This window comes from Sceloporus occidentalis, unplaced genomic scaffold (genome assembly GCF_023333645.1).
Source record: "Sceloporus occidentalis isolate IW3139 unplaced genomic scaffold, rSceOcc1.0.p SCAF_4, whole genome shotgun sequence".
In the NCBI taxonomy this organism is placed as follows: domain Eukaryota; kingdom Metazoa; phylum Chordata; class Lepidosauria; order Squamata; family Phrynosomatidae; genus Sceloporus; species Sceloporus occidentalis.
In genome coordinates this window covers 96,694,419-96,816,314 of record NW_028316984.1, presented here as the reverse complement: position 1 = coordinate 96,816,314, position 121,896 = coordinate 96,694,419, and the positions used below count along the sequence as shown (strand labels likewise).

At 41.5% G+C, this 121,896-nt stretch overlaps 2 protein-coding genes across 2 annotated transcripts; one reads left to right on the top strand and one right to left on the bottom strand.

The window, feature by feature from the left end:
- Window positions 1–1,697: 1,697 nt before the first annotated feature.
- TSPAN32 (tetraspanin 32) lies at window positions 1,698–64,281 on the bottom strand. Its single transcript, XM_089523446.1, has 8 exons — window positions 64,213–64,281; window positions 61,267–61,384; window positions 59,833–59,930; window positions 42,208–42,282; window positions 17,302–17,403; window positions 13,554–13,646; window positions 4,336–4,419; window positions 1,698–2,468 (listed from the first exon to the last, which is right to left on the bottom strand). Exons 1-8 carry the CDS (start codon window positions 64,276–64,278, stop codon window positions 2,373–2,375), a joined length of 732 nt encoding a protein of 243 aa, XP_089379572.1. The 5' UTR covers window positions 64,279–64,281; the 3' UTR covers window positions 1,698–2,372.
- A 27,207-nt stretch (window positions 64,282–91,488) lies between these two features.
- On the top strand, window positions 91,489–96,866 carry ASCL2 (achaete-scute family bHLH transcription factor 2). Its single transcript, XM_089523444.1, has 2 exons — window positions 91,489–92,369; window positions 96,057–96,866. Exon 1 carries the CDS (start codon window positions 91,597–91,599, stop codon window positions 92,326–92,328), a length of 732 nt encoding a protein of 243 aa, XP_089379570.1. The 5' UTR covers window positions 91,489–91,596; the 3' UTR covers window positions 92,329–92,369; window positions 96,057–96,866.
- The last annotated feature ends 25,030 nt before the right edge of the window (window positions 96,867–121,896 follow it).

Below are 121,896 nucleotides of genomic sequence, written 5' to 3'. Positions count from 1 at the left end.
TGGTCTGAGGTTCCATGAGGAGGGACTTCTGGCAAGGGATGGGTTGCATCTCATGCCAGTTGGCAAAAACGTTTTTGCCAATAGTCTCAAAGCTTTGATCAGGAGGACTTTAAACTGGTTCTGATCCTAACCAACAAGGATGACCTAGTTAATGGGGTGCAAGTGGTGGGTTCCCTAGGTGGAAGTTACCATTTTCTCCTGGAGTTTGTAGTACAATGGAAAGGAGAAGCCAGGCATAGTTAGACATGCATTCTAGACTTTAGGAAAGCTGGTTTTAGTAAACTTAGAGAAATACTGGGGGTGATCCCATGGTCAGGAATACTAAAAGAGAAGGGAGTTCAAGATGGATGGGAGTTTCCCAAAAAGGAGATACTGAAGGCACAATTTCAAACAGTTCCAATGTGGAAGAAAAATGGGAGATGTCTCAAGAAACCAGGGTGGATGACTAAGGTTCTTTCAACTGAGCTAAGTTTTAAATGGAACATGTATAAGAAATGGAAAAATGGGGAAATCCCCAAAGAGAAATTCAAAGAAATAGTGAGCATGTGTAGGTATAATGTCAGAAAAGCTAAAGCCCAGAATGAATTCAGGCTTGCTTGAGAGGTTAAGAACAACAAAAAGGGCTTTTTGGGTATGTCCACAGCAAAAGGAAGAAGGAAATGGTAGGGCCACTGTGTGGAGAAGATGGCAAAATGCTAACAGGGGACAGAGAAAAGGCAGAATTACTCAACACCTTTGCCTCTGTGTTCTCAGAAAAGGAAAAGAGTGCTCAACCTCAGGAAATTGGAGCAGAGGGCAGAATAGGGGAATTTCAGCACAGAATAAGTAAAGAGATAGTACAGGAATACCTGTTTAGTCTAAATGAATATAAGTCTCCAGGACCAGATGAATTACATCCAAGGGTAATAAAAGAACTGGCAAATGTAATATCGGAGCCATTGGCTATAATCTTTAAGAACTTGTGGAGAACAGGAGAAGTCACAGCAGACTGGAGGAGGGTAAACATTGTCCTCCATCTTCAAAAATGGGAAAAAAGAGGATCCCAACAATTATCGTCCAGTTAGTCTGACATCAATACCAGGAAAGATTCTACAACAGAATCTAGAAGGCTGGAATTGCCATCTAGAAGGCAATTCCATAATCATAAAAAGTCAACACGGGTTTCAGAGAAAGAAGTCATGCCAGACAAATCTAATTTCTTTCTTTCTTTCTTTCTTTCTTTCTTTTTTTTTTTTTTTTTTTTTTTTGGATAAAGTTACCAGCTTGGTAGATGAAGGAAATGCTGTGGATCTAGTATATCTTGATTTCAGTAAGGCCTTTGACAGGGTTCCCCATGACATTCTTGCAAACGAGCTTGTAAAATGTGGGCTAGACAAGGTTACATGGATTTGTAATTGGTTGACTGGCCGAACCCAACTTCCAACTCTATGATTCTATGTGTAAAAGCTAAAGCAATTCAATGCTGCATCAACAGAAATACAGTATCCAGAACAGGAGTAGGAATCATGCAGCCCTCCAGATGATGCTGAACTGCAACGTACAGCAGCTCTAACCAGCATAGGCAATGGTGCGAATGCTAGGATTTGAAGCCCAACATCTGGAAGACTGTATGATCCCTATCCGTGGTCCAGATTATGAGAAATAATGGTATCACTCTATTCTGCTATGTCAAAAGTGGTCAGCATAAGTTCACTTTAAGTAATGCCAGCTCATCTTCCCCTTAGCACCTGCATGTCATAAGTATTTGAATTAAAATTATATTGAAATCAAACCTGATGTTTTTTTAATTTTTATTTGGTGTGCTTTGGAAGAGGGGTAGTTTTATATGGTGAGTATATCCCAAACTCTATATTTTAACTGGAAAAGTTGGGGGTCATCTTATACGCCCAGTCATCTTATACACCAGAAAAATAATACATACATAAATACACATAGTTGTTACTTTGAAAAGATTCTTACTGATTCATGAGCTAAATAATTTTCACATCCTTGAGTTTCCTTTTTGTGGGCACATGTGGTTTGTTTTCGCTTGCTATTTTGAAGGCTCTAAATTATGGCTTTTCGTTGGCAAACATATTTGTGGCTGGCATCTTCTTGGTTCCTGGTTTATATCCTACCTTCATGTTTCCACTCAGTGTTGCATGAACACTTTGGTCAGTCAGCTCTTTGTCTATAGACATTGCAGCCTTACAGGCTGTGTCATATTAGTTCAACCATATTTGGAACTGGAAATTTTGAAAATAAAATAAAGAAACTGAAGAATAAAATTCAGGGATATCCACTGTCCACTCATAGTTGCAGGAAAACAATCCAATTTGTTTTGGTGTCCAATAACCTCTTCCTTTCTTCTGCAGGAGACAAAAGCCAATCTTCTATTGCTTTGCTAGGATATATTTGCCCTTTCGGTCCAAACTGTTATTGAAGTGGATAGAGTACCAAAGGAATGAAGTTAAGATCATCCCATACACCTGAGTCAGATAAATGAAAGGGAATTAAAAACATCACTGGAATACACACACACACACACACGCACACAACACACACACACACACACACACACTGGTTTTTCACATATTCAAAAGAGTTTAAATCTAAAAATACGCATTCACAATGGCTGAGCGTTGGGTTCACCTGGACTGCTTTAAAGCCAAAAGGGTGTTTTTTTCCCAACCAGTTAAATAAATGGAAAATTGACCTCAACTTTACCTGTATATACTCAACTATAAGTCAACCTCATGTATAAGTTGGGGGGCAGGTTTTGAGGCCAAAATTATGGCTTTTGATGTGATCCATAGATAGGTTGAGGGTAAAACTTAGGGGCATGTAACAAAAGATCAAAAAGATGAAGTAAAGGGAAACAATGCCAAACAACTTACAAACCTCCAACAGGTGTATCTGTTTGTGCTCATGCTAAAAGAGGGTCAGTGTTTTCAGAACAGATTACACTCTTGCCTTTCACTAAGGGATGGTTCTTTTTGGTTTTTTTAATGTAAGCATTAAAGTACAGTTCTTACATTGACCTATGGATATGTCAACTCAGGTTTTTGGGGTCAATTTTTTTATTAAAATTTCTAGACTTATAAATAAATATATATAGCTTGCCTTTTCCCCAGAACTGGGATACAGTAAATTAAAATAAATGAATTAAAATTAAATTAAACCGGGGGGGGGGGGGGAGCATGAAAGGCCAACATTAAAAATAATTACTCTCTCAACAACATTAAAGACAATTTAAAACATCTGTATAAAAATAATAAAAGCTGTTTAAAAACAGTACAACTAAAAACAGGTTGTTGTTTTTTAAAAAAAGAAAATTTCCAAACTCTCCTGGGGTTAAAACATTCTAAGCAGGCCCCAAATCATGGTAAAATTGCCCCATGAAAACCTTTCTGTGGAAATTCCTCAAATATGCTTTAAAAAATTGATGGTGCTGCTGCTCAAGTTTTCGTTGGATACCAAAGTGGCCCCTCAACTCCTGTCAGGAGTGTACCCTAGATATAGACCTTTTCTTAAAGCACAAAAGAACAATGTGCTATAAAATTTAAAGTATAAATACCTTATATCTGTCCTGATTTGGCAGTTAGATTCCTGATTATTTATCTGTCATCCTACTTCAGATTCATTTAAAATGTCCCAGTTTCTCTCCCTTCCTCCCATTTCCCCCCTTAGTCCTCAGCTTACTTCCATTGGTGCAAACTGAATTAAAAGTTTGCAGTTATTTAACTCAGGAGGAGAGGGAGGAGAGGAGCAGTTGGAATCTTGTCCTTGTTGGCTTAGGCAAGAGCAAACTGCTGCAGTCATTCCTAGCTTCCTAGAATTTTTGCCATCTTGACCACACTCAGACACACATGTCCCCATTTTCATCACTAAAATGTTGGAGAGTGTGTAAATAAAAGGGTTATTTAACATGAATTTGTTTTGGTGTGCCTTCTAGTAATTTCTGACTTATGGTGACCCTGGCCTAAGGCAAACAGACCATGGGGTTTTCTTGGCAATATTTGTTTGGAAGGGGTTTGTTTTTACCTTCCTCTGAGGTTGAGAGAGTGTGATTTGCCCAAAGTCACCCAGTGGGTTTCCAAGGCTGAATGAGAATTCAAACTCTGGTCTCAAGAGTTCTAATACAACACTCAAACCACTACATCACACTGGCTCTCATCATGAGTTTATTTCTACCAAATAGCTAAATTCTCCCTGTCTTTGTGATTCCTCAAAAATGGTTAAGTTCCCTGAACAAAATGTAACTTTATCAGAACTATGGTAGCGCCCCCAACACTAGTCTGCATTTCTGTTTCATCCAGTTCAGAACAAGCAGAACAGACTGGCAGATATAGTTACCATGAAGAAAACTGTGATGGTCATCAGTATGGAGACAAATTCCATATGTTTTTTCAGGAAGTGCTGGATCTCCTGAAGGCAATTCTGTAATATGAAATAAATAGATTTAAAATCAAGAGCTGCAATCCTATGTATGCTTACTTGGAAGTAAACCCTATTGAAACATAGTGGGGATTATTACTGCGGAAACATTATTAGAGAGTACTGGGTTCCTTGTTTCTTCTTCTATTCCAAGGTGATACAAACTTCTTACATTTTTGGAATAAGTATTCCACTGAATGCCAGCTGCTGGGGCACAACTTGGGGTAGACTTGGCTGGTGGGGAAGTCAATTCATTCTAAGTTTTAGCCCAACTTTTACAGAAGCAATGCAAGATGCTGAACTTTATCTCTAAAACAGACTCCACACCCTGGATAGCTCTTTCCACAGTCATGGGAAAGGACCTTGGTGACCTGTATGTGGCCTTCCCATAAGCATCTGGCTGGTTGCTGTGCAAGAACTGTTGTTGTTATTGTTTATTTATATAGCTCCATTACTTTGCATGGCACCTTACAGGCACAACAACTGAAAACAGTGGGTCTTGCCAGGGCCATACAATCTAAAGTATGTGCATACACATACACACAGAGGGAGCCTTAAAAGTTGGAAGGGGAATCATAGGCTATTGAATCAAATCCACTACTTAATGCAGGTATTTCAGTTAGAGCATCCCCAGCAGGGAGCTGTGAATACAGTACCCCAGATGAGGCCTGACTACCACATACACTATTGGGACTATTACTTCCCTTGATTTGGAAACTATGATTTTATTAATGCAGGCTAAAATATGATTTGCTTTCTTTGCTGAAGTATCATGCAGCTGGCTCATGTTTTAATTATGATCAACAATAATCCCAAAGTCCTTATCACATGCTAAGCCAAGTATCCCCCATTTTATACCAGTGCATTTGGTTAGTGGCCTAAATGCAGACTTTTGCATTTCTCTCTGTTCAATTTCATTTTCTTACTTTTCAGCCCAATTTTATAGTTTATCAAGGTCCTTTTGAATTCTGTTCCTGTCTTCCAATGTGTTGACTACCTCAGGTGGACATCTGGCATGATCCAGGAAGACTCTCCTCTTCTCACAACTGCAATGTTCTCCCTCTCACAGTTATTTATCTTTAAAGTTTTATAACTTCTGTGCTTGCTGATTTTCTTGAATAGTCACAAATGTTACCTACAAAGTAAAAGTTTTCTATTCTTTTCTGAAAAAAGATGTGTGCAGAAACAAAACAACCAAAGTTCATCCTCATTCTCATGGGCCTCTTACTGGTTTTGATGGAAGTAGAGCCATTGGATCAAATGGATTTACTTTTGTGTTGACTCAGCATTCAACAATTGATGGAATGGGTCTACTCCAGTTAAGACTAACAAAAGGTTTTCAGTTGTGGAGTCCAATCCTGTCTCTATTTATTCGAAATTTAGTCTGGTTTTCCCCAATAGAACCTACTCCCTCTGAACTGTGCTTATGACTGCAAGCCTGATCAATCAAATGGCAAGTAAAACAAAGCATGTCCCTCTTTTGTTCTCAAGTAGTTATATCCATAGCCTGATGGTAAACAGGTAGAAGTCAACATCATCTGATGGGAATATTTCTGATTCATGGTAAAGTGGCTATTTATCAGTACTTATTACTCTGTTACAGCAAAACCAACAAATCATCTTATTAAAGAACAACCTAGATGACTAGAGCAGTGTTCTTTGGGACCAAAATCCTTCTTTCCCTGATTGATGTCAGATATTGTTGTCTATTTATTCTTTTGTATAGAGGAGTGGGCAACTTGTGGCTGTCCCCAGATGTTGTTGAGCTATAACTCCTGTTAGTCCTAGGAGGTTATTGCACCACTAAAAATCCTGGCTTACCTCTCCCAAATTGAAGTCTAATTCAGGATGCAGCCGGGTTTATCTCCCAGATTTTGCCACTGAATCCGCTGGCCAAATACAGCCCGGTTGCAGCCCATGTCCTAGGCACACTCAGAAAACTGCTTTTCAAAGTCAGAAAGCTCCTGACTTTGAAACATGGCTGGATAAGTGTGCCTGGGACCTGGGCTGCAGCTGGGCTGTATTTGGCTGGTGGATTCAGCAGCAAAATCCAGGCGATACAACCCGGCTGCATTCCAAATTAGACTTCAATTCAGGAGAGGTAAGCCACATTTTTAAATGGCGCAATAAACTCCCTAATCAACATAGTCAGTGGTAAGAGATGATGAGAACTGCAGTACAACAACATCTGGAAGGCCATAGGTTGCCCATTCCTCATGTAAAGGCCAATCTGTTTGCCTTTTTATAGAGTAGAATGGACTTTTCTTAGCTAAAGATAAGCTATATCAGCCTTCTTCAATCTGATACAGCATTCATTGCTTTATTTAATAATTATTACTGTACCTTATTGGTCTTTTATAAATGTTTAAATTAATGTTTTAATACAATTTTTGTTGATTTTTAATCTATTATTTATGGTTTTAACATTATTTTTATTTTGTATCATTGTATTTTGCATTTCCATTTTGTATTATTGTATCATCTATCTGTTAACTCTATTATCTTTTATTTTAACTTTAACTTTCATATCAGAAGAAAGATTGGATATTTAAAAAGTAAAGAAATATTTATTGCTATGTTTATGGATTGCTTGGTACAATAAAATCTCTTAGCAGTTTACGTTAAGAGAGAGATTAGGCGAGAGAAAGAGAGGATGCAGTATACAAGACAATATAAAACTAGTAAAGTGTTTGAAAATAACATGTAATTAAAACACTTCAGCATCCAACACAAAGAAGAGGAAGGTAAATAATAATTTTCAGCCAGGTATTTATTTACAGCTTTGTTTACTATACGAATATGTCTGGCTGACATTCAGTATTGCAGTTATACATTTGTAACCACAACTGTTCTATATTAAATAAGTCTGTAAAACTACATTAATTGCTAACCCAGCCCATTTTAAAAGCCCCCCCCCCCCCAAGCTGGATCCCATGAAGGAAGTCTTTTTAATTTCTGATCAGGGCACAAGGAAGAGAATGTTTCTACCTGTTTCTCACTGGTAAGTGAGGCTGTGACAATCAGAACCAGGACTCCTTTTGCAAGTCCTTGGTCCAAAACACACTGCAGATATAAATCAGTTTGAGACCATTTTAACTATCCTGGTTCAATGCTAGGGAATCCTGGGAATTGTAATTTATTATGGCACCAGAGCTCTCTAACAGAGAAGACTAAATGCCTCACAAAACTACAGTTCCCTTGCATTGAGTGGTCTCAGATTGGATTATTTCTGCAGTGTTTTTTGGACCCTTGTTTCAGCCTCACTTACTGGTGGTAGTAAGGGTGGAAATGGTATCCTCCTTGCTCCCTCATCAGAAGTTGAATGGACTTTCTTTGCCTGATCTGCCAGCTGGTTCTTAAGGTATGCTGTGGGAAAGGGGAACACCAGGACCAGGAAAAGTTAGTTATACCTATCTAGCTAAATAGCCAATATAGAGCACTGGTATCTGTACACACTGATTCTTGTTGTTCACACAGTGTTACCAATATCTTTTTATATTTTATTATATATAGCATTTTATATAACAGCAAGAAAAAAGACAATATTTATTCTAAAACTACACTGGGGTGATAAGTGGGGAGAAGGAAGAAAAGTGAAAGATAAATGGGAAGAATATGCATTCAGGTCAATTATGTTTGTTTAATTTCTGTCCAGGATATGGTCTGTTAAGCCAAATACATATTGTACAAAAAGGCAGAGTGGTTTACATCAGTCTGTGAGTGGTCTCTCTATCCAGGCACTAATTTGGTCAATGCTTGCTTAGACCATGTTCCCTGGAGGTGGAAGGTTCGGGTTTCTTGGTCTGGATGGCTAAAGTACTATCAGGAATCCTTCATGCTCCCATGCTTGATTCCACCATCAGTGAGTATCAGCTTGATGTTTCCACACTGCAAGCATTTGTGTTATGCTTGCAAGACTATAGTAGTAGCAAGAGTCAGAAAGGACAGGGACTTAACAGGGATAGTAGAAAACAAATGGCAAATTCCCACATCACACTAGGGGGCAAACAGGATTTAAACAAGAGTTAAACTACAGAAAACCAGGAAATGTGGTGTGAAAAACATCAGGCATTTCCTGGTTTTCTCTACTTTAACTCTCGTTTCAATCCTGTTTGCCCCCTAGTGTGATAAAGCAAATAAGTCTCTTTCTTGCCTGAAGCTCCATGCAGTCAGAACTCTGTAGTCCAGTAATTCACTGCTGTTAAACTATGGGCCTTATCACATGGGGGAAATCAGGCAAAATCGGGGGTTTAAACAGTGATTATCCCGTGCAAAACACCATGTTACAATTACGATTTTCCTGGGGAAATCTGGAAAATGATTTGTTGCTGTTTATTGCCTATTTAATAGTAATGTGTGTGAAAATCTTAATTGCAATATCGTGTTTTGCACGGAATAATCGCTGTTTATGTTATTGTATATTTGTATTGAAAATGTCCAGATGTGACAATGGTTTACTAACGTTTAAATTGGTTGCGGCTGAAGGCAAAAAGTCTAGGTAGCAGACTGCTCAAGGACAATGGACGAGACAAAATGTAAACAAGACACATTTTCTGTTTGTACTGTGATTGGTTCCTATGTTGCATGGCAACTTGTGGGAAAGGGGCTGTCTTATGTGATCACATCGTGGGAATGTTGTTCTTATGAGAGAACAAACACTGATCTTATGTTGTAGTGTTTTTCTGTGAGTATGGACTTTGAAAGAAAGATGTGTTGTACAGTTAGTAGCTATTAGCTCATGTATATAGCAGCTAAGACAATAAAAGCCCTCATAGAGTGAAGCCTGCTATAGTGTTTGTTTCTTTAATTAAGCAGCTGTTTCACTAGGCATTGTTCCAGCAAGCTGAAGCTTGTGTTGGAGTTTCTTTGATTCTGAGTTCCAGAAGAGACTGCATCTACATCCAGTTGGCACCAGTTCGGAACCAAGGGCAAGAGACATCACCCAAGCAAATTTTTCTAATAGTTTAAACCCTCAGTTTTCCCCATGTGATAAGTTCCTATGTCTATGTTTAATGGCCTGACAAACTGTGCTCAAGCCTCTGTGGTGCTGTGCGCAGCATATTCATAAACAGCACAAGAAAGGATACTGTGTATTCCCATAAATTCCTCACAGGGAATGGCTGCAATCTTCATTGCCAACCCAAGGAACACAGAAGTACAAGTAGCTGTGCACAGCCTCCCACATGCTCCCTGGTGTAAATGGACAAGAGCCAAGCAACTTCCTGTAATCTCCGGCCTTGTAGTTTGTGTTCAGTAAAGAGACACTGGAATGTGATTTGCAGTAAAATGTCCATGCACACCTTCCAACAGATCCTCAAGCTTCAGTTTGCATGCCAACTGCTAAGATAAGGCATATGTGTACATGGTGGGAACTCTTGGTAACAGTATTTTGTGAAAGGGATGCTGAAGCAGTTGTACCACATTACTTTAACTGCCATGGCTCAATGCTATGGCATTCTGCAATTTGTGGTTTTGGGAAATATTAAGCCTTCTCTCTCATAGAACTCTGGTGCCACAACAAACTACAAAGCCCAGGATTCCATAGGATGGAGCCATGACAGTTAAAGCAATATCAAATTGCATTAATTATGCACTGTGGCTTCAGACTCTTTACTGTGGTCCACATCAGAAACCATCCTCCACCAGAGGCAGTTAATGCTATGCCTTTGGCATATCAAATTTTTTGGCCTCAACAAACAGGAAAAAATATAACCTTAAATATAACCCTTTCCCTACAAAAATAGCTGTGACAGCTAGGTAAATGTGGCATTTTTCACATTTTGTATTTTCCTGCTCCTGTTCCACTTTATTGACCATCTCTTATGAGGCTGGGAAACTCATGACACAATGATGCCACCTCAAACATTTTGCATTACCCAACATCTCAGAGAGAATATTCTTTCAAACAATGTATTAATATTTAACCATAGGCCATTTCAAGTCCAACAAAATACAATGGAATAAATGTCTGTTGGCATCAGCACAGACATTTAAAGGGTAAGCACGTATTTACAGAAACTTTTTAAAGTCATTTGGGTGTAATTTTAAAACATACTAAAAATTACCACAGGATCAGCCTTTTCCAATAATCAAAAGTCCCCTGCAGTCTCATGTCATTGATTTAAGATTCTCAGGCCTGGACCAGATGGACCAAATGAAGTGGCTTCTGGAAACTTTGGAGACATGGTGTTCAAATGATGCATGCCTCCAAAGTGGCCCAAAGTTGTGCTGAAGCTGTGCTCCAGTCTTTTGGACAAAAGCAAAAAGGAACTGGCATAATCTGGCTCCTGGTGGCTTGGGTTGGGTCCTGTGGCCACAGCCTGCTTTGGGAGTGGGTTGTGCTGTCAGTACAGTCCTGACCCACTTGCAACCAGAGTGGAATCAGGCTGCTCTTTTATGCCTGTCTGCTCTGGCCCTGAGTCTCACATTCTTTGCTGCTAATGCAGATGATGCAACTTGATGTGATATATGAATAGCAGGGAGGTTACTATGGGCCGGAGCAGACAGCCAGGAAGGGGCAGCTTGAAGCTACCCCTGTCAAAGATGGATTGGGGCCATGGTAAACACATGCTGCAGCCCCCATTCACCTTGAACCCAATCCAAATAAAAGCATAAAAATTCCACTCCTATTTGGGCCATAAAAGAGCTGACTTTCCTGGCCACCCGGCAGCCAAAGGTGGCTTCAAGACACTCCGGTGGCATGTGGTGGGTAGATGCCCAGAAGTGCGATTTTTTTTAGCTGTCTATTTTGGCCCTATGTTCTGTATTAATAATAATAATAATAATAATAATAATAATAATTTGTATCCTGCCTCTCCTTGTATTGGATCGAGGCGGGTAATAACAAACAAAAACAATAAAAAAATGACTATAAATAGATGAAAGCATAACAGGACATATTAGATCCTAGTTTCCCAATCTCCCTCCCACCTTAAAATACCATTAAAAACAATTCCCAATAAAATGGTTAATAAAATAAATTTTTATCAAAGTCCGGTAATGGAGAGTGAAAATTCTGAGGAGATCAGTTTGGGAAGGCCTACCAGAAGAGATCCGTTTTTATTGTCTTCTTAAAGACCTCCAAAGATGTTATAAGGCAGATCTCATCCGGCAGGTCATTCCAGATTTTTGGAGCAGCAACAGAGAACGTCCTCTGGGAAGTCGTCTTCAGTCTAGTTCTCTCTAACTGCAGTAGGTTCTTCCCAGAGGGCCTGAGAGTGCAGGAAGGATTGTATGGGAGGAGGTGTTCCCTCAGGTAAGCTGGGCACAAGCCATGCAGGGCTTTATAGGTAATAACCCACACCTTATACTGTGCCCAGAAGCTAATGGGCAGCCAGTGTAGGGATTTTAAGATAGGTGTAATAGAATCAAATTTGGAACTCCCTGTCACCAATCTGGCTGCCATATTTTGGACCAATTGCAGCTTCTGAACGTGGCATGAGGGTTGCCCCATGTAGAGCGCATTGCAGAATTTGAGACAAGAGGTTACCCGTGAATGTACAGCCATTTCTAGGTTTTCCCATTCCAGGAAGGGTCATAGCTGGTGAATCAGCCGAAGCTGATAATGGGTGCAACTAGATTGTATCTGAACATGAGACAACAGACATTCTGTTGGAGAGGTGCACAATGGGCATTATGGTGAAGTAATGAACAAAATCCTGTACATAGCCATATCACATAAAGAAACACAAGGATATCTACCCTGCAAATAAATGACTGGTATCTGTTGAAATCTTAATTTGGTAAAGGCTTTCTTCAAACATGGTTGAAAAATAATCAGGAACCTGTTTGTTTGTTTTTAATAACAGCAAACTGCCAGGAAGAGCAGTTACTACTAATCCCCCCCCCCCAGTCAATGGATACATGGAAATTGGTGAAAGCTAGGTGAAAGTCAAGCATGACCACCAGCTCTACAGAATATATATTCATTCTGCACTGGCACATCAGCACCCATTCCCCATACTGAGCATGCATTTCAAAGATAAACCTAACTGGAAAAGGCATTATGAAACAGTCAAATTTTCAATATCAAGAAATATACAACACATCTTAAAGGAGTGTGTTTTTTTCTCCAGGGATGGTCAGTTGGAGAAGACTGGTTTAAAAATGTTTGTTGGGACAGAGAGAACAAGAGAAGCTGTTGATTTTGGCAGGGGTTATATTATATATAACATCTCATTTTGGTCTTTGGCTATTGTTCTTGTGTGCCACATTGCTCATGTTAAAGGAGGAGGAAGAGGGAGAGAGGAATGATCAATTCACAGCACCCAAAGCATCATTTTCTTTCACTTTCAACTAAGGAAATGCAGCTGTCTGCCTTGATCACAAATGTTTCCTGAGAAGGAAGCAGGCAGAATACAAAACTGAGCAAAGGCTTTTTCAGCCCAATCAGGTAAAGGAAGCACGCAAAGCCAAAGGCAAGGATGCTTCTAGCACTATTCTTCCCAAGAGTGGGAGCAAATTATAAGTACTCTTCATATGTCACATATTGCATTGGTCTGGGTACCATATCCCCCAAGGTTTTATTATCCCATAGGCCTGCTGTAATATTAAAACTGTGGCTTACTGCTCTCTCTCTCAAGAAAGGTCTTGATGCCACAACAGAGCCAGTCATTTAAATTCTCCTTGCCACTTGTTCCTAGCAAAGTGAGAGGTGCTTGGCAAAAACCCACATAATAGGCACTCTTGCTCTGATGTTGCCAGGCCTTTAAAGGTTATAGCAACATCACTAAGGGAAGCCATTGAAAAATAGTTCCCAGACAGCTCCAGTAATGCTATTGCAATCATCACTTCTCATCTAAGGATTGAAATAATATTCAGAGAGAATGGAGCAGGAGGTTTTCAGTGCAGTTTCTCAAGAAGTGTGTAGAAACATATGTGATTTTTCTATGTAGGAAGCAGTGCAATTTTCACTGAGTTTGGGGTGTGTGTGTGGGATTTTTGTGTGCAAAGGAATCACACTTCTGCACAACATAATTCTGCAGAATGCTTTGCAAGATGTGAACACTGAGAGAATACTGCATGGAAATATTTTCTCTCTCACACACAGAAAAGACAAAGCTATAGGGATGTCCTTGGATGTGAGGGTAATAAAGGTAAAGATTTACATCCCTGCTCCCAGCACAGCATATTATTACCTCTTTTGCTGAATCCACCATTTTTGACTGACACATCTCATTTTCAATATTGCTTTCTTCACCAAAGGGTGACCTCTTCCCACAGCAGAGAAACTAAAAGGGGAAAAAATGAACAAAATGTCATGCATATCATTGTTTATCTCTTTTTTAGACAAGAGACGCCATAGGAATTATTTTTATGTTGGATGAGTTACCACCTTATAAAATCGCCCTCTTAACCTTTGTATATATTTGCAAACCTTTGGATTATTTCTGAGTTTTCAGATAACTCTCTCTTGTGCATGGCTGACACAATTTCATCTCCAAAAGCATAAGCATAAGATGACTCACATATCTATCAATATATGTGACAAGTGGAGCTCTACAACAAAATGTTTAGTATGGAGTGCTTCTGTGCTGCTTCTTTTGGAATCGATTTACCAATACAGAGCAAAGCTGAATCAAAAACTGGTTTAAATGTAAGTGGGAATGAGCCCTAGATTGCCAAAATTTGGTTCTAGCTTTGGGATATTTCCTCCACTATATCAGTCCTGGTAACTCAGGGAATTTTGGAAAACCTGCTTAGCATATCACAATGCTGTCTGGGTGCTGAAATTCACTCTTTGCATGATCCACTTGTCTTACAGGACATTTGTTTACACTAAGAGCCAAACAGAACAAAGTGGGGGGCGGAGGCTTGGCTAGATGCCCAATTCTGTCTTGTGGGCAATAAACAGCTGCTTTGTATTGTAGTCACACAGACTGGTTAATGAAGCCTGTCTCATTCAGTCCTTGGCAAAAGAAGAAAGCAAAGTCCATTTTTTGTTTTCCTACGGAATGGAAGTTCACTCCTATGGGCAACTTCCAAGAGATGGAAGGCTACAATGGACTGTTCTCAACAAGAGCCATGCTGCCATTACTGCCTCCAACTCTTGGTGGCCTCTGCTTAATTTTGGTGGCAGATGCTGATATTTCTCCCATCATTGCTGCTGGTGCCAAATTTGGTGGCAACTCCAGTGGCTCTCTCTTGTACAAGAAGAATGTGTTAGAGACTCTGTCTCACTATGGAATTCTCCAAGAGTGGGCCCATACCCTCCAACATTTCACAGATGAAAACCAGAACACATATGACCAAGTAGCATCAGGGTGTAGTCAAGATGGCAAAAGTTGTCAGTGAGGAAGACCACACAAGCTAGGAGAGACTGCAGCAGTTTGCTTTCTTCTGCGTCTCTTGAGGAGGCCAAGATTCCCCACCTCTCCTCCAAGCCCCTCGCCTCCCCTCCCCTCCCCTTAAGCTAATGAGTGAGAATTTTGTTTGCACTTTAAACTAAGTTTGAAACAACTGAAACAAGTTGAGGGCAAAAAGGGAAAATGGGAGGAGGAGAGAGAAACTGAAACATTTTAAAAACAGCTGAAATAATTGGATGTCAGAGGATTAACAGGGAACATCATTGCCAAAATGGGACAGTTGAAGGCTATATGGGTCTAGACCCATTCTTTCTTTCCAAGAATGAAAAGTCAAGGGAACATGTTTTGTAGTACTGACAGATTTCAGCAGCATTTTATTACCGATAGTGATGGTGACAGTGCTGCTAGTATCAGAAGGCAATGGCAACTGGTGGCTCGCATGTCATTGAAGCAGTGAATCCACTCTAGGATTCAACTCCAAAGGAGCTATCCAAAATGCTGAGCCTATTTTGGGTATAGGGTTTAGTATATTGACTAGCTCCTTTTAAGTTCAGACTTACAGCCTGGGGTGCTTCACTGCACACTGACATGGAAGCTCCCAGATGCCACTATCAACAGCTATGATGGTGGCAAAGGGAAGACAGGGGACAGATAAGAGGGGTTGGTAGCCCTGCTTTATAAATGTACCTGGAAGTAATCACTATTCAGTTCAGGGGGACTGTAAGAAAGACAGTATTTTGTAGAATTTTTTTTTAGTTTGTTTTTATTTTTATTTAAAAAAATATATTGAGCATTCTACAACCATATCTGATTTCCAGTATGCTTGGGTGGAAATAAAATTTATAGTTTATTATTTTTCTGTATCCATAAAAATAATGTTATTCTCCTTCCTGCCTTGAATTCCCATAATCAGAACACAAGACTTGTAGTTATAGCTGAGGAAATATTTCAAAACAACAGCAAAAAGTGCCTGACATTAAACTCAAAATATGGCTTTGACCTCTCTATGGTGAGAAGTGTAAGGCTGGTGAAGAAAAAAAGGGAGGAGTTCTTAAATGAAATGAACTCAAGTTGATTTTCTCCTGTGGCTCTAATATTATCAAAACACACACCTACAGGGCAAGGACTTGGTATTTCCTTTAGTCAGCTATTTGTAGATGGTTCTGCATATTTCTCTCTCTTTCCTATAGACATTCCAACTATGCTGTTTTGTCTCACACATGCCTATGATGCTGCTATTTCTTTCAAGCTTCACATTCTAGCTGAAGGAAGTTGCTGCTGTTAGCTAGTTTGCTGCTTGGAATGTAACACTTCTCCTTCTACTCCACTCCCTTTTGGGCAGCCTCCCCACACCTTCCCTGTAAGAACATCTTACACGTCTCTTCTCCATGCCAGAAATCCTTCAGCTGGGCAGCATAAACAGCAGTTCATAGGCATCAACGAGTTAATAATTTTCAGTGAGCAAACTAATTCCATTCATTCAACTATGCTGTGTGACGTTCTGTTTCATGGTGGCCAGAATTTCATAGGTACTCTGACATCTAGTTCCAACAAAAGATTCAGGAATATAGGGCATGACAGAATTAACTGCACCCAGACTTAAAAATTTGGTGCCACTTCTTGCTATCGTAGGTAACATTCTATAGGTAACAGCAGAGCAGATAACCAAAGTAAAAAATATTAGCAGTCGAATGGGACATTTGATGCTTGCTGTAATAGGTACGTTGCCCCATATTGGTCTAGCTGGGGGTGGGCAACCAACAGAGGCTGGATTTATATCACAGGACCCCTGAGAGCCACATCCCTCATTTTTATAGCCACAAATGGTCAATAGCACCCAGTAAAACCTTCAGGAGATGTGAGTAGCCATTTTAGCCTGATTTGGGGCCTTTCCTAACTATATGTAGAGCCACATGGAGTTCTTTTTTCAAAACTGGTACTGGTTGAGCTTTGAAAAACTGCATACACCTACTGACAGCATTTTACCCACCTTCTTCTGGATATTTGCTAATTTCCCACATAAGCCATTGTAAAGAACTAAAATGTCTGAGTTCCACATTACAAGAAGTGGCACTTTTTGTTTAAAGGCATGAAGGGCAACATACAATTAAAGTCAGGGCATTTAAAAGTGAGCCCTGCAGGCACCAACATTGTTATTGTTTTGGGCTAGGTGAAGATATTTTTCATTTTCTCAAACTTTAAATTTATTTACATTTATTGTAATGTATTTTTTAAAATGTGATATTGTTTTGTTCCACATTTATTTGTATATTTTACCTTGTTTTTATATGCCCTGCCCCAGAAATTCCACTGAAGGGTTCTACAGAAATGTTTGATGAATAAAAATGGCCAGTTGGTATTAACAGGAACTAAAACTATCTCAGCTCTGTCCTATGGGAACAACATAGCCTTAAAAGCACATAAATTTGGCTGGCTCGTGCTCAAGCCATTATTTCTAGACTTTAGAAGTGAGAAAAGAATCCTGGTAAAGCAAAACATCAGGTTGTTTCTTAATTAGATATGAAATTCTAAAAACTAGTTTAGTTGGAACTGCCTTTATTGAATCATATGAATGTGTCACCGTTTGGTGGATGGTTTGTAGCTCCTCTCTTTTACTGTTGGAAGTGTTGCTTCTCACATCCTCATAAACAAAGTCATATACATCCATCATGGCATCTTCAACCTGTAGGAATAGCATGCCCATTAATAGAGATATGTAGATGTAGAGGATCTCACAAGAAGACCATCATGTTAGTTACACCTAATTGTTCTCCGTTTACAGAAGAAAGTGCACAAGATAATGCCAGGTGCAGAATCCATTTTCCTTTCCTTTCTTTTCTTAAGCATCATCATCATCATCATCAAACTCTAACAATGCCTGGGCAGATCTACAAACTTCAGTATTACTGAATTTTTCATTCCCTTGACTACATATTTCAGTCCATGTTTCTATCTATTTGAGAACACAATCAAATTTATAAAAGAAAGTCAGATGAAAATTCAGACAAATTCAAACAAATGTTGTGTTCATTTTTCCTTATACTATACTATATATACATGACTTTTTTGCTTTTACTAGTGTGCTTTTTGCAAAGATACTTTTCTATTTGATGCATTTTTGTATGTATTTCCCTGGATATATTTTGTATGCACGTAACCTTAATATAAAAATATCTGTATGTATTTTGGGTTATCCACCGGACTGAAAAATTCTAAAAAGTGTAAGCTTTGGTGTGAAATAGCATTCCAGCTTGTAAACTGAATCTGATGAAGTTGTACAAACATTCAGTCTATTGAATTATGTCTACACTCCTGTTATGGGCTACAAAGTTATTTTATAAAGGTTGCAGTAAAGGTTGCTGTGAAAAACTTTAAAATAGGATAGGTGGATGAATAAAAATTTCTGTGTCTGTGTCTGTGTCTGGTATCTCCTCTCATCATACCCCTCCCTGCACTAGTAAATTATAAAAAAAAGTGATGTAAATTCAGCAAAATCATGGAAGTCTTGCTCAATCTGCATTTTAATTAAAATGTTAAATAGAATCCTTTTGTATAGAGACAGCATGGTATAGCGATTTGAATGCTGGGTTCTATTCCTTGCTCGACCATAAAACCCCACTGGGTTGTAATGGCAAACCCCCTCTAAAGAAACTTGCTAAATTTTGCATCATGGTCGCCGTAAGTCAGAAAAACTTGAAGTCACACAATAACAGCAACAGGGAGTGCAGAGCCCCATTGTTACAACACCTTCACTGCCTGCTAGTCTGTTTCTGGGCACCTGGCTTAATAAGATTACATGTTAAAGGGACCTAGGAGTCCTAGTGGACCAAAAGTTGAACATGAGCTTGATGTGGCAGCTAAAAAGGCCAATGTGATTCTAGGGTGATATGATAGCCTCGTTTAAATATTTGAATGGGTGTCATACTGAGGATGGAACAAGCTTGTTTTCTGCTGCTCCAGAGAATAGGACCTGAAACAATGGATGCAAGCTCCAGGAAAAGAGATTCCACCTCAACATTAGAATGGACTTCCTGACAGTGAGAGCTGTTCAATAGTGGAACACACTTCCTTAGAGAGTGGTGGAGTCTCCTTCTTTGTAGGTTTTTAAACAGAGGCTGGATGGCCATATGATGAGGATGCTTTGATTGTGAGTTCCTGCAAGGCAGTGGGTGGACTGGATGGCCCTTGTGGTCTCTTCCAACTCTACAATTCTACGATTCTGTGATTCTATGATTCTACAATTCAAAGTGTGGGTTATGACCTATAAAGCTCTCAGGTCCTGGTTATCTGAAGCACTGTATCCTCCCACATGAACCTACCTCTGTTTTGAGGTTTTCTTGGGAGGCCCTTCTCTCTATTCCATCATCCTCATAGTTATATCTGGTGGGAAGCCTTTTCGGTGGCTGCTCCCAGGCTCTGGAATTAATCTCTGGAGAGATTAGAATGTCAATTTCCTTGCTTCCTTTTTGTAGGCAGGTAAAAACTTTTTTTTTCTCGTGGCAGGCCTTTGAGGACTATTTGCGCATGGGAAACAGGTCTTCTATAATTTGCTGGACTTCCTATTTGTTGTTTTCTTTTGACTGATTTCTTTTTTTTAACTGGTTTTAACTTTTTGGTAGTTTAATTACATTTTTGACTTTTTTAATGCTATGAATTTTTAGCTAGATTTGTTTGCCATGTTGTAAGCAGCCTTGATTCCCAAACTTGGGGGAAAGGCAGTATATCAATATAATATTAATGATAATCCCAATTGTTAGTCCCAGTTGAAATAGATCTACTGACTCAATGGCACTTACAAATATGGTTGCATGTCTGGCATATTCCCAGGCCCAAACTAGTTTCCAGACCTAAGTCTAAGTAAGGGTAAGGATATCATTAAGTACTATGAATTAAGTATCAACTTCTGTTGCTCACAGCTTATTGTTCAAACATACGTGCGCGCACACAGAGTATATTTTCCTGTATGGAAATTAGGACAGAAATCTTAGCTAATGGGGCTGTTTCAAGAACAAGGTGAAATGAAGGAATTATTCCTTCTTACTTACTGAGTGAGTGAGGAAAAGGTGCTTCCAGCCAGAATTCCATAGCACTGAGCTATGGCAGTTAAAGTGGTGTCAGACTTGATTATTTCTGCAGTGTGGATGTAGCCGAAGTAAACATATAGTCGCCTTAAAGACTCTTTGCAAATTACAGCAAGAAATCAATTAAGCCTTGCTAATTGTAGCAAGCTGCTGTTCTGCTAGATGATCTGAAAATTTGCACACAGCTCTTCTTCTTTTGAACTCAGAACTCCTGAAAACTGAAAAATTTGCATCTACATCTCCCACTGGAGATGACACATGAAAATCATACTTACAAATGTTTTGGGTCACCAAATCCCAATTCAGGCCCATAGCTAGGCCTTTAGGGGCCCTGGGGCAGAAAGCACATTTGGGGCCCCTATATTTTACACAGGGTGTGCATTGATGATGTGGCTTATGTGCCATGTCCAAATGGCATAGCACATGAGGAATGTCACAGCACCGCTTCAGGGTGCTTCTGGCGCCTCTGTTGCGATGGACAAAGAAGCCACATTTCATGGCTCTTTTTTCTGAGCACATCATTGCCGCAGCGACTGAGGGAGAAAGGAGCGAACTCTGGCCACCTCTTTATCCTCATCTGTACAGCTCCTTAATTGAAAAGGTTTATTATACGTCACAAAAATGTCAGTTCCTTTTTAATTTTCTTGTATTCTCTTTGGGGGCTCCTTTGGCTGGGGCCCCCGGGGCCATGCCTCAGTTGCCCCAGCCTAGCTACGGGCCTGTCCCCATTGTTTCTTTGAGTCTATTCTGGCTGCCACTAGAAGGTGGAAGGAGGCTTTATGGTGCATGACAACAACAACAGTAACAATCTGATACAAAACAATAATAATCTGGTACAAAATCTACAGCATTGGTTAAAAAATGAAACTATCAGAAGTGACATCAGCTGTGCTATGCAAAAGAACCCAGAGAAACATTCAAATGCATTTATGCATCTGTTAAAATATGAAATGCTACCACAATCCCTCTGAGAAGCATAAGAAGTTTCTCATCAGAACAGTGATTCCAAGAAGCAAGCATCTGGGGATGCTTAATTAACCAATTCCTGTTACAGTTACTCAGTTATGGGTATGGGATTATCATGCTGAAGAGCCCTCCCTCCACACACATTTCTTTAAATTATACCATTCAACATTTCTATGAATATAAAAGTGCCCCATTTATACTCCAAGAGCAAACAATCGCCTTTCTTTTTAAAGCATTTGGTAGCCAGTAAATTAATTTGAGTGGCTATTCCCATGCTTCCTCAAAGCTTCCCACAGTCCAAGCTCTGCCTTAATTCTAACTCTCAGCATCACTGGAAGGCTGTACCTCTGCCCTCCCCAGCATCATTGTCCCCTCTTTTATTCACAGGTACTTTGGTTACCTTTGTATGTTCTGAAAGCCCCCGATACAGTTATCAATCCATAAACAGTTTGATGCAATGTTAAGGTGTCAGCATGAGCAGATGTAGTCTGTGATGACATACATACCACCACCAGATTTAGGGATTGTAAATAACACATAAATTCATCCATGCAGAAAAGTGTGGGGTGGGGGGAAGAAACTTGTAAGAAAGAACACTGCCGAACACCCCCCTTCTGCATTTCTGATAGAACCTGACAGCCAAAAGGTGAGATTTGCCAGATCAAACAAAACCAAAACCTTCTTTTATCTTTTATGTGTTCCTAAACACCCCCCTTCCTGTCCTCACATTTTTGGGGAAATCCAGATCTTGTCTAGGTGTCGTAAAGTTCATGAAGCATCATCAATCACAATCAAACTACTTCATTTCCCAAACATTATGGGGGCTATACAGACGGCCCCTAAGGAGTGGTGGAACACCACCCCTTTCCTTACTCGAATGGAGCCATGGCAACCGCACAACGCGGCCCCAATCTGGCCTTTCCACAACACAAAAAAAGAGCTTGTACGCTAGCCACTGCTGTGGTGCCTTTTTGCTGTTTCTTCATCACATGTAAGTGCTGAAGACATGGTGTGACGCCACCCACCATCGGGTCAGGCAGGCAGCAAGGGGACAGCATCTAGGTGGCCACCGTGCAGACGCCATGCCCCCACTCTGCCCCAAGGCTGGCTCTTTATGCCGGTCTGTGAAGGCCCAAACTCTCCACTTTGAAAACCTTCTCGGGTTCCATTAGAGGTATTCAAACTTGGGAACTCTCATGGATTAGGGTTGGTTTTAAGGTTGTAAATATTACTCCTAAAGTGAAACCTTTTTGCTGCAGTCAGCCTCTCCCCTGCAGATGTACTGTGACTATTACCCTTGGGCCTTGGTCTGAGTTCCTTTGTCTGCAATGTCTGTTTTCCAGAGCTGCTTCTCCATGCTTCATGGTTCACACTGATACTACTTCCCTGTTCTCTGTGGATTCTTCATTCAGGATGGGTAACTGCACCCCCTTTCCCAATTCTTTAAGTCTGCTCTACTATTTTGTTAGCTCTGTAAGTTGGTTGTCTGGATGAGTTATTTACTGTATGTATATATGCTCTTTATATTTCTTCCAATAAAAGTGGAGATATTTTCACATGCCTGGCATCTTTATCAGTTATTACTGGTATAGCTGGTGCTGGAACCTGCAAATTATGTTACGTCCTCTTGCATAGCCAAGTCGAGTGTTCCTCAAACTAATTAAAGATAGATTGCTGCTGTCAGTGGAGGCTCTCCTAGCCCCACAAATTTAGGGTAATACTTTCTTGTGGTATTCTGCTACCTGTTGGTGTTATCTAACTGGGTCACTTCCCCAACACTCTTAGCCCAGTTGCTGCACCCAAAAACACAACCTACTTGACAAGCAACCCCTCAGAACATATCAAGGCATGTTCTGTCTCTGTCACTAAATCTTACAACCAGCCATAGCGGCTTGCTGAATTGGCATGATATTTTCATCAAATGGGGTTGAGGAATTAGATCTGCCACCTTGTTGCTCTGGGAATAAATTTATGTGTGGCATTTTACTGACTATGCATTTTTTTTTACTGCAGTGTATAATTTTGTGGAAGATAGAAAATAATAATTACATAGACTGATGGAATGCTGCTAAAATGAAGGAAGAGTAGAGGTAAACAGCATTTGACTACATGCTAAGTTACCTTGAGGTACATGCATTCAATCACAGGAGCAGAACCATAGCTCAATAGATGAAAACATAGTTCCATAAAGAAGGTCTGACACTTTACATTAGTTTAAAGTACCAGACAGTAGATGAAATGGAGACTTGATCCCAATGAGCTGCAGCCCATTGTAGGAAACAATATTGGGCTAGATAGATATATACTAAATTTCCCTGGTGTAAAGCAGATTGTTGCTATTTGGTAAACCAGTCATCTTCATTGTTAAGCCAAGTGGCAAACAGAGATTTACCACATATCTGATATCAAAAATTCACAGGAGTGGCAAAATGTTCACCGTTTGTAAGGATGTGATAGATAGCCAGTTTACAGTTAGTTACACATCCACATTATATTAAGCATACCCTCCAACTGTCCCAAATAGACAGAGAAATTTTCTATTAATCCTCTGTTGTCTCACTTTTTAAGCGTTTAAGATGTCCTGGTTTCCTTCTTCTTTTTCCACTTTCCTTCTTTTTCCTGTTTACTGCAATTGCTGCAAACTGAGCGACTTACTTCAAGTAACCTACTTGCTGCAAACTCAATTAGTTTAGCAGCAGTAAACAGAGAGGAAGGGGTGGAATCTTGCCCTTCTGAGACAAAAGCAAACTTCTGCAGCCTCTCCTACTTCATGTATTTTCCTCATTAATAACTTTTGCCATCTTGATCACACTCTGATGTTGCTTGCCCACAGGTCTCAGTTTTCAACTGTGAAATGTTGAAGGGTATACACTAAGGCATTGTGGCAAACAGATTCTGTATCTACCCCCTTAAAGTGATGAATCAGCCCCTTAATGTTTACTGAAAAAATGTACAGCACTGGGACTTTGGGGAAATTTCAGCCCTTGACTATTAACTAGGAATACACAATTGATCTTGGCTTTATCAGGGAGTTGGTGGATTTCCATTTTTTTAAAAATTCCTTCTCTCTTCCCTTTTCTTTCACATCGATCAGTGTGGACCTGAAGGCAATCTTCACAACACAAGAATCAATAACAGACAGAACAGAGAGAACTGAGGGAAACAATAAGGGTGTATTGTCTGAGGCCCACTTAAGTCACATGAAAAATTATTACTATTTCAAATAGGCTCCTTGCACCACTCTAAGCTGTTCAAATGGCTAAGACGCCTGTCCCTAAGATTTCCTATCCAGACATCAAAAATTCAATTTAGAACTACAGTATAACTATAGAAAATTAGTAAAAAAAAAACATCAACTCTTTTTGCTTGAAGAAAAAAAAAGTTTGGAGCAAGGGGAATTTAGCACAGAGAAAAGTGGGATGTGTGGGCAACCCTTTTCTTGTCCATCATTTATATGTGTTCCAAACTGACCCTTCTGGAAGCTTGCCCTTACAGACACACATTTTATTATTATTATTATTATTATTATTGTTATTATTATTAACCTTTATTTATAAAGCACTGTAAATTTACACAGCGCTGTACATACAATCTTTTTAATTGGACGGTTCCCTGCCCTCAGGCTTACAATCTAAAAAGACACGACACAAAGGGAGTGGTGGCGGGGAAGGGGCCTTTCTAGTAGGATAATACATATAAAATACATAGCAATATAGGAAATGATTCAATAAAACAGGCACCAAAAGAACATCAAATAGTAAGCGACAATTATGCAATGCCTGGGAAGGCTTCTCTGAACAGGATGGTCTTCAACTCCGTTTTGAAGCTGGTTAAAGAAGTGATGGCTCTTATTCGCGGGGGAAGAAGGTTCCAGGAGTGAGGGGCAGTGAGTGAAAAGGGGCGAATCCAAGATGGGGCAGAGGACAACAAGAACCTCAGGGAAAAGTGGAAAAGTAGAAGTAGTAACAGAAAAAAGGTTAAATTAGAGGCTCCCATTATTAGAGAAGTTAGTATGGAGTAGTGGTCTGAGAAGGCCAGGATATGAATCCCTTATTGGCCAAAGAAACCCACCAGATAATCTTGGGCACACTCTTTCAGGTTAAGAGGAAGACAATGACAAACCTTCTAAACCATGATAGGTTTACCTTAGGATCACGATAACTCAGAAACAACATCAAGGCACAAAAGAGTTGTAGCACGACAATTCAGGAAGGATATCTAAAAGCTGATACATGTCCAGAGAAGGGTGACCAAGATGATCAAAAGTCTGGAAACCAGCCTCATGAGGAATGACTTAGAGAACTGGGTATGTTTAACATGGAGAACTGAAGACAGAGAGGTGTCATGATAGCTGTCTTTAAATATCTGAAAGGATGTCATGTAAAAGATGAAGCAAGATTTTTTTTTCTGCTGCTCCAGAAACTAGAACACAAACCAATGACTTCAAGAGGCTCCAGAGACTAGGACCTGGAGCAATGGATGCAAGCTGCAGGAAAAGAGATTCCACCTCAACATTAGGAGGAATTTCCTGACAGTAAGGACTGTTCGACAGTGGAACACACTTCCTAGGAGTGTGGTGGAGTCTCCCTTTCAAACGGAGGCTGGATGGCCATCTGTCGGGGATATTTTGATCTGGATTTCCTGCATGGCAGGGGGTTGGACTGGATGGCCCTTGCGGTCTCTTCCAACTCTATGATTCTATGATTCTAAGAAAAAGGATTCTACATAAACATCAGGAAGAAGTTATTTACTGTAAGAGTTTTTCAGCAGTGGAATAGATTGCCTCAGAGAGTAGTGGATTCTCTTTCTTTGGAAATCTTTAAACAGAAGTTAGATGGTCATCTTTTAGGGATGCTTCAGTTGTATACTTCTCCATGGCAAGGTATTGGATTAGATCAGGGGTTCCCAACTTGGAGGGTCTGCACCCCTAGCTGTTGCCAGATGGAATTTCAGGGAGTGCAACAAAGATTGGCTTGTATCCTTATGAATCATGAGCCATCACTCATTTTTTTTCTGAATAAATTAGAATCTAATTGCTCAATTTAGATTTGTGTTTTATGCATTGTTAGAAGCTTTTTTTTTTTTTTAAAGTTCAATTTGTTCACCCACAGTCTTGTATGTTGTTCAGTTTGTGGTTCGAAAATCAGAAATTGGACTCCTTCATCTTCAAATATGATATTACTTTGATAGGGAGTGCAAACATTAATCAAACATTTCCTAGGTATGAAAGGGCATAGAAAAGACTGAGAACCACTGGACCAGATGATCCTTGTTTTCCCTTTCAGCTCTAAAATTCTATTATTGTAGCAGCAGCAGCAGCAGCAGCAGCAGCAGCAAAAAACCCCATCCCTCTGCAGGACCCAAGTATGCATCAGGCACAGAAGGGAGGTAACTTTATGTTGACCTTAATCACTTTTTTCAGAAGTAATTTTCATGTATCACATTAAGGGATTTCCAAATGAGTCTAGTGGGAAGAACAAATGAGAGCAGGGAGAGATTTTCATTGCCAAAGGCCATTTTAGCTTTTGTATCAGTAACACCACAATAATGATGGTAGTGCCAACTAGAATTGCCTCAGCATGTCTACTCCTTCCCACATGTCTCCATGCATCAACAGCTGACACATACATGCCCACTGACTGATCTGTTGGTCCTAACATGTGGCACACCTATAATCATCCCAGAGTAGATTTCATTGTAACTGGCAATATAATAAGTAACACAGTAGGTGTTATTAGGAGGACAGGGAAATTGGCCATCTGTTAATGAAAGATCAGCTGGAGAATGAGGCAAGGAACAAAAGCAAGATGCAATAAAACTGGTGCCACTAGGAATCAGATTATAGTAAATTGTAGTACTATGTCTACTGCTCGGGTACTGTCAGGAAATTGTTATTTATGATGAGAGCAGAGAGCTATGCTGTCTTTAGAAGAACATTCATAATACATGTTACTGTATATTAAATTGCCACTGCAAATTGCATATCACAGTTGCTCCAGCTGTTGTTATCAACCACACTTGGTGTTATCAGTTACTACATTTAGCAACATACTACCTCTGATGCAAAGTGTTCTATATGGCTAATAGTCATATTCAGGCTATTCTCCATGAATCTGTCTAATTATCTTTTATTTGGATTTGAGCAAAGCACATGATAAAGTCCCCAATTATATTTTGATAAAGAACAGATTAAATGTGGAATAGATGGAAATACTAAAAGAGGATCTATAATTGGTCAGGAAGGCATGTTCAAAGAGTCATCATCAGTAGCTGTCCTTCAAGCTGGAAGAAGGTTACAGCTGAGTGCTGCAGAGTTCTGTCCTGGAACTATCACTTGTCGATATTTTATTAGTGACTTTGGAGCTTATTGCTCACCAAAAAAACCTCTTCCGATTTACAGCCGATTACGGGATGCAGTCGGGTATTATCATAGGGAAAATGCTGCCGATTCCATTGCCCAACTGCATCCCACCTAAAACTTGGCTATAAGTGGCGTTCAGCTGGCTGATTTGTAAAGTTGGGAAGCGTCTGACTTTGCAAATCAGTCAGCTGAGTGTGGCTTCTAGCTGGGTTTTAGGTGGGATGCAGTTGGGTGGCAGAATTGATGGCATTTTCCCTGCAATAATACCTGACTGCATCCCATAATTAGCTGTAAATCGAAACCACTTTTTTCTCTCCTCCACTAGGAAAGAGGTGTAAAGCAGAAAACATATACAGGGGTAGCATTGTTGGTTGTATAACAAAGTACAAAAACATCCACAACCCCAAAGTCAGAATCATAGTGAAATTTCAGCCATTTCCCATTGTAGGGTGCTTTGAACAGAAGTCGTATGATTCCTGACCAAGATGGACAAGCATATCTGTTGCAGTTATGAAACTCCAAGTGTGAGAAAACCTGTAAATCATCCTGTTGCTCAGTTTTAAGAGACTTCTAAAAAAACCTGTTTACTTTCTTAGCTTTTCTAAAATGGTGTTGCGTGGAAAGTTACACAGTCAGTAATTTGCACTGCTTGACACTGTTTTTATCCATCTTGTCTCTAATATTATGTTTCTGTAGTTTTATGTTTTTCAATTGATTTTGATTACCTTTAATATTTCAACAGAAAGTCAGTTAATGCATATTAAATTACAAAACCAATTACAGGGAATGAATGTTTTTGTCAAAATAAGGCCAACAAACATACCGTAATATGGGAAAGTTTGGAATGCATTGTTACTTCAATCTTTGGTCATTTTGGCCACTTGCTGAGAAACTATCCAATATCAATCCAGCACTGAGGACAAGCTCAGTGAGAATGCTGGCTGGGAGATTTTTGAAGTTGTAGTCCAAAAAAGTACTTAATATCCAAGCTCATTTGGCTAGAATTATGTGAAGCAGAAAGATAGAAAATTCTCCTTTAACCTTAGTTGCTCTCAATTACATGTGCCTTTTCTACATGCATTATTTATTATTTTTGTGCATTATTCATCTTTCTTTGATTTCTCTCAAAGCAAGATTTCCAAGGCAGAAGGTTCAGAATGATGAAAGGGATGAAGTGGGCGCTGGTCCATGAAGCTTTCTGCCATAATACATTTCTCTGTCATTGAGCTGTCTCAAGAGATTCTGTAATTTTTGCTGCAACAGAGTGAAAGCACAATCCTAATTGGCAAAAGTGTCCAGGGGCCAGTTTAGCTGACACTAGACCAGTTGAAGCTGTGCTGACTCTCAACCCTTCCCAGCGTACAGATGTTAGAAATTACTTCCACACTCTGAACTAACTTTGCACCAGCATTATGACTCTTTACGCAAGCTGGAGAAAATCTGGATCTGGTGTAACTCATCTCCTCCCTCACCCAACCAACTTGGGGCTTCTTTGCCCTCTTCTTTTGGCAAATCTTAGCCACTAGAGCTGTTCTTCTGGCAGATTACACTGTTGGCAGAGCTCTGAGATCAGTGGGCAGAAAAGGGTACTGGCAGCAGGGGGACCTGCTGCTGGTTTATCTCTAATCTTAACCCTAGGAGCAGCTAGTAGGTTCCGTGTCATTGGAGTGGTGAATCTTTGCCAGGTTTTAGCTCAGCCTTGAAAGGAGCTATCCAAAGTACCAATTCTATTTTGGATAGATTCTTTAAATCCTGGAGCTGAAAACAACCTGCTATTGTTTAATTCACTGTAAACCAGCACATCTTTGATTTTGGATTACAGGGCAGATACTCTTCTGGCAATTGATCTAGGAAGATTTTTCTTAGTCTGCTGGGCAGTGGTTTTTCCAGTTCTTACGCTGTTGTTGTCATGTGCCTTCCACTCATTTCTGACTTATGGCAACAAAGGTGAACCTATCACAGGGTTTTCTTGGCAAGATTTGTACAGAGGGAATTTGTCATTGCCTTCCTCTGAGGCTAAGAGTGTGACTTGCCCAAGGTCAGCCAGTGGGTTTCCATGGTTGAGCAGAGATTCAAACTCTGGTCTCCAGAGTCATAGACCAACACTGACACCACTACATCACACTTCTTATATGTTTCAAGTATTCAAAAATTAACTAAAATGATTTAGGGCTACAATATTATGCAAAATTTCCTGAGCGTCATTCAACAGACTGTTATATATTTCTGTGTAAACATATATGTGACTGCCCCTCACATCATGTATTAGCCCACCGCTCTGTCCTCGTTATACTGTATGTGTGTGCGTATATATTTCTGTTTTAATGGATATTTTAATTGTAATATGTTTAATCCTGTTTTAAGGGGTGGGGGGAATTTGGGATACAATGCTGTAAATGTGGATTTTAATGTGTTGTGAGCCGCTTTGATTGTCTTGTCACAGAAAAGCAGGATACAAATAAAAGTTTTATCTATCTATATATTTATTATTATTATTCTGTAAATCTCTCTTGAAAGAAAAAGACAATTTGTTTTTCAGGTTTCATAATAAAAAAAGTATAGGACTGTTTTTATTTTCAGAGGGTTGGATTTGAAATAAGTCATGTTTAAAATAGAGCATTTAAAAGCAATGGGTCTCAAGTTGTTTTCAGTGGGTCTGCTGTAGTCATGACTCGGTCTGGATTTAACTGAAAGCTGACAAAGCATTGGTTCATGATATATGATATACTGTATAGCATAAGACAGACAGACAGACCAACATCACATATTGTGCATAACACATACTCCCTTTATTTATTATTAGGTTGGGAAGGGACTAAATTTGGATTTTATTGTATTCCCTGTATTTTTATTGTAACCTGCTTGGATTCCTTGTGACATGCATAATGGCTTATTTATTTATGTATTTATAATATTTTTAATCTGTCTCTTAGAGTGAACTCATAAGGCCCTCTCACAAGGCAGCTTACTAGATAGGCAAAAAGATGAAAATACATTTTAAATACATTTTAAATTATCATTCATTCAAACTAAAGATTAAAATATTCATTGTTGGTGGAAATAAATCTGTCTTCCTGCATTCTTTAAAAAACTAGCAGTGATGAGTCCACTTGTATATCTCTGGAGAGAGCACTCCTACAGTGTGGTGCTGCTACTGAGAAAGCCCTGTCCTTCAAATCCATTAGCCTAAAGGCTTTCACTTATAACGACAGAGTGGGGTCTTTGACACTGTGCTGGCAGGCACATACAAGCATAGGCACAGCTTCAGACCTCATTGCTCCAAACAACTGAGGGAGCTGAAAGGATTGAACTGGGGCAGTGTTAATGGCACAGAATAGGTGTAATATGATCTACAAGTTCGGTTTCTCTGTTTTAAGATGCTGCATTCTGTGCCACTTGCAGTTTCTAAAGCATCTTCAAGAGCAGACCTACACAGTGCACTATTCCATTCTATTCTATTCTGTTACGTTATTTATATCTTGCCTCTTCCACAAAGCATGGTGGTTTAAAGCAAGCAAGCAAGCAAGCAAGCAAATAAATATATATATAAATAAAATTATATAATAATAGTACAACATGTCAAAAAAACCCAAGCCTATTTTCTTGTAAAACAATCAGTTTCAAAAAGGCTGCTGGAATAAAAATCAGCATCATTTGCTGCCCAGCACATCACCAATGCATGGTTCATTAAACAGGTTGTGTTTCTTTTATCTGGAATTCCAAAATCCCAAATACTCCAAAATTGTCCACATGCATGGCTGAGACACAGACTGAGGCGATGACACTTTTGCTTTCTGTTGGTTCAATGTACAAAAACTTTGTTTCGTGCACAAAATTATTAAAAATATTATATATAAAATTACCTTCAGGTTATGTTTACAAGGTGTATATGAAATGTAAATGAAGCTTATGTTCAGAGTTGGGTCTTTTCTCCAAGAACTGTATATGCAAATATTCCAAAATCTGAAAAAATTCAAAATCCAAAACACTTCTGGTCCCAAGCATTTCAAGTAAGGAAAACTCAACCCGTAGTTAGCTCAGCTTTCTTTAGACAAGCATGAAACTGCCAAACCAGCAAGTGTTTGAAAATGATTTTTTTGCAAGCAGCAACTTCCATCTAAATTAGCACATTTCCTAAACCAAAGTAATTTTGTTTTACCACTCACATCACCTCTTCACCATTTTAAAGGGACACAGGCAAACATCACAGCCTGTTCCTGCCAAAAGGCAGATGTTTGGGTGGCAATCGTGTCACCCCTTGCATAGAGTGTAACCTGGTGCATCCCACACACCCCTGCAACCCTCCCCATGATGCCCCCATAATAACCTGCTTTGCTATACAGTGGGACCTTTCTCATGGCACAGCTGTGCACTTGTGCCATGTCAGCACACACCATTCTCCCTGTTGCTGCGCGGCTTCAGTATAAGCTGAATGCCACATATAGTGTGCCCGCATATGGCGAGGCACACTGTTAGCTCACATTAATCTATCTGTCAATACTGATTGTATTTTTAGTTTTCTTCAGTACAGTGGACCCTTGGTATCCACTTTGGTTTGGTTCTAGGGCCCCATTTGGATACTAAAATCCATGGATGCTCAAGTCCTATTGTATACAATACAGTAGATAATAAAACAGTGTCCCTTATATAAAATGGCAAAAATCAAGCTTTGACTTTTGGAATTTATATATTTTTTTGAATATTTTCAAACTGTGGATGCTTGAATCCATGGATAAAGAATCTGTGCATAAGGAAGGCTGACTGTTCTGGCTTGAGATAGTTGAATATCAATTAAAATCAAAATATGCCTTTCAGCTCCCAAAGGGAAAAACAGTAAAAGCTAGCAATATGGTTCTTGTCTAGGCTACTCAGCAGTTATTGAAACAACATTAGGAAATAAAAGGGGTCTGTTGGCTTCCTTCTCAGTAATGAATGTGGAGAGTATCAAATAATCTTAAGAGACACATTCAGTGACACTTCCCTTCTAATAGACTTGCTAAAGTAGAAGGATGTTTGCAACAGGGTAGAGTAGATGACACTACAAAAAGGCACTAGCAGTATTTTCAGGATATAAATAATGCCGGATAGGAATACAGAAACTGAAAACCAAAACCTCCAATGAATTTCTTCATTGCCAATTATTAGCAGCATAATATGGCTACCAATAAATGGGCTTCTCATCTAAGTTGAGAGTAAGAAGATTTAGATGTGACCCTAAGGAACAGTATGGTGTTGAGGTTTCAGTGTTGATCTAGGACTCTGGAGACCAGGCTTTAAATCTCAATCTTAGGTGAAGGCAAAGGCAACCCCCCCCCCCCCGATGGATACCAAGAGCCCACTGTACTTAACAAGAAAACCCTGTGCTAGCTTATCCTTAGGGTCACCAAAAGTTTTCAGCACAGCCACATATCAACAAGGAACAGCAAAGAAGGAAGGGCTTTTAAAGGTTCCCTATTGTAACAACTGATAGCTCTCCTAGAAGAGCCAACTAGAAGAATTTTTGAGAGAAGATGGTGAAGGTGGAGAAGACAGGAAGCAGCAGCAAGCAAAAGAGGTTCACCTCTTTTCAGTCACATTTCCACTCTTATTTTCTGTCTTTAGCTCCTGTTATTTTTAAGCTCTTTTACTACATTCCCCCCCCCCCCCCCCCATTTGACCTTTAGTCTCTGGTCTGGATTAGAACTCTTTTGAGATCAAGAAATTATTTTTAAAAATGAAGGAACTAAATTAATATATTCCTTCTAATCCTCAGTGGCAGTTGGCAGCTTCCGTGCTTGTAGGGCAATGAAGTAGTTTTGAGTTTTAGTCCAGATTTCAAATGAGCTTTTCAAGGTGCTGAACCCTATCTCCAAATGAGCAACTTTATATCTTAGGCTAAAACCTGGTGAGACCAGTACCAAACTGATATGGAAGCCACCAGGTGAGACTGTTAATATTTATGCAAATGTTCTTATACATTTTTCCCTCCTCTTCACAGCTGTGTTAAGGAAAAGAGGAGTGGAAGAACACAAGTCCAACGCTCACATACATAACCCTAACCCCTGGCTCAGTATTACATTTTTACTAGCCCTATATGAAGTCATGCAGTTTATTTATCACTCAGGATAAACATGACAGAAAACACCATTTTAAACTTTCTTGGCATTGTATTTCAAAACTGGCTTAAAACAGAGTTTCCAATGCTTTCCAACTTCCTTCTGAACTTCCTCTTTTTTCCTACCTTTCCAACTCACTGACAGACCTCTCTTTGACAAGCAAGGTCACAGAACTCCTGTACACCTCCTCTGTATGTATGCACCCCATTTTCGTGTGTTAACTGCCAGTAGAGGTTACAGCCCACTCCTAGAATTAGAAGAGAATAACAGCTGGGCATTTGAGACCCTCATAAAATCACCTAGACAGGGAAGAATGCAAAAGCTGGAAGAGTTGCTGTAATCTAAAGCTCTCATTTTATCCCTACCTCTCTACACTATCAATGCAAAACATATCAGGGTAGCAATCATGCTAAATCCCTGTTGGGAATATAATAAATGTAGCATTGCCTGTTCCCCAGTCCAGTCCCTTCTGATGCCATAATATGCACTTCACCTTGCAGTGTGTCCTGCACCTTTCCATAAAGGTCCACCCTGAAAACCATGGACTTAAAAGACAGACACTCTATAGGAAATACTGAAAAATAAAGCTAAGTGCAACTACTGTCTATTTTTATTTTTATTATTATTAATTTTATTTTTATACTGCTATTCCTTGGAGATCATAGCGGTGTACAGAAAAATATAAAAACAGTGTAAAACATATTTTCATTGTATTATCTACTTTTAACTGACTCTCCATGTGCAATTCATCAGGTGGACTCAGTAGTTGCTTGTACAGTATGTACTGTATATACTTGACTAAAAGTCAAGAAATTTATGCCCCAAAATTGAGCCTAAAATTATGGGTTCACTTATATATGGGAAAGGTCCTAAATTAGCCAGCCTGATGCTCCACTCTTGGTGCCTGAAGACATCTCTTTCTCTCTCTCTCTCTCTCTCTCTCTCTGTGTGTGTGTGTGTGTGTGTGTAAGAAGTTCCCAGTCAGATTTGCTAGCCTTTTCTTCCCATGGAAAAAACACCTCATTTAACTCCACTTGCTTCCCTCCCTAATTCGATTTGCAAGCCTCCTCTTCTCATAGAAAAAACACTTCATTTAACACCACTTGCTTCCCTCCCCAGCCTGATTTTCAAGCCTCCTGTTTCCATGGGGGGGGGGGGGACACCTCCTTTAACATCACTTGCTTCCTTCTCCAGTCCAATTTGCAAGCCTCCTTCCCATGGAAAAAAACACCTCATTTAACAGCACTTGCTTTCCTTCTCAATCCATTGTTAAAACCTCTCCCTCAGCACCTGGGAATCGGTGTTAGGTGGTTGGGAGCAGTCCAGAGAAAGAGAAGGAGGGATGGAAGTGGTATTTTACCCGTTCCATTCTTCCTTATAGCCACCTAAGTTTTACCCTTGACTTATCCATGGTTCATTTCAAAATCCATTATTTTGACCCTGAAACCTTCCCTTAACTTATACTTGTGGTCGACCTAAGTACAAGTATAGGTAGGTAAATATATGCTCCAAAATACTCAAGGTGACTCCACTGACCATGATTACAGTTGAGTAACAGAATTATTGGATGCAGTTGATTTAAGGTGCAACTTCCTTAGAGATATGGAACAGAATGTTTCATAATCTATTAAGTTAAAGTGCTTTCAAATAACGAATTCTCATGTGGCAGAACTCTGCTTGTGGAGGCCAAAAGAGTCACTATTAGATACTTAAGCAATAACTCTGCATAGTAGCATCTGCCAGTGAAAGATGGATTATAAACTACAATGCCAGATGATCTGCTTGCTTGCTTGTTTTCAGCATTCAACAATGTCATGTGCTTTCCATCTGGTCTGTCACTGAGCACAATAGATGGGAAGGTAGTGTCTTACAGCAGATCCATCAAAGAACAACACTGAACAATCCATCAGAAACCCTAGTGTATAAAGATGCAGTGGAAAAGCAACCCTGATATAGGGCAGTGTATAAATATATTAATAAATTAATTTAATAAATAATAAATAAAGGCAGTATCCTTATGTAACAGTAAAGGCTACCCTTGTGCAGTGTGCATCACCTTTTTGCTCCAGCATTTTCAAAGGGATGATGCCTTCCTTGTTAGATAACAGAAAATGCATAAATGAACTATGTAGGTGATTTATTTACATTATTAATCTTTTCCTCCTCTGGAAGGCAGCAAGTAATAATATATAATCAAGAGGCCTGATATAAATCTCAGTATAGGGCAGGGTGAGTGGACCTTCTTGTACTAGTACAAAACACAAGCATTTTGAGCTATTCTCTGTTACAGTGGGGGCTTCATTTAAACTTTAATGGCATTTTTCTTGTTTTCATGGCTTTTTGTCTCTTGCATTGTTGGTTGCCAGAGGCAATTTTAGTCACTGGCACTGTGGCTTTGATGCATTCATTAATTATTGTTTAAGTGCAATCTAAAAGCATGCTAGCTTTGGAGCAGGACTTGGGGTAAACACCAAAAAGATGGAGTTTTAAGGAGGTCCAAACTGGCTTTCTATCACAGAATGGATTAAAAGTGAATAAAAAGGCCAGAGGTGACCACTGTGGCCTGTGTATGTAGGAAAATATATGCGCACAATTCTCTTGAAGCAAGCATTTAACCAGAAATAGCATTCATTGCTAAAGATAGGATATTCCCCCTCAGTATTTACTAGCAAAAAGAACAAATGCAATTATTAAGGGAGGGAAAGAGTGTGAGCAGAGCTTCTGAAGGATTGGCCTTTGGTATGAATACTGTTTGTGCGTGCACGTGTTTGTGCCTTCAAGTCATCTGTTGACTTATGGCAACCTCATGAATTTTGTAGGGTTTTTGTTGGCAAAGAACACTCAGAGGTGGTTTGCCAGCTCCTTCTTCTGAAACACAGCCTACTGCACATGGTATTCCTAACCAGGACCAACCTTGCTTAGCTTTCAAGATCAAATGGGATCTGGTTCTTTGGGAAATGCTTTAATCCATACATTATTTTTGACACTGTGATGGGGAGGTTAATTTCAAGAAGGCTGAGGTCTGTGCACATTTCTCTCCATTGTTAAACTTCTGGATTCCAGGTGCCAGACTAAATGAAGAAGTAAACATGTTTCAATATGATGTAAGAGTTCTGATTCCTTACATGCAATGGAAAGTTTAAGATAAAAAATGTGCCTAGACTAGATGGCTATGATCTTCCTCATGGAAAGTGGAAATGCATGTTACTCATTAGACAATGTAAATATACTCTAAAATATTATAAAGCCATATCTTTTTTGAAATATTTTGAAATTCCAATACTTAAGATTATTTATGGGGAATGTTTATGTTATCCCTTGCTGTTAGGCTACATCATTGCCCATGAATTTGGATACTAAGGTGAGCAACCCTGTAGACTCCTGTTGTTGTTGTTAACTTTCTTTGAGTTTAATTCGACTCATGGCAACCCTGTGAAAGAGACACCTCCAAGATTTCCTGTCCTCAGCTGTTCTGCTCAGGTCTTGTAACCCCAGAGCCTTGGCCTCCTTGATTGAGTCTATTCATCTGGTATGCGGTTTTCTTTTCTTTCTACTGCCCTCCACTGTCCCTAGCATTATTGTCTTTTCTAATGAGCTGTGGCTTCTCATGATGTGGCCAAAATATAACAGCATCAGTTTCATTATCTCGGGTTTGTTAAATTTTAAATTTTATCTTTTCTTTTAATATAATTTTGTAATTGAATTTTTAATTAATATCATTTACTTTTATAATTTGATAATTTACTATGATCTTTATTTGTGATTTATTATGATGTTTGTTGACTGATGTTTATTTGATGTTTGATTGGTTGATCATAATACATTTATCTATCTATCTTGGGTTTCAGGAATTATTTGTTTGAATTTTTGGCCATCCACAGTATCCTCAGCACTCTTCTCCAATACTACATCTCAAATGAGGGGCTGTGCAGTCAGCCCCGAAGGGGTGGCCTCCAGCCCCCCTTTTACAACCAGATTGGGGCTGTGGAGACTGCATGCTGCAGCCCCAATCTAGCCTTTGCAGATCACAAAAAGAAGCTGCAAAAAGTGCCTCCTTTTTGTGCCCTGCAAAGGGTGTGATAGCTGCACTGCTGTGGCTTTACAGTGCTCCTTCAGTGCTGTGATGTGCGAACTCAGTGCCAGAGGAGCACCATCATGTTGTGCACCATGTAGAGTGGCATGTGATATCACAGTGCCCTGGAGGTAGAGTTGGGGCATGCGTCATGTGGATGCCAGCCATGCCCCGCCTCTGCCCCCAGACCAGCCTTAATGGATGGTCTGCACAGGGCCTGAGTTGATTTTCTTTTTACTGTATTTGCTTTCTTCACTGTTCAGCTCTCACATCCATACATGGCAAGGGAAAATATAATGGCTTGGATGATAATAATCTTAGTGCTCAGTTTTATATCTTACCACTTTAGTATCTTGTCTAAAGCTGTCCTTCCTGCTCCTAGTCTTCTTCTGGTTTCTTTACTATAATCTCTATCCTGATTAGAATCATAGAGTTGGAAGAGACCACAAGGGCCATCCAGTCCAACCCCCTGCCATGCAGGAAATCCAAATCAAAGCATCCCCGACAGATGACCATCCAGCCTCCGTTTGAAGACCTCCAAGGAGGGAGACTCCACTACACTCTGAGGAAGTGTGTTCCACTGTCGAACAGCCCTTACTGTCAGGAAGTTCCTCCTAATGTTGAGGTGGAATCTCTTTTCCTGCAGCTTGCATCCATTGCTCCGGGTCCGAGTCTCTGGAGCAGCAGAAAACAAGCTTGCTCCCTCCTCAATATGACATCCCTTCAAATATTTAAACAGAGCTATCATATCACCCCTTAACCTTCTTTTCTCCAGGCTAAACATCCCCCGCTCCCTAAGGCGTTCCTCATAGGGCTTGGTTTCCAGACCCTTCACCATTTTAGTCACCCTCCTTTGGACACGCTCCAGTTTCTCAATGTCCTTTTTGAATTGTGGCGCCCAGAACTGGACACAATATTCCAGGTGGGGCCTGACCAGAGCAGAATATAGTGGCACTATTACTTCCCTTGATCTAGACACTATACTTCTATTGATGCAGCCTAAAATTGCATTGGCGTTGTTAGCTGCCGCATCGCACTGTTGACTCATGTTCAACTTGTGGTCTACTTGGACTCCTAGATCCCTTTCACATGTTGTCTCCTTAAGCCAGGTGTCCCCCATCCTATATCTGTGCATTTCATTTTTTCGCCCTAAGTGCAGTACCTTACATTTCTCCCTGTTGAAGTTCATTTTGTTAGCTGTGGCCCAGCTTTCTAGTCTATTCAGGTCATTTTGAATTTTGATCCTGTCCTCTGGAGTATTAGCTATTCCTCCTAATTTGGTGTCATCTGCAAATTTGATAAGTTATCCCCCAATTTTTTCCTCCAAGTCATTGATAAAGATGTTGAACAGTACTGGGCCAAGGACAGACCCCTGTGGGACCCCACTGGTCACTTCTCTCCAGGATGAAAAGGTGCCATTGTTAACTAGAGAATTCCTAACAGATTGATACTGACAAATGGCAATGGACCTACAAATTCCTCAGATCAAGAGATAGGGATGGAGGAATCACACCTGTTTCAGCTGGCTTTGAATCCTTCTGGGCATGAAGGAGTGTAAAGGGTTCCCTGTGCCAGTTGAGCACTGCATGCATGGCAAGGTACTGCTGAGTTCTAGTGTATTCTTAGTTATTTGATCTTGTGTCCCAGATTGTCTTCTGATTCTGACTGATGGTTCATTCCATGGTCCACAGGAGACTGCTAACCACAGTCCAGCTCTGGCAGCTATTCTGCAGTGATATTATTTGTTTAAAAGGCCATGCTGGCTGGGAAATTCTGGGAACTAAAGTTTTGAAAAGTAACTTTCCCAAGTTCTGTAATTTTTATATGTTTGAGCCAGCAAAAAGTCATAGGGGATGGTTTTCTTTCTCCTACTAAGAACAAGGCAAATCCAGGGCAGCTTTTGCCTCTAGACAAGTCATTCTGCTGTGTATCTCTATCAGGAATCAGGTCACAATCTCACACTCACTCACTTGTCTGGGAGCAACTCCAGTTCAACTCAATATGTCTTATTTATATGGACTGCACTACAAACACTCCTGTTTGCCAGCACTGATTAAAACATATTCCAATCACAAGTGCTTTCACAGTTTAAACTAAAAGCACTACATCATTAAGAGCTAAAGCTGTGGTGGCTGGTGACTCCCCTGTAACTGGTGAACCCCCAGTTCTGGGTTTTATCCAAACTTTATAAAAGATATACAAGTTGTTGAATGTACTTTGTGGATAGAATTCATAACTGAATAACTCTTTAAACTTCATTCTCAAGACCAGGGGGGATTCACTGCCCAGCTGATATGGGAGTTGCCAGCTGTTGCTGGACTATAGGGATCAATGGAGTTTGCTTCTCTTGCTGGAATGCTAAACACTTAGGAATAAGCACAATTTTGGGGTAGAAAAAGATCACATGTTCTCAAAGGAAAATAAGATTAAATAAAATGAGCATCAGTAGCTTTCTATGTTCCTGACCAGGAGTGCCATGTAAATAAGATGCTAGAAGGAGGAGGAGGAGGAGATTGCAGTGAACAGTGTCAACCCAGGTCAGTTTTTTCCCACCAACTGCTGCTATTGTGAGATGGAAAAGTCTGAGACGCAGACCCTGGACTTCATCTCTGAGATACAGCCCACAACTGGTGGTTTTTCAAGTGACACTGGAAAATCCACTTCCCAAAGTTGGAGGAGCCTATCTAGGCTTTTAAAATGTTATCCCCGATTCAAATTCCACTGCAACATTTAGGCACGTGGAGCTTGGCTTGTCATGAGCATTTTGATAGGACCATGCTCCTAAGTTCTGTACAGCCTGTAGCTCATATTAATCTGCCTACAATGATTAAGACATAACAGTAGAACAGGCTTCCTGAAAGGTGAGGGGCTCTCCCTTATGAGAGGTTTTTATGTACAGGCAAGATGGCCATCTATCAAAGGGAAATGTAGGAAATGTAGTGAAATCCACTGCTGTAGTAGTGGATTTGCTGAATCTAAAGGGTTGTATGACCTTGGGGTCACTTTCAACTCTGGTTATGCAATAATTGCTCATTTTTTGCATGTATAGCCAATATTTATGTAGTTTATAGCAACATTTTTATAGTCCAGGCCAATTCTCACTTACCATATATATATATGCATTGATAATTGCTAAGTAGAGCTTTGTGGGGTCTTGTCTTGTGTTATGTACACACAATCATGTTCTCCTTGTATCTTAAACTTATCTGGCCAGCTCTTGCTGACCATATAGCTGATTATTGCATTATCTTTCCTGGCCAGCTTGCTCCTTGGCAGCTTGTAAGATGTGTGATTAATGATACTGGTTCTGTTTTTGTTTTAGGCTACTCATTGTTACATAGAAAAACTGATTTAGTGATGGGGGAATATATATTGCCAAACCTGTTTTCATACCAAACTAGAGAGATTATTGGGAAGCCCTGTTTATCTTTTGAACAATGTAACCGATTTCAGTGGCACTCTTTTAAACAAAACATGTGTTTTGGGTTTTCAAAGATGAGCCAAGACCTATTAGTTTGGCATTTTATATGCCTATTAACTGCTCAACATTTGAACATTTATACTGCTGTTATTGTTTCATTTGATTATTTATAAACTTTTATATGACAAAATAAACTTTCTTCATATTACTATTAAATAAAATATTTTATCATTTAATAAATATAAATGCATATCATTCTTAGATGTGTGAAATAAAAATGTTTTCGTTACTAAAAGCTGAACCTCAGTTTCAAATTCATCCACTGAACTCCTGACTCTATGTTTTGAAGCAACTTTGTAGAGGTTTTAATCAGATTCTCTGTTATGTAAGTCAATTCTTGGGTTGCTGGGTACTAAAAGGAAAGAACTTTCTATTGGGCAGTATTTGCCTGACAATGCAATCAAAATATCATGTTCTCCAGCACTTCTGACCACAGATGCAATTTTTGTGCAATGTAAATGCAAGCCTGCAATGTATAACCTATAGCAGATGAAGTAAGCACATTTAATCTTTTATAATTTAGTGCCTTAAAGTTAATAGGAAAAGTATCCATATGTAAATAAAAATGTTAGTGTAATCCATAGATGCACATATAAAATCCTGCTATTCAGACTTCTCATAAATAGCATTCATCTACCATTTAGCTCCATCACTACCTTCCATACCAGCCATGATTCTTATATTTAGGAATAGGTGTATGCATAATTAAGACTGATAGCTATGTCCTAATGTTTTACTTTGGCTTCAGGTGATTTAAGTTACTGTGTCCAGTTCTGGGCACCACAATTTAAGATGTACATTGACAAGCTGGAATGTATCCAGAGAAGAGTGACCAAAAAGCCTGAAAACCAAGCCTTATGAAAAACTCCTCCTGCTATAGATACATGCAAAACATGTAACAATGCTTGAAAAAACTTGAAATTTGTTTAAAGTGCTTGGTTTACATTAACAATAATTTTGTACTCAGTATGTGTGAAATCCTCTGGGATGAGGTGGCTTAGTGGTTAGGATGCCAATTCTGATGATTGGAAGATCAGAAGGTTGGCAGTTCAAACCTAGTAGTTTGAAAGTTGCATGATGGGGTGAGCTCTTGTCACTAGTCCCAGATTCTGCCAACCTAGCAGTTTGAAAGCATGCAAATGCAAGTAGATAGGTGCCACTTAAGTGGGAAGGTAACAGCATTCGGTGCAGTCACGCTTGCCACATGCCCACCAGAGCAGTCCTCGGGCAACACTGGCTCTTTGGTTTAGAAACGGAGATGAGTACCACCCCCTACAGTCGGTTATGGCTAGACATTCATATCAAGGGACTACCTTTACCTTTATATGTGAAATCACATAATAATAATGTTGACAATCAGTGCATGTTGCTGTATTCATGTAATGTTCTTTTAGTAGCTTCCTTAAAGTTTTGTTGTGAAACTGTACTTACCAAAGCACTGTTGGTAACTGTCCAATATGTTGCTTGTACTGATACACAAAACACTATAGCAAAACAGAAGAACCCCTATGGATAAGCAAAAAGAAATATTAGAATGAATACTTCTGGAAAAGATTGCTATTTCTAGTATTTTTGTTTATATGCAATTTTATCTCTATATTTATGCAATAGGAAGTTCATCACCCACAGCACCTCTGTTGATTTGACAGAATGCAAACAAAGAAAACTGTAAAAACAGCTGGTAAACCTACTCTCAATTGTACAAATGAAATAATATTTAAATATACTTGAGGCCTGCTGCCAACATGTTCATATATTCATGAAACAACGGGGTCACCCACTTGCCCTGCCAATCAATGGAAAGTCTGTCCCCATCCGTAATACATGTATGCTTTTTCTCTGCAACCCCTTTGTTTCTCTCCCCTTTATTTCTCTGTAATCCTTTTGTTTCGTCCATCTCCCCCTCCTATCTTTTTGTTTTCCTATCTTCTATGCTTCTGTCTCCCACACCACTGCTCCCATACACATTCAGCTCTTCCTTCTCTTTCTTTGGCTCTATCCCTCACTTGCTTTCAGAGACACTTACAAGCAGCTCATTCATTCAGTTCATTTAGATTCTCTTTCTCCTCCCCCCCCCCCCTTTTAAAACATTTTAGTTGATTTATTGTTTGGCTCACAACCAATTAAGTAATCCAATTTTCCATGTTATCAGAGTCTAAAGCAATATTTTGGAAATATTGTATGAAGAATACAATTTACGATTTAAAATGCGGTAGTTACCAACACACAAGGAAATACTTTATTATTTTCTCTTTCTTTTTGGTTTAATTTACTAATATATTTAGACATTTGATCAAAAATACCCTCAGACAAAAATATGTGCTGCCTTTGCCTTTATTGTCAGATTGTTGAAAGCAAACATCAGTCAACACATCCTTTATGTATTTAATCTAGTGCTGGCAGGATTCAGCCTTTCAAATAACTATCATATTCCAAGTATACTGTTCTCAGTTGCTTCCCTGTCTGTTTCCCACCTTCCCATCCCTAGAAGACACTGCACTAATTTGCTTTCATTTCAATGGGCCTCATGCCTGAGACCATCCCACTGTGTTGCATCCATGGATATGCAAGCAGATAGGCAATAGTAATTTAGTTTCTTGTGACACTCCACCCTCCCCAGTAATTGGCAAATTACTTCTGCTTCTAAACTGGAGTTGGCAACTGTGGGAGATCTGTGGGCCAGTTTTTGCCCCTAGGACTCTCCTGGAAATCGGTCAGATTGCCAAATAGGCCACACACAAAAACAAAACCCAAAGCAAAAAGTGGTCAGAACTCCATTCTGTTCTTAAAAACTGATGTGACATTAGCAGTGCAGGGAGGCAACAATATATTTAAAAGGGAAATTGCTTTGGAGAAGCAATTTATCCACTTCTTTTTGACCAGAAAAAGGGTGGTTCAAGGCCACCAAAACTGCTTTGGGGAGCCCAGGCAGCCTCAGGATTTTCTTGCTGCCTGTTGTAAATCCAATGGGGGAAAGCAGGGCAACATTTCCAAGTGTGAAATCATTTGCTCTACATAGAAAACTAAAAGCCTACCTTCCTTTCAGAGGCATATATAGCTATCTCAATTTCCAAGAATACCCCTGTGATATGGCAGTTTGGCCACTGTGTTCAAGTCAACCAAGTCCAAAACAAGCTTGTGTGAAACTTACCATTTTACTTTACTCTGATTTATGCATCTGTGGTCTAAACTGCACTGCAGAAATAACGCAGTTGGGCACTGATTTAACTACCATGGCTCAGTGCTATAGAATTCTGGGATATAAACTATAAATCCCAGGTTTCCATAGGATGGAGCCATGGCAGTTAAGGTGGTATTAAACTGCATTATTTCTGCATTGTAGATTGGACCTCTTGCTAACTAAAGGTCATCCAGGATATAATAATAATAATAATAATAATAATAATAATAATAATAATAATCCCACCTCTCCCAATGGATCGAGGCGGGTTACAACAATAAAATATATAAATAAAATACATAGTTATATACAAAATAAATCACATAAGCCCCTTATCCCCCAGCAACAACATTATAACATACAGATTAAAATCACTAAAATAGTCAAATTTAAAATTAAAGTGAGACATCTTGGGCGGTTATAAAGCAATATATGTCAGTGGGATAGAGACGAGAGTGCAAATTGTCTAGTTTTGGAGGGTTTAGCCCCAGGAAAGAACAAAGTGTTCTTTAAAACACCAGCTCAGCTAGTAAAGTAGCAGCTTGCTACAAGTTGCAAGCCTTGAATTGTTGCTGCAATGTGCACAGACTCTATGGGCATCTATGTATTTATTTTCTCTTCCCCCTTCAGTTGTTGTGGCACCAGGGCTCTCCCTCTGCTCTGCATCCAACTTCTGGCTTAATGCAAATATGCTACATTAATGCTTAGCCCATTTCTCAAAAGAAGTGAATAAAAATAATCCCCTCATTTCACCTTCATCTGGGAACACCCATTTCAGCTAAAATGTCAATAATAATAATAATAATAATAATAATAATTTGTATTCTGCTTTTTCACAAAGGAAATAAAAGCGGATTCCAACAATATAATTAAAATATCAAACAATTAAAAATTACAATTAAAAAAAAAACCAAACCCCAACCCTCCCCCCAATCATAAAAACATTGATCAACCCATAAAAAGAGATTAAACATCCAAATTTAAAACTGTCCAATAGGAATACACTAAAATTTCGGGCAGATTAGCACAAGAAATGACGGGGGATGGTATCAATCAATTTTGATATTGGAACAATAGAGGTATCATTAGAGGGAGAAGGCAAGTCTAATGGATCTAACTTAGTCTGGAAAGGCCTGCTGGAAGAGATCAATCTTAATAGCCTTTTTAAAGGCTTCCAAGGTGGTAATATGGCGGATCTCATCCGGCAGGTTGTTCCAGAGCCTGGGAGTGACTGATGAAAAGGTCTTCTGGGTCACCGCTGAAAGTCTGGTCTTCTTAGGTTGTAGCAGATTCTTCCCAGAGGACCGAAGTGTGCAGGGAGGATTGTATGGAAGTAGGTGCTCCCGCAAGTAGTCAGGACCCAAGCCATGTAGGGCTTTAAAGGTTAGAACCAACACCTTGTACCTTGCCCAGAAACTGATAGGCAGCCAGTGCATTCTCTCTCTATGTGTATATTTGAATGGACTACATTTAGATATACATTTTTCAGGTTACATAGTCTATTTTATTGTGATTTGTTAGAAATTTGTTATTGTTTTTGGCTATTCTATATTGGTTTAACTGTTGGACTATGACTGTGGAGACTAAGGTTCAATTCCCATTCCCAATGACAAACTCCTGTGAACAAATTATGCCAGGAAAACTACATGATAAGCTTGCTGGGTCATCATAAGTCGGAAACAACTTGAAGGCACACTGCTACAACAACATTTCAATTATACCTCAAGATCTGACTGCCAGCATAATACAGTGGTTTGGGTGTTGGATAAGGGCTTTGGCAGACTAGGGATTGAACCCCTACTTGTCCATGGAAAACCATTGGATAACTTTGGGCAAGCCATAGTCTCCCTGCCTCATAGGCAGGCAGTTTCAACCCCCCTTTGAACAAATCTTTTGAAAAATCAAACAAACAACCCCCATGACAGGTTCACCTTAGGGTTGCCATAATCTGAAATGACTAAAAGGCACACACCAAAGCTCAAGATCTGCAGAATTGAAATTTTTTGGATGTATAATTTTATTTTTCTATCACTTTTATCAGAAGCATTGAAAAGCTACTTCTGATGTATTGGGAGTATTAATTGTATCCTCAGAGAAATTGAAACCAACAGATATAGTTTATAAATGTTTATTGGAACGCACTAAATTTGAAGTCAGTCAAGTCACAGCTGAGTGAAATGAAGAATTATACTTTCCCATGTGAATATATAAATGGAAAATTGACATTAGTCTCAATATTTAAAGTTTTTCTAGACTTTCAAGTATGTTTGCTTCAACAGAAAATGATGTTTGGGAAACACTGGCCACCACTATGTCTTTTTAGCAAGAACTGGTAAGAAGTTCCCTGTCTCTTCTAACACAAAATTCTGCCTAAAATATTGCAACTAAGGTCTAACTTTCACTTTAGTTGATTCACAAATGTACACAAGCCAGTCTCAAGTATGAACATTTGATTATACAATACTCAGTTTAGGCTAGAATGTAAAACTTGCCTCAGCTAACAATAAAATTGTTTTGATCAGGAGTGGGCAGAAGGTAGAACAACATCACCTGACAGATCCTGAGGTGAACTGAAATTTTTAACAGCAATAATAGACACCCTATTGTTTAATAAACTTATCAAAACGAGACCCTCTCAACATCAAATTATATTGCACAAACAAAGTTGGAGCAAGGTGGGGATTAATCAGGAATGGATTTGTGCGTGGGAGGGCTATGGTCATTCAGTGCTGAAACGCAAAATTCCTGGCTTCAGATTTCTTCAATTCTAAGTGTATATCTTTTGTACCAGGTTCCAGTTGCTAGATCTGAAAAGTAGTTCTTTTAAGACTAAAGTCTGCTCATTTCTGTTTTATGTAACGAGTATTATTTGTGATGTTTGACCTGTGGCAATTCCTTCAGATTCACATAATAAAAGGTATTTTATACGTAATAAAAGGTATTACAGCTTGAGCATTCCTTACTAAAATGCTTGGAACTAGAAGTGTTTTGGATTTTGGATTTTTTGGATTTTGGAATATCTGCACATACATAATAAGATATCTTGGAGATGGGGTCCAGAACTAAACATGAAATTGATTTATGTTTCATATAGACCCTATAAACATAGCCTGAAAGTAATTTTATACACAATATTTTAAATAATCTTATGCATGAAACAAAGTTTGTGTACACTGAACCATCAGAAAACAATGGTGTCACTATCTCAGTCGCACATGTGAACAATTTTGGAGTATTTCAGATTCTGGAATTCCAGAAAAGGGAGACTCAGCCTGTATCACAATATGGACTTTGGAATTTGTCACATGGTCAACACAACTACTGCAGTATTCATACATGTATTCATTGGAGGCCAGGCCAATCACTGTGACATCTCTGGGATGGTATATCTGAAAAGTGCTCAACATATTTACAGTAGGTGGCAGGGTTCAGCTACTTGGATACCTCCTTTGATGATCAAGCTAAAATGCAGAGTGGATATACTTCCTTATTGACAGCTTATTCGAGCCAGCTATCACTGCTGCGTGTAATTCATCACTGGATGTTGGCAGTCATTGAGTGGAGATTGTGTATGAGTGAAATGATTCTCAAGAAATCATCTATCCAATCCACTCACTTCTTAATTAGGCTGGAGTACACATCACAGAAGCTCCCTGGAGATGCCTCCTTGTGAGGGTTTACAGAATGCAGAAGCAAATTCAACTTGGAACTCAGAACTTCCTATCACCTTCTGATCAAAACTGGGGAGCACTCACCATAGAGAAGCCATTTCCAAAAATGCTCCCATGGCAAAACTAATATATACTCCATGATGCCTTCTGAAATGTGGACAGTGGTGCAAGCTGGAACAAACTTACTATGCAGCAAGAACATGTTGCTGATGAGAACTAAGATTCTGAATGTATAGCAGAGGTGAAACTATTAGCAGTGATGAAACTGTGGCGGGCTACAGACGGGCAGGGGAAGACGTCTTGAAGGTGTCTTCACCTGAATATGGAGCCTTCAGACCGCCCGCCCCGGGGGCGTGGCTAAGGTGGATGGGGCTTCCACACTGGGGGTAGTGAAGACGCCTCACCTGGGGCCGTTTCTTACCCGCAGCTTCCATACCGCCGCCTTGCAGGACGCTGCAAAGAGAGAGGCAGCTTCCACACGGGTGGCCAAAAACGCGGCTTTTTTTTCTTTTGCCAGCTGGCGGATGCGCAGCTGCGCAGCTGCGGCGGTCAGCACCGGCGGCAGAAAGCATATGTGCACATTTAAAGCACCCAGGCCCCTTTAAACTTTTTCCCCCGCCCTACCCAAGAACAAAGGTGGCCTCCTGCCAGCTGGTGATGGCATCCTTGTCCGCTTGCACGTTGCCAGTCTCACTGGCATCATGGATGCCTCCTCTCCTTTGGTCCCCATGCTCTTGCTGAATCTGCAATGCACAGCCACAGCTGTCACCGCTGCCACCGCTGCCACTGCTGTCCCCCTGCCATCCCCCATCACCTCCCTTGTACATATGTAAATATTTAAAGTTTTAGTGTTTTTTTATTGTTAGGTGAAAATGGCGCAGGAATGTGTGTAGGGGTTCACTTTAAATTCCAAACTTTCCACAATTCTAGCAGCACATGCGCCATGTCCCGGGACCCCGACTCATTATGCAACGCAGCAGACACGGAGCTTTTAAATGGGCAACTTAAATTAGCGGCATAACAATTCTGGCGTATCGGTGCAGCAGCTTACATACGGAGATGCGCACGTATGCCGCTTATCAAAAAGAAGCGGGGAAAAGCGGCACCTTTTTAATGCCGCTTCTTCCCGCTTGGGGCGTGCGGGCGGCGCGTTCATGGCGGCATTCAGGTAAGGCCCATCTAAAGGCTACACCTTCATGACATCATGAACACACCCCTTTTTGCCCGTCTGTAACCCGCCTCAGTATTTACATAGTGAGGGGGAAATGGTGGGGTGGTGAAAACATGGTTTTCTTGACTCCACCTATGTATTACTTTAAATATGCAATTTGACATTGCAAGCAAATAACTTAGTTCTATGGTGAAAAAACTTTTTTCAATATTGTAGATGTTTTAAATTTATTTTTCGGTGTTGAATTCCAAAAATACAATAAACATGTTGTACCACACATAGTTCTTTCACCAATTCTCTATTGTTATCAACTCAGCTGTTAGTTAGCTTTGTTTAAGTGCAGGTGCTGATGTTCCAGTGGAATTACTTTTACTGCTTTTGAACGGATGTTTCTGTTTCATAACAGTGAATTAAAGTGTTTTGAAAATCTAGTAGAAGACTTTATCCCCTTTCTTACTCTTTGCAGGATAATTCATTGCAGGATCATTTCATGCAGTCACATATTTCAACACAGAAACATTAAAACAAGTTGTGAAAGAACTGCATGTGATGGAGCAAATTTGAGGTCGTTTTTGCATTAAGAATGCCAAATTCCTATAAAACCAGCATACATGTTTTAAAAAAGTTTTTATGATCTCAAGTTTTGCAGACCTGTGTCATCAGTAGGTAAGAACTGCTGGGACCCCAATCAGAACTGGGATGGCTCTGAAGTGTGCAAAAATGAAGTTATTGTCCTCTGAAAGTATTAAATAGCACTTAACACTAATGGAAAAGAGGAAAACCTCAATGGAGTATCTGAGAAACGACAAGATCCGGAAACAACACTGAATTTTATGCTAGCTATTTGAGAGTGACAAACTTTAGCTCGGACTAACAGCTTGATCCTGTGCTTCCACAAAGATAGCTACTGTGCTACTTCTTTGTTGGCAGCATCTCATCAATATCATTCTCTTTTTGCAGCAGTTCAGCCAGAGAAACACAGTAATAGTAATTACCTCCTTCAGAACAAGAGCAACCATTCTGACACTTGTATAGAGTTTAATTGGTGAGCTTCTTTTAATAAACACACAAGTAGATATTCTGGGTCCAACTTAAATTCAGTGTTGTAGATGTGGAAGTAATTCTTATGCTCCTATGTATATATGATGCACTGAAACTGTTAGAAAATTCTGCTCAGTGAAGCGGTCTCTCTCTACCCCTTTTTCCATTTACCATTAGGGTACTAGGAGCTTTAGGGTGTATAGGGTTTTCCTGCATGCCTCTACACTATGCATCCAATCTGTAGAACTTTCCGTATTTGCTTAATAGCCATTTGTAATGCATGGTCATCTGTGTGTGCATGTATCTAAGCACTGAGACCTTGTGATCTTAGAAACTTACAGGTATCTGTGGCCATCTAAGTTTCCTCCCTGTCTTCACCTCTCTCTTCTGAATCTACAAAGCCAAATGCAGCTGCACTGTAAAAATAATGCAGTTTGATGCCACTTTAAGGGCTGTAGCTTCATCTCATGCAATTCTGGGATTTGTAGTTTTATAAGGTCTTTAGCCTTCTTTGCCAAAGAGTGCTGGGGCCCCACCAAAGTATAAATCCCAGGATTCTGTAGGATGGAGCCATGGTAGTTAAAGTGGTGTCAAACTACATTATTTCTATAGTGTAGATGCACCCTTGCTTTGTCAAGATGGTGAATGTCAGATCTACTGAGCTGCTCCTTTACCTGAAATTTTCCTTTAGATAGCCAAGACTTAGGCAATGCATGTATATACAGTATGTTATTAATGTACATTTCAATGTAACTAGTAAAGTCTTTTAATTAATTAGCATACTGCCCATTTGCATTATTTTGCTGAAGGTAGGGCCCAAACAGACAGGCCAAAATAAAGCTGCTTTGGGCCACTTTGGAGGTATGCTGTTTAAATGATGCATGCATCCTAAGAAGCTGGAAGCCACACCAAAGCCATGCTCCAGTGCTAAGGATTGAAGTGCAGCTTCTGGCCTCTTAAGATACATGTGTCATTTAAAGAGCATACCTACAAAGTGACCCAAAGCAGCTTTATTTTAGCCTGTCTGTTTGGGCCCGTAGTCTCAGAGAGACCCAAGAGATTCAGTGCTTCACTTGCATACTTTGCTGAAAGAGACTGACTCCCAATTGATCCAGACTTCATCTACCCCAGAAAAAGGTCTAACACCCCAGGAATCTTTCTCTATTCCAACAACAACCTATATAGCAAGTGCCATTACAAGATTGTTTTCGATGGCAAATTTCTTCTTTAATTCATATGTTACAAAAGCACACCTATATTTGTTACCTATTCATAATAAAAAGGCATTTATATCAGCAAAGAATAAAATGTAATTAACCATTGAACTCTTGAAGTACTGGCAGCAGAGAACAAGTTATAAACACCACACAACAGTGAAAATGCAGTCATCCATAGCTTGGGTTTGTTTTCTTGTTAGGAACTAGGCACCCTCTAGTGGTGTATCCTTAAACATCAGAGTTTTGAGAGCACATTTTCCTACTTGGATATAGATACAGGATTATTCCACGCGCATTTATTTGTACAGCACCCTCAGCATGTGCATGGTTCTGCAAAATGCATCTGTGGGCGGGGCTGGCATAGCAGACTCCATCTTGCAAGGAAACAGACTCCTCCCCTTATGTTCTCTCCCACATGCACAACAAACTTACTCAGGCAAGTGTGGTACAACTGTACCTTTAATAAGAAAATAGCTTCATATCAAGTAGATGATAACTCAAAACATAAAATCCAGTCTTCAAGTCAGACATTCCCACTTCCCATTATGACATGGCTTGTTTCTCATAGCTTCTCATGTGGACTCCACCACTCATCCTCCAAATCCTCAAGGTCTCTGGTTGTCCATTCCCCAGAGCCCACAAAAGCCCAGGCTCCCTCCTCTTGAGGGTTCTGTAGCCTCTCCTCCTCTTGGGGTCTCTGCTTTGGCCATAGGGCCCTTCTTGGAAGAGGCACAGGGACTCTGTCCCTCTCTGGCCTCCTTAAACCCTGTTCTTTCCCTTCCCCGGCCGCTGCTGCCCGAACAGCTCTTCCACATCCATCCTCCCCCCTCACACACCTCAGCCCTTCTGCTTTTATAGTCCTTCCAGCTCCTCCTCCTTCCTCCACTGGCTCCACCTCTGGGTTAACTTCCTCCTTCCCCTCAACCTCCACCACCTGGCTGCCCTTAGCCCCTTCAGCTCTCTCCACCTGGGTGAGTACCTTACTACAGCATCTTAATCAAAATGAAATTCCAGGATAAGCTAACATCAAAATTTCAAGAGAATGGGCTAGTCCTGTTCTCTGGAGCAGCAGAAAACACGTTTGCTCCCTCCTCAATATGACACACCTCCAAATACTTAAACAGAGCTACCATATCACATCTTAACTATAGTTTTTGTGCGTTTTTTGGGCTATGTGGCCACATTCTAGAAGTGTTTATTCATATCTTCCCATCCTCTCACCTTGAGGCCCTGCCAGCAACAACAGAACAATACACAGATTAACATGGGAATCACTCCTCCTTACACAGGGTCACACAGTATATATATACCTACTCTTTTCCAGGTCAGCATTCTCTGAAGATGCCAGCCACAGATGTGGGTGAAACGTCAGGAATAAACTCTTCTAGAACATGGCCACATAGCCCAAAAAATCCACAAAAAACTATGGATGCTGGCCATGAAAGCCTTCGACTTCACACATCTTAACTATCTCTTCTCCATGCTAAACATACCCAGCTTCCTAAGTCTCTCCTCATGGGGCATGATTTCCAGACCCTTCATCATTTTAGTTGCCCTCTTCTGGCCATTGAAATCCACAAACACCAATACAACTTCAACAGGAAAGAAAAAACCCTTAAAGTGGGCACACTATATAGTTGTTACCATTTATTCTAATCACCATCTCCCACTCATATCCAACACCCATAATAATCTCTCTACTTTCAGTAAGTCTGCACAGAGTAATAAAATAGGTCTGCAGGGTTATAAAAAATAGCCTTTTAGCCTTGTATATCAAAGTTAGGTGCCAGTGACACCAAAGTCTCATATTGCCACAATTTCATTACATTCTCATAGTAATTTAGGTTAATTTCATTTCACCCTCTGGAAATCTCTGAATAAAATTGGTTTTAGAAACATTTCCCCCTTCTTATCTGCTTCTTTTCTATTTACCTTGTCTCTTTCATCTTCCTCTGTATTTTTCTGGTCTCTCTCACCTTGCCATAATTTCTTTTTAACCTTGCATTTCCTTATCAATTGTCTCAATCTCTTTACAAAGTGATACTCCTCATTTTAATCTCACTGATCTAGCAAGGCCTGAGTTTAGGTCATTATGAACTTTGAAGCCTTAATAGACAAATGTCAGAGGTGATTATTTGTAGTGAATTCTGATTTTGGCATTACTACAAAACAGAAGAAAGGCATCTTCTCTGAACAGTTATACCAGACATTTTCATAAGATAAAAAAATTGTTTGCTTAATTCCCACAATTAAAAGATGCCAACTCTTTCCTTTTAACATGTGTTTTACAGTGAATAATTGTTTTTTAGTTGTGCATTTTGTGTTTAATGAAATTGAGAAGCTCAATTACTCTTGTTTTACATCTTTGTTGCAGACATTTGTACCGCCACTCATTTGTTTGCAATGTCCTATAGAAGTAGGAAACATTTTTTTTTGCGTGTGTTATTGAACACACAAAAGGACACTCACATGATCAGATCCTTACATTTGCCTGAGATTCCTGTTGTTGTTGTTGTCACTGTTTTAAGTCAATGCATTGATTTCTAGTTGGGGTTTAAAGTAAGATTTAAAGTCAAGCTACAAAGAGCACATACTGCATTTAAACTTTGTTGCTTGTTGTTATGTATCTTCACCTTGTTTCTAACATAGAGTGACCCTCTCATAGGGCTTTCTTGGCAAGATTTGTTCAGAGGTTTGCCATTATCCTCCCCTGAGGCTGAGAGCATGTGACTTGCCCAAGGTCAGTCAGTGGGTTTTGTGGCCAAGCTGGGAATCGAACCCTTGGTCTCCAGAGTCATAGCATGAGATTCCTACTCAGACCCCATTCATACTAGCCCATTTGCCCTGGTTAGTTCCGGTTCAGGTTTGGTATGTCATTACCAAATCTCTCCAGGAAGAAGTTCATACTACCTTTGCAACAATTGAAGCTCCCCGGTGCAAATTACCCCACTAAAGTTACCATTCCCTTGAAGATGGAGCCTCCTTGTTGTCAATCAACAAATCAAACTCACTTCCAATGTCATCAGTGCTGACATGTCACGCTGCCATTGGTCAACAGCATGGGTGCTCCTCTTCCTTTTTTAAAACAACTGGCAGCAGCATTTGCATATTCTGTCAATTTGTCAACTTGCCTCCCCTTCTCTCCAAGCCTGATGTCCTTGCCTTCCCTCCTGATACAGTCTCACCTTTGCTCCAAGCCCAATGCCCCCAAAGCCAGATCTCCTTCCCTGTGATTTTACCTCCCCCCACCAGCAAGGTTCCCTTCCTGTACACACATATGTAGCATAAGCATTCACACTAAAGCTCCAGCATTCACATAATCTGTAAAAAAAATGTTGAAGGGACTGGTGCCAGAGGGGAGGCATGTTCTGCCCAATGCCCACCTTCTTACCTTGATCCCTCCCCCTAAATGACCCAATCATGACTGGGGTCAAGTTCACATTGGCCTGGCCCTGGTTTTTCCAAAAAGAAACGGGAAATAATCCACTTTTGGAAAACCCGCTCTAAGGGGAATTTGCCCTGGATCGGGTGTGCAAGCCCTGATCCTGGAGTAAAAACCTGACATCAGTGGGAACTTCCCACTTTTAAACTGGGGTGGAAACTGGGCTATATGGTAGTGTGAATGGCCCCTCAGTTACAAAGCTCAAAACTTTCAAAAGAAAGATAATAATAATGAAACATGCTGGCAAGCTGGGTAAACAGATTCCCTGCTCATAGAGCTCACTACTTCCCTAATTCAAAACAAACAGATTTGTTTGGTTAAACTTTTGTTTAAAAGCTGTTATACTCATAGTGCTATGATTTCCACTTTAACTGCCATGGTTCTATTCTATGGAATCCTAGGTTTTGTAATTTGGTGAGGAATCAGAGGAGTCCTCTGACTGGGAATTCCAAATGGCCCTCCCAACAGTGACATTACTGCCACTGGTATCACCCAGTGCAGGTGCCCAGAAAGGGCTGCAGGGTAGTGGTGATGGTGGCACACTCCCCCTCCCTTTGCATTGCTTGCCTGTCCCCTGGCTAGCTACTGAGAAGGGTGCTGTTGTGGCTTCTGGAGGGCCTGTCCAGACTCTGTCATAGCTGCATGCCAGCAGCTGTTCCAGACTCTGAATGGAAGGCACTGGTCCCCCAGCTACAGCCATGGCTGAGGGGGTGATGCTGCAGCCTCTGGAGAACCCTTTCAGAGTTTGGCATGGCTACTGAGCAAGTGAGAAAGGGAGGCAATGCTCCTTCTTGCTTCCCTAGCAGCTATGCCAGTCCCACTAGTTGTACTGCTCCAACAGGTGTACAACCCCCTGGGGTGTACATGTGGGGCAGTCCACACACCCTGCCCCTCCTCCCCATGACACCTTTGCTTCGCAACATTGTGAATCCTAGGATTCTGTAGGTTGGAATCATGTCAGTTAATGTGAAATGAGAGTGCTATCGTTCTGTAGTGTGAAAGGTCCATGGTCACTTCCATCATGTTTCTAGGTAGATTAGGAAACTGCAGGGAGGATGTTCACGTAATAGCTCCAAGGCTCTGGAATGAGCTATGGGAGGAAGCTTGCTAACATATTTCCTCCTGATCCAGGAAATTCTGAGTTCTAGTTACTCAGACACACTTTGGGAAATGAGGGGTAGCTTTATTGTACATAAAAGAATTAACAGAGAAAGCCTCATTTGTTTAACAGGCAGGCTGCCACTTTCAGAATTCCACAGACTCTCGCTAGACAGGGTAAAAGGGTTTTTTAGGCAGGAGGGTGTGCTTGTTAGATTATATAGTTTCCATTGAGGGAAACTGTTAGACAAACTAAAATGAAAGAAGAAGAAAAATACAGGTGACTTGAAGACACATAAATATAGAGAGGGAGTCAGTTCCTAGTGATGTCAGTAAGTGTAGTGCATTATGCATGCATGAAGTTCAACTAAGAGAGTTGGGGAGAGGGAGATAGAAGAAAATGAATACAAGGGAAAGGAGAAGATGTTTAGCTGGGAAATGTAGGGGAGGAGTGCAGTGGCATCACTAGGGGTGTGTGAGGGTGCAGAACACACCAGGAGACACCCTAAGGGGGGGTGACACCACTGCTCCTCAAACATCTACTTTTTTGGTAGAAATAGGCTGTGGCATTCATCTGCTTCCCTTTAAAATGCTTGAAGAGATGGTGGGAGTGGGGTGAAGCTCAGTGGGAGGAGAAAGGAAAGGCCCCTAAATTTTTTAAAATTTAAATTTAAAATTTAAAATTTAAAATAAAAAATCAAATTTCAAATTTTTCTTTTTTTAAAAAAATACATTTTTTTAAGATCTTATTTAAAAATATCACATTTTAACCAAATATTCACTATGTATATGTAAATACATTTAGGTTGTGCTTACGATATTGTTATTTTGCTAGTTGTTTATGTCAGAACTATTACCACTACATTCAGTGCTGTATGGGAATTATGATTTATGAGTCACGTTAGTGCAAAAAAGCATGACTAGGGATTCTGTATATTGTAGTGTGAAATGGGAGGAGGTTAATGGGGGTGACACCATGAGTTACTGCTCTGGGTGACACCAATCCTAGTGGTGCCACTGGAGGAGTGGAGAGGAGAAAAAGAGTGTGAGAAATAAAGAGAAGCAAATTTAAGATTTAAAACAGAAAGAAGTCAATTGCCTTAGCAGAGCTGAAGAAGAAAGATACTTGTATCATGCTCTTTTGCTAAAAATGGTGCAACCCATGTGCCCCTCAGACCAAGAAAGGACATTATATTGTGGCTGCACCGTTTGGGATAGAATGAGAAAAATGAGAACACAACTGGGAAAGATAATAATAAACTAGGAGAAACCACAAACCATTCATCCTGTAGCAGGAGGAGTGGGGCCAGGACTTGAGATCTGGGAAATCCACCAATATCAGATTGTCTAAGTATGTGTGAAAATGGATAGCAAGCATTCCCTCAGTTATCTGATGTCACTGGCAATACCCTTATCTGACTCAGCTCATTCATACTGATAAAGCTAGAGTTGCAAACAGCAGTTTGTTATGTTTTATGCACAATGAAAAAACCCTTATTATATCTGTGGGACAGTGAAAGAAACTGAAAGGAATTCTCATAACAGCATAAAATAATGCCTCAGGAAAGAAAATTGTAAACCAATCATCCGGTGTACAGAAATTCCTTTATGTCCAACAAAATTTGAACAATACATTAAAAAGTATAAACAATGTATAAGATAACATTAATAGGCCTTCAAAGAAAGAAGCTTTTTTTAGCAACTAGAAAGTGAAATCCTTGTCTAACAATACGTACAGTAATATTAGACTTTTAAAAATAATCTCATTTGGAAGTATTTGAGGAATCTTGCAATCTTGTCTGTATCATACATTTGTTTAGCATACATTAATTTGAATATATAAAGTAGTATTGAATATATAAAATTTCTATTTCTTTCATTTGTCTTTTAAGTTGTGCAGGATAACATGGCAGGCAGATCTTGAGGTCACAACTGATAGCTTGATTTTATAAAGTTCATTTTAGTTTGCAATAGCTGTGAGGAAGCCTAGATCCATCCCTTCCAGATGTCATTGGACTGCAGTTCCCATCATACCTGGCCAACATAGCCTATGGTGAGAAATGCTGGATGTTGCAGTACAATAATGCCTGGAGAACCACATCCCCCCATCCATGCCACAGACCACTAGGAAAGAGGTAAAAAATAACATTGCCAATATAATAACACCTTTATATAAATGCATGCCACATCTACTGAAGCATGCAATACCTCATAGAACACTCCATCAAAATACTTGTTGACATGCTCAAAGAACTCTAACAGGTCTATGAAATAGGACCAATCTTTGCAGTAATTTGCAGTAATTTATCCAAAGCTAACCATCCTGTAACTGCCTAGGCCTTTTAAAAAACTGAGCAGCATTGACTGATTTCTAGTCTTCTGCAATGGAAGTTAATAAATTAAAATAGTGGTCCCCAAACTTTTTTGGCCTCTGCTCCTTTTCTTATTGGGCAACAACACTAGTATCCCCACTGGCATATTTCTTATATCTATATTACTGTTATACTGCAAACTCAAAACAGCCAATCTCAGTTGCTGCTCCCTTTGCACTCAGTCACCGTGGAGCAGCAACTGATCAGCTGGCTGAGCAGAGACTGGGAAGCTTCTTGCTTCTGCTGGCCTTGCAGCAATGGCCAGCACAAGCAAGAGTCTTCTTGATCACTGTTTGACTGGCTACTCAGTTGCTGCTCCCTTTGTGCCCTGTCATCCTGGAAGCAGCAACTGAGCAGCTGGCTGAGCAGCGACCAAGAAGCCTCCCACCCATGTCAGCCTTGCAGCAAAGGCCAGTGTGGACAAGAGGCCTCTTGGGTGCTGCTCAGCCAGCTACTCAGTTGCTGCTCCCAAGGTGACCAGGTGCTAGGGAGAAGCTTCTCCCTAGAGAGGAGGAATTATTAATCCTTTATCTGGGCAGACGAAGGCACTGCCAGTGCATATGTAAGGGGTTTACAGAAGCTGCATGATCTGGACTGGAGACTGGTGTGAACCAGGAAAGGGAAAGATTTTTACAGGAGCTGCTCCAAGACAAAGGACTCTTTCCAAGAATCGAGCACACATACTCCTTCCCCAGAGAGATTGTTGTTGTTATATTTATACCCTCCTCTTTAGAAATGCTCTCATAGTGGAAGACATGTTTTCCCCACACAGCTTCAAGTGTCCATTCTCCCATACACAAAAAAAGTTTCTTTTGCTACCTCTTCGCTGATGAAAGTCCCAGTAAATCTCACTAAGCTGAAGCAAGGTCCCAAATCTGAAATCTCCTTTTTGCCGCCACTTCTCCCCCACCACCATGTGCTCTAACTCTTTGCTCCAGTCTGTTCCAAAATGGTGATGCTCTGAGCCACAGAAGTGATGCCCTGTGCCCAAGCTACATGAGAGTTTCCCACTACTAGCCAAAGACACTGGTAAGAGTGTGAGCTCACATGGACAGGCAAAGAGCACAAGATGCCACCACACAAAATGAACAATAAGGCTGTGTGGTGGTTTTTTCAGGGCCTTCAAAAGACGTTTCATGCAATGCTCATCCCCGTGGTCCTAAACGCCACTGGTTCCCCTTATCTTTCTTGCACACCAATACTTTAACTGAAGGCTTGCCTGCCACCCCGTTTTCCCTCACCCCCACTACCCTGGGGGGTGTACTGCCCACTTTGGGAATCAATCACTGAATAAAAATGACACAGAGAGGCCCCATAAAGACAGGTCAAAATAAAGCTGCTTTGGGTCACTTTGGAGGTATGCTGTTTAAATGATACATGTGTCCTAGGAGTCTGGAAGCTGCACCAAAGCTGCGCGCCAGTCCTTAGGACTGAATCGTGGCTTTGGTGCGGCTTCCAGATTCTTAGGACACATGCATCATTTAAACAGCATACCTCCAAAGTGACCCGAAGCAGCTTTATTTTGACCTGTCTGTATGGGGCCATAGTTCACATTTGAGTGATTTAAAAAAGTCTCAGGTGGATACTATCTGGAGAATGTGAACTGTTTGTTTTTAGTTTGTCAATAAACCCCAGAACGTTATTCTTTTGTCACCACTGTTTCCAAAGAATTACACATGGTCGGACATATTTTATTCAATAATTATGAAATAACATCCCTTTAGACATGGCTACCAGTATAGCACTATGTTCTAAAAACTCCTACATGCAGAAATTCTTCTTTTGAGAGGGTTAAACGGTTCGGAAATCCCCACACTGACAGCTGAGCAATCTTCAGTCAAGACCAACTTTATCCCTACTTACCACAGCCATTCCTCTTTCCAGTTCTCTCACTGTGGCAACAATACTCAGTAGAGAAGCAACCGTCAGAATGAGGCTCAGGCACATCCCAGTGTATAAAACTAAGGAGCAGAGATCACGTATAAATAAGTATGCAAAATCTCATCACTTTCAGAAGCGCTCCATTCCAAGATGACTAGCCTGTTGTAGGCAGTATGATTTTCTAGTTTTATTTAAAATGACATGAATCCTTCTTCTCTCTAACTAGGGTGGAACCATATTTCCTCATAGACCTTCCATAATAAAGCCAAGCTGTCTTCTCTCCAAGGAGAGACCACTCAGAAAGTGAATGACACCAGCAACCCTAAAGGTATTGGTCTAGGACTGGAAGGATGGTCAGCGTAAGTCAGATTGGGTAAAGCAATGCTTCTCAAGCTGTCTGATGTGGGAGACAAGCAGGGTTTTTCCCCCTGAATGTGCTGAGGACCAGTACCATATTTGTACCCAATGCCTATAATTGTTTTTATTTTCTTTCTTGGAAACTCTCTGTGAATCAGCAGCCAAAGTCCTACCAGAGGTAAGAACTTATCATACAGAGAGAACTTCTGACATTAGACTGGGGAATGCATGAAATTAGGTTGAAGACCATGTGGAGCTACTTATAGCTTGCTTCCCCCTAGCTTAGGCCTATTAACGTTGGGCAACTATAACATATACATATTATTAAAGCTGGTCAACTATAAATAAATTTAATCAATAGACAGAAAAATATCAGGACTGTCTATGGATTAAGTAATTTTGTCCGATTATCATCTTCTAATGATTAAACTTAAACCTCTCCACATATTACACATTTCAATATAGGATGGAGTTTCCCCCCATATATTATACTTTGCAGGGCTTTCATCATTAGAAGAAGAGAGCATTGTTAACTCGTCTTCCACACCTTAGAAGAAAATATGCTTGAAGAAACTTGAGAAGGTGTGTCCTTGATCAATTAAAATTGATTTTCAGTTGTTAAAATTGGATCTATGAAGTAATCAACAGGAATATAAGTTGATTAAAGTGTGATTAAACTATACAAACTTGAAAACAAAACAAAAAAGGTTGAGTGAGATAAAACATGGAATACCCAAACCCCTCCCAACTCATGAACATAAAGCCTAGGAGTTCATCTAGGAATATTTTAAATAACTAATGAAGAAAGAGGAGAAAATATGAAACTGAACAAATATCTAACTCAGCAGCTAAGCAAGTTCTTTTAAGTTTTCCATTATAATGTGTGGGAATCCACAAGTCTTCCAAGTGCTGGTGAACTGTATCTCCCAGCATTGTTCACCACTGGCTGTTTTGGTTAGGGATGATAGGACCGCAGTCCTTCATCATCTGTAGAACTGTACTTTGGTGACCTTTGCAGTATAATATGAGAGCTTTATTTTCCCAAATCCCAAAACTTACCTACACTGTGAAAAGTTCTATAGTAGGCATTTTTCTCCAAGGAGACATCTTTTATGACAGTAAAGTGCTTTCCATAATAGGTGATAATGGTCAATATGCTTACTGATAATCCAAGCAACTAAAAAGAGAAGACAGTCAAGGAATTAAAACACACAGGAAGAACTGTAAATCAGAAATTAGCTGGAATGAATAATCTTTTGGCCAACTTAAAGTATATATATATATATAGAGAGAGAGAGAGAGAGCGAGAGAGAGAGAGAGAGAGAAAGAGTTTTAAAACAAGCTTTCAGATCAATTTTTATAGTTTAGTCACCGGCCACTAGAAAATTCTAAGGAAAATGAGTTACACTATTAGAAATCTTAAAATCTATATTGAGTTCATAAATTAAGACTTTACAAGCTAACATCCAATAGTAAAATTCAAAATATGTAGTAGAGGCAACTACACTCTTTGTAATAAAATCCACTGGTGTTTTAACTAACCCCGTTTTAAAAATGCATTCGTTTTACCAGTTATTCTTTGGTTATTGTAAAACAGTATCAAATCACTAAGGTCAGATTTCTTGGCAGTTTTCTTTGCAAAAATAAATATATATTTCTTTTTGTAAGAAAAGTAGATCACAGATGGGTAAACCAATGGTCTCCTAGCCGTTTTGCACTCTTCACTTTCAATTCCCCATCCACGCAGGGTGACCAGATGTCATAACCATAAAGGAGGACAAGGCACCACAAAATGTAGGACATTCAAGAAAAATGTAGGGCATTACCAAATAAAAGCCAAAACACTAATATATATAAGTTCATGCTTCTTAATCAAAATGGAGGACATTTTGAAATTCCTCCTGGACAGAAGGTTGAAATGTAGGGCATGTCTGGGAAAAGGAGGATGTCTGAACATCCTGTATCTACTGAAAAAAATCCCCAAAGGGTTTTTTTTTCCAGAATGAACACCAATTTTGCATTTAAACAGGATACAGGACCCTCATTCCTCCACCAAATGTCAAAACCAAAAGTGTACTTCCTTTCACTTCAATTTTGAGTTTTTTGTTTTTTTTTAAAAAAAAGCTTGTTTTGGCCTAATGCAGCCTGCAGAGAGACTTGGGGCAGAAACGTTGGCCATGCACCTTCCAAAATGGCCCAGTTCTTATGGGTTTTTATGGGTTCTGCAGTGACAAAAGTACATGTTGTACAGCTTCTCAGACATTGTACACCAGCCTTCTGTCATCTGGTGCTCTGTAGATGCTTTGGACTACAACTCCTAGCATATGAGACAACTTGTCAAGATTCCTGGGACTCATGAGTGTCACAACATGTGGCTTCTCTATGCTTTAATAATGTGGTGAGCAAAGAGAAACTTGTGGAAAGCATGTGGCCCCAAGGGCCTAAAAAAATGAAAAAAATAATGGAGGGGGGACCAATTTCTTTCAATTCTTTTGGCCCCAAACACCCTCTAGGAGATGTGGGAAGCACTTTTGCCAAGTCCTCTCTGGGCATTTTAAAATAGGAGAGGCCTTTTTTGAAAAATAGGAAGAGAATAGAATAGAAAGAGGACTCACCTAAAATTACGCCAAGTCCCCAAAACATTGACAAAAATGTCCCCACACTCCATAGAGAATGGTTTAAAGCATTTGGGAGTAAAATAATTTTGATCTCTTTTGATGGTCAAAAGCAGCAGAAGCTCCAACCCTCCAAGGTCTCCTTGGAGGCTAATATGGTCCCCTTCTTTCCCACGGCTGACCATCCCTACTCTCATTCCATAAATGGTACTATAGCTGAAACTAAGAGTAATTTTTTCTAAGATTAAATGTATTGATCTAGCAGACAGAATTTTCCAAACAGCAATCTACCATTTTAAAGAAAGGAAAAGTCAGAGTGAATACAAGCTTAAACTCCTTAACCGACTAATGGTTACTCTAAGTGAATCAAACCTTTGAAGGGAAACTGAGCCAAATAAGCCAAATGATGGAGGAGGATGAGAGAGACCTGGCTGCAGAACTGAACACCCTACATTTCTTTAACTTCTAGTGCTGAACAGCCTCGCTAAGAAGATCATTTTGTGGGAGATCTAAGTCCATTCCTGCCCTAAGAAGCAAGCATAGGACCTCATGGCCCACTTTGCAACACTAATAAAATAATCAACAACTTTCAATAATGACAAAAAAACAACAACACACAATCTAAAGAAGCGACTGAGCTGGGTTTGAAGATCTACCTTCATTTCCAGTCAAAATAAGGACAAGTTTTGCTTTCCAGAAAAAAAATTCAAAACTCACCCAAAGTTCTGTTGATAGGCTACTTATGACATGGTAGATGTCCCATTTAACAGGCCAATTGTCCAGCACTTTAAAAATCCTTTTAATTTATATTATCCATTTTAAAATAACACTTTCCCTGAGCAAACAAATTAAACAGTTGTAGCAGAGCTGTTCAAACTAGCTGGTTTTTTATTTTCGCATGGGTTTTTGTGGTTATAAACTCATTTCTTCAAATGTTATACTGCATGCAAAGAAGTGGGTTTATAGCCACAAAACCTCATGTGAAAATAAAAACCAGTTAGTCTTAAAGATGCTGTCACATTCCCCCCTCCCCTTCCTTCCTGCTTTATATGCTGCAAGAAACTAACCTGGCTACTTCTTTGAAAATTAAAAACAAATGTTTTTTTAGGTTTAAGGCTGCAGTGTCTGCTGAAGTTACATTACTCAAGGGCTTTCCTCAACTTTTTTAGAGAGGCAGACCACAAGCTTGTGGATAAGAAAAGGCAGTGCTGCAGAATAGTGATAAGACCCTTAGACACATGTCCTACACTTTTAACTAGACACTCCCTGTATCTCTTAATTATTCAATCCAATTAGCAGTTTTGTTAATAAAATTCAATAGCCACCTTTATCAAAATTACAGTAATCTGTATAGTCAGCACAGTTTCTGCTTAGCTCCCAGCTCCATTACCATGATGAAGAGGCTGGCTGCCAGCAGCTGACACTTCACGGCTCGGACCCAGGACCTGTGTCCCATGGCTTCCTCTTCTTGCCACTTACTGGCAATCATGCTGCTGAAGAAGTTGCTAAAGAGACTGTTGGGGTGGGTGGGGGGTTGGCTTCTAGCTGGAGCTTGTACCACTGCATCTTGGGAAATGTAGTCCTGCTTATTAATTGTCTCTTGGTATACCTTCTCATGGCTTGCTATTCCTATTCCACCCAGAATTATTATTTTTAAAGTTGTCATATGCCTGCCCCCCCCCCCACTGTCCTTCATGTTTCATGAGCATTTTGGGCATAAACATTAATTACAAAATGGAACCTGACAACAAAATCTGCACGTGGCAACATTTTGTTGTCAATGCCTGGGCGCCCAAGACACATTGGCACAATGAGATTTCTCCAAACCTGGGACAGCTGGTGGTTCTAACATCAGTGGGGTGCTCCAGGTTTTGGAGGACTAAAAATTAACTTTAAAGGCACTATCAAGGTGCTGAATCTGTTTGGAAAATACATTTCAGCACCTTGGATAGCTTTTTTATAATAAAAAAGTTCAGCCTCAGGCCTAAAGTAGATTCACGGTCCCACTGAAATGAAAACTGCCACTGTTCCAGCTCAGAGTGAGCAATCTTCAACTTATAGACAGCTTTTGGCATTTCTTTATTTTATGAAAAATATTTTTATCGTGATCTTTTATCATGAGCTCTCCTGGTGACAAACAGGTAAAACAATATAAACAATATAAACCATTCCAAATGAAAATCAATAAATAATTTAAACAAGATAAAGGTATATTAAACAATTCAAATAAGCTAAAATTACTTTAAAAGGATGAACTAGTTTATAGCCATGTACATGCTTAAAACTGAATTTAATAGAAAGCTACGTTTTAACCTAGCACCAAAAAGAAAGTAGCACTGATGTCACTTGGGTCTCCAAAGGGAGGGCATTCCACATCTGAGGTACCACAACTGGGAAGCTCTCCCTGTATCTTTCTTCATCACCCCCAGAAGATCTCAATCTCCAGGCAGACATATACTGTATAGCAAGATATATAGCAAGATTACTAAATGTCCAACAAAGCTACCCCACCATATATATAGCAAGAGATCCTCCTTTAAGTGTCAAGGGCCCAAGTTGTTCAGGATTGTGAATATTATCACCAGAACATTAGATTCAGATTGGAAGGGAACTGGCAGCCAGTGCAGTTCTTTAGGGCCCATGTTATGCATTGCGTGTATGTTACTCTGGTCAGTAATCTTGCTGCTGTAGTTTGTATTATAAGTAGCACTGTAGTTTCATGCAGCCTTTTACCTAGAGGATTATCACACAGGAAGCTTACCATGTTTGAAACACTGGTGAAATGGCACACACACAAACACAACTTTGTAGAGATGTACTACAAGTATAAGCTAAATAGTATGAAAGGGAAAAAAAACCTTTGTTTAATGTTTATTTCCCATCTAGTGCTGAAATACCTTGAAGGCACCAGACCCCGTCTAATCTCAGAAGCTAAGCAGGGTCAGGTCCGGAAGGGAGATTGTCAGGGAATACCAGGTGCTGTATGCTTTATTTTAGCAATAGCAATAGCATTCACATTTCTATACCACTTTATAGTGCTAAGCACTCTCTAATCAGTTTACAGTATTTTAGAGGATAAATCTGGCAAAATTACCTCTGACTAGCGTTTGCCTAAGAAAACCCTGTGAAATTCATAGGGCCTCCATAAGTCAACAGGTGGCTTGAAGGCTCATACTTGTCATAACCTAAACTAGAAAGTATAAATTTATTTTCACCACTAGAGGGCCGCAAAGTCAAAAGAATGTAGGGCCTCCATAAGTCAACAGTTCAGGTGCTCTTTTATACATCAGGTGCATCAACATTATTGCTGTTATTATTCTGTGCCTTCAAGTCATTTCTGGCTTACAGTGACCCTATGGCTATCACAGGGTTTTCTTGGCAACATTTGTTCAGGGGGGTTTGCCTTTGCTTCTCTTTGAGGATGAGAGGGTCTGATTTCCCTAAGGTCAGTGGGCTTCCATGACCAAATAGGGGTTTGACCTCTGGTCTCCTAGTGTCCTAGTCCAGCACTCAAATCACTAGATCATGCTGGCTCTTGCAGCAATGGAGTGTGGTAAAATGTTAAGGAACTGTTAATGTGTGGCACATTAGTAACCTTGCATTATTGAATTTGGGTATTCACAATCTTTCAACATTTTGGCCTTATCCAGTAGAAATCAAGATGATGATGATAAAACTGAAAGCCCTAAATGGCTTGGGATGGAAATACTTGAAGAACTGCCTTTTCCTATGTATGCCAAGAAAGTTGAAGGGGCTCTCCTCTGCATCCTATCAGGCACTCTCTCACAAGTTAACCATGAACATTTTCCCCCTGGCTACAGCCAAACTTTTGTCTCACCTTCAGAAAACAGCAAACACCACAAGTTATATATGTGTATTATCAGGTCATTCAGTGATGAAACAGCAACTATGACAATATATGTACATGTGTGAACCAACTGTAAGATTCTGCCTGCTTGACTACAAAGGCTGGAAACTACTCTTCAGGAAGAGTGGAAGGTAACAGAGAGAGGGCCTTCTCATTTATGTCACCCTCTTTGTGGGATACCAACACCAAGGAGGCCCAGTGGAGTGTTATCCTTTTGGTGGTAGCTAAAGAACTGTCTTTTCTTCTGAGCATGTTAGAGTTTATGGCTAGCATTGTTATAGTCCTCTGCTGTTTTGTTTTGTTTTTTAATTGCATTGCATTTTGCTCTTTTAGTTTAAAAGCCCAACCAGAGAACCAGTATTCCTTTTTCTATAAATAGGCAAAATGATGTAAATAATGCAGAAAGTGGCCTTATGCTCATTCAGGCTATTACAATCTGGCAGCTACCCAGCATTCTTTTTGGCCCTCTTTTCTTCTTAGTTCTAGTTTAGCATGACTGTCACAAGCAACAAGTTTTCTCTCAGCAACAGCCAATGGCTAGCTACCACTTGGTTGCTGATGCGTAGTTTCAAGTCGTTTCTGACTTATGGTGGCTCTAAGGTGACTGTATAATGGGGTTTTCTTAGCAAGATTTGTTCAGAGGTGGTTTGTCTTTGCCCTTCTCTGAGAGTGTGTGATTTGACCAAGGTCACCCATTGGGCTTCCATGGATGAGTGGGGATTTGAACCTAGTTATCCACAGTTAGCTACCACTATTTATTTATTTATTACAGAATGATCTGTAATTTTATTTTGATTGGGCTCTCTCTTTCTCTCTCCCCAATGGCCTTTGTGAAACTTTGTGTTATATTAGTAAAGGGTGTGGGATAGGAACATTACACTCAAGTTAGATGCCTACACTTCTCTTCCCTCACAACTTTCTCTATTTTTGGTCTGGGCTTCCCTCCCTAGAAGTCCAATGCAATTTTAGGCTGCATCAATAAAAGTATAGTGTCTAGATCAAGAGAAGTAATAGTGCCACTGTATTCTGCTTTGGTCAGGCCCCAGTTAGAATATTATGTCCAGTTCTGGGCGCCACAATTCAGAAAGGACATTGAGAAACTGGAACCTGTCCAAAGGAGGTGAAAGGTCTGGAAACCATGCCCTATGAGGAACGACTTAGGGAGCTGTGGATGTTTAGCCTGGAGAAAAGAAGGTTAAGAGGTGATATGATAGCCCTGTTTAAATATTTGAAAGGATGTCGTGTTGAAGAGGGAGCAAGCTTGTTTTCTGCTGCTCCAGAGAACAGGACCCGGAACAATGGATGCAAGCTACAGGAAAAGAGATTCCACCTGAACATTAGGAGGAACTTCCTTACAGTAAGGGTTGTTCGACAGTGGAATGCACTCCCTCGGAGGGTGATGGAGTCTCCTTCCTTGGAGGTCTTTAAGCAGAGGCTGGATGGCCATCTGTCCGGGATGCTTTGATTTGGATTTCCTGCATGGCAGGGGGTTGGACTGGATGGCCCTAGTGGTCTCTTCCAACTCTACGATTCTATGATTCTATGATTCTAAGTCATGCCAACCTTTCTCCTCAATGAGCTACTTGCTCAGTTTAATTTACTAACACCCATAGGACGATATCACACAATGGGTTTTGCAGCTCCAATCCGAAGTCACTCCTGATCCAACCATGTGAATTGACGTTAAAACATGATAGATTATCACATGTGATTGCTTTCTATGGGGAGTACTTCTGAGCCAGATCCAAAGCCAATCCAAAGTGACTCCTGATGTAGGTGAATTCGGTAACAAGCGAATTCACAAAAATTGTTTCCAAGCTCACTGCGATTTCAATCCGAGTTGGTCCGGTGTGGAATGCAACTTTGCTTCTGTCCTGGAACACACACCCCCAAACCTCCAAGCTGGCAAATTTCCCATGATGCTGCACTGCAATTTTGCTCCATTTGCTTCCGGTACTCCTTCAAGAACGGAGACTGCATAATATTTCTTTAATAATAATAATAATTTATTTCCTGCTCTCTCCTCAAGGCTTGAGGCAGGGTACCCAAAGGAGAACAAGGCACTTCAAAGTAATAATAATAATAATAATAATAATAATAATAATAAATTAGTTTGCTGAGGGACCAGAGCTCTCTGGCAGGGAAGGCTCAATGCCTCATGACACTGCAGTTCCCAGAATTCCATAGCACTGAGCCAGGACAGTTAAAGTGGAATCAAACGGGATTATTTCCCCAGTGCAGATGCAACCTAAGAGAAGGCAACTGTTACAAAGGGAAGGAGAGTGGATTGGATTCAGGGAGGTGGTATTTTGGACGCGTTACAGACCGCCTAAAAGCAGCGGTCTGCCGGAGGCGCCGGTTGCTGCATCCGGGAACCACAGCAGCCAAACTGCGTGATTCCCGGGCGCAGCTGAAAAGAAGCGCCAAAATGGCGCTTCTTTTTGTGCCCCAGAAGTGGCGCCACAAGGCGCTAGTCACGCACTCGTCACTTCCGCCGTGCGATGTCTGGACGCTATGCATCTGCAACGTCAACATGGCAGCCCCGTTTGGAACAGGCGTCGCCATTTTGTGTGCGCTCTGCACCCTAGTGCATGCAGAGCACGTACTTTATGCCCGTCCGGAATGGGCCTTAGGGAGCATGCAGAATAAGGGAAACCTGATAATTTCTGCACTTCTCCAAAATGGGTCTCCTTTAGATCCAAAGGATTTACTTCCAAGTAAAGCTGCAGCTTCTAATCTGATTATTTTGCAATGAAAGATTATAATAATAATGGCAGGTTACAGACCGCCGAGAAACGGCGGTCTGGCTCCGCCTCCACTTGCAGCGTCCAGGAACTGCAGCCTTTAAACGGCGCAGCTCCCGGACGCTGCAGAGAAGGAGTGCGGAAATCGCGCTCCTTCTCAGGCCCTAGAAGAGGCGCTGTGAGTGCCAAAGAGCGCAGAGCATCCGCTATGTCAATATGCTGGCGGCCGTGTGGAATGGCCGCCGCCATTTTGTGCGTGCAGAGCGTGTACTAGGGTTAGGGGGTGCAGAAGCACCGCCCCTTCCTAACCCTAGTACGCGCTCATCACGTACTATATGGCGATTTGTAACCCACCAATGTTTCCTTAATAAAAATGGATGGGGGCTCTGACACGGAGGATAGATGTAGATGTGGCTGACAGGGATAAGAAGAATGACAGGAGGATAGATGTAGATGGAGCTGAAATGGATGGGAACTCTGACCCGAAGGACCTGTTTAGATTTGGCTGCCAGGGATGTGAAAATAGAAGGGAGGAAGAAACGTGAAGCAATCATTCATGTGAGACTAGCATTCACATGAAACAGGAACCAGGAAGTGGCCCCCTTTTTCACCCTGGAAGTGCAAAGGTTCACGATGCATTCAGAGCACCACTGAGCATGTGCAAGGGTACCAATTCGAATTGGTGAACCCACATGGTATGTACTGGTGTGATAATTTATTTTGCACTTGCTTCGCTTTGCCTTAGGAATGACCACAATTCCACTCTTCACGTGAGATAATTAATCACGTGAATTGCCTTGGATTTGAATTGACTCTGCTTCCCCTTCCCTTCGGATTTGCTTTGGATTGTAGTTTAGATTTCATGTGTGATAAAACAGAAGTCCAAACATCTTCTCCGCCATTCTGCAGAAGGCCTGCAGAGGGCAGCAGTCACACTTGAAATCAAGGAGAGTAGCTACTACAAGTTAGCAAATGGTCTGTCAGATGGTGCTTTATTTTTTAACAAGCCCAGGAGAGTGGTCTGTTATCAGTATAGAATTATTTACAAATATACATCTTGATATGATATCAGTAGCAAAAAAAAAAAAAAAAAAAAAGCTGATCAATAAATCCATACCACTTTCTTTGTGTTAAGTTTCACAGGAAACTGGGCCACATAGATAATGGATGCAAGTTAAAGTTCTTATTACGAAGCACATTGCCATTTAGCAAAATCTCACAAAACCATTGAGTCATTTAGGGGCACAGCTTAATCGCTGGAAACTAGAGGCAAGCAGTGTAGCCCTTCTTTGCTTCCTGTGCTCTCCCTCAGGATACCACCATGAAACAGGAGAAAGTTGAAACTGGAATGGGAACCAGGAGGCCCTCAAAGAGAGAGAGAAAGGAGAGAAGCATTGAGGATAGGGTAGGTAGGGTAGGTAGGGACAGCATCATGAGCAGGAGTGGAGGTGCCAGAAGCTTTCAGGCTGGATAGTGCTGGTGAAGATGCAGATGGGCCCTACCTTGTTCCATCCAGCATAGTTACATAGGTGGGCCTGCTTGCTCTGTAAAGAGAAAATCATAGAATTATTGAATCACAGAGTTGGAAGAGACCACAAGGTCCATCCAGCCCACCCCTGCCATTCAGGAACTCTCAATCAAAGTATCCCTGACAAAGTATCCAGCCTCTGTTTAGAAACCTCCGAAGAAGGAGACTCTGCCACTCTCCGAAGTAACATATTACACTGTCAAACAGCTCTTTCCATCAGGATATTCTTCCTAATGTTGAGGTGGAATCTCTTTTCCTATAGCTTGAATCCATTGCTCTGGGTTCTGTTCTCTGGAGATGAAGAAAACAAACTTGTTCCATCTTCAGGATGATATCCCTTCAAATAGTTAAACTTGGCTATCATATCACCTCTTAGCCTTCTGTTCTTCAGGCTAAACATACCCAGCTCCCTAAGTCACTACTCACACAGCATGGCTTCCAGACCTTTAACCATTTTTCTCAACCTACTTTGGACACACCCCAGCTTGTATAGTATTAAGCTTGCCTCATGCACAAGGTCCACAGCTCAGTCCCAAGGATCTCCAGTTCAAAGGAGTTAAGGGGGTAGAGGGTAAGGAATGTATGAATTCCTGAAAATCCTGAAACCAAAATACTCAGCTACAAGGACCAATGATCTGACTCAATATAAGGTAGCTTTGTATGGAGTAGCATCAAGGCAGACAGATCTACTTTATTAATCTCCTGTATCTGAAAAACAAACCATCTCTCCTTCTTAAGTACTGCATCCTGCCATGGAGACTTTATAAACCACAATGGTTCCATGTGATGGAAAGTTCTTTGCTATTTAGATATAAAATATGGTTAGGAGACCATGTGTACTTTAGGGACAAGGTTGATGATAAAAATGGTGCCGAGCACCTTTGTTTCAGTAGTTATACAGAGAGGTGAAATGAAAAGTTCAAACTCAAATAGAAAACGAACCCATTCTGAAGAAATCCCCTCCTAATCTGTATAGCATCCTATATCTACTTTCTCACTTTTTGTCCTCAAACTTTACTCTGGAGATGCATAGGCACTATGCATTGATCCTTGACCACCTTCTCCACACTCTGAATATGCAATACCTTGTTTTTTTGTAAAGGGAGAATAGAACTACTGTACATATTGATTAGGTCCAATTCACATGAACAAGCCTATATGCCTTGATGCACTATTCAGTACTGTCTAAATATCCTAAAAGCACCAGGTCCTGTCTCATCCTGGAAGCTAAGCAGGGTACGTCCTGGTTAGTATTTGGGTGGGAGACTGCCAATGAATGCCAGGTGCTGTAGGCTATATTTCATGGGGTTGCCATAAATTGATAAGTGATGTTGACAAGTGCTGTGAAGGCACATACACACACACAACCACAATATTAAGGAATTTTCTTTGGCAGTTTTTTCTGTTTTGCTTTAAGATTTAAGCCAATGAAGAACTTGAGGTCATAATGCTTCTTGCATTCTTTAGTGATGTTTTACCAGACATCCAAGTTTATATTGAGAGTTGAAAGAACAATTGCAAAATCTCATCAGTTAGAATAACTGAGAATTGGTAATTTCCCTTGTTCCCTTCCTCCACACTTAGAGTTGCCAGATGAGGACTATGCCAGGCCTTGAAATGTCAGGTGCCAAAACCTGAGTCTTAGGGACAGCTCCTAAGTGATAAACACTTCAGTGACTGTTTATCACAGGGAGAATGTTCTTATACAGGTAATGTTATAAGGTGCAACCCTTGTTGATATCATTAAGCACAATAGATTAAGCCTTAACCACAACTGCAGAATACACTACTTTAAAAAAAAACCACAAAAAACTACCACTAACAAGTGAGAAAATATACAAACACACCTTTTCAAGGCAATACCTTCACCCTGAGATTTCCCCCTTTCCCTGAGCACTTGTGAAGGGGGGTCTTTCAGGGTCAGACCCTGAAATCTGGGAACCCTATCCACATTCCTGTGTGAAGGATACTTCTAAAATTAAAACAAAATGTCAAGTTTGTGGAAGATGGTGTAGTAATTGTGGATTAATTAATCTGATGTAAAATCTTGTGTTTAACCTCAAGAGAGAAGGAGGAACCTACAGCAATACATCTTAAAGAAGCTCTGTGGGAGGTTTCTTGGGATGAGGAGATAATATCATTGCCTGCAAATAACCCTGCCTTCTGGCTATGTTTTCCTTATCTTTTTCTCTCCCTTTGTGATATGTGAATCCAGCAGCAGAAGGATAGGAATGAAATGAAGCACTGATCCTCAGGACTGGCCTTAGGGGTGAGTGAGGCATGCACTTACGTTGGCTGGGTCTTTCTTGAGTGTACTGTTTGCAATGAACTATAGCTTCAGAAAATTGATATTAGCCATCAGCACCCAGCTTTACTGGTTTTGATACATTAACTGAAAAAACAAAACAAAAAACCTTTCATTAATTAACTTCAGTGACTGTTTAATTTTCCTTTCCTCATTGGTAATAGAGGGGGAAAAGGGAACACTACTTTACTTGTTGTTGTTGTTGTTGTTGTTGTTGTGTACCTTCAAGTTATTTCTGACTTATGGCAACCTAAGACAACCCTATCAATTTACTAGTTTTTCTAAATCTGCAAAGCCTCTGCAAAATGGACTAGAAGGGTGCCAGTGCCACTCCTCATTCAGCATCCTATTTATCCTGACATTCTGCTTGCTCTAAAGGAACTCTGCAATAATTCTTTTGTTGCTGCTGCAGCTATTATTATTATATCAACCATCCACCTTTCAGATGTACTGGAACCTTCAGATTCATTTTTCCTGTGTTTCTTTCCTTTTCCTCCTTCTTTTCCTTCTCCTTCTTTACTTTCTGATTTTCATCTCTCTGTGTGTATGTACGTTCAAGTTGCCTGTTGACATATAGCTACCCCATAAATTTTATAGGATTTTCTTAGGCAAGGAATAGTCAGAGATCGTTTAGCTAGTTCCTTCTTCTGAAATATAATCTACATCACCTGATATTCATTGTCAGTATCCCATCCAAATACTAACCAGGGCCAACCATGCTTAGCTTCCAAGATCAGATGGGATTTGGTGCCTTTGGGATATTTATGCCAGCTTTCATCTTCATCTTCATCTTCTCCATTTTATTCCTGTATGTGATGAAGAAGATTAAGTAAATAACTAAATAAAATAATATTTATACTTGACACCAATCACAGCTTATCTCTGTAAGCAAAAATAGTGCTCTCTTTGTGCAATTTATTCTGTTTTTCTAAAAATTAAAATCAATGTACAGGGACCTAGTACAAAAAGCAATAGGAAACAGGAAAACTACTTTACAGGTTCAACAAGCACAATGATGATAACAATGTGTGGAGGAAGAAAAAGAAAAAAACACAGGGGTGCTTTAGTGGTAGATCATGCACTGGCAGGGGTTTGGACTACATGGCCCCTGGGTTCTCTGTAAATTCTATTATTTTAATCTCTAATCTTGTAATGGGCCAAATCATTCCAGGATGGAATATCTAACGAAAGGTATATATCTGCATAGGTGATAGAATATAATTTGCCACCATGCAAAAACTTATTTTCCCAAGCCTTCTTTTTTCTGACTCATCAAGTGCTTATAAAAGGCTGTTATTTAGGTATTGCTACATTCCCCCTCACCCCAGAAACAAATATGTGTTGAATGTGCTTGTTACTAATTTGTTGTAAGTATGGATGTGTTATAACCAGTAAGTAGCAGCAGTGCAGTTTGTGCTAGGACAAATATAAATAAAGTTAATTAGTAATAATGATCATGTTAATTTTTATTGAAAACAAAATACAATGAATAAAATATAAAAGTGAAACATTTGTTTTGAACATTTTGTTGTGCCTTTCCACATGTAGTACTTTGTTTCTATTTGCGACTGAGATATACAGTATTATTTCCTTAAGCAATTGCTTCATAAAATGAAAGGATGAAATGCTTTTAAAGAACAGAAACGCCCGTTCTTTAAAAGGTCCGGCAGAAGCTTGGTTGAGTACAGGATGAGTAATGCCAGGGGACAGAGCTGTGTGATAGAAACTGTCCCTGAGCTTAGTTTGGGAATAAAAGCCAGTGTGCTAATCTCCTTAGTTTTCAACAGCTGCTCATGTGAGGTGCCATTATGTTTCACTGAACAGAGCACTGGCTTGGAGATTGATACACCTTGGCATTTTGCAAACTACATTATATTGGCCACATTACCACACTATACTCTTATAGTGCTGCTATTCCACTTTAACTGATCTGGCTGCCTCCTGTTGCATTGTAAGGTTTCTAGTTCAGTGAAGCCTAAGAGCTCTCTGGTTGAGAAATGCTCCCTCCCTAAACTGCAAGTTCCAGAATACAACAGGAGGCAGCCAGAGCAGTTAAAGTGGAATAGCAGTACTATAAGAGTTTAGTGCAGTAATCTAGTCGGTCTCAAAAATGGTAATGGGAATAATAAGGGATCTAAAGAAAGAAACAAGTCAGTTGAGCAGAACTAACTGTGGCACCTTACAGACGGGCATAAGCGGCGTGGTCGTTGCGCCAGGAATACGCACGAGGGGCGGCACTTCCGGACGCACCTTGCCCCTCGCGCGTATTCCATACTGCAAGATGGCGGCGCCCTATACAGACGGCCGCGGCCATCTTGACGTAACAGAAGCGCAGCGTCCGGACGTCTAAACCCGGAAGAGCCGTCGCGAGTGCGTGCTTTGGCACTTGCGGCGGCTCCTCCGGGTTGCTGGAAGGAGTGCGATTTCTGCACTCCTTTTTTGCAGCGCGGAGGAGTCACACGGTTTGGCTGCTGCGGCTCCTCCGCGCTGCAACCGGCAGCGGCCCAAGACCGCCCCTTTTGGGCGGTCTGTAACGGGCCTGTTTCTCCTCCATGAGACTCTCCTGCAAGGGAACTATGGAGCTATGAGACCTTACTTTGAAAACTATGAGTTTTCAAAGTGTACCCATGTGGGTGGGGGCATGGGCACAATGGCAGTGCATTTTGCAAGATGGTGTGGCAAGCCTTGAAACTTTACAACAATAGCACTAACAAGTAAATTTCCATACTGCTTATCAGTGAACTAATATTCCCTAAGCGGTTTACAATGTGCAAGCTAGTTGCCCCCAACAAGCTGGGTACTCATTTTAAGGGCCTATGGAAGGATGCAAGGCTGAGTTGACCTGGAGCCCTGCCTGGGATCGAACTCACGACCTTGTAGTTGCAATACTGGTTGCAGTACTGGGATTTAACCACTGTGTCATCAGGGCTCCCTTGTGTGAAACATTGGCCTGTTACAGACAGCCAAAATAAAGCTGCTTCGAGTCACAGTGGAGGTATGGTGTTTCAATGATGCATGCATCCTAAGAGTCCAGAAGTCGCACCAAAGCCACGCTCCAGCCCTAAGGACTGGAGCGTGGCTTTGGTGTGGCTTCTGGACTCTTAGGACGCATGCATCATTGAAATACCATACCTCCACTGTGACTCGAAGCAGCTTTATTTTGGCTGTCTGTAACAGGCCATTGTGTTGATGTTGGTTCTTTTCCAGACATGTGCCTACTTAGTAACCTGTGACAAATAAGATAAAACACAGGAACAATTTATACCTGTTTCTTATTATGATTTGTAATCATAAGGTTTATAAATGAATGCACATGTAAATATTTCCTTCACTATAGTAATTTACACTTCTGAGTAAAAAATACTGCTATATTTCTAAATTAAGAAAATGAAAATGGAAGTTTTTCTGGGGATTTATGTCATTGAACATGGTTGCATATAACATAATCCAAAATGTGGAGAACTTGTTTGTGGCGTCAATCAAACAAAACTGGCAAATATTCATTTAGGTCCTGATAATAACTAAATTCAGCAGAATAGCTCACTATACGACCATGTAGTGGCTCAAAAAATGTCCCTCTTCCCTGCTAAGAACTTCCTTTCTTGTGTTAGGAAACCATGGATGGGGAGGGGGCTTAAAACTCCTAAAGAAACCAGATCCCATCTGATCTGAGAAGCAAAGGAGGATCTGCTAGCACATCATGCATCTCTGCACTGTATATGGGGTTCTTCATATTTTGATATCTAGAGCCAGGCATTATTTAAGAGGTCATGATGACCTGTGAAACTTGGAGAAATTTTCCATGGGAAAGGAATGTAGACCCAAAGACATGTGGAGGACCTAAGTAGTCCTTAAACACATGAAATGGGTGTGCTGATTACTCCATCCTCCCCCAGGTTTTCTGCATATCTTTTGCAACAAGAGACAAAGGTGGTCTCATTGCACCAAGGTGAATAAGCCAGTCTCTCCTATCTAACCCATACCATGTCCCCAGCCAATTTCCTTATCCATCTACCTTGGGGTTATCCAATCTGTTTTGTTAATCCAAAATTAAAGTCATTGGTCATTGCAGGATAACATTGCTGGTTCTGTGCGAAGACCATCAGGTCTTTGTTACATGGCAAGATATCCCCAAATATCACTTGAGGTTAGTAATCAGGTGTTATTATTGAAGACAAGCCAAAGCCCTCTCTCAACAAGGGCCTGGTGGAATACTCTAAAGCTCTGGCTGCAAGTTGGTGGCTTTGGGGTTGGTTCAGGTTTGCTTGCATACCTGCCCCAGGACAATAATGTAAGCAGCTGGTACAAACATCTCACAAAAAAACCAGCTTTAATTGGTCTCTCTTCTTCACGTCTCTCTAATGTGGGATTGCAGATTGCCCTTAAATCTCACACAGAGGGTCTTCTTGATTTGCTCTATTGCCCTCAGATGCTGTCTGAGCCATGCCCCACTTTCCATGGACTGAAAATATAATCCTCTCTATCCAGTTTCCATACCTCTGTTTCAGTTAGCCTTGTATAGTGTCTTATATTGAATTGGTACCGTGGGTTTGTGTGCTGTCTTGCCTATTTCTAAAATAAAACCTTCTTTGCTCATTAAAACGGGAGTTCTCACAATCAGTACTGGTATACATAGGGGGAAATGATCCTTGATCCTCATGTTATGCAACTTCTTGCAAGTCTCCTTTGAGCTAAGGTATTCCCCAAACATTTAAAAGATGCTGATACACTTGGCAGTGGTATTAATAAGCTTGGTGTGTGGGGGAACTGCCTTGCCCCCCTCCAGCCAGACCACTGCCCTTCTCACCTTTCAGGATGCCATGTGGCAACTGCCAATGACTACCAGGTGCTGTAGGCTATATTTATGAGGAAGAGACTGCCAAACTACCTCTGAATACTTCTTGCCTAAGAAATTCATGAGCTCACCATAAGCGAACAGATGATTTGAAGGCACATGTGTGAGTACACAGACACACACATCAAGAATGATACAAACCAGGAGCTGGTATCATGCAGCACTCTGGACATTACTGAGCTACAAATACCAGCCTGCAGCAATGTTGCCTATACGGTCTAGGACTGCTGAGATTTCAGTAAGGTCTTTGACAAAGTTTCCAATGACATTCTTGCAAACAAGCTTCTAGAATGTGGGCTAGACAGGGTAACTGTTACATGGATTTGTAACTGGTTGACTGGCCGAACCCAAAGGCTGCTCAACAATGGCTCCTTTTCATCCTGGAGAGAAGTGACCAGTGGGGTCCCACAGGACTCTGTCCTGGGCCCAGTGCTATTCAACATCTTTATCAATGACTTGGATGACAGAATTGGGGGCATACTTATCAAATTTGCAGATGACACCAAATTAGGAGGAATAGCTAATACCCCAGAGGACAGGATCAAAATTCAAAATGACCTGAATAGACTAGAAAGCTGGGTCAAATCTAACAAAATGAAATTCAACATGGAGAAATGTAAGGCACTACACTTAGGGCGGAAAAATAAAATGCACAGATATAGGATGGGGGACACCTGGCTGAACAAGACTATATGTGAAAGGGATCTAGGTGTTAGAACTCCCCCTTCATTCATTTATTCATTTGGGGGTTTCTGTCATGAGGGTTATAGGTTAAGGGTTAAGGATGAATATTAATAAAGTAGTAATGGGTTATGTTTGTATAATGGGTAATAGAATGTACTAGAAAGAGGTAGGCTGCCTGCTAGACTCTGTGCTTGCCTGTTAGGTTGGGATGTAAGGGAGTTACCCTGCCAGCAGAGACAGTCTCTGTGCTGGGAGGGGGAACTGACTCATTAGCCTGTTGCTAATAGACTTTTATGTTAACATGTTCACTATATTTTAATATGCTGCTAATATATGTATGTTGCTGCTATGTATATATGTGGGGTGGGGGATGTTGGGGCTTATAGTTCTGTTAAGATTTATCATTACTTAGGCTAGTTGTAGCTTGAGGGTTTATGCTTCAAGGTCACAGGTGCAGCGGGGAGATAATGCTTTGTGGGAACTTAATTGTTTGGAGAGGTTGCCAAGGATTCCGGACTGGAGGACATTACATCATCGGGGAGGAGATTCCTCACTGCGCGGGAAAAGTTATCCAATTAACTTACCTTATTGGTTAATGGGGATGGGTTTGCTTTCAGAGGTTATATAAACCATATGCTGTCGTACCGCCTTATTCCTGACAAAAAAGTATGTTTGGATACTTTTGCTTGTTCTTACAATAAACTTTAATTGTTTTCTTATTTAGTTTGTTGTGGAGCACTGTTCTGAAGATTCCATGATCTCACACTAGGAGTCCAAGTAGACTACAAGTTGAACATGAGTCAACAGTGTGAGTCAACAGTGCGATGCGGCAGCTAAAAAGGCCAATGCAATTTTAGGCTGCATCAATAAAAGTACTGTATAGTGTCTAGATCAAGAGAAGTATTAGTGCCACTCTATTCTGCTTTGGTCAGGCCCCACCTGGAATATTGTGTCCAGTTCTGGGCACCACAATTCAAAAAGGATGTGGAGAAACTGGAGCATGTCCAAAAGAGGGCGACTAACATAGTGAAGGGCCTGGAAACCATGTACTATGAGGAACGACTTAGGGAGCTGGGGATGTTTAGCCTGGAGAAGAGATGGTTAAGATGTGATATGATAGCCGTGTTTAACTATTTGAAGGGATGTCATATTGAGGAGGGAACAAGCTTGTTTTCTGCTGCTCCAGAGACTAGAATGCAGAACAATGGATGCAAACTGCAGGAAAAGAGATTCCACCTCAACATAGGAGGAACTTCCTGATAATAAGGGCTGTTCGACAATGGAATACACTCTTTCAGAGTGTAGTGGAATCTCCTTCCTTGGAGGTCTTTGAACAGAGACTGTATGGCCATCTGTCAGGGATGCTTTGATTGAGAGTTCTTGCATGGCAGGGGGTTGGACTGGATGGCCCTTGTAGTCTCTTCCAACTCTATGATTCTATGAGACTTGCAGTCCTTGTAATTATTCCCAATAGCTGTCACGTTAACTTTTTTTTTTAGAATAACAAGGCTGTATAAAGAATTTCTTCTGATGCCCAGTGGCTATCCCTGTCTTTATTTAGTGCTGCTATTTTGTGTGATATCACAACTGAAGACTTGTATCCAGAAGGTAGCTACTGGGGGGAGGTAAAACAATGCCTCCCAATAAATTCTTCCCTCGTAATGAACTTTTCATTCAGTTCTCAAATTTCATTAGCGAGACTGAGACACTGGAAATCATTCACACCTATAACTTATAGCTTTTGTATTTGTATTCTTTTATTCATTTTTTTTTGGCCTACCTCTTTTTTAAACTGTATTTCTGAAGTTTTAAGTTGCTGCATTGCTAGAAATTTGGGGCCAGAAGAAAAATATAATGGGGAGAGGCAGGAATCCTAGTGGAAGTGGTACACTTTCCTCCCCACCCCAAGCTACACTCCTACTTGACTCTCTGGTGAAATCTTTGAGAATGGCATAAGAAAAAAAAAATAATTTCATAGCCATTCAGACACTTACTGCTTGTAAAACAGTAAATTGCCAAAGAAGCCAGGTACTGGAAATTCTTCTCTCTTCCTGTATAAAGCAGCCTCTAACCCAAACAGAAAATAAGAGGAGGTGTTGGCCCTGGGTCTTTCATCTACCAGCTATAATATGGTTATATGCACTTTGGAGTTTGCCTGCTAGAGAGAATAAAAGCCGTACACTATAAATCACCAGGTCTCTTTTCCCTCACCCAAACATACACTAACTAAATTAATTAGAGCAAGCTCCCCTTCACCATCACAATTACCTGAGAACAAAAAGTTCCACAGCCCAAGTCTGCATTCTCTGGTGCCGCACAAGGATGCATTGTGAAACCTGATTAACATGCATTAGCAGAGACACACAATCAAAGCTAAAATAAACTTTTAAACCCAGGCCTGTCTCCTTTTCAAGAAGAGAAGAAGCGGAAGAGGTTGGGAAGGGAGGGAGGCAAGCTGCTGGGTTTGCCAGGCTTAAAATTCAAAATGCGATTCCACCATGAATGGGAACAAAGTTTGACTGTAGTTGGCTTAAAAGAAATCAAACCAAGAGAAAAACCCCTTTTAAAAAAAGACCTCCAGTGGGTGTAGGGAATGGTATTCTTTAAAAAAAAGTTTTCAGAATGAGCCTTAGAAACCCAAGAAGAAGCCCAGGCATTTTCAAATGAATTTAAAGTAAGCGAATAGGATGCCAAAGAAGGAAATGGTTAGAAAATACGAGTGTTAACACAGACATTTACCTGACAAGAAAAAGCAAACACACACACACACACATCGATCCATCATGTGAAGGAATATGAAAGTCCTTAAAGATAAGCAATAAAAAAAACATGATAGTCAGGTCATACAAATTAGAAAACTGCTTTAGAATTGTTGCCAGTAATACACACGTATGAATTTGCAGTATATAAGCAGAATATATACACACTCTCTCTCTCTCTCTCTCTCTCTCTCTCTCTGTATGACTTACAAGTCAAATAATTGGTATGTATAGTCCAAGGCACCTCAATTTTGTTGTTGTGCCTCCAAGTCATTTTTAACTTATGGCAACAAGTTTTAAATTATCAAACCTAGGGCTTTTTTGGTAATTTTTTTCAGTGGGGGGGTTGCCATTGCCATCCTCTGAGGCTGAGAGAGTGTGACTTACCCAGGCTCATCAAGTGGATTTTTATGCTCAAGTGGGAATTTGAACCCTGGTCTCCAGAATCATAGTCCAATGCTTAAACGACTACACTATGCTGGCCCTGTAATTACCATGGTAAAATAATGTTAAAATATAATACACTCCTCCTTCCAGACAAGGTATGGATTTTGAGCAAAGGGAATATGGAATTTATTGTGGCTTTTTCCCTACCACCCTGGCTTTAAACCTAAAAACCTCAAATCTGGAAGTTACAATGTCCAAGACTGAGTTATAATGATTCAAATCTGAAATTAAGAGGTACTTTCTTTGTCTTCCCCTAAAAATGGCACAGGAATTGTGTTGTCCCCCCCCCCCCCCCCCAATAATCAAGGAATCTTGAAGAAAGCTGAATTGTCTGTGGATGTAGCCAGAGATGCATGGAATGCTTGAAAAGGAGATATTTGTAATGCTCCCATAAACATGGAGCAGGGGAGACAAGGAATATATGGCTAAGGTGCATCCACATGCAGAAAGTATAAATTTATCCCATGATTACTGGGAAAGTATGAAAATCTGACTATGGAGCTTTTTGGTGGTGTTGTGGCTCAGTTCCAGCTCACTTCCGAAGTGATTGCACTTCCAATGATGCGGTTTCATGTCATAAAGTGACTGTTTTATCAGACGCCATTGATTTCTATGTGAGCCCCTTGCAAATTATTTCAGCAGTGTTTCTGAAGTCACCCCTCATTTTGGTAAAAACGGAAAAAAAGTGACTCCAGAGAATTCGCTTCCAGGCTGCCTTCGATTGCACTGCGATTTGGTCTGGTGTGGAAAAGCACTCCGATGCTACCCCCTTGGCCCTTGCATCCTGCTCTGTCATTCCCCTCCTCCTCCTTCATGCCATCTCCTCCTCTCTGCCAACCAGCCGATCCCATCATCCCCTGCGTCCCCTGCGTCCTCCTAGACCCCGATCTGCTCTCCTCCTTCAGCCTGCCACCAATCCCATCATCCCCTGCCTTCTCCTAGACCCTGATCTGCTCCCCTTCTTCAGCCTCCCACCAATCCCATCATCCCCTGACTGCTCCTGCATCCCGATCCTGGCCCCAGGGACCCCTAGCGAGCTAACCCATCATCCCCTGCCTTCTCCTGCTACCTGTTCCTGGCCCCGGGGAGCCCCCAGCGACCTATCCCATCATCCCCTGACTGCTCCTAGACCCCGATCTGCTCCTCTCCTTCAACCTGCCACCGATCTCATCATCTCCTGCCTCCTCCTTCACCTCAATGAAGGATGACAACTAAGGAGGGGGCAGGGAAGGAGGACAGCATCCAGAGCCCCACTGAGCATGCCCAAGGGTGCCGATTCGAATCGTTGAACCCTCAAAGTATGCTCTGATGTGGTAATACAATGTGCACTCACTCCCCTTTGCTTGAGTCCGCATCACGTGACTTGCTTGGAATCGAACTGACTTAGCTTCTCCTTCACTTCGGAAGGACAACAGAAAGGCAACCAGATGTGGAAAAACATGACGTTTTAACCTCAGTCTGAATTGCTAGAGAGGAGTGACTCTGGATCTGGTGTAAAAAAAAAAATCACGCTTTGCATTGCTAGAACAGGAGTGACTGCGGATCTGAGCTGCAACCCCCCCCCCCAATGTGTGGTAAGTTCCTATTTTATTTCTAACAATCAAACTCCAGACTGTGAAGTTTACCTCATAAGAGAGACCATGGGTTCCACCACAATGTGAGCCAGCTTACAAGACAGAATGGAATAGACTGCCTGTTCACACTACGTTTTAAACCGGTTTGCAAACTGGTTTAAATTGAGGTAGTTGACATTACCACTGGGTTTTTCTGACCCACATTCAGAGGTTGTTCACACTTGAACTGGATTTTCCTGACGTGAAATCAGGGGAGTGGTGCAAATCCCCCTTAACCTGTTTTTTTTTTTTTTAAGACAGGAATTTCATAGGTTATTTTCAAAAGAACCAGGTATTTTGGGGGGAGGGGCTGCCAATGGGAATTCAAAGTCGATCCAGTTCGGAGCATCCCATCACCTCTGTTCTTCCTCCTCTCCCCTGCCTCTTGCTTTCTTCCTCCTCCTCATCAGTGCCTGCCGCTGCATCTGCCAGGATCGAATCTCTCCATGACATTTTACCCTGTTCCCAAGTGTGAATAGGAATAGGGATAAAATGTCACGAGGAGATTCGATCATGGCAAATCAATGGAAATAACCCAGTTTCCACACCGGGTTATTTCCTAGTGTGAATGGACCCTCTGTAATTCTGTCAGTTGACTCAGGTTGCATCCACACTGCAGAAATAATCCGGTTTGACACTACTTGATAACTGCCATGGTGTAATGCTATGAAATTCTGGGAATTGTAATTTGCAGCTTTGGTCTGGTGCTAGAATTCCCAGAATTCCATAGCATTGACTCATTATAGTAAAAATTATTTCTGTGGTGTGGAAGCAGCCACAGACTTGGATGGGAGCTTCCCACAATACCCAAGCACACCCATGCAGTTGATGTTTTCAGAATACAATTTTTGCGATTATATCACAGGGCTGGGAAACTGTTGGAAGTTGCAGGGCCACACTGGCCTTCCAGGGCCTCATTCACACTTACTTCTTGATTCACGTCCTTCACTGATTCCTGAAACCAGTTCAGCAAACAGTGTGGTTCCCACTATGTTTGTGCCGGTTTCAAGAGCTTGAAGCGTCAGCCATGGCTTCCCCACCATGTCTCCTTCTGTCCTTCCTGGCCATACTGGGGGTGGAGGAGAGGCTGGGGCAGAAGGAGAGAGGCAGGCTGGCAGGACTGAGGCGAAGCATGGAGATATGGCCGGGAAAGCCGCTGCCAGAGGGAACCACGGCGGATTTGAATCCAGTTCAATTCCACCTGGTTCCCACTTGGGCTAAATCAATTTATTTCCAAATAAATTGATTCAGCCCAAAAAACACCCCATTTTAACAGCATCTTTTTGATACTGGTTAAATGGATAAAAATGGATAAAAACTATGCCCCCACTTTCCGAATCGCTTCAGGGATTCGAATTAAGTGGGAACCATTGTGGTTTAAACTGGATCACAATCTGGTTTAAATCGTAGTGGGAACAACTCCAAGGAGAACTTGGAGGGCTACATGCTGGCAAAAAAAAGTATCTAATTTAGGTGGCCCAAACACCTTCTAGGTGTTGTGGGAGCCATGTTTGTCATGTTGCTTTCTGTTTTAAAAATTGACTCTTTGGATGCATCTATACTATATAAATAATGCAGTTTTACACCACTTTAACTGCCATGGCTTCATCCTACAGAATCCAGGGATTTGCAGTTTTGTGAGGTGCCAGAACCGTTGGCAGAGAAGACTGCAGTCTTTGTAACATTACAAATCTCAAGATTCCATATGATGGTGCTACAGCCCTTAAAGGGATGCCAACCTGCTTTATTTATACAGTGTAGAAGCACCCTTTATGCCCTCTAAAGGACATTTGGGGGAAATCAAAAAACTATTTTTGGCCCTTGGGGACCTCAGAGGCTAGAACAGCCTGGGGAGTTGCATACCCAGTCCTCACTTTGCTCACTCCAGCTGTTGCTCACTCCGGCTGTGCCAGACTATACTTCAGGGAGGTTCAATTCAAAGACTGTTACAGACTGCCAAAATAAAGCTGCTTCGGGTCTCTTTGGAGGTATGCTGTTTAAATGATGCATGCATCCTAAGAATCCGGAAGCTGCACTAAAGCTGCACTTCAGTGCTTAGGAACTGAGTGTGACTTTGGCGTGACCTCCAGACTCTTAGGACCCATGCATCATTTAAATAGCATACCTCCAAAGAGACCCGAAGCAGCTTTATTTGGGCAGTCTGTAACAGGCCTAATAGACATGTTTGTCTGGAAAACCAGTATGCAAAGGGATCTTGTAGCATCTTTGAGACTAAATGGAAGTTGGTAGCATGAGCTTTTGTAGACTTGAACCTACTTCCTCAGGTTCATGTTATATTCCAGGGTAACACTGTTACTTCCTTCAGTGGCACTTCAGCCAGCCTGCATTGTCTCCTTTTATCTGTGTTAAACTGAAGACAAAACAGTATGCACTGTTTAGCTCTAGCAACTATTTTTCAGCCACAGGACACAGTATGGGGTGGATGTGGGGAGAAGGGAGAAGATGCTACAGTAGGCAGAGCCTGAGGCATACTGCTGCTCATAGCAGAAATCTGCACCACAGCCACCCAAAAAGGTAAAAAGGAGGATGGTGAGAGACATGGCACACATGGGTGTTTCTGCCCACAATTGCTCCTCACTACACCTGCTTCTCTCTCCTGGGCTGGCTGGTTGTGGGAGGGAGCTGCCTGAGATGTCTTGTTCTAAATCTCTTGTAATGCTAGTGTTAGATTACTTCACTTCCCCAAGCCACAGATCCTTGTGCACAGGCAGAAGGCTGAGGAAAAGTTTCTGTCTCCATGCCAGTGTTTACAGGGCCCAGAAAGTGAAGAAAGCTTAGAAGAAGGGTCAAGTTCGAACTGCTGGAAATAAGAGGAAATTAGGGTTCAAAGAGACAGCTGTGTTAGTCTGGAAAATCAGTATGCAGAGGGATCTAATACCACCTTTGAGACTGAGGGGCTAAACAGACCAGCATAAAACCCAGCATTGGGGCAGAGTGGGGGCATGCCGACTGCCTGCTGCCTGCCCCAACTCCACCCCGATGCTGGCATCACGTCGTCCACTCACCCACATGTGAAGATAAAATGCTGTCTTGGACTGTTTGGAAGAAACAAAGCATTTAAATGTATAGAATTGTTGCTATACCAAGCAATTATATAACTTCTAAAATTCTCTTTAATTCCCCAACAAGAGCGTGGTGCACAAAACATTAAATAATTCTAAAACCAGCAATTGGTTCATAGTACCAGGACTGGAGAGAGCTCACAGATCTTCCCTACAAAAATCTGTTGCTCATTACACAAAACTTCAATAATACAATTTACAAAATGATGTAATTTCATTTTTGTAATTGTTAAAACAATCTTGAGTCAGAAACTCTTTGTGAACTATTCTAAATTGCCCAGAGTTCTACTAGTAGAACCAGACCTGTCTTTTTTATAACCTTGTTGAAGACTACTATTATTTCTCATTACCTAGTACTGACTGGGTTGAGAACAGCTTCTTTATAAATAGATCTGTGCAGTTGTACAATTCTTGATGTGAGTCTGTTCATATTTGATGTTCCTGCTCTATGTGGGTAATAGGAGGTGGGCTAAAAGGTCAGCAATTCTACCTTAGACATATATGGTTTCCACATGACAGAAATAAAGCAGTTTGAAATCACTTTACTATCATTAACCTATCCTATGGAATCCTGAGATTTCTAGTTTGGTGAGGTATTCAGCCTGGCCTGTCAGAGTACTCTGGTGCTTCATCAAGCCACAAATCCCAGGATTCCATAAGATAGAATCATAGCAGTTAAAATTGTGCCTTCCCAAAAGTTGCTGATAATGGCATTCTCTGCATGGGCCAAATAAATCAGCCTCCTCCCATCCTCCAAACAAATAGTCCAGACAACATGGGGCCCAGTCCCCAGTTCTGGTGCAAACTGTCTGCACTATGCCTTTCCTGTTTAGCATCAAACCCAAGATATATTCCCCTTAAAACGGTTTTTATCCTTTCTCCAGATCTTTCTGGAAGATCTGTAGCCCTCCTTTGCAACACTGGGTGGCTGTTTACAATGCGTCCTGCTCTGCCACCCACTGCCACTCTGAGTCATTCACTCTCAAGTGAGAAAGAGGTGCTCAGCTCATTCTGACCTCAGAGCGAGTGACCCATGGCAGCAGGCAACACAGCAGGAGCCGCATGCAAATGGTCACCTAGCATCACAGTGGAGTGCCCAACGTAATGGAAGGGGGATGTTGAGGAAGCTTTGGGGCTAGAAATCTCTGGGCTAGTCCTGGAGTATTCTGGCCTGTGAGGACCTGGCCAAAGTTTCTCACTTACTCACTAAGCTTAAAAATCCTGGCTCAACAGCCAATTACAGAATGGGAAGAAGAATTTTTAGAATAAGTAGACAATATTTAGATGGGAGACCAGCAATGAATACCAGGTGCTGTAGGATATATTTCAGAGGAAGAAATTGATAAAGCCATCTCTGGGTATTTCTTGTCTGAGAAAACCCCATAAAATTCATGAGGTCTCCATAAGTCACCAGAAGACACACACACACACATCAGAGAGAGAGAGAGAGAGAGAGAGAGAGAATAGATCTTACAATGTTGGAGGTAGGTAGCCTGTTCTTCAAGGAACCAATATTCCTTAAATTTATTTGTAAGTGCATTCAGTGGGGTGCATGTAGACGTGAACAATTAGATAGCGGAGTCTGGGGATGACTAATTGTGCAAGCTGGTGAAAATCCAAGCAGACGGCAAAGAACACTGAAAGGATCTCTCTTAACTATGTGAAAGGGCAGCACAATGGCTTCCCTTCCAGGCTTCACTGCAAAGAATTCAGAACCTGCAGGTTTCTGCCAGAGTGAAGCCCTATGGCTAAACCTAAGCCTAAAAGCTTTGTCAGTACTCAGGATCAAGAGTGGATCAGATATAAGATTTTTTCAGAGTGGAGCCTTGTGCTGAAAGTGGAAAGAACTAGATGATTCTAGAAACAGGTTAAAGCAGCAAGGACACGCAAAGGAAATGCAGGGACAATTTTCCTTCTGCCTTTTGCACCATCTTGAACATTTGCTTATGACTCTTGAAATGCAAAGCACTGTATTTTGGCAACAAAACACCTTTCAAAATTTCTTTGGATAACTTTTGCAAAACTGTAACCCAGCCTAGAGCTGATGAAAGGTTTGTATGTGGCAATTAAATAAATGTTGCAGAGGAGGCTTGTTATGGTATAAACACCTCTAAACTTAAAAGTAACACTGACAATTTACAGTGTTTCCAGTGCAACAGAAAGGCAAGGTTTTACAGCATTCTCTCTTCCAAGTGATCCTGAGGGGACAGGCAAGTTGGCCCTTTTAATGAATTTCTTTCATTTAAAGCAGAAGAAGTGGGAAAACATGCTGTAGGTGTGTCATAGGTGAGGGCAATGGTATGCAAAAAACTTGGTGCTGTCTCCTTTTCTGTCTAGATGAATGGTCAGTAGTTTTACAGAGTATCCCAACTCGCTCGTTTTTTCTTAGCTTGCTTTTAAAAGCACTAGTCTCTGTTGGAAGGTTGTGATATGCTGGGATATTTTTGTGTACTAGACTGAATCATAAAATTATAATTTGATGAAAATCACAGCAAATACCAGGGCAGTCTGAGTCAATGCATTTTGAGTGCACGCCACCTTCTCAAAATGGTTATTTCCAGGCATGTCCATAGCAATGCCAATGCCAACCTCCCACCTAGCACACTGGCAAGGTCTAACACTACATTTACTCTGACTTAATTCGCAGTTGTAGAAATATTCAGAAGACGAAGGCTGCAATCTGATCGCCACTTACAGGGAGTAAACCTTACTGAGCTCCGATAGACAGGATGGCACTGCTAGGCTGTAATCCTAAATATACTGGCTTCAGACCTGTTGAAAATAGTGGGAATTAATTTTGTGTGAACCATGTATAGGTCTGGGCTGCATGTGTTTGCCTATACATCAAATTCCACTAATGGTGAAATCATGGAGTAGTAGCTTTAAAAAGCCACTTGTTTAAAATTAGTTCTCTTGCTGACCTGGACTAATGCTACAGTTCTAAATCCAGGTGGGTGCTGTGAATTTGAAGTTTTCGGACTTCTTTAACATAGGTTACAATGCCTTAAAATCAACATTAGGGTTGGGGGCATTCTTCAGTCCCAGAACACTTTTCATAATGCATATGCTCCCTCCTAAATCCTGAGTCGTTTTTGGTTGAAAATTAGATTCCCGGTTGGCCTCTGTGTGAAACCATAGGTTGGTGCATTCTGCCCTAAGGTGGCTTCCTAGTTTACCCTCGTGCAAGAGAGGCTATCCATTCTCTCTGATACCACTGTGCAAGCATGGACTTTGGTGCTAGATGCAAAATTCTAGCATCAACACAGGGCAGTGGTCCCCAAACTGTGCTCTTTAAGGAATTTTGGACATCAGCTCCCAGAATCCCAGACTATTGGCCAACATGGTTGAGGCTTCTGGGATTTGAAGTCCAAAATCTCCACAACCAACTAGCATTCCAGAATTCCACAGCATGGAGCCGGGGCAGTTAAAGTGAAGTCAAACCGGTTTATTTCTCCAGTGAGGAAGCAACCTCAGAAACTAATCTGAGTTGGCAGTCCTTGAAGACCCTTCTTTCCCCTCACTCCTCTGGGAAGGCACAAGGGAGCCAAGGTGGCCTCTGGAGCCCTGGGCCTTTTGGGGCTTGCAGCTGGGATGAAACATTGACAGATACAGGGACTGCAGCCAGGAAGTCAGGAGAAGATTAGAAATGGAAAGAGTGGCTATGAAAGTACCAAAAAAGAGGCTAAAATGCAGACACACAACTCAGCACCAAAGTCAGAATCATACAAGCCACTGTATTCCCTATTACCATGAATGGATGTAAGAGCTGGACAGTGAAGCAAGAAGATAGGAAGAAAATCAATTCATTTGAGATGTGGTGCTGAAGGAGAAGAGTGCTAAGGATTCTGTGGACAGCCAAAAAGGCGGGTCTAGAGTAGTTCAAGCCAGAAATCTCTCTGGAAGCCAAGATGACAAATCTTACGCTGGTGTATTTTGGACACATCTTAAGAAGGCATGAAAACAACAATTATACTAGGAAGGGTGGAGGGAAGTAGAAAGAGAAAAAGGCCACATGCTCGATGGATGGAGTGTATTAAAGGGGTCGCGAGTCTGAGTTGCAGGAGCTGGACAGAGCAATGGAGGGCGGGGGGAGGGCTTGGGGATGTCTCCTCAGCAGGGTCCACTTCCTCAGAGGCCTGTGGAGCAGAGCAGAGGGGCGCAGGAGGCCTTGGGACTTTGGGGGAAATGGACAGAGCCTGGGGTTATCCAGGTGTGTTAGCCACAATTTCGCAATTTTGCTTTTCGGAGGACGCTGTATGTAAACAGAAAGCAACATTTTCCGGACAGTTCCATTTCAGGAACAGAGAAAGAAAGAAAGAAGGTTGGCCATGGGTCGAGAGAGATGGAGCGGAGGGCGCTTCCCAGGAGCCACAAGCGCTGCCTCCGGTGCTGCCAAGAGGAGGAGGAGGAAAGCAAGAGGAAGGGCGCGTGGCTGCCCGCCCGCCTGCCTCGGCGGGGCTCCTTGGGCCCGGGCTCCCTGGGACGCCGTGCCAATGCGGGGCTGGCTGGCTGGCTGGCTGGCTGCTGCAGCTGGGTCCCGGAGGGCTGGCTGCCGGGGACGGAGGCACGCGCCGGGCGTGCGAAGCGGCCCTGGGGCTCTTGCTCTTGGGCGGAGGCCGAGCATGGAGCAAGCCCAGGGGGAGGGGCTGGGGGCGGGAGGGGGGCGTGTGGCGCGCGGCGCGTCGCGTGCTGCTCCCGGGGCATCCTCCTCCTCCTCCTCCTCCTCCTCCCGCGCGCGGGGCGGATAAAGGAGCCGGCGCCGGGCAGCGGCTGCCCTCAGAGCAGCCCCGGACACAGAGAGGGAAAGGACCCGCTGCTCCTTCCCCGGGACCCCTTCGCCCCGCTTTGCAGCCTTCCTCCGCCAAGGGCGCCGCGTCGATGCGCCAAGATGAACGGCGTCGTCGTCGTCGGAGGCGGCGGGATGGCCATGCTCCCCGCTGAGGGTCGGAGCTGTTTCCCGCTGCCCGGGCCGGGCTTCGCGGGGCTCAAGGGCTGCCCCTCCGCCCCCGGGCACCACCCCCAGCCCCCCTGGGACGCCGCCGCCGCCGCCAAGGGATGCCCGGACCCGGCCAGGGCTTCGGCTGCTGCTGCTGGGGCCGCTGCTCCGTCGGGGCGCTGCAAAGGCTCCTCCAAGCGCCGCCGCCGCCGCTCCAGCTCCCCGGAGCTGCTCCGTTGCAAGCGGCGCCTGGCCTTCCCGGCGGGGCTGGCGGCGGCCCAAGGAGGAGGAGGAGAAGGAGGCCCGGGCTCTGCGGCGGTGGCGCGCCGGAACGAGCGGGAGCGGAACCGGGTGAAGCTGGTCAACCTGGGCTTCCAGACCCTGCGGCAGCACGTGCCCAACGGGGCCGCCGCCAAGAAGATGAGCAAAGTCGAGACCCTCCGCTCGGCCGTCGAGTACATCCGCGCCCTCCAGCAGCTCCTCCGCGAGCACGACGGCGCCCGGCCCTTCCTGCCCGCCCCGGGCCCCGAGGCCAGCGCCAGCGCCGGCTCCCTCTCCTCCTCGGCCTCCGTGCCCGCCTCGCCCCGCTCCGCCTACTCCTCCGACGAGAGCGGCTACGAGGGCGCCCTCAGCCCCGAGGAACAGGAGCTCCTCGACTTCACCTCTTGGTTCGGCAGCTACTGAGCCCCCCCCCTCCTCCTCCTCCTCCACGTCCCCCGGAGCAGGTAAAGTGGGCGCCAGCGGGGATGGGGAGCAAGAGTTGGAAGGGAGCCCCAAAGGACATCCAGCCCAGCCCCATTCCGCCATGCAGGAACTCCCAATCAAAGCATCCCTGACAGATGGGCATCCAGCCTCTGTTTAAAGACCTCTAAGGAAGGAGACTCCACTACACTCCGAGGAAGGAGTGTGTTCCACTGTCGAACAGCCCTCACTGTCAGGAAATTCCTCCTAATGTTGAGGTGGAATCTCTTTTCCTGGAGCTTGCATCCATTGCTCCGGGTCCTAGTCTCTGGAGCAGCAGAAAACAATCTTGCTCCCTCCTCAATATGACATCCCTTCAAATATTTAAACAGGGCTATCATATCACTTCTTATTTGTCTCTTCTCCAAGCTAAACATATCCCCCCCCCCCCCAAACTTTTTCTCTTCTCTGTCTCTTTTCCTGTAGTTTGAATCGGCTGCTCCATATGTCTCTGGAACAGCTTGCTCCATCCTCAGTATGGCACTGGCAGAATGGGGTTGGGCTCCATGGCCCCCGTGGTCTTTTCCAACTCTGTGATTCTATTATACCCCTTCAAATATTTAAACAGAGCTGTCATATCTCCCCTAAACCTTCCCTTTTGCCCCTGCTTTGAGTTGGCTGAGCTGGAGCCCCACTCAAGAGAGTGGCGCTTGTGGTGTGCCTTCAAATCATTTCTGACTTAAGGCAAACCTGTCATGGGGTTTCCTTGGTAAGTTTCTTCAGAGAGGGTTTGCCATTGCCATCCTCTGAGGCTGAGATAGTGTGACTTGTTCCAGGTCACCTCAGTGGGTTTCCTTGGCCGAACTGGGATTCAAACCATGTCTCCAGAGTCCTGGTCCAACACTCAAACCTCTACAGCATGCTGGCTCTTACTCCTGATGAAACCTGTGGAGACTTGGTCTGTAATGCAAAGTTGAGCAGTTTCATAGGCTTTCCATCTTATGGCTCCATCCCATGGAATCCTGGGATTCATAGTTGGTGAGGTGCTTAGACTTTTTGCTCTGGAGGCATTCCTTCACTCCCCGGATCCAGAGCAGACAGTCCTAAGAGCCTCCCCAAACTGCAAATCCCACAGTACCATAGGATGTGGGATCAAACAGTTTTGAATCTATAATGTAACTTTTGTCTGATCTGCAGCACCAAAGTAGTACAGTTTGACACCACTCTAACTGACATGGTTCAGGGCAATAAAATCTGGGATTTGTAGTTTTGTGAGATATTTATCCTTCTCTGTTAAGAGAGCTCTGATGCCAAAACAAATTACAAATCCCAGAATTCCATAGGGTGGTGCCATGACAGTTAAAGCAGTGTCAAACTGTCCTATTTCTACATTAGAACTTTGTCACAAATTTCCTGTGTCTTCCTACAGCCTTTACAGTGGTGCCTCTGAAGCAGTCATTCTGGGTGGCAGGCTTCCTACATAGAAAGTGTAAAATGCTGTGCTTGTTTCTTATGTCACCCTTGGCAAGAGGACCCAAATGCGTGCTGTACCAGTGTTACTGGCCTGGCCCTGGCACACTGGGATTGTGTTTGGCAAATGATGGCAAAGGTGATTTAAAGCCAAACTGGGCAGAAGCTAGCCTGTGGTAGTAGCACACAAACCACTGGCTCACCTTGGCTGATGGGGATGGAAGTTCACATGGCTGATTTGAACTACAACTCCCGCTGCTGTTGCTGCTGCTTCAGTCTCATACAGCTGGGGGAATCTGCCCTTAGAAGGCTGCAGATTGGGATCCAGTCCCAGAAAATAAAAATGGATGTCTGGTGGAGTCCAAAATCTTCAGGCTGCATTCAACAAGCATACAAATTGAATGTTCCCTTGAAATAAAGCAGTAGGTACCTTGTGGCTGGTAGGGCCTAAGTACCCTAAAAGTACTGGATCCTGTCTGATCTTGGAAACTAAGCAGGGTCAGCCCTGGTTAGTACTTGGATTGGACACTGCCAACTGATACCAGGGGATGTAGGCTATATTTCAGAGGATGGACCTGGCAAAACCATTTCTGAAACCCTAGACGGTTCATGGGGGTTACCACAAGTCAACAGTGAATTGAAGTCACACATACACCTCTTGTGGATGTGCTCAGAAGTAGTGACCTTGATGACTAGTTGGAAGCATTTCTGTCCCTGAAGAAGGGAGGAAGCAGTGGTGCTTGGGCTGAATTTACTTCACAGGCGTGTACCGGTTTAATTGCATAACTTCAAACAGTCCGCTCTCAGGCTGAAACTGCTGGCAGTTTAATTGTTTCTCATCCCAAGAAGATGTTGAGTTGGGGAGAGCTTTGTCTCTGGGGCTTAACTGTAAGTTATTATTTGGACAGAACAATGGCATAGGTTGCCATAAACATTTGGTATAGGTTACCATAAACACTTACAAGTGATTTGCCCCATGCAATTCTGTAAATATTTAGGTAAGAAATAAACCAATAATTCCAGGGGACATATTTCCAGGTGAGTCTAGGACTGCAGTTTTAAACGTATCAATCCAACTAGATAGATTTTCTCTGCAGTAATGAGTGATATACAGTTGCCCCTCCATTTGTGCAGACTTCAGATCTGTAACCCGCGCTTACTTGTGAGGAGCAAATGGAGGGGGTTAAAATGGGGCGCATGCCCATGGCATGCACCTGCAGTCGCTTGTGGGCACACACACAGAGGGCTGACTTCATTCTTTCTAGCTATGCCCAAACTTTTCAGTTGGTCATTGTTTTCCATCCCATCCCAAATCTTGTTTAAACCAGGAGGAAGGCAGATTTAAAGGAGAGTTGCTTGCCCTGCTTGAAACAGAGGTAGCAACATTGGACAGGATCCAACAGTGTCATTCTGATGGCAGAATCCCTTTTCTTGGTGGAGAAAGAGTAGCAGAGATTTCCCCCTCTCCCTGTGCAGACCCCTGCCTGGGTACCTCCCCTTCCCAAAAAGCTGCTCTGGAGGGTTGGGAAACCTTAGAAACAGGTTTTCAGACACCATGGAAGGCTACTATGTGGGAGTGGGAGAAGAAAGTAGATGTCCACTAGAGTGACTTTGGATTTAGATCATTGACACAACATATAGTCCAAACTCTTTCGCATATAAGGCAACCCTTAGAAACAGTAAGTCACTTGATCAGAGCTTTGTACGGGGGACTGACAGAGCAGTGATTTGAGATCTACAGTGGAGGCCCTGTTGTGTGTCCCACCATCTCATGAACTTAGGTTGGTGGGTACATGCAACAGGGCTCTCTCTGGAGCAGCGCCTCGATTGTGGAACTCTCTGTCCAAAGAAGTTTGGCTGGCCCCTATCTCTTTTAAAATTCTGGTGAGCAGTGAAAACAGCACTGTTCTGCATCGCATTCAGTATTTGAAATTGCTTTTTTAACTGTTTAAAAACTTGATTCTAGGATAGTTTTTAGACCGCTAGTTTTTAGACCACTAGAGTTTTAAAAGAGTATTTTAATGTGTTTTAAAAAATATTTTTTAAAAACTTTACATTGCTCTAATTGTTTTTTATTTGTTTATCACATTGTTGCTTACTCATGAGGAACAAATGGAGGAGGTTAAAATGGGGCCCTTGTGGTAATGGAGGAAATATAAAAATGTTTTAAATACAAATAATTAAATAAAAATAAAGGTGGGTGACCAGAGGATCTATATCAGGTACATGTTTCTAATGGCCTTTCTTTTTTCTTTTTGTAGCAATATAGAAGGAAGCGCTGCATAGAACCTCAGTACCTCATTGTCCCAGGCGCCTGTTAAGATGCAGCAGAAGAGCAGTAGGATTCTTGTGTAACATGTTTCCTACTTTCCTCGAGCTTCATTGCAAGGGTGGTTTGATGACCAGATCATTGTGATATCTGACATTGCTGTTTCGTTGTTCTTTTGAAAAACAGAACACTGGTGTCTTGTGATAGTTCTCCTTCTCTTTTAAAAAAAGTGCAATTATGTAAATAATAGGGGCCAACATTTTTACCTGCTGTTGTACAGTAGTTTATGGTTCCCTCTGACTCTTGAACTACCAATGAAAAGGCTTATTTCTGATTTCAGTGTCAGATGGAGATTTACTGGGCTTCCACTTTTAAATGTATGTGTGTGTTTTTATATGGGAAGAGCTGAAATAGCTAATACTTGATGCTTCCTTTTTCGGAATGGGAAGGGGGAATATTGTAATGTCAAAAATAGACTTTATATGTGTAACTTGAACTCTCTGTGGAACACTGTTGATATGAAGACGTATTTTTGTACAAAAAATCATTAGAGATTGCAAGAAGAGAGTAAACATTTGTAGAAGTCCACTTGACCCTTGGCTTCTTAACACTGCCATTTAGGATGTTTTGAGAACTTACCCAATTTAGTTGAGTTTCCTAACATTTTATATTAAATGAGGGTAAAAGTGTTCATCTTAAATAGTTTCCAAGTTTTTGTTTTCTTGGATCTGCTGCGAAGGTTCATTTATGGAGGGGGGGAGGGGAGAAGAAGAAAAACCCTGAAGTTTTATTTTTTAATGTATTGAAGGTATTTTTGTATGCACTTGTTAGGATTTGTCAAGTTGTATATATGCAGTTTTTAAAGAGTATCCTATTTTATGTAAATCAACTTTATAAATAAAATCTATTTATAAGTAATTTTTGTTATCATAGTTATGCCCTTACAGTTACAGAAAATAATTTTGCCTCTTAGTCTTCCTTCTTCTCTCTGACACAAACACACATAGTGTGGATCTTCTTTTTTTTTTACATACACAGAGACAGTGGTATCATTAGGAGGTGCAAGGGATGTTCAGCACACTGGGTGACACCCAGAAGGGAGCTGTATACCTGGGGCTGGTAAGGTTGTGAGAACTGGTGCCACATCCCTTTCTCGCTTACCCGGCAGCTGTATAAGTCCCCAAACAGCCTTCCAAAGGCTGCAGCACTGCTCCCTCCTCAAGCCGCAGGCTCTGCTTTTGGGTGGCAGTGTCTTTTGTTTAGGGTCCAGAGTGGCTGTTCTTCTGAGCAGTTGCTTCTGATGCTAAAAAGCTGCTGGGAGGCTGCAGCAATGTACACAAGCAGCAGGCACTACTTGGCTAGGTGGAGGCCAAGTACCTTTCATTTGGGGCCTGACGAGGCTGCTCTAGATCCCAAATGGCACGTGCCATTTGTTTGGGGGTACTGCAGCTGCTCCCGTGAGCCACTGCACAGGGCCCCAAATGGTCATCCAGAGGTTGCTGCAAGCCCCCACCCAACAACAGTCTTGCTGGGCAGTGTCAGGGTGGTCAGGGGGTCAGGCAAGCAAGGCATTGGGAGGGAGAGGTGGGGTAGTCAGCCTTCACCACTGTCCCCCTACTGCAGATGGGGGGGGGGGACATCAGGCATGAGGATGGCACTGCACAGAGAAGATATGTGAGGAACATGCTGACAGTTGCTGATATCAAGCTGGCTAGGTAATTGAAGTCAAGTAAAAACTAGTGTCATTATCCTAGATAAAGGCCACATAGCTTAGCAGACATTTTAAGATTTATATGTCATACCATTACATCAAACAGCTATAGTTTTGAAGCAGCAACTATGATTATTATTTTTTTGTGGGAAATACTTTTAAATATACTGGGTGATTCAAAAAGAATAGTGCAAAAGTAAAACTGTTCTTACTCGGTTTTGCACCATTCCTTTTGAATCATCCTGTACATGCCACCTCAGGTGAGAAAGGTTTAAATGAAAGCCAATTTCTCTGTGAAGTTGACAGAGTGTAAAGTTCCACCAGGGTACTTTTGTAAATAAACTAGGAGGGTGGTGGCCAGCTAGCATGAGCAACGTCCTTGGAGTCTTTTCAAACTACAGGTTTGTAGCACTGTATGATTCTACTCTTAAGGGCCATGGTTCACTCCTATGGCTTCTGAGATTGGCAGTTTAGGGAGAGGTATTTAGAAATCAGTGCCCCAGAACTTCTCCAGTGCCCCTTCCAGGATTCCATTGGATGTTGCCAGGGTAGTTAAAGTGGAATTGTAGTGGTATATCTGTGTAGTGTGAAAGGCTCCATGGTGTACCTCCATAGCCATTTGGATCATGGAGTGAAGCTGTGCCCACAGACCATCCAACAGTTATTTCACAGTCTAGAAAAAAAATTGCATGAGGAAGTACTGTGTAGCTCCTTATCCAATGTCAGAAAAGAAAAAAAACAACAGTTACACTAGCATAAGTCACTATCAGTATTCTGGTCATAGAGTTTAGTTATCAAAGGGGCCATTCAGACTACAGAAAAAACCGGGTTTGAAAGCAATTCTTGCACGTGAAGTTCATATTGGATCCGAATCCGTCATAATCCATGTCGGGGCTTGCACAAGGAAATGCCCCATACACCGAGGTATCCAGATTCAGGCTAAAATCCGTCTTTTTCCAAAAGACTCGGGTTGCGCGAAATTTGAACTTGCCCTCAATCATGATCGGGGCAAATTAGGGAGGGATTAGGGTCAGGGGGCGGGCAGAGGTCAGAGCATTCCCTCCCATCATCAGAAGGGAGGGGGGAGGAGAAGGAGGAGGAGGAAAGAGCTGAAAAAAGGGGAATCTGGATGCAAAGGGTGACAGGAGAAAGGGGGAAATCAGGGGTGACTTTTGGGCTGCAGAAGGCTGTCAGAGAGAGGTGGGGGGTGGAGAAAGTGATGAAGGAGGAGGAGGAGAAAGGGGCCGTGGGAGGAAGGGAGCCATGGAGGGGATCCTAAAACGGAGCAGGAGGAGGAGGATGAAGGAGCTGGGGGAAAGGGTCAGTGGGCATCCCTGAGGAAGGAGAGGGTCTGAAGGAAGGAAGGAGGAGGAGGAGGAGGAGGAGGAGGAGGAGGATTTCCAGGGGCAATTGGGTTGTGGGGCTACGCTGGGGCATGTAGGGAAATCAGGCTGCTTGTTCTACTTTCATCTTGCTCCTGGATTATTCTCAGAGGGAGGTGGGGGGTGGTGGAGAAAGCTCAAAGGGAGGTGAGGGTCGGAAGGAAGGAGGACTGCCCAGGGAAGTAGGGCTGTGGGTCCAAGCTGGGGGAAGTAGGGACATCAGCCTCTTTTGACAATTTATGCGCATTATTTTTTGGGTGTTTGCTTGTTCTACTTTCCTGTTGCTCCTGGATTATTATTATTATTATTATTATTATTATTATTATTATTTGTGTTATGTGAGGATGCTACAGGAATGCCTGCACTGCATTTCCATTTTATTCCCAGTTCATTCCATGGGTCTACTTTAGTTGGAACTGACAGGTCACACTCTCTCAGCCTCAGTGGAAGGCAATGGCAAAGCTCCTCTAGCAGGAGGAAAAGGGTCAGGTCAGGTCAGGTCAAAGGCAGGCACGAACGGAGCTCACATCAGGCACCCCCCTTTTCATAATGTTTAAAAATTATTTTTAACCCAATATGCACATGGTTTGTTTTCTTGAGGCAGATAGAGCAGGGCTAGCACCTTGTGCACTTTCCCTTTCATCTGCTCACTTCCAGAAAAGGGGAAATGTTACAAATGTTGCAAAGGGCTAGACTTACAATCGAGTGTTACATTTTTTGCTCTTGTCAATTAGACAAAATGATATATGCTTTCGCTACTGAATTCAGAGGCAGCCCTGAATTGCTTTTAAAAGCAAAAAAAAAAAAAAAAAGAATGCATGGCAATCACATCCTTTTCTGGCATTTCCAAGGTGAGGAATTCATTATTATTATTATCATTATTATTATTACATGTGTAAGAGGCATTCTGGGGGGCAAGGAGTGGGGGATGCATTAGCTTGCATGGGATTGAAAATGGGGACAGGGGCAGATCTGACCCAAATGCCCACATATACACACAACACACAAAAAAGAAGTTTTTTAAAAATTGACACTAAAGAGCATGTCTCTTTAAAAAAAGGAGGGGGGGAGGACACTTCCGATGCCCCTGCAAAACGTCACCATGACGATCGCTTGATTGACAGCAGACACCTTTGGCAGCAGGCACAGAATGCATTCGATTTAAAATGCCCCTCTTTTGTAGTGGGCACTTGCTAAAGGAGAGATTCGAGGGAGGGGCATCCGAATCAGCCCAGTTCCTTCTAGATCTTTGATGCCAGTCTGAATGGGGCCAAAGATGCTATTCACTACTATTTTGCTATATTTACTGTATTTTCAGAAGTGTACGGGGATAGGAAGAAACTTGTCAAGAAAATCCCGATAACAGGTTTGCCTTACGGCTGCCATAAGTTGAAGGCACACAACACCAACAAGGGGATGAGAGATGGCCAATGAATATCAGGTGTTGTAGGCTATATTTCAGAGGAAGGAAATGGTAAAAACCTCTGGCTAATTCCTTGCTTAAAAAAAATCATGGGGTCCCCATAAGCTGACAGGCGAGATGATGCGCGCTTGCACACACACAAGAGGAAAGTTTGTAGCTTTTATGAGGTCATGCACAAAACAATCACTACATGACTATTATCTTTATTATTAGTTATGGCATTTGATCCTTATAGGTAGTACAAAAATGAGGCTATTGTCAAATGTTACAGAACCATAAAAAGGATGTGGGTAATGGAGGCTGTTAGTTCTACTGCCACTGAGATGAGGAATCTGCTCTGGGTCCTCCACCCCCAGCTTTTTAATTTAAGTATAGAATTAAGCACTGATAGTTCTTTAAGGCTTGGGCTAAAACCATGAGTGGATCCACCACCCTACTGGCATAGGATCTTCCTCTTGTGGTGAACATTTGGCCACCAAAATGTAGACCATGACTAAATGGGCTTATCCTATGAAACTAGGTTAGAAGTTAGGTAAATGAGAGATAATGTCTGGCCAGAGGTGGTTTTGTTATAGTATCTGTTAACTTTACTGTACTGTGTATGCATGCCTTAAAGTAGCCTGTCAACTTAGGCCAGCCCCATGAGTTTCATAAGGCTTTTTTTTTTTTTTAAACAAAGGGAATACTCAGAGGTGGTTTTGCCAGTTCCTTCTTCTGTACTTGTGCTCATTTCCATGAAAACTGGTTGTACATTGGCATCGAACTCTGACACTTGGATAACTGAAGATTAAGCATAAGGGACTGATGAGCAGGCAGTTCCATTTATACCAGTTCAAGAACACCCTTACGAATATTGCAAATGAATAAACATCAAAGATTTGGGGAGATACTTTTATAGGAGAATTATGCTGTTTCTGGTTTTACTTTGCAGGCATGTTTCTGGGTTGAAAGTTGACTAGCTAAGAGTGTTTCTAAGAACTGAAGTCCAAAGCAGCTGAAGGGCCAAAGAAAAAGAACCACTGGCCTAATAAAAAGACTCTTGGGCCAACACGAGGGAGCATGAGACATACAAAGCTTGGAAAATGTTTTGGGGATTATAATCCCCAATCGGGTTCTGGGGGATGTAGTCCAGAAAAGACTTTTTTTCCAAGTTCTGTTTACAGTACATAGTTAATCATAAAAATATTTTTACATTTAATTGTCTTACAGAAACCTAAGAAACAAACAACTCTAAAGACAGTATCAAGACATGGACTCCACAGTCTGAAACTATGTTTCAGCAGGATTCTTCAACTAGTCATTGGTACATTCTGCTGTTTGGTTTTATTGTTTTTACTTTCAAAACAGCTTCACTTAAGAACTTGTTTGGAAAGAAGGAAGTTCATACTAAAATAATTTTTTGCATACAGATCAAAATCTCTGCAACTAGAAAGAGCTCAGCTGTAAAACATGCACAGACCAGGACAAACACCTCCTTTCACTCCTGATATGCAGCTCCTCAATCACTAGGTAATCAAGGCTGCAATCTGCATACCATATAGGTCAGAGTAGTAGTGGAAATGCACTTGTAGTTTTCTTTTCAGACTCATTGAACTCAGCAGAACTTTGTTTGCAAGAGCTACCAAATCAGAGCTAACCTCTAATTTGTATTTATGAGATCTAACCTGGCAAAATGAAGAGAAACATCAATAACAGTGAGTTCAGGGGAGTAGCAGCAATTTCTTTTTACCTTGCCTGCTGTAGACAGGACCTAGAGATTCCTAGAGAGAACACTTCTCTAGGCATTTGTATGTCCTCCAGCACTCTTTCATGGGCACCGTTTGACAGATCTTGCCCTGGAGGACCTGGAGATTCCCAGAGAGGTGCTCTCTAGTATAAAAAAAATAGTGGTTTTTTAATTTCCATTTCCCCCCCACAGGATCCTATACCCACAACTCCAGCGAATGTGGAGGCACCACTGTACAGTGCATAGTTAAAGGTTTGCATTAGTTACCAGAAGAGGTAGTGATGGCCACAGATGTGGATGGCTTTAAAATGATGTTGGACAAATTCAGGAAGGATGGAGCTGCCTGTGGTTACTAGCTAAGTTGGATGGATATTCTTTCCAGTATCAGAAGCTGGGGAGCTGAAGTGGGAAGCAGAAAGCATGAACAGAATGCTGGAATAGTGGATTGTGCTAGCTGGAGATTCTGGGAGTTGTAGTCTAAAACAGTAACTTTTCCAAGTTCTGGACAAGATGGCCCTCTAGTCTGATCCAGCATTGCTATCCCTATAATAACATGCTTGCCTGCAGATTGTTGAAACAAAGACATACATGTGCTCACATTTACTGGTAATAAGAGTGGCCACTTGATTCATGTTACAGGATTTTACATGGGATATGGAGGCAACAGAACTGCTCTGTCATATATATATGTAGGTTTTAGGAGCTTTGAAAATCAAAGCAAAAGTGCACTCATAACTTAAAACAACAACACTGTCACCTGCTCCACCCACCAGCAGGAATATACAGGCTGCGTAGCAAAAGTACAGTTCAATGCTTTACAGTCATCACTAAGGCTAACCAATACAGTATGTAAGGAATATTGGAAGTTACTGATATCAACAAAAGTAATTATGGTTAGAGAATCTTCTTGGTTTATTCTCAGACCTTTCAATAGTATTTGAAACATACAGGGTGGGCCCTTGGTATCCACTAGGGTTTGGTTCCAGGACCCTCATGGATACCAAAATCTGTGGATGCTCAAGTCCCATTAAATATAATGGTGTAGTAAAATGGTGTTCTTAAATAAAATGGCAAAATCATATATATGATTCAAGCTGTGGATGTTGAAGCCATGGGTAAATAATCTGTGAATACAGAGGGCCAACTGTATGTAAAAGTAACATCTCTTTTAATACAATAAACATTACAGTGCAATTTTGCTTTCTGGAAAAGTCATCTTTTTAAAAAGGAAACATTTCTAGCCTTTATGGATTATTACAATTTAAAAGTCTGAAAATACTCCAGTTGTTACTCTTGCTTCAATTGTGGTATGGTATGGGAGCAAGTTTATGAGAGGTTAAGGATCCTTGTATCTCAAATAGTCAATTTCTGTGCAGGGTGACTGCAAAGAAGCATGTCAAAATATAGGATATTCAGGAAAAATGTAGGACATTTCAGAGTAAAAGCTAAAAACACTAATATAAATATAAATTAATTTCATATGGCTTATTTATAGCTATATTACACAGGCTCTGTTTTATTATGTACTCAGCTGTATTTTTCTGATGAACTTATCTTTGTCAAAATGCCTTATTGGCTTGCCATATGCTTATAGAACTCTGGGCAAGACAAGTGCTTAAAATGGTATTTTGCTAGCAACAAACCTTTGACTGAATCTACATTAATTTATTCCTTTCATTCGTCCATTGTGCTGAAATTAAGGAAAAAACGTTTTAAACATTTGCATTGTGTTCTCAAGCAGCCCATTGCTTAACATGTTTGCTGTCCTTTTCCCCACTGGGAAACACACACCCTGAGCAAGTCTTCCCTGCTGCTGCTGCTCCTAGAAAAAAGAACTTTAGAAGGATCCATCCTTTCTCCCCATTTGCAATGAGGACAGGCTGCCAATGTAGATGAATTTCTTGAAGAGGAACAGCAAACTTGGTCTTACTCAATGGACTTCTTAGTTGGGCTTAAAATGGAGGACATTTTGGAATTCTTTCAGGACAGAAGCTTGAAATGTAGGTTGTGTCCTGGAAAAGGAGGACATCTGTTTGCGATACTTTCTGTGTCTTTCCTCTTTCTTTCTCTCCATTCCTTCTCTCCTTTATTCTCCTCTGCTTGCCTTAGCAAAATGTTCCAAGTCCTGAATGCAGAAACCTTTGAATGATGTCTTGCAACAGCCCATACCTGTTCCAGGAAATAGTCTTGCAACCAGCACCTTGGTGGAGGGCAAACAACAACAACTCATAAATACAGCCAGTACTTTTATTAGCCTTTGTTATAAGAAACAGAGAAAAAAAGCTGCAGAGAAAAAGTCTGTGGCATTCATGAAACAAAAAGGAACATTATAGGTTGGGTAAATGTATATATACTGTCATTTTCCTGAGTCACACTATCTCTCAGGGGAAAAGTAGAGACCAACTTCATTATTATCTCCATAGGCACTGTAGTGGACATCCCTATGATCAAGTAATATTCAAGAGGTGTTGGTTGGGGGATTCTGGGAATTTCTAGTTTCTGGTTAATGGAAGAAGAAGGTTTCCAAGCTCAATTTAAAGGTGAAAGAGCCAAAGAGCCAGAGTGGTTGTAATCATTAGAACATCACACAAAGACTGAAGAGACCCTGGTCAAGTTTCCTGAGTGACCTTCGGCCAATAATTCTCAACCTAGCGTGTATTCGCACTGCAGAAATAAAGCAGTTTGACCCTACTTTAACTGTCATGACTCTCCTACAGAATCCTGGGACTTGTAGTTTGGTGAGACACCAGAGCTCTTTGACAGACCAGGCTGAATATCTCACCAAACTACAAATTCCAAGATTCCACACGATGGAGCCATGACCATTACAGTCATGTCAAACTGCTTTATTTCTGCAGTGTGTGCAGAAACACAGACTGTTTGTGAAGATGAAACTATCTATGGCAGGGTTAAAGGGAGTGAGAGAAGAATCTTGGGTCTATTTTATTTTAATAAAATTATATCCAGCTTGTCTTATTTGGAACTGAGGGTCACTAAAGTCAAAACTGATAAACTGAGTGATTAAAAATATCCTTATCATGTAGATGAAAACTCACTAAACTTCAGAACATGAAAACGGCCTTACTCCTGGGAGGAAGGCCAGGTTATAAATGAACCAAACAATGAACAAATAAAGCTTAGTACCTAGAAACCTTTCTGAGTCATCAGTTGAATTCCCTGTATCATTCAAGAGGGTGCAAATAAATAAGCAGTTGCCACTTCTTCCTCTGGCCTAGTTTCTTTGGTGCACATCTTAACCTAAACTACAGAGGAAGAGCAAGACAGACAGCTCTTTCAGTCCTGGCATCAATAGTAGATACAGCTATGTCTTTAGAAAAATCTTCATCCATGTTGCTTTTCTCTCATGTTCCAGATGAGCTGCATGCACCCACATTATGTAGTTTGTATTGTATGTTCTCTCGAAGTGGAGTTGAGTAAGTGTAAGAAGAACCCTCGACAAAATTTTGGAAGGGCAGAGGGAGAGCTACTGTGGCTGCTGCCACACTGTGGAAATAAAGCAGTTTGACATCACTTTAACTGACATGACTCAATGGTATGGAATTCTGGGATTGGTAGTTAGAGCTTGAGGTAGTGAGATATCTAGCCTTCCCTGTCCCACTATACTAAAAGTCCCAGAATTCCATGGCACTGTGCAATAGAAGTTAAAATGATGTTAAACTGAGTTATTTCTGCACTGTGGCAGCCGCCTGTGATAATTCCTGGGTGGCCAAGGAGAAATGAGCCTGATGTAGTTCAGTAGATGCTGCAGCTTGCCCCAAAACACACTAAGCATCTTGTGTAGCTCCTTCAAAGTCTGGAGTAACAGGTGGAATGGAGTCACCATCCCACTGACATGGGAGCCACCAGTTACCATTGATGTGGACTACATCATAATGTAGATAAAGACGTAGATAAGTGTTTTAAACATGCAAGGACTCTCTCTTTCTTTCAACATACACACTCTCCTACTTTACTTATATTCTACTCAGTTTGTAGATTCAGTGGGGCCTGTTGGGACATTTACTATATAGATGCATATTTTGCATGCTGGTGGCCCCTTCCAAAAGAAAAGGAAGAGAAAGATGAAAATGCAATCTCCCAAAACAAACAAATACTGCAAACCAACAGTATGTTCAAACCAACAGTATGTTTTTTCCTGCTGAGAACTTCATTCATTCATAGAAAATCTGTCAGGGCTACAAAATACTGGCAGATGGGGCCAGGAATACTGGGTACAGGACTTTAACACCACTTAATGGGAAGATAATTTTTGGTTATGTCTCTTTGTATTTTTGACTCATTTTAAAAATCATTCAAGCAACAACAGAAATGGCAACCTTCCCAGCTGTATCTAACAGGACATTGGCAGAAGACAGCAATCTCCTTTTCTCCTGTTTTCACACATGGACACTACTGTACGTTCTCCTGTTTTGACACATGCTCACATGCTGCCGCCACACTGCGGATTTACTGCAGTTTGACACTGCTTTAACTGTCATAGCACCATCCTATGGAATCCTGAGATTTGTAGTTTGTGGTAGCACCAAAGTTCTCTGACAGAGAAGGCTAAATATCTCACAAAGCTACAAATACCAGAATTCCATAGTATTGAATCATGGCAGTTAATATGGTGTCAAACTGCATTAATTCTGCAGTGCCGGTGCAGCCAGTGTTTCTTGCACGGTTTGAGTCTTGCCACATCCCAAAACAAAAGATATACATGGAGACACCTTTAATATGGCTAATGAAGTTAAAATATGGATGGATCGGCTTTTTAACCCTGCTTTGCCAAATTAAGTTTTGGTGGGTCTTGATATAACTCGAGCAAGATTCCCTAATACTTTGTGGTTTCCTGTTGTTGCTTTTATTTGTTTGTTTGTTTTTTAATTGTGCAAAAGTCATATCAAGAAAAGGAGGGGGGAAAGGAAACCAAAAAAGTAATTAAAATGATATGAATGCAAATAGAAGTATAGCAATGAAAAAGGCTATGCTTACAGTTCAGTAAAAGACAATCAAATATCCATATAAATATCCATGCAAAGCTGATGTTTCTATATCACATGTTTAAATCTTGAAAGGTTTGTAAGGTTCTAATCCCTTAAAAAATACAAATAGAAATATAGCAGTTTAAAAGACGACACAGAGAGTGAAATAAAAGTCTACCAAATTTCCAGACAAATGCAAAGTTGATGTCTATATATCACATTCTCAGATGCTGAAAGTGTTGTAAAATCCTAATCCATTGAATAACAGGAGGTGGGCATATGCATTCCAGTGTGCTGCAGTATATGTTTTTGCACTATGAAAATATCTAGAGTTTGTCTCTACCTCACAGCCTGAAATCAATATTCATAACGTATATGTGATTATATGATGATGGCAGGACACAGCAACAATTCCCTTTAATCTACTTGGAGGGATGTTAAGGGAAACAAGCCCATGCTGTGGAATGGCTCACAGACTAGCGCAACTGTTTTGGTCCTTGTCTGCATCTTAAAAGCAAAGCCTTCCTCCTCATAATCAGATTCTGAAATTCCATCTGTCAGGTACTACCACCACCACCACATCACTTTCTGGCTACTGGTTCCTCTCCTTCTGTTGGTTGACACATCCTCATGATGTCCCCTGTCACTCCCTATCTCTTCTAAATGTATCTCATAACATATATCTTCTTTCTGTCTCTCTTTCTTTGCCCTTTGACAGACCACAAGTGTGGAATGAAGGAAAGAAGGAAGGAAAAGAAAAGAAAAGAAAAGAAAGAAGCAGGGTGGAAGGGAGCACTTCTGGGGTGGGAGGAGGGTTTACAAGAGTTCAGAGCAACTTCAGGAACAATGAAAGTGGGTCAGCCGGTGCATTGTGCTGGGCTTTATCCATCTAAATAAAGGGAAGTTTCTGACTTGTGTCCCAGCTGGGAGAGTTTTTGTGGTGGTGTGTTGTTTTGTTGTTGGGCCCCTTCTCCCTGTTTGCTCCTCCTCCCCCCCTCTCTCTGATGCTCTAAATGGTTCAAAGTCTCTCTCAACCCCCCTCCACAGCTCCCTCTTCTCTGGAGTATGGCACAATGCCCCCTTTTGTGGAGGTGACTGTGGAGGCCTTTTTCACTTCATTATCTCCATTGTGTGCCCCCCATTATCCTGACCAGGCTCCTTGTAAATAAACTCTATAGTAAAAGGCTAGGAGAATGGCATTGGGTGGAGTGAGAGGCAGGGGAAGGGTGGCAGGAGTGAGGAAGGGTGATGACGAGAAGAGGATGTCAAGATGGGGAGGAGGTGCTGGTGTCCCCTTCAGCTGTCATATGGCAAAAACTGAGCTGCAACAGAAAGACAGTAGCTCTTGGAACAGGACAAAAGGGCAAGAAGGCAAAAATAACTAGCGGGCATCAAATCTGGATATAAACTCTTTGCTACTGGTATCCTCAGCACCGGGGGGAGTTGAGTAGTGTATTTGGACAGTTTTTGGAGAGAGTTTGGGGAGAATTTATTATTTCAGTAATTCCCAACTATTTTATGGGAAGGAGAAAAAGGAGGAAGAGGATCAACAAAGAGAATGATGAGAGAAGACCAGGAGCAGGAGCTGCCTGCTTAGTGTTGCTGAACAAATACAGAGGTCCTTAATGTTAGTTCAACTTCAAGTATATTTTTGGCCCCTCTTCCAGAAAATCTAAAAACTTAGTTGCTTCTTGAGAAACAAGCTTATAAGGTGTGTGTGTGTTATAAATCTCTGCTTTTTCAGCTTCCTTCTGTCCCAAGATATTTGCAAATTTGGTAAATTCACCACCAAAAATATTGAAATGACGTTCTCCTCCCTGTAATTCAGCACTAATGTGGTTGAACATACAGTGCACCCACATCGTACACGGGTGCCTGTTATGCAGCTTCCAGCATATGCATATGCTGGAAGCCATGTTGGAAGGAGCAGCGCTGTATTCTGGAAGAAGCAATGGTGCATGCATTTTTGCATACTGCCACAGACACGAGCCTCACTCACTTGAATGGGGCTTGAGCATCTGTGTTTTTTCCCTTTTGCTGGGGGGGGGGGTCTGGAATGGTTCCCTGCATAAGGGGAGACCGGACTGTATATTCACACCCAGTTTTCCAATACTTAGACACATAGGACTTTATCACATGGGAAAATCAGGGGTTTAGACAGCAAAAATCATGTGAAAATTGTGCAGTTGTGATTAACATTTTCACATGATGTTGCGATTAAAGTGCTATTATTCCAGGAATAAACAGGCAATAAAGAGCAACAAATCATTCATGGGGAAATCATATGAATGATTTGTTGATGTTTATTGCATGTTTATTCCTGGGATAATGGCTCTTTAATCGAGATGTGTGTGAAAATGCTAATAGTGATTGTGTGATTTTTCACACAATTTTCACTGTTTAAACTCCCCACCCCATTTTCCCGATGTGATAAAGTCCTTCGACACCTTGAACTGTATGCGTAAATCTGTGCCACATGCAAGTTGTTTTTGTTTTTAATCTCATTTTTCCCCAGATACAAAGAAATGTACAAATTGTAGCAAATTCTTATCAAAATAAATTCCTACCTATCTCTAAAGAGGTGGTGGTGGTAGTACAAGGTAAAGTTTTTTGTAGGTACCAAAGTCTGGACAAGTATCCACAATGCAAAGTTATAGCAGTTTCATGCCACTTTAACTGCCATGGTTCCATGCTATCAAATTCTGGAACTGGTATTCATGAGATACCTGCAATTCTGTAGTTTATCCTCTTAAATTATATTTATTTATTTATTTATTTATTTATATCCCGCCTTTCTCCCAAAGTGGGACCCAAGGCGGCTAACATACATAAAACACAACAGTTAAAATTGTACAATCAAAATTGTAAAAATATAAAAATTAGAAATATAAAATTTAAAACATACAAAGTGAAAATTAACAATTCAAGACCATCCCTCTCATCCCCCAATAAAACCAAGCCTGCCAGATCTCAAAAGGCCTGTTTAAACAAAAATGTCTTTGCTTGCCTGTGAAAGGCCAGTAGTGAGGGGGTCAGCCTAGTCTCCCATAGAAGGGAGTTCCACAGGGTGGGAGCAGCCACTGAGAAGGCTCTCTCTTGTGTCCTCACCAGGTGAGGCTGGGATAATAATAATAATAATAATAATAATAATAATAATAATAATTTATGTTTCCCCGCTTCTCCCGGTGGATCGAAGCGGAGTTACAGACTAAATAAAAACACAAAGTGTTTACATTAAAATTCAATTAAAAGCAGCTAAAAACAATAAAATATCCAACATCAGACAATAACAATAGCATCAAAAAGCAAGGCAGGGATGATACACAGACAGGACATGTCATTCATATCCAGGAGGTATTCATATCAAGTGGGGTATGCTCGGTTAAAAAGCTCAGTTTTAACTGCTTTTCTAAATGTTTCTAATGAGGCCGCCAAGCAGATCTCCTTAGGAAGACTATTCCAAAGTCTCAGAGCCGTTGATGAGAATGCTCTTTGTGAAGTAGCAACAAATTTAAAGGTTGCTAGTTCCAATAGATTCTTTCCCAAAGTTCTAAGAGTGCGGGGCGGATTATATAGGGAGAGGCAGTCCCGTAAGTAACTCAGGCCCAAGCCATGTAGGGCTTTATAGGTAATAATCAACACCTTGTACTGTGCCTGGAATCAAATAGGGAGCCAGTGAAGATCTTTTAAGATAGGTGTAATATGGTCGAACCTTGATGAACCGGTGACCAATCTGGCTGCCATATTCTGCACTAACTGAAGCTTCTGAGCTTGGTACAAGGGTAGACCCATGTAAAGCGCATTACAGAAATCTAGACGAGAGGTTACCAGAGTGTGTACCACCGTTTCAAGGGCCCTTCGGTCTAGGTAGGGTTGCAGTTGGCGTATCAACTGAAGTTGATAGCAAGCACTTCTGGCCGTCGCATCTACCTGAGATGTCAATTGCAGGGACGAGTCCAGAAGTACTCCTAAACTGCGTACTTCGTCCTTCAGGGGAAGTGTGACCCCGTCCAGGACAGGTTGGCAAATTTCCTTCCTTAGACCCAAGGAACCTATCACAAGTACTTCCGTTTTCTCTGGATTCAGTCTTAGCTTGTTTTCCCTCATCCAGCCCAGTACCGACTCCAGGCAGGCATTCAGAGGAGAGATGCCATCCTTAGCCCCTGTATCAGTTGGCGACATAGAGAAACATATTTGGGTGTCATCAGCGTACTGATAACACCGCGCCCCATGTCTCTGGATGATCTCTCCCAGTGGTTTCATATAAATGTTGAACAGCATGGGGGACAGAATAGCTCCTTGATGGACACCAGATGTCAGTTCCCTCTTAGAGGAGCAAGTGTCCCCCAGCTTCACCATCTGGAATCTGCCTGAGAGGTAGGATCAGAACCACTGGAGCGCAGTGCCCCCAATACCCTGCTCCCTCAGGCACTCCAGAAGGATACCGTGGTCAATGGTATTGAAAGTTGCTGAGATGTCCAAGAGCACCAACAAGGCCACACTTCCCCTGTCGATGCCCAGACGGAGATCATCGACTAAGGTAAGCATGGCAGACTCAACTCCGTATCCCACCCTGAAGCCGGATTGAAATGGGTCCAGATAATCAGTTTCATCCAAGACAGCTTGTATTGGGAAGGCAACTGCTCTCTCGATTATCCTGCCCAAGAATGGAAGCAGGGAGACCAGTCTATAATTATTTCTCACCAGGGGGTCCAGGGAGGGGTTTTTCAGCAGCGGTTTAACCACTGCTAATTTCAATTTAGATGGAAATTTGCCCTCCCGGAAGGATGCATTGATTATTAATCGTAACAATGTAGTTACAGCATCTCCTCCCTGGGCAGTCAACCAAGAAGGGCAGGGATCGAGAGTGCACGTCTTCTTCTTTACACATCCAAGGAGCTTGTCCACTTCATTGGTATTTACAAACTCAAAGTGATCCAGTCCACAGATGCTCTGGATACCTGTCCTATTGCTTCTGTTTTAATGCCAGCGTCAAGATCAGCCCTTATCTGAGAGATTTTATCTGTGAAGAAGTTATTAAAGTTGTCAAAGCAGGCTTTTGTTGGTTCTAATATAGGGCTCAGGGCAGGCAACTCCCTCACCACCCTGAACAGCTTTGCCAGACGAGACTCTGCAGACACAATACATGCAGTATAGAAAGGGATGCTGGTGGGACCTAGAGAAAGCCTTCTCCTGATGATCTTAGGGCTCTAGGTGGTTCGTATGGGGAGATATGATCTCTCAAATAGTCTGCATACTGATGACACCACACCCCAAAACTTCAGATGACCTCTCCCAGCGGTTTCCTGTAGATGTTAAACAACATGGGGGGCAAAATAAAACCCCGTGGGACCTCGCAGGCCAGTGGCCAAGGAGTTGAACAGGAGTCCCCCGACACCACCTTCTGGATTCACCCCTCCAAAAAAGACCAGAACCACTGCATAACAGTGCCCCCAAGCCCCATCCCAGGGAAGGATACCATGGTTGATGGTATTGAAAGATGCTGAGAGATCTAACAGGACCAACAGGGACACATTCCCCCGTCCCCTGCGAAGGTCATCCACCAAGGCGACCAAAGCCATCTCTGTGCCATAGCCAGGCCTGAAGCCAGATTGAAATGGATCTAAATAATCCGTTTCATCTAGAAATCCCTGGAGCTGGGAGGCCACCACTCGTTCCAAGACCATTCCCCAGGAATGGAATATTAGAGACTGGCCCATAGTTGTCAAGAATGATGGGATCCAGAGAAGTCTTTTTCAGTAATGGCTTCACCACAGCTTCCTTTAGGCAGGATGGAAATTTGCCTTGTTGCAGTGAAGCATTTACCACTTCCTTTACCCACTCATCCAATCTCCCTCTAGCTGATTTAAAAAGCCAGGAAGAGCAAGGGTTCAGTACACACATGGTGGCTCTCACTTCTCCAAGGATCCTATCCACATCCACATATATTCATTCTTGTCACATTAAAACATGAATATAATGGTTATCTAATACCTCCAGGTCCATGCCTCTTAATTAGCAGGCAGCAGCACCCCCTCAGCAATGCTGAAGGACAAGCGGAAGCAGAATTGCAGCGTGGCCTCATGGGAACCCCCCCTTCCAGAGTGAGGGGAGGAACCAGGACCAAAGGAGACATAAAATCACACCAAACAGCGCACTGAGTGTGAAGTTGCCTAGGAATAGGGTTTATGACTTCGCTAGTTCACCGAATTTACTTAACTGTGGATTGATGTGTGATTGCATTCGGAGTGCGTTCGGACTGCTAGTGATTGCATGTGGTAACCTTTCATGCAATAACGTGGATACGCATTATTCTGTTCAGGATGACACTGGATTATACTTCCAATTTGAGTCGTGTGGTATCGTTCAATGAGAAAGTGCTTGCATTGCATGCAAAAGGTCCAAGATTCATTACTGGCATGTCATCTTTATTTAAAGCAAGAGTGGTCAAAACATGCCCCCCAAGCTGAGGCAGCCCAGTTCCCTGCAATCACTATTTTTGGCCAAAACTGCTGTATTGCCTTTCCTAGAAGCCTTTGGTAGTGGTGATTCTCTCTTTAAATACATTGCAGGGTCTCCCACATTATTTTATTTATTAAATATAAAAGTTAAAAGTGGATTCTAATGCAATCTGGGTACTTTTCTTCATTTCTTCATACTTTAATGGCACTTGAGCTAGCATCTGGAGCAAAGTAGTGGTCCCTAGGCCCACTAGGGTTGTTTGTTGTTGTTTGTTGTGTGCCTTCAAGTTCTTTCTGACTTATGGCAACCTTAAGATGGACTTATCATGGGGTTTTCTTGACAAGATTTGTTCAGAGGAGGTTTGCCACTGCCTTCCTCTGAGGCTAAAAGCATGTGACTTGCTCAAGGTCACCCAGTGGGTTTCATGGCCGAGCTCTGGTCTCCAGAGCCGTAGTCCAACACTCAAATCAGTATGCCATGCTGGCTCGGAGCACTCTTTATTTAAAAGAGTCTTTAGATAGAAAAGAATTCTGCTCAGCACAGCAGAGAGCTGATGCCAATTACGGTAGGAAATAAACTGGATAGGCAAATAGTACAGCTTCTTAGGTTCCACTTTCTTTCCAGGCTGTAATTTGGACCTCTCAAATGGTGCAGTGACAGCTTCCCTCGCAGTCCTACTTCCAGAATGGATGACATGAGGGCAGGAAAGTACAACGTGCTCGAAAAATTAAATCTATGCACAATAATCTCTTTACTGAAGGCATAATCTGAATCATGTTGCAAAATACTCCAAATTTTACAAAATGAAACAAGACTTAGGAAACAGAAGGCTTGGTTCTTACCCACATGGGTTTGTCGCAGGGATAGACAAAGAGAATCTAGAAATCAGGGGTTTTATTATCTGTTGAATGTAGGCCCACAGAATCTCATATCTTCAGACAATTCTGGTTACACAATAACCCTAACGCTTACATATTCCTTGTTGGCTTTTGAAATTTGCTCATTTACATGTAAGTGCTGATTCTTATCTTTCCTGTACACAATCAAAGCAATTTCTTCCCAATATTGTTGGAGCTTTGCAGGATGTTTCAGTAATAGGACTGTCATTAAACTTTCTGTTCCAAAGAGTTGTTGGTTTGTCTTCTGGAGGCTCTCTGTAGATATCAATAGGGCTACCATAGGAAACAACAACAACAACAAAGGAATAATGGGAACATGTCTGTATCAGACCTCTTAAACCGTCCAGTCTAAGTGTGGGTTAGAAGAAGTTTCCTTTAATGCAGGGGTGGACAACTATTGAAGGCTAGGTGGCTGCACCCCATTGTACACCCCCATAAAAGAATAATTTTTGCCTTCCAAAAACATCATGGATGTGCAGGGGGTACTTTGCCATGTTTTTAGGCCACTTGGATCATTGTAACAACGGAAAATGAGTGAAGGTTACTTCTTGTTCGTTTCTTGTTTTTAAGAGGTTTCTCCTGGGCCTAAACTGGATGGGGGGGAGGAATGTGACCCAAATACACCATGTAGAATGCATTTGAGGCCAATTTGAGTGGCAGGTAATTAAGGTTTTTCCCCTGATTTATTTTTCAGAATTTATTTTACCCCTGGAGGGCCCTGCAAGTTACTTACAGGTCACACTTTGACCACCACTGCTTTAACAGAAGGAACCTTGCTGTATAGATTTTCATACTGTCCAACATTTCACAAATGGAAACTGGAACATGTGTGAGTAATACATGAGAGTGTGATCAAGATGTCAGAAATTGTTAAGAAGAACACGTAAGCCAGGAGAGGGTGCAGCAGTTCGTTTTTGCCTGAGACTACAGTGGAGGACATTGCCCACTTTTTTCCTCTCCAACTTGCTGAACTGAGTGCAAACTAATTTTGCACACTGAACTCAGTTTGCAGCAACTGAAGTAAGACAAAGACAAAGGGGGGAGATGTGGGAAGAAAAGAGAGAAACTGGGACATTGTAAAAACAGCTGAAAAAGTGGGATGACAGAAGATTGATCTGGATTGTCCCTGCCAATTTGGGACAGTTAGAAGGTATAGGTTTTCAAATGCACTTCCACTGTGTGTTATAAAACATGGACTAGTTCATTCTAATCTTCTGTGGGAGGATGGACTAGTCTGAAAGGAAGTGTCATGTGTACTTACCATCAGTAACATGCCTGCCCGTTTCCACTGAAATCCAGAACAGATCTGAACCAAATTTCTCTTTGTAGAAAACAAGATGCAGTGTGAGAATGTGCTGTTTAAACAAAACGTTTTAATTGGCCTGTTCTTTATAGATTATAGTAATGGCTTTCATTGTAAAAATTATGAAAAACTTTAGATTGTTTTTAAAGAAACAGGTGTACTACAACATTTGATTGTTCTGATGTGTAACCTATACTCTGGACAAGAGAATACCGTCAGGACACAATACAGAGAAATAGAATGGTTTCCAATTGGCAAGGCTACATTTTATTACCCTATTTGTTTAATTTGTACACTGGACATATCAGATATAAAGCAGGATTGGACTTGGAGGAAAGAGGCATGAAAACTGGTGGAAGGAAGATCAACAATTTAAGATAAACAAATAACACCATACCGCTAGCAGAAAACAGCAAAAACTTGGAACAACTACTTAAGAAAGCCAAGGAAGAAAATGCAAAGGTGGGTTTAAAAGTGAACATTAAGAAAACAAAAACAATGACCATTGATGATTTATATAACTTTAAAGTAGTCAATGGCGACATTAAGATTGTGAAAGATTTCCTATACTTGGCTCAGGAGATTGTCACACAGAGGCTTACCAAAGCTAAAACATGGCTAAATCGCTTGAAAACCATGATGGTGTGATCACCAGTCATGCTTGTTTCCTGTGATTAAATCATCATGGAGGTATCTCACTCCTCTTCCATCATCAAAGCATTCACGCAGCAGCCATTTCTCCAATAACAGAAGTTCCTGTTATGGGGAAATGGCTGCTGCATGAACGCTTTGATGACAAGAGAGGAGTGGGACATCTCCTTGATGATTTAATCATGGCAAACAAGTATGACTGGCAATCACACTGTTGCGATGTTCAAATGATTTAGCCACGTTTTAGTGACATTAAGCCTCTGTGTGATAATTGCCTTAGTCATTAATCAAAGTGGGGACAACAGTCAAGAAATCAGAAGACTAGGACTAGGGAAGACAGCTATGAAGGAATTAGACAAGATCCTGAAATGTAAAGATATATCATTGAATACCAAAGTTAGGATGGTCCAAGCCATCATATTTCCAATTTTTATGTACAATTATGAAAGCTGGGCAGTGAAGAAAACTGATAGAAAGAAAATCAGCTCATTTGAAATGTGGTCCTAGAGAAGAGTTTTGTGGATGCATGGGCTGCTAAAAAGACAAATAAATGAGTCCTAGAGCAAATCAAATCCAAACTCTCCCTAGAAGTCAAGATGACTAAATGGACACTGCTGCACTTTGGCAATATCATGAAAAGACATAATTCACTAGAAAAGACAATAATGTTTAGTAAAGTAGAAGGCAGTAGGAAAAAAGGAAGACTGCATATCAGATGAATAGACTCAATCAATGAAACCACGGTACTGAGTGTGAAAAACCTGAACAGGGCTGAGAATGATAGTTCAGAGTGTAGTGGAGTCTCCTTCCTTGGAGGTCTTTAAACAGAGGCTGGATGCCCATCTGTCGAAGATGCTTTGATTGAGAGTTCCTGCATGGTAGGGGATTGGACTGGATGGCCCTTGTTGTCTCTTCCAGCTCTACAATTCTATGATTCTTTGATCATAAATTGAAGTCAATGTGATGACAGTGAACAAAAACATCTTACTTAGGGATCATAAAGAAATTGATAACTGAACTTATTGCAAATTTAGACAGTTCATGATGTTTGAGACAATTTGTGAAAGTGTGCATGCACTTTCAGTTTCCTGTCATTAGGAGGAAACAGCAAGCTTCAAATGCCTTCTTTCCCTCCACCTTTTTCTTTTTTGGATTATGCACACATAAACATGTACAATCCAACATGTATATCTTTGGAGAAAATGCACACAAATATGAACTAGAACTTTGGGAAATGCATATGAAAATCAATTAACCACGCTACCAGTCATTTTATTTTATTTATATCCCTCCTTTCCCCCAGTACTAGGATTCAAATTTGCTAAAATGTTTGTATTTGGACAAATGTGTTATGAGCACATACGTTAGGAAAGGTGCATAATAAGATTCACATGAGTTCCTGTTCAGGAAAACTTCATAATGTCTTCCAACATCACATCTAGAAATAGGAGGAAAAATGCAGATGGGATTCAAAGAAATGCCACAAAACTGAAACTGAAACGTATTTACATTCATAATATTATTAAGGAGACCCAGTATAGTGTAATGATTTGAGTACTGGACTACAACCCTGGAGACGAGAATTTGAATGCCTGCTTGGTGATGGGTACCCTGTGGGTGACCTTGGGTAAGCCACACTCTTTAAGCTTCAGAGGAAGGCTATGACAAAGCCCTTCTGAACAAATCTTGGCATAAGTCAAAAATGACTTGGAGGCGCACAACAGCAAATGTTATTAAAACTATAACATGTTATTAAAACTACAATATTGAAATACTGTATATTTATATCATTAAAAAAAATCAGGCACATGCCAAAATAAATGATGTTTCTTGGATAGCAACATCCAATCCCTGTTCATGACCCATGTTTTATTTTTCCAGTGAAAGTACTTCCTGAGTCCACTCTGCTCAGAAAGTTCCCATTGGTAAAGAGTGAACAGGCAGTGGCATCCCTGTACCTTGGGGTGGGGCATCTGGAACAGCACAGGCTCCCTCCTCCTGTACTGACCTGTCCTTTTCCTGATAAGGAAAAGGACAAGATGGCATGTGGGGGGACCATGGGGACAATGCACACAGGGGGAGCACACGGCTGGGCATGGCATGAGAGGGTGAACAAATGTGGTGGGAGTGTGCTTGGGAAGAAGTGTAGGGGGGTGGCCTGACTGGGTGTCACCTCCTTCTGGGATGTCACCCAGTGCAGTCTAAACTATCACACACAATGGAAGCCTCATACAGAGACCATGCCATCCTCCTACATGGAGTCCCACATGTCTCCAAATACTGCTGTTCAGGGCATCTCACAACATAGTTTTAAACAAAACAAAACAAATGCAACTAATAACTGTCATCCTTCGGCCTGTGAGGGAGTGAACAGGCAGGCCCAGCTCCACCAGGGTTAGCCTGAAGAAAGAGAGCCCTCCCTCCATGATAAATGTCCTCCTTCGGCCTGGCCTGCGAGGGAGTGAACAGGCAGGCCCAGCTCCATCAGGACTAGCCTGAAGAAAGAGAGCCCTCCCTCCAGTCCATCTGCCTTGGTCCAGGCATCAGAGGGAGAGAATAACCACTGGACCTCATCTCCTTTCCCACCACCATTCCCTTCTCCTTTTGTGTCATGTCTTTTAAAAAGATTGTATGTACAGCGCTGTGTAAATTTACAGCGCTTTATAAATAAAGGTTAATAATAATAATAATAATAATAATAATAATAATAATAGATTGTAAGCCTGAGGGCAGGGAACTGTCTAAGTAAAAATAATAATTGTAAGCCGTTCTGAGAGCCTTTAGGGCTGAAGGGCGGGGTATAAATACTATAAATAAATAAATAAATAAATACATAAATAATAAAGTAATGGCCTTACCAGATTAGAGAGCTGGGTCAAGAATAACAAAATGAATTTCAATGGGGAGAAATGTAAGATACAACACTTAGGTAGAAAAAAAATGAAATATACATTTATAGGATGTGTGACATCTGGTTTGACGGCAGTACACGTGAAAGGGATCTAGGAGTCTTAGGAGTGTATCACATGCACCAAAATTGGCCACCAGAGCACTGCTGGAGGACAGTTGATGGTCGGGCAACAGCGCAGCAGCAATTTTGCATGCAGTAAAATCAGTTTTAACCCATTCCAGCCTGATCCCGTCCCGTGCCTGGGTCGGCAGGAAAACTGGATGTGATAAATTCCTTAGTAGAATACAAGATAAACACAAGTCAACACTGTGATGCAGCAGCTAAAAAAAGCAAATGTGATTCTTTTCTGTATCTATATAAGTATGGTGTCTAGATCAAGGGAAGTAACAATACCTCTCTATTCTAGTTTGGTGAGATCGCTTCTGGAATATTGTGACCAGTTGTGGGCTCCACAATTCAAGAAGGATGTGGACAAGCTGGAGTGTGTCCAGAGAAGGAAGACCAAAATGATGAAAGGTCTGAAGACCATGCCCTATGAGGAGTGGTTTAGTGAGCTAGGTATATTTAGCCTGGAGAAGAGAAGGTTAGCTATGTTTAAATATTTGAAAGGATGTCATATTGAGGATAGAGCAAGCTTGTTTTCTGCTGCTCCAGTGTCTAGGCCACAGAGCAATGGATTCGAATGACAGGAAAAGAGATTCCACCTAAACATTAAGAAGTACCTCCTGACAGTAATAGTTGTTTGAAAGTGGAACATGCTACTCTGGAGTCTGGTGAAGTCTCCTTATTTGGAGGTTTTTAAAGAGAGGCTGGCTGGCCATCTGTCAGGAATGCTTTGATTGTGTCTTCCTGCATGGCAGGGCATACACTGAATGGCCCTTGTAGTCTATTCCAGCTCTATGATTCTATGAAAAGTACTGTAAATAAGTCTTAAAATATCACTGGATGGATTGTAATATTAAGACTTGTTGTTGTTGTTGTTGTTGTTGTTGTTGTATACCTTCAAGCCATTTCTGACTTATGGTGACCCTAAGGAGAATTTATTATAGGGTTTTCTTTGCAAGATTTATTCAGAGGAGGTTTGCCATTGCCTTCCTCTCAGTCTGAGAGCATGTGACTTTCCCAGGATCACCCAATGGGTTTAATGGCTGAGAGGGGAATCAAACCCTGGTCTCCAGAATTGCAGTCCAACACTCAGGTCACTATGCCATGCTGGCTACAATGAAATTAAATGGAAAGCCTGACTGAATAAAAATAAATAAATAAATACAACACTCTGCATTTTAGCAAACCTTGGAGTACTTCTGCTATATATTGTGTGTTTGTAGGCAGAAATGACAGATAACTGAAGGATAGCTGGATAGCAAATAGTCCAAAAATGTCTTCAAATGTAAACCAGAATTTGAACAGGTATGAAGAATAAATAACAATTTGTGTTCTATAACTGGTGTCTACCAACCACAGGGATTTTGATAGCAAATTGTCTGATCTGGCCCTATAATCTGTCCATGTAATGAATAATCAGACAGGAGAGTTAACACACAGGAAACATCATGTACTGTTGCCATTTATGGATTGTACATTGTGTATAAACTGATACAGCTTTATGAAATATCTACAGCTTAACAAGTAAACGGCTTAACAAAGATTCACTTCAACACCAGGAAATAAATGCAATCTATCACTGCTATAGCTTTACCACTGGCCATTATATTTGTCTCTGAAATCTCTCATTGTGCTGTTAGAGCAACACACATATCGTCTTATCTTTGGTAACATAAAAAGCAACATTTAGGCTTACATGGGTGCAGGCAGAAGTACATTGTTTGAACAGTCAACTTGCTTTACAAGTGCACCAACTCTAGTGTATTGTCATTGTGTGCCTTCTAGCTGTTTCTGACTCATGGAGACCCTAAGGTGAACCAGTCATGGGTTTTTCTTGGCAAAATGTGTTCTGAGAATGTTTGCTATTGCCTTCCAAAGTCCAGAAGTACATAGAACATTTGTGGATCATCTTATATTAAGAAGTTCCACTGCTTTTAGTACAGTGCAAGTATCTTCACTTTGCATCACACCAAATATTCATCTCGGTCAGAAAACATGGAAGCCTCTTATTAGTTAATTTGGAAATGTTGACTCACCAGCCCACACAGACTTCACTTGGGTGGGCTTTTATTGCTTTGATTGTTTCTGTATAAATAAAATTCTAAAGACATTTAATTCAGTTATGAGAAATGGCCCGAAGGCTACAAACACAATAAAACTCCCATTTCCAACAAAGCCCTTTCACTCTCCACATCTTTTAAGATGAAATCCCTTCCTCCATTGGGCATATCTCTGATTTTTTCACCAGCAAATCCTCAAATCTGCTGCATAAAC

Excerpts from the sequence above, each read along its gene's own strand:
- ASCL2 (XM_089523444.1), top strand. The coding sequence starts at position 91,597 with ATGAACGGCGTCGTCGTCGTCGGAGGCGGCGGGATGGCCATGCTCCCC.
- TSPAN32 (XM_089523446.1), bottom strand. The coding sequence starts at position 64,278 with ATGGGACACAGGTCCTGGGTCCGAGCCGTGAAGTGTCAGCTGCTGGCA. Across the intron at positions 59,931-61,266 it reads TAGAACTTTTCACAGTGTAG|TTTTATACACTGGGATGTGC; the intron begins GTAAGTTTTGGG and ends TCTGCTCCTTAG. Across the intron at positions 42,283-59,832 it reads TGGAAAGAGGAATGGCTGTG|GGGTTCTTCTGTTTTGCTAT; the intron begins GTAAGTAGGGAT and ends GCTTATCCATAG.